The sequence below is a fragment of the Cololabis saira genome, chromosome 5, assembly GCF_033807715.1.
Source record: "Cololabis saira isolate AMF1-May2022 chromosome 5, fColSai1.1, whole genome shotgun sequence".
NCBI classification, from domain to species: domain Eukaryota; kingdom Metazoa; phylum Chordata; class Actinopteri; order Beloniformes; family Belonidae; genus Cololabis; species Cololabis saira.
The window spans coordinates 20,022,724-20,149,327 of NC_084591.1; the positions used below are offsets into that span (position 1 = coordinate 20,022,724).

The window sequence follows — 126,604 nt, forward strand, 5'->3', positions numbered from 1 at the left end:
CAAAAGCAATACTGGTCAACCTCAAGATCAAATAAAGATTAAAAATCCCACAATATTTATAACAAATGACTCCACAAGTAAAAGTCCATGTTTAGCACGACTTCCCACAGAATCATGCCCAGATTTAGCGCTCTAGAGAGTCGGTTCCTGTTTTTTTTCTGTTGGCACCTCAAAGGTAAAAGTGTTAACAGCCCTGGGGTTATCATGTTTTCAGCTGGTGGAAGGCCTGGCCTGCAGTCTGGCAGATTTAGCACCTCTTCTGCATGCATGTGCAATGGATTGAAGTACAGTATGTGGTTTAGTATTGTCTTACTGGAAGATGCAAGGCCTTCCTAGAAGGAGACCGTGTAGAAGGAAGCATACAGTTAACGTTGGCCCCGACGGCCAACGTGATCGTCTGCACCTGTGTCTCATTAACCCTTGTGTATATCTGGTCTTGTCTTTCCCTTGCTCCCTGGTGGTCCGTACTGTTTTTTCCCCCATGTTTTCTGCCAAGGTTTTTGTAGTCTTTGATTCCTGTTTTAAACTCTGGTTTTTGCATCCTGCTCAGCAGCGCTTTGGTTTCTGTTTTTGTTAAATAAATCACCTTTTTGGGAACTCCTGCCTTCTGGTCTCCTGCATCTGGGTCCTACTACAACAGCGCCGTGACAAAACCCCTTATTCAACTCAAACATGTCATTCCACCTAGGTGATTGTGCAGATAGGAGCCCTACGGATGGATCCGGGTATTTAAAAAACTATTCAACTCAAGAAAACTCCGCCAGTAGTCAGAAGAGTCAATGGTGATATTTCACCATTTTCTCCAAATATCTTTTAGACAGTCTTTCACGGTCCGGTGAATCTGTGCCAGGTCTTACCTCTAAGAGGCTTTTCGTTTTTCTTCTACCAAATCTTCTTATTAACTTGGTGCAATTTAACCCAATTAGTTTCAAGAGGCTCCCACGGTTATTTCTTTTCAGTATCACGTACCTTTCCAACTTTTTGTTTCCCATGTCAAAACTTTTTTTCCTTTTTTTTGCCATCAAAATTCAAATCGAACTAATACTTTTTTAATGAAGGGTGGATAAGTGGTTAGCACTGTTGCCTAATCGCAAGAAGGTTCCCGGTTCGATTCCCTGGCCCGGCAGGGGTCTTTCTGTATTGAGTTTGCATGTTCTCCCTGTGCTTGCGTGGGTTCCCCCCGGGTACCCCGGCTTCCCCCCACAGTCCAATAACAGACACGTCTAGATTGATTGACGAGCTAAGTTTCTGAGTGAGCATAAATGGTTGTGCATGCAGGGTTGCATCGTAAGGGCACCGGGTCGGATCAATGTGTGGACTATGAAATGGCTGATGATGATTTGAATGAGATGGTAAAATGTCTCACTTTCAATATTTGACATTTCTATGCTCTATTGTGAATAAAATAAGGGTTTTATGAGATTTTCTACTTTTACTTAGATTTTACAATCTTTTGGACATAGAAAACAAAGTTTCAGTATCCAACCAGGAAAGTTTTCCAAATCTGACCAATTAGCACATGATTCAGTAAACAGAACACCACTAAGTGAAACATTAACTGAGCATCAAATCCATCTTGAGTTACTTGTTCATGAATAAAATCTATATGATGAAGTTTGTTGAGGTCTGCAGAAGCGTCTACATCTTTATTGTTGTATTTAGGCATCGCTACTTTGAAGAAATCTGAAAAGGACTTATTTTTCCTAAAGTAATTTCCAGGTTTGTTTTGCCTGTTTTTCTTTCTGACACCGCCGTGCAAACACACCAAAGTTTGAATGCAGTACTTACATACTGTACCTGATAAATGACACATTTCTGAAATTGGCTCTGCATTTCATTTATATCCAGAAGAAGCAGAGAACTCGCAAAAAGCAACTGATAGCAAGCTAACAGGATTTAAAACAATACTGGGTCTAAAATTTGAAGAACAATTTATCGATTCATACAAACAGAGCTTTCTATCAAGCTTTAGGTGAACGCAGGAAGGAATCAACACTTTATATAAAAGAGAAATGGGAAGCAGAACTAAAAATCCAAATGCAAGCGGAGGAGTGGTACCACATGTGTGAGACACAATGTACATCAACAAGTTCATTAATATGGAGGGAGTTCTGCTGGAAAAACCTAACTCACTATTTCATAACGCCAAAGATAAAATCTAAGCAACTTGCTATACAAGACTCCTGGAGATTATGTTGTAGTGTGGAGGCAGATCATACACACATCTCCTGGAATTGTACAAAAATGAGGATATTTGTCCAGTGATGTATCTGGGTAATATCGAGAAGGTTGTAATGAAAGAAGATTTGTACTTGACCAAAATATTACTCGCAGTAAGTAAGAAAGTGGTCACAAGAGACTGGCTCAATGTGAAACCTCCAAAACAGGAGCAGTGGTTGGAAACTGTCCAGGAAATCCTTGTTATGGAAAAATTGACATACCAGTGGAGACTAAAAGAAAATGTATTTGGAAAAAAACTGGGAAAAGTAGAACATCTAAAACGAGACGTGACACCAACTGAACAAATAGAGAATGGAACAGTGGACTGAATAATAGTATCTCCTGACAGTTTCTAAGTGTAAGTTTATAAACTTGTACCTTGTTTGTTTTATTGGTTTCGCCTACATAATGTGAAAAGTCAACAAAAAAAAAAATGTGAAGAAAAATCGGCTTTGTAAAATCTAAATTTGGCATCTTTACTCATCACAAGCAAAGACGCACTAATGTTGTTAAATACAAAGTATTTGATTAAGTAACATTTGCAGGCAGTGCCTACAAATGGCAAAAATCATCTAAACATGATTACATTGCAGGTTCTTTTCCTGTTCTTTCCAGGATGTGCTTGAGCTGAATAACTTTAATCTCAGTAACTAAATTGTAACTATTAATGCTTTTAGGTTCCTGATTTATTAAAACAACAATGTTACATTGTTATTACAGAAGAACTATAAAAAAAAGAGGGTTTAAATCTAATTACCCAAGTACACTGACAATAAAGTATTCTGATTCTGATTCTAATTGTCAGTGTAGTGTTGAATAAAAAAGTAAGTAGTCCTCAAACATTAACACGTGTTCCTGTGACTGTCCGGTGTTACTGCAGGCAGAATATAACACGAGGTGGAGCACAATAACCTTTCATCCCCAGTACACCTGTTGAGACGGCATCCAAATCAAAGCAGGAATCCCATGAATGAAAACCTCTCAACTCCAACACCAAACAAACACAGGAGAGAGAGGCAGAGGAGCAGTGGTGAGTAAAACAGGAGGAAGATGAGGAGGAGAAGCAGCTGGCTTGGAGTTCAGAAGGACGGGGGCCTCTGTATTTGTTCCTGTTTATGACTGCGCCTGTTCAGAGACACGCAGGGACATCTGGGTTGTTGATCTGAAGCATCTCCCCTCAAGCAGAGAACTGAAGGATGGCAGGAAGACGAGGGCTTTGATGCGAGCCGACCCTCTTCATTGTAGTTTGGTTTTGTTCTTCATTTATTGTCTTCAGTGCTAGCAGCAGACGTACGGTGTAAACCTAACATGCCGTTCCTGAAATCACATCCTGTAGGACATTTAAATTTAATCAGGCTAAGTCTCAGAAAATTAATTCTTACGAGAATGCACAGAGGAAACCAAACTTTTATTGTGAAAACAATCTGTACAGACTAAGGATTTAAATAAGGACTGTGGGGACTAAGGAAAAAACGTCTTCTGTGTAAAGCAGATAAGATTTGCCATTTCTTTTTAAATTTAGAAATAATCTTGGAGAGGTGCAACAGCACTCTTTCAAGAGGTATCCTCTTTGTGATGATCATATTAAAAACATACCATGTAGCTACCAGCAAGGTGAGAGTCTTTCTCACCACGTGGGGTCCTAACGTGCTGGTGGAAAGGATTTAAAAGGGGACGTGGAAATGATTTAAAACCACTTGTAAAGTCTGTTTGGTATAAACAGTGGATTACATCAAGCAATACCTGTGATGCAGCATTCAGCCTGTGTGCTTATGTTTCCCTGTGCTAACACGCTTCGTTCACATGACTCGATCACCGCCAGCTGTTCCGCTGGCTCTGCACCTGCATTTGTTTTAATCAGATGTGTTAAAGTAGGAAAACGTCTTAAACATGCTGCCCTCAAATACTGGAACTGAGGAACCCTACATCAGACACAACTCGTGGAGACTTAACTTACAACCAATGCCTCCCACGCCACCAGAAATCCAGGGGTTTCCAACACTGCACAGGCCCATATTTAAGCTGCAGGTGCTCTCACCAATATACTGAATACTGATGACTTCAAATGACATTCAATTATTATTTCAGCATTGAGAGTGACGATATGAGAACAACTCTGAACATAAATGTATCAAGTAATATGTACCACCCTCATTCATATTTGCTCTAAATCTTGCTTCAAACGAGACAAAAAGGACTACAGCTCACGCCAACCATTCGCTAAATGGAATCACAGAAACTTTGTAAAGATTTTTTGTTATGAACCCAGTCAGTGGTACGATTCCCTGGTTCCACTCCACACCTACCCTGCATCTGCAACTAACCACCTGGTCTGAATCGGCTCATCTCTCACCTAAATAAATACCCTGGCTTCACCTTAGACCCTGCCGATCGTCACTGTGTCAGCAGGTTAATTTGGATCTGTTTTCTCTACTCCTTGTCCAGACTGGATAAGGGGGGGGGGGGCAACTCGAGCAAGACTCTTGGTGAGTTCCTTCTGACTGGAAATTAAAATCACTTGTTAAGTAATTGCAGGGTAAACTTTACAAAGAACTGGACTTACATTTGGGAACTACAACTACCTCCTAAGGGACAAGCCCGTAAGCTACAAGCACATGAAAATATGGCATCATTATATCCTGCAGGCTGTGGGGGGAACCCACACTTTCCAGTAGACATGACTTTCTGAGAAAATAAGAATAGCTTTTTCTTTTTGGGTTGACCTGCAGATATTAGAGAACTTCCATGTGTTGTAAAATAAATCAGGTTTGTCTCTTTATTTCCAGATGTTGTTGCTCAAAGGTTCAGAGCAAATATAAAATGTAGCGTTTCAGTATAGAAATGAGAGCTGTGTCCACGTCTGCAGCCGCAGACGTCAGCATCATTAAAAACTACTAGTGTTCCATGTTTCCAAGTTGGTGCTTCCAGATCACTGGAGTCATTTTACGCTGTATTGAATAGTGGTAAAGTCATTATCTGCTGCAGTCAGACATCAGAATGGTTTTAACCACTGAAAAAGGGGCTGAGCTCAGGACTGCAAGAGTCGGCGCAGCCACAAAGTGATGTTTAAAAACAGGATGTTCAGACCAAACTGACGGATGGAGGCTATGAAACTGACTCCCCTTTCAGATGAAGAGATATTTCTCCAGTCTAGATGGACACTCGCAGCTCGGTAACTAATGAATACCAGTTGAAAGTGTTCAGAGATAACACATAAAATAAAACCAAGAGAAATGGATCAACGGTCAACTATCAAAAAAGTTTGTCCTCTTCTTCTTTGCTCTTTGCAGTTATAATCGGGGACTTGCCAGAACCGTTTTTGATCAAAAGTACTTTACTGATGGTGCATTCAATGGTGGCTGGGAATTTAGCTTTTCTGACATCCTACACAGAGAAAACAGAAGAAACAGCAGACTGGTTTCTCAATTTGACTTTGGAATTTAAAATATGTTCCCAAAGAAGGAGGTACACCGCAATACACGTATCATTCTTGAACTGATGAACAAGAACATCTTGTTCACATGAGGAAGCCTTTTCTCTCTTTAAAAAAACCTGCCATCCAAGTTATTTAAAGAATAGTTGAATCAAAGCAAAACACAAGACTTCTCAGAGATGATTCGACATAATGCACATCAAAAGTGAACAAAACACGCTGCTTAACAGTTGCTAACTAAGCACTGTAAAGGGTGAATATGGGATTGTTTCACAGTCACAGGATCTGGACACCTCGCCGCCACTGAGTGGGCCGTGAACTTCTTCTAGCTGCCAAATTATTCCAGACTTAGAAGCAAGACCATTCGCCCGATTACTGGAGCTCAGCTGAAACTGAGTCATGCAACAGGACAATAATCCCAAATACATCAGTGAATCTACCACACAAAAGCTGAGAAAGGAAAATAATTACTGTAAGGTGTTGAATGAGCTCAGCTCAAATGGTGTGGTGGGACATTAGGAGAACTGCTTATGAACAAATACCTGCAAAACTTAAATATTATAAAGAAAAGTGGGCTCCCAAATGATGTGAATGGTGGAAAACGTGCAGAAAATGATCACCTGAAGTTACGGCCGGTGAAGGTGACACTTCAAGATACTGAACCATGGGACGTGTTGTGTTTATGTTCTTAACAAAAACCTAACATATCTAAGTGATGTTTTTTTTTTTACAAAGATTGTGATTTTATCTGCAAGTATCAGGCTCAAAATCAGTATTCACCCCATCCTTTAGATTTTTACATGCTGGAGGGATACCGCACTGACCTATGTGATAACATGAAAAGCATCTGGTTGGCAACTAAAGGCCTCATCGATGAAGTCAACAGTTTGACACGGTTGTTTTGGTGTAAAGCTCCATATTTGTTTTAGCTCCATCTAAACTTTTTCAAAGATCATGTATAAAGTTCTGGCCAAAGCTGAGTCAGTCGGACTGTCACACCTACTACGTTTCAGGTTTTCAGACAGGCTGCGCCTTTGCAATTCACTCATGGTTGCATGATTTCAAATTGCAATTCCAGTTTAATTTCAATTATAATTTGCCTCAACAGCAAATCAGAATTGCTTCAGGGATACTCACTGTAAAGTTCAAAGCTTTAGTCTTACCAAGTCCACACAATTAAGGGAAGCTCAGGGCAGCATACTCCACGCAGAACCGGGCTTTTATTCCCTCCTGACGCCAAGCACAATAAACACTCCCAGAGGTCAGCTTCAATCGCTTTCCTTTTGGTTGGAATCAGAGGGAGATGGGGATCACACCCTGCCTTTATAACAGAGAAAATAGTTAAAAGAGCCCAGGCAGACACACCAAGGAAGGGGCCTCCACACATCCCTTCAGTGTGTTGGGGGAGAGTTCAAAGGTATTGATGGAGTGCCGGGGCAGTTTTGAAATAACCTTATTCATTTTTAGGAGAGCACATTTGTGATGAAGTCTGAGATGATTTGAAAAAGTTCCTATCAGTATGTGAGATGAATAGAAAATACATTCAGGTGGGACTTACCAAGGAAAGACATTAATGCAAAGAAAGGTCTGAGTCTCCAGAATGTTTGATTTACAATCCAGATAGTGTGACTATCCAGGAGAAGATCTGGAATCAGTCAAGTAGATGGACATGCAGGGCTAAAAACAAAAGAATTATCAGAAATGTAATACTTGTATCAAAATTTCAAAATATGCTTCAACAGGTTCTTACGATGTGCATTTTTCCACAATGCCCAAACTTTAAAATGATGAAAAATACAATCCAGACTATTTAAACTCACCTGGAGTATCCAGACGGACTCGGAGGCTTTTGTAAAAGTCTCCCTGGATGAAAGAATCCAAGTGTCTGTTGAAGAAAAGTGGCTTTAGAAAAAATAAATTAAAAGTTGTTTTTTTTTCAAAGTCAACAGTAATCTTCAATACCAACCTCAACCCTATTCAGGGTCACAAAGGCGTGTTAAAGTCAATCCCAGCCGTCACCAGTGGAGAGCAGGGCACAAGTCCATCACAAGTCTAATTATGTTTTATCATTTTACCTTTATCTTAAAAGTTTAGAACAAACAAGTGAGTTAAATGAGCTTTTTTTTTTTTTTTTTTTAAAGAAAACTTGATCAAATATCCAGTCTGAGATCAAGTAATATTTTTTAACTGGCAGAGGATGATGAAATGGATTAATCCTGAGCAATAAGTTACTGCCGAGGATGTCGTTCAGTTGGAGTTAGACGAATCGGCGAAGCTCTGCGTATCCTGTCAGAAATGTCCGAAGATATAGACCTGCTAGAATCAGAAAGGGAGGCAGGTCTAGTGAAAGATCTTTATTTGAATGCAATGTTCCCAGCGCCACTGACCTTAGTTACACATCCAAGTTCAAAACAAGACGTTCTAGTATGAACAGGGAGGAGACTTTAAAGAGTAACAGATCTATGTTCTGGTAAGAAGCAGGTTCTTTAAGACCAATATGTGCCATTATCAAAATGCTTTTCATTTTAGATTTGTTATTCTGCATGAAAGGTTGTTAAAAGGCAGTTTAGGAAATACAGTACGAGCCAGGATCCGTTGTCCGTAGTGCAGACAGCTGAGGTTTCATTCATAATAAAACATGTCAAACAGGAATCTTAAGCTGTTAAATGAAAACAGTGAAATCCTTTTTCCTGAGAAGGAGCCAGCAGAGCAGCTCCACGCAGAGCTCCAACGAGTACAGACGCATGAAAAGAAGAACATCAGATATTACGCAAGAGGAAGTTTGTGGTCATCCGTTTCAAACAGATCAGAGATGACTCAGTAATCTTTAGTAACATTATATTGCTTTATTTTACATCAACTATTAATATCTGTACAATCATATTGCATCAATGATCGGCTGTTTACGACATCCCTCCACGAGGGGCAGGAGGGTCAGTGGGGGGAAGAACACGCCCTGACTGCACAGCTGGATGGGGATCTTAAAGAAACTTTCCGGGCGGAGCAAAGCATGCTGGGAGGGGAGAGGGCAGGAATGAAGGCTGCAGTCTACGCAAATAAACAGTACTGCATACAGTGGGTAGTATACACAACGTACAGCTGCTAAAACATCACACTGGGCTACAGAAGGCCGGGGAGGACTCAGACGTGCTGAAGACACAACAGGATGTACATTCTGTAGTACTGGTAAGATTTGAAAAGGCAGACAGTGATACGAGTCCAGAGGACGATGCAGCAGATGACACAGCAATCGTCACATTTTACATTGCTTTATAAAAGAAAGTAAACTCATTTCTAATGGCTTCCACTTGGACAGAAAAGGCCATTCACAAACATTTTATGTAATTTTATGTCAAATTCATTCATTTAATGAACATCTGCATTTAAACATGTTGATATTAATAGCTTTAAAAATGAAGGCATAAAAAGTAACAGTGCGAGTAAAAATGCCAAAACACGTGAAGGCAGATGATGGTGTAAATGTCAATTATCAGTAAAATAAAGCTGTACAAGATGAAGGTAGAGCCGGGTCCCTTGTATCCATGTTAGTGTAACACAACGAACACAGAAGAACAACAAAACAAGACTTCATCTCAAAGTTTCACTTCAGCGTCAAAAACAAAGATCTTTTCAGCCCCTTGTGGCCCCTGCAGAGTTTATGCAACCATTCTGCAGCCTTCACAACCAGTTACCATCACCCAGCGCACATCCCAGAGTATCAGGTCAGCTCAATTCATGTCTGGTCAGTGTGTGGCCGCAGGCTCAACCTCATCATGGAGGACCTTCGGAGACGCTGCAAGCTGAGTTTATACCTCGTGGGGACATTAGTAGGAACAGTTTGGACAGCAGTATTGTTAAAGTGGGATTATAGAGGCGGGTACAGTCTCTTACCCCTGAGGTCAGCTTTACATGGTTGTTAAAAAGGAAAAGGCCAGATGTGACACAATTTTCTAGTTCGTAGTTCCACATTTCCTGACCTGAGCTTGTACATAACCGAAAAAAAACCTTCTCTTTATCTTTCTGACTGTGCTGCACAGTTTGCAGTGCACCCTGACTGTTGTGTGTTAACTTAACCGGGAAGACAGCCAGATTTCTTTAGAAAGTACAACGGTGTGTAAACTGACTCTGTAATCAAGCCGTCATCGGCACAGCGCCTGCAGAGTACAAGAAGGAAGAAAAACTTGGTTCACTAACTGCAAACTGAAGATTTAAACCTCTGCTAAGAATAGCTGAAGCGGATAGAGAAAGTCTATATAAAAATAAGTATGTTGTTAATGCATGAAACTAATGTAGTCACTCAAAGGAATTGTCTTTTGTGCATTTCAAAACAAGAGCAGCTTTGATTTCTAAACCAAAAATAAGAATGTTTGCTGTGTCGCAGCATCCTACTTTGAATAATGTTGGTCTTCTGTAAGAGTTCAAACCAAACTAAACCAGACGGATGAAAAAGTCAGGTCGATTCTGTTCTAAGTAAACAAATCTGATCATGCCCTTTACCATTGTTCCCACCATGCTGGAACTCCAGTTTCATCTCTGTCCTTACACAAATCAAACTGAATTTAGGATGGAAATAAATCCCAGCTAGGCATTGATTGTTGCCGTGAGTATGCCCTGCACATGGGTCATGGGTTTAAAAACAGAAGAAGAGATGGCTGTGTGTGAACGGAGATGGTTTAAGGCACTCCGGTGGTGATATTAGACAGTCGCATGGTAATATAATGGAAGAGAATTGCTTTTCATCAAATCCGATTATTTCCAAATCCATCTATGTGCTACAGTAACCTGACTTACCTACAGCATCTAACACTGAAGTGTAGAAGAGTCTCTTTGTAACAGACGAACAAAACACTACCTCGCATACAGGATTGGTTTTTGATTCATCACCGTTGGTTTTTATCTGGAGACATCCCTCCCCTGCTGACTCCTGGGCATTGTGCTGTAGACTGACAGCAGCTCCGGCCTCTTTCTAAGGAGAAAAGCACCACCAAGAGGAAGTGGGAGCAGCTGCAGCTGCAGCAGCGGCCAGGCAGCTGAACCCTGATGTGGACTTGCTACGTGCAGCTCAGTACACAGAGTCACACTGAGCTCCACATAAAAACTTACACAAAACTGAACAGGTTATAAATGTATAATAAATATGATCTATACAATTATCTTTTTTTAAATCATTAGAGATATGTTATTTTTTCCCCTCAGCAACCATCCCTTATTAGTAATTGGTCTGAGCAAAAGAATCTTTATATATATATATATATATATATATATATATATATATATATATATATATATATATATATATATATATATATATATATATATATACACACACACATACATACACACATATGTATATATATATATATACATATATGTATATATATGTAATAAAAACAGTGATTGTATTCATGAAATAAAAACATTAAAGCTCCTCAGAAAGCTTTGTTGAGATGTTGTTGAGGCCTGTGGTGAGGTGGTGAGATCGCGGCCGCTGAGTGCATTACTGAGTCGGGCCTCCTCAGTGGGTCTGCTTGCCGTCTCCGTCCTGCAGGAAGGGAGTGAAGGAAGAGCGGACGGTGCGACCTCGCAGGGGCTGCTGCACGCGGAAATTGTTCACCATGCTCTTCTGTACTTCCTCCTCGGCTGAAGTGAACAGAAGGCTTCGGAAGACTGCCAGCTAGAGGTGTGAGAGGGAGAAAACGTCATGACACGTCAACTCAGGTGACTTTCTGGAAATCATCAGGCGCCCTCTGGTGGTGGTTTTGGAGTTCAGCTAAACTTCACCAATTTTTTGTGACCACATGGAGCACCAGAAGTACGTTTTAGGATAAATGATCCCTCCTCTTTGGGCCTGATTTACTAAGATCCTAAATAAAGAGTACTAAATTGCGTGTGCACTGAAAAAGTTTGCACGTGCTGTTGTTGTGTGTTTTGCGGGTGATCAACTAAGAATGCCTGCGCAATTGATAACAGGTGCAAAGAGCAGTATTTAAATGAGGTGTTGCGTGTCTTACGGTTTGCGCCATGGAGAGTCTGGATGGAAAGCAGGATAGTCACAAGCGCAAAATGAAATTTGACGCGTTGGAGTTAGAGATATTAGTGGAAGAGGCAAATAAACACATTCATGAACTACAGCAAAGAAATTTAAACATTACCAAAGAAACGCAATATGGGAGAAAATCTGCGATAGAATAAATGCAGTTGGTAAGACAAAAAGAATGGCAGATGAGGTTAAAAGAAGGTGGCAAGATATAAGGCGAAGAACTAAAGAAAAAGTGGCCTTTAATAAAACTTGTGCAACCATTTTTAAAATAGCATGCAGCAGAATAAAGACTCTCTCTCTGCGTATTCTTTGATTTTGGCGATGTCGCCTCCTTGCCACAATAACAGCAGCAGCAGATTAGCACCTTCCTTTCGAACATATTAAATACAGACGCAATCACAATCCCCGCAATAACTTTCAGGCTTGGTAAATCTCATTGCATGTGGTAAATGAACCTATTTGCATTTTCCCCTCCCAGTATTTAGCGCTTTCTGGCGGGTACACCCCATATTGATTATTCATCAGGGCAAAAGTACTAAATGAATAGCGTGTGCTATTTTGCTCATTTGAGAGGCGCAGTCCTCTTTGCACGCTGTTAGTAGATCAGCTTGCACATTGGTTTGCGGGTGCTATCAAGTTTGCACAGGTTTTTACGCACGCAAACCTTTAGTAAATCAGGCCCTTTGAGTGCAGTTCAAATAAAAAAATATGTAATAAAAATATTTTAAATGTAGATAAACTAAATAGCTATATATATTTACTTTGTCTATGCTTAATTCAGAAGTGGATCCACTTTTGAATTAAGTACCTCTTTACCTCCCTCTCTGAGCTCTGCCCAGCTGGCAGGTCCCCCCTTATTTATCCAGGTCCTGGTTTTCTTTGCCACTGGTTTTTCTCCCACTAGGAGAGTTTTTACCTGCCATTGTTTATGTTATGCTGAATTGATTTAAGTGGAATTAACCAAACAATGCTGAAACCCTGAGAAAAACCATCCTAACCTACAAACAGCTACTCTCAGGTAGATATCAGTGTACATGTGAAGCCTCGGAAGCCCTCATTCCTACATCGACAACGCTAAATAAGGAGAGGTGTTGTGTTTGCCAGTAACTCAATAATTCTTGTCCTTTGTTACGTGTCACTTTGTTTTTTAGACTTTTAGGGCCAACTTGAATTTTTAAATAAAGGATATCTTATCTTTTTGGTTGTTTCTAAGGTAAATGTAATATGAATCTCTCTCTATATTCAGCCTGCCACCCTTACATACTGTAATATATACCAGCTGAAGTGTAGTGCGGTACTTTGGCGTAAGAAGAGACATTTACTGAGTTTGATACCTGGTCATGGCTGACTTCTATGTGCTGCTTCATGATGATCCAGGTGACGGCCTCCGTCAGAGGGGGGGTGGTCAGGGAGCCGTGGTAAGTCCAATAATCGTCGGTGTTGACGGGTAACAGAGAGCTCGGGTCGAAGTGTGTAAACTCTACAACGCTGTCCTGCAGGCAAACACAGACAGCATACTGGGTTAGGGTTCAGGGATACAATTGTTTACCTTTTAAAAAAAAAAAAAGAAAGTAAGATCATTACAGTTCTAGTGTAATCACAACATAAAATGTGCTTAAAGCCAATGCTGGAAAGCATATTAGATTAATTAGGCTGGAAATATCACCAACTATATCATTACAACCATCTTCACTCATTTTCCAGAACAAAATATGTGAAGGGTTACACAACAAAAGCAATTCAACTGGTACTCTTTGTCATCTTATCTGATTATCCTTATCAGATAGAGACGAACAGTACATTAACGGGAAACTATAACCACTTTTATGTCCACTTTAAAGAGTGGCACCGCCACAAAAAGGGAGTTTTTCTTAACTACAGTACGTACTTCCTGTTCGAAGTCTTTTCATCAGGTGTGTTAATAATCCACGTAGGAGCATGACACATTACACAGCTTTACAGCACCAGCAGCTGGAACTGCTGACACCAGGTTGTATGACTCCATTGATTCTTGCTGACAGTAGGAGCTTCTGTCCTTTTATTTAGCTGACATGAGAGCAACCTGCTGTTACAACACTGATGGCAGCGCTGTGACTGCAACAGCTACCCAAAACTTTAATATATTTGTTTCAGTTGCTACATTTCTGTTTTTTTTTAACGGTATGGATTATCTGTGATTACTTATGAACAAAAAACTGTCAAGAAAAAGTAAAAACCTGCTTGTCTTTTTGGAATAGCACATTGTGTCTCAATGTGCGTTTCAAACATATCCCTTCTCCATGACAACCTAAACGCAGCTTGAAAGGAAAGTTGTGTGGTGGCTCCAGATATATGGCATGGCAATTAACTGGCAACGGCTTGGCAGTAGGTTAGCAAAAGTCTTTGCCTTCTTCACTTATAACGATTGTAGGAACTCACTCACAAATTTGCCTCTGACCAGCCTGAAAGCTCAACAAGTGCCAAAGCAGGCTGAATATAGTGTGAAAGCAACCAGGTGTGGGGCTTTCGGATTTTTCTCTGCCAAACATTTATCCGTTAATCGTTGGGTTGGATGGGTTCTTCTGGATGGATCTAAGTGTACAGGTTACACAGTGTGCTTCATTCGCTTGAACTGCCCTCACAAATTTTCCGATAGAATCAATAAACGAGTGATTTAAATGGCCATGATTCGGTTTGTTTTCAGTTCTCTGAACACACAGCGGGGAAAAAAAGAAAGAAAAAAAGACTAGTATTCTGTTCATAACGAGGGTAACCAAAACCATTAGCGGGCTGCCTTCCCAAAATCTAGAATTTGACCAATTTAAACAAAAAAAAAACAAATACTGTGGTGTGTCATGAAACATGTCAAGTGAAACTTCACTTTTTTTGCATTGCACATAAAGATGTTTACCAGCACAACATTTTCAGAATGAGCCATGCATCTCCAGAGAACATCCCTATTGAAGGCACTGTGGCTCGTATGACAAGATATTTCTCATTCCCAGCAATCAATATTTCCTCATCTATTTTAAAAGCACTTCTGATGAAGAAACAGCACTGCTATGAAACCAGAGAGACATAAAACAGTGTTGTCGAGTGTAAATAATTGTAAATAAGACTGTTGGCTGTTTTGATGTGCATTATACATCTCTGGCGTGTGTGACCAACCTTGTGTCTGATTGCAGGCAAAGCGTCGACCAGCTTCTGCAGCCCCTCGTGTCTTTTTCCCACCTACAGAAGGATTAGACATTAATCTGGATTTCAGTCACAGTGCAAATCAGCTGACACCATGCAATGCACACAGTATTATCTCCCACAAACGGGTCACTGACAACCTGCAGAATGTTAATCACAGGGAGAGGGCTGCATGTCTGTGTACATTAGTGTTTTTTGCACAATTATATCAGACTGACATGCATGTATTGTGTACCTTCAGAAAAACTCCAATAACAGCCAATCCGTTGTCTTCCATCACCGCCTCCTCAAACAGACTGTACTTGTCAGAATTCCAGTGGACTAAGTGCAGCTGAGAACACACAGTAGAAAGAACATCATGAATTTGCCTGAATGTTCGTAAAGCTGAGGCCAGGAGTCTCCCCGTGTCTGTTCCTGTTCTTTTGATGGATTTATCCTATTATCCACAACTGTAACTTGACCCCTCTGAGCACACTTCCATAGAAGGGCTGCTGAGTGATGAGAACATGACATCGACACATTCCCATTACCACAGGCAAAGCCCTGGTGAATATCATGCACAAACACACCGTCAATGGAAACTCTTATGTAATACGGGTGCCTGAATGTAATGGAGCAGCTTGAAAATAGATGTTCTGCAGCCAAACGTGAGTCAGGACAACTGCACCAGTCTAAAACCCTGCTGAAAGATGAACACACCTGCTTTGTTTCAGTTTGGTCTTAAGGTTTCAAGGAAACAATGGAAACAAGCCAGCCAACATACCGGAAAACAAGAGGGAAGGAAAAATCTATATCTATTCAATACTTTTTAAATATTTTACCAAAGAAATTCAAGACAAGAACATGATTAGAAGAAAGAAAAAGCAAACTAAGTCAATACTTGCTCTGTATAAACAGTGTCTACCTAGTGTTCTGTTCCTCCTTATCGCTCTCTATTTTTATGTTTTAACCATGTGTTCAGGGCTAACGGTACAGTCTTATCGTCATCCTGAGTAGAACACAGTTTCCACAAGTTGACACAATTTCCTAAGGTTTACATGAACTATCTGACATGTTTTGGTCCAAATACCACAGAGAGATACAGTACAGCAGGTTCATTTTTAACACAGCTCTTTTCATAGCCGCTGCCTTTTGTGTTTGGGGGGGTGGGGGGTTGTCAGCCACCTGACTCTGGACAGCCACCGCTCCTTAGGCCTGTTGGGGATTGGTGTACAGCTTTACACAACCAGAAAAGGCAATTTTTTGCCATAAATTTCAGCCAGATCTTTTGTAGTTCCACCTTGAACTTTTTTTGAAGGCAAATGTTTTCCTCTGCATGTTCACATATATTCAATAGGTGCGTTTAATTGGATTAAATACATTCAATAGATGTGTGTCTTCTGACAAACAATGATGGAAGGGGGTTAACATGAAAAAGGCAAAACTGCAGTGCAAAGATAACAAGTCTGTAACAAAGTAACAGACCTGGCACATGAGTCACTGAAACGCTTCGTACAAATCCTTGGATTCATGAGTGTGTATCAGTTTTAGTGACGAGGATCCAAAAATAGAAAAACTAAATAAAATTCAAACAATTAAAAACATACCATAAAGACCTCAAATGATATGTCTTAGTGCCTTTTGTCAGAATAAGATGCCTGTTAGTCAGACTCACATTTGTAAATCTAAACTTGGCACATCTAATTATGGATAGATGACGGCGCACTGAAAGGGAAAGATGCACCAACTGCAACTTTGTTGCACATAAAGCAATTCTTGTAACATTTATTTTAATCATCTGACATCCAAAAGATGGATATATTAAAAAAGAAACAAATAGTAGTATTTAAAAAATAATTTAGTATTAGTAACATATTTCCTGCAGGAAGTTGCATTACTTTTGATATCTATCACATCAAATCCAAAAGTAAAGGGATCCAGGCTCCTAGATGGATGGATGTGTTCAAAATCCAACAAGAAATATAATACATTATATCTGCATTATGCTACAGATTATACATGCTCCGTTCCTTTTTTTTTTTAAAACTCATCTCAGAATAACAAAGCGTATCTGAAAATAGGGCGAACATTTCACGCGTGTGCGCGTGTATGTGTGTGCATCATTAAACAGGATTAAATTCTTCCGGTGACACAATGTAGGAGAATTATCTCCTGCTCCAAATTGCTCATTTTAGGCTGAGGGGAGAGCTGGGAGAAAAACTTCCATGGCAAAGACATTCCTGTCAGGAACCGTGTATGAATGACAGCCATTTTTCAGGGGGAATGTGCAAAATGAGACTGACCGATAAAAAAAGCCATTCAAGCTGAAATAAACCGGCTCAATAGGTCACCAGCCAATCGGCGCCTCTAGGATTTTTCTACATTACACTCAGTTTCCTATTCATTTTCTATGGAAATTAAAGAGCCACGGTTAACATTAATGAAAAAAACATCTCAGGAAGGCCGCACATCCAGGCATCTCAAAAAGTTGAGATTGAGCCAATTTCATACATATGAATGTGTCCATATGAATGTGAACGCCTCCTCTCTGAGACGAGGAATTGGTTTGTCTGCATGCAAGACTTTTAGTGGTGTAGTCGACACACAGCATTTACGCAGCTTTCATGCTCTTTCTCCGTCTGTGTTGGTGTATGCATGCTTCAGCACTCAGTACCTCTGCAGGGAACAGCCTTCGGTCCACAGTGTGCTCTGACCCCCAGTCGTTGGTCTCGCCCCAGTGGAAGTGAAACTGACACAGCCTAAAATTGTCTCTCAGGGGGCCTCCTTTGAGCGCTGCAGCAGAAAAATACAGAACATTCAATTCAATTCAATTTTATTTATACAGTGTCTATTACAACAGAAGTTGTCTCTAGGTGCTTTCCAGAGACCCAGAAAATGTTGATCAAAACATCATACATCCTCCGTCTTTGCATAAAATAGCCTTTTTTCCCCCCACAAACACATCAGTTGAGGTAGTTCTGGTGAAAAAAAAAACAAAAAAAACACCCCTTGAAATTTCCTTCAGACAGTATAATCACTTGAACAGAAGTAGGGTTAGAGATGTGATGACTTTTACTTTTGTAATAAACTGCCCTTCTGGGAGAGTAATCCAATCTCCACCTTCTTAGCTATAGATTATAAACATGTATTCATTTCTAGTAAGAAAAACAAAACTCAAAGGCTTAAGTTTTAAGACATACCTTATTTCATGTCTGAATTGTGTCTTTGTTTTTATTATTAGTGATAAAGTCCAACTCCCACACTGCAGTTGAATTTGTTTTTTTGTTCGGTGAACACCAGATTAAATACAAAATACAAAACTGAACAAGTGAACCATATAAAATGGATATTTTTTATGCTTGGACAATTGTAATTCTTTAAAGAAATTATAAAGCCTTAAAGTCCTCATGGTTTAGCAAGTTATAGGATTTAGGTGAAGCCTAGCAATTGTTCTAAAAAGATCAAACTTTAAAGTCAGCCAAAGTTGTCGTTGAAGTGGGAACAGATTTATGAAGGGAAAGAAAAAAAAAAGGCCACATGACAGTCACAGTCCATGTGGCACTTTAGTGTAGGATTGACTACTGGATTCATACAGCAGGATTAAAGGAGGAAGAGGAGGAGATAATCTTCCTATGTAGAGCCAAACATGCATTTTCATTCCTGAGATTTTCTTTCCATACAATAAGATTTAAATGACAGACTACAGCTCCGAAATGATCATTACGAAATACTTGAAATGTTAAACTAATGTAATGTTAGGCAGACCAAGTGGCTAGAAACAACATCCACTGATTTTTCAAAAAGGTACTTACTGGACTTGTCTGTCGTATCGTCATATTCAACCAGAAAGGAATAACCGTTGTTCCAGATTTGTTGGCAGGTCTTTGGGTCATAAACGGGGACCAAAGGCTTCAGCTCAGAATCGAAGACGCTCTTTCTCACAACGATATCTATGGGAGACTGACGATCCCCTCCTGGTACCGCGAGGGGTCCCTGCCACATGGGGTGCACTGGATAAGAGCAGTAGAGAGAGCAGAAGGAGGTGGAGATAAATCAAAGAGAGAAGTCAGAAATGACACATTTTTAAAAAACCACAGAACAATCAGTCCCTGTTCCCGCGTGCACTGCAAAGACAAAAAAATACTGACACCTACTTTTCATGTTATACTCCGCTGCTTCCTGCATTGTAAGCCAGTGTATTCTTAAACAAAAATATACATATATAAAATCTAAGATGCCTAACAAAAAGAAACCTACATATGCTAGACTGTGACAGTACTAGATGCTGCTTCCTTGAGCTGTTAGAAGGAACTGAATGAAAAAGGCTCAAGTGAGTAATAGTACTTCCTTCTAGTCCTGTTACTTTTTTTTCTTAAAGGAAACAACTAAATAAGAGAGACGTGGGTTGGCTGTACAGAAAGTGACACGCGGAATGTCCTGGCACGCCCCCAGCTCCTTTCCACAGCAGGGGAAACCGACCAGGACCTCTGGCCGGTCAAACCGCCAGCTCGGGCCAGCGCCCGTCAGTGGACCTGACTTCTAATTACCAAACACTCTGTTCGCTTTCCAGACCTCCCGCTTACTGCTGTTGCGATCTTGAAAGAAATCCAAAAAGCATAAAGTCCACTTATTAAAATGAAAAAATACAAAAACTGTCTAAAAAGGTTTCTTCCTTCTTTGTCCAAACCAAAGTTTAAAATAAAAGTCATGAAAGCAGTTCAGCTCCTTGTTTTGTTCTTCACTGAACAGGTCCGACTGGGAGCTGACCTTCATCTTCATCGGATTTCACCGGCTCCTCCTGGGGGAGTTGACCGCCTGACTCCTTTTTGCATGGTCACACTATAACTGCTGACAAAGTCTTTAATGGTCATGTACTCTGTACTTTTCAAAATATGCTGATTTCTAGTGCCATGTCACCCTAATACTCCGGATCTCAGTAGTACCAGGCATCTTTAATAAGTTAGAAGAACCAGTATGCGCAGAACAAGTCTTATCACTGACTTGCAATAAACATCTACCCTGACAAAAAAAAAAGAAGCTGTGTTTGACCTAAATACACGCATTCCTGAATTTCCTCTCAACATACTGAGACTTAGGTGAGATGAGAAGTACCACACAGATTGTTTCACAATGTTGCTTTTTACGACACATCTTTTGCCATACTTGTTGAGCAACCATTCAGCTTGTATTGGCACTGCCTACGATGTGCTTAACTCACAGACATATGTCATTTAACCAGTGGCAATGAATGTCTAAAAGACAAAAAACATAAAAATAAAAAAAACAGTCCAAAAACCGTTGAGTTCAACCCTATTTATGTGAAAGAATTGGATAAAAATTCAAGATCCCAAACAGCAACTGATGTGGGTGTCTTCTACGCGGGTTTCAAGTTGTTACTAGTTAATGTTTTCACCGAAAGGAACAGTTCCAACTAAACAGTGGAGTCTTTGGATTACCCAGATAAAATGATATCTCCAACCCTCTGAGGAGACATCGGAAACTGTCTGCATAAAAAGGTAATAGTGTATGATTCTTATGGGAGTTCCTTTTTCTTTCCGCCTGCGCCGGTGACTGCAGGTAGGGTGTGTACCTGTCCTTACAAAGTCTGAAATCAAAATGTAAAGCTACAGATAAGGATCAGGTTCTGTCAAAGTCACAAAAGAACAGGGAATTTGATCTCCGAGTACGTGCACGAGTCCTCAATGCCTTATATTCAGAGTGTGTTGAAATTTAAGCAGCATGGATACAATTTTCTAAGGCAGCTATGACTGATTGGACAATGGTAATTATTGGTAAATATTTAAAAGACTTTCAAGAGAGCAGCAGGGTTAGATGTGTGTGGAGAGTTGGGAGAAAGACTGCTGGTCCAGAAAACAGGTGAGGAGGATAGGGAAGTATACTAAGAGTGTCTTGGATTAGATGTGAATGCTGCTTGGTAGTAAATGAACAGTTATTAATTACTTTTGATTACTACTTTTAACAACCACAAGGCTACAAATACATATGATCCGTATTGACGGATTATTCTTCCAGCTATCAGTGATCATTCACTCGAGTCCTGATCAGGGCAACTTTACCATGTTCTGTGGGTTAGAAGTGGAGAAAATACAATGACTTCTTAAAGAGAAATATGTGGATATATCAAATGAAAGGCCAATTAAAGTCTTATAAAAGTTCATATCTAGTTAGAATTTTTTTTAAATAAAACAAAGGCCCTTTCATTATGCTTTGGGCAAGCATACCAGTCAAATAAAACTAACAAAAATAAAAAATAAATAAATAAATAAATATATATATATATATATATATATATTTTTTTTTTTATGGGTGAAAATTAAAGTTTTTCTGTTCTGCAATTTTCCCACTTGTGTCTTGTTTCTTTATTCATGTTTTCTATGTGGTTGTATTTAGCCCGACGCTGAAAATCAAGACAACAGCCCAGTTACTGGGCGTTGTTTGGAAAGTGTAAGAACTTGTCAGACCAGTTTGGGTGTAGTAAGTACACAATCTGATCCCTGTAACTCACAACAGCGGGCTGAGACACAGGCTCAACGAGTTTAATATAAAACTCAAATCAGAAACGGCTTAAAATGTTATGTTTTTACAGCGTGAGTCACACGATTGCCCAAGACCTGTAGCCACAGATCTTATCTGTTGAGTAAACAGAGGTGGTGAGGAGTGAGGAGGGCACATTCCCAGGACACTAAAAAGAAAAATACATTTAAAACTCTTTGTGTTTTTAGTTGAGTGTAACCTACAGGCTGGCTGGCAGCTATGCAGGTCCGAAGGGGCTTCAAATGCCTTCATGTCATGAAGTAATCCAGCATCAATACATGTAAGGAAAACCAGGAAACTGGATTTTTCTGAATGACCAGGGATGTGATCGAGCCACGTCCAGCGATGAGCAAAATCCGGTCCAAAGTTTCTTAAAAATTGCAACAACAAACGTGACCATTTACAGCTGCTTTGTGACCCACAATTAAAGGCACGGCGTCCACAATGACTGACTGTCTGCCACAACAAAACCAGCAACCAGGCTGCTGTTTGATCCAATTAAAGAGAGAAGAGGGAAGTAAAATCCCTCCTCTCTGTAAGCAGAAATGATCCAGAGGAGCCGAGGCGAGCCCACAGGCTGGATGTGCAGATGAGTTAGATGTGTAAATGTGTACACCGCGGTTGAATTGGTTTGATATTGGATATTCGACATTCAACACCCATAAAACTTGTGATACATACCACTGATTTTGGTCAAACCACTTGTGATGTGTTCATGGTCATCTAGACTATATCTCACAAAACAGTAATTATTAAAAAAATCATATAAAAAAATCATATATATGGGCTGATTTAAAAATCATATATATGGGCTGATTTAATGTGGTTTAATGAATTCAACACCCATAAAACTTGTGATACATACCACTAATTTTGGTCATATTGCTTGTGATGTGTTCATGGTCATCTAGACTATATATCACAAGAGAGTAATTATTATAAAATCATACTATGGGCTGATTTAATGAGGTTTAATTAATTCAACACCATACCTGCCAACATTGGGCTGTGAAAAAGAGGGAGATTTTCTGGGGTAGCGGTTGGAATGCTCCACTCACAATATCCCCGCCCTGATATAAACAAGGCGACTTTTAATGAGCTTTAAATCCATAGCTACAATGAAATGTGCTAAAATGTACCTCCCAAAATGATTCTACAGCCTTCTTGGAGCCAAATAAGTTTAGTATTAATAACAATAAAATACAATATTTGTAGAATTTTCCAGGTTCCCTTTGTCACCCAAGGACCTGTTGTAATTGTAGGTGTCAGACTTTGCAGCTTCAATCACTTTCTTGGAGGGAACATACTTGTGGCCAGGGCTGGTATGGTTAATCTAGCAAGAAAGGAGTGCGCAAAGAGTAGAATTATCCATACTCATCGTGTTTTCTGTGAGGATCTTTTTCACCATGCCGAATGACCTCTCTGAGCTGGCATTGCTGTGAGGGATGCAGAGCTTTGCCTTCACCAGTGATGTCAGATTTGTAAAGCTCTCCTCTTTCCCTAGAAGAACCCAGAACCTTCAACTCTCTCTTCCTGTGGGAGATCCTTGCTTGCTATGACGTGATACTCCACCAACTCTTCCCTCAGCTTTTTTTCAAAGCATTTTCTCAAACAAAACAAATTTTCAAATTTTCAAATAACAAAATAACATATTTTAACCATTTTCCAAACAATAAAATAACTGAAAAAATCTGAAAAATGGTTCAAATATGTTATTTTGTAACTTGAAAATTTTAAAATATGTTTATGTAATTCTTTGCTGATGAGAGAATATGTTTCTCTATGTTTCTTGTTTTTGTGAGGGGGGATATATTGTTTTTCGGCACTACCTTGTTCTCTATAGCTGATATAACATGAATTACTGTGGGATCGATAAAGTTCTTATTTTTGCCATCTGAGAAAATTAAACATATTATATTTGGTGCCTAACTGTTTCCCAAGTATATTAGTGCGTGTGTGAATGAATAAATGAGACGTAAAACGTAAATTTCTTTGTAGAAAGGCGCTTTATGAAAATAAGTCCATTTACTTGTATTAGTTTACAGCGCAGTCTTGCCACATCCAATATGGCGGCGACGTTGACGTATCGCAGCAGCTCCATGGGGCGGAGCTTGGACGTAGGCAGTGCTTTTGGGTTGGGTTGCCAGGTTTGTCAGGAACCCGTTAATATAATACATCCATGCAGGAACCCCGACACGTGAAACACCATTGACTCATTCCACTTTAAAATCGGGAGATAAGCGGGAGAAATTACAAATCGGGAGCAGGGCGGGAGAAATGGTTGAAAATCGGGAGACTCCCGCTTAAATCGGGAGTGTTGGCAGGTATGCAACACCCATAAAAAATGTGATACATAACACCAATTGTTTTATGGGTGTTGAATGTCGAATATCCAATATCAAACCAATTCAACAACGGTATGTGCAGATGTGGCAGATGTGTTAGATGAGTTAGATGTGTAAATGTGTACTCACTCTGAGACAGCACGTATCTGCTGGAGCACGCCGTCAGGCTGCATCCTCTCCCCGGGGTGAAGCGCGGACTCCCGCCGGCTCTGGCGAGCTGGAGCTGGCGCTGGAGCTGGGCGACCAGGGGTCGAACCAGCGCAGAGAAAGTCACCATTTTCGATGAAAATAGAGCTCCCGGTTCCCCTGAATATTGTCCCACGAACCCCCGCCGAGGCGTCTGTGCTGGGCGCTAGCAGCTAGCTCTGGAAGTCCTGACATAAGTTGTTTTTCACAACATCGCCTCCGCCTGGCTCCTCTCGTGTCTGGATCCTCTTCTGTCTCTGCTCGCTGGAGGCGTGGGGGCCGAGCAGGGCTGGGTTTATGGGTTTCGGTTTCAACACACCCAGAGCAGGGTTAAGGGCAACGTTTGTGGGTGTTGTTACGGGTGTTTGGTGCCCTCTCCCCCGAGTCCTGTCCCCCACCAGCAGACACCCGTCTCTGATGTTTGGGAAGGGTCGCTGTTACCGGGGTCGCGGGGGGCGGGGCCGGGCCGAGCCACGGACCAATCAGCGGCCTCCATCAAGAGGCGGTAGCATGACGTAGGAGCACGTAGTCTTGACTACGGGGGCATATGGATTACCATGGCAACAGATAACTGCCCCTGTCAAAGTTTATATACAGTCAGAGGTGTCAAAAGTATTCACATTCATTCCTCAGGTAGAAGTATAGATACTAGAGTTTAAAAATACTCCTGTAGAAGTTGAAGTATCAACTCAAGTTTTTTACTCAAGTAAAAGTATAAAAGTACTGGTTTCAAAACTACTTAAAGTATAAAAGTAAAAGTAATGTAAGGGGGAAAAAAGCCATTAAGGACAAAAGCCATTGAAAATGAATGCATCTTAGTATAATGCAAATATATTAAAGAACCATATATGTGTACTATTGAGCATTAACATGTGTTTCAGAGAGCAGAAGATATGATGACTAGTTGCTTATAAGTATTGTAATGGTGCAAAAAGTCAAACTTCAGAGGCATGTTATCATTTATCCTAACCTTTATTGGAATGTACATCCAAGTTTAGTTGCAGGAATCTGAGGGCAATGGATGTAAGAACAAAACTGGACAAGAACATCTGTGCCACAACCACAACCAAATTCACTCTATCTGGATGGAGCAATTTAACTGGATAGTTTTTTTTTAAAGGCCGAAAAGAAATAGAGTAACGAGGCTGTTTTTAAAGGGATTGTGACATGAAAAACACATTTTTCTTGATTTTTTGTGTTTTGTTGGGTGTCTTGACATCAATTACACCCAAAAAACAACGAACTTTTAACATTCAGTGTATTGTGTGCTTTCTGGGATTTTCCGCATAACTGTGCAAAAACGGCGCACCTGGTTTGGTGGCGTGCCGTTACGTAACGGCCCGCTAAATCACCGCCCCCTCCACCCAGCTCCCTGCCTCCTCTCCTCTCCAGAGCGCCATAAAGGCTGATTTATGGTTCCGCGTTACACCGACGCAGAGCCTACGGCGTAGGGTTACGCGGCGACGCGCACCGTACGCTGAACCCTACGGCGTAGGCTCTGCGTCGATTTAACGCGGAACCATAAATGAGGCTTAACACGGAGCTGTTTAGAGCGTCTTTTGTTCTAATCACCGGAGGAAAACTGCTAAGAAGACCCGCGGCCACTGACTGGACTTAAGATAAGGGGACAGTGCTGCTTGCATGCCTTTATTTTTATGATTGTTTGCTGTGGTTCGCCCTGCTGCTTTTCCGTGCATGCTTCGCCTGTCGCTCTCGGCTTAACTCTCCGACGCTGCTGTGAGCGTATGGCTGGAGGAGGAGGAGGTTTGGAGGAGGAGCGGAGCAATGATTGACAGGAAAGGGGGGAAAGGAAGCATTTTTCACGGCGCAAAAAAACACTGTAATAAAAAGCCAGGAAAAGAGTACTAGAGTGAAGTTTTTCTTGTTACACTCTTTTAGACACATTTGAGGGATGTTGGCCAAGACTTTTAATAGTGTTAAAAGCATGTTAAAAATGATGTCACAATACCTTTAAAATGTAAGGAGTAAAAAGTACAGATAATTGCGTGAAAATGTAAGGAGTAAAAGTAAAAAGTCGTCTGAAAAATAATTACTCCAGTGAAGTATAGATAACCAACATTTCTACTTAAGTAAGGTAACAAAGTATTTGTACTTCGTTACTTGACACCTCTGTTTATAAATCGTATTGTGTGGGAGTTTGGGTCTCGACGTATAAGACAACAGTAAATGCTATAGTCCTCTTACAAAAATGAGTCATACGTATTATTAATAGGGTGGGATATTATGAACATAAAAATCAATTGTTTATAAAATCCCATGTTATGAAATTGTATTATTTGGTTTATTATAAAATAATGCAAATAATGTATAAAGTTACATTAAAGTTACCCCCTGTCTGTGTATGGTTTTTCTCAATACATGAGTCAAAATATAATTTGTTGTACAAAAAGCTACGAAAGAGACTAAAAGGAGATGTATATCTGTTGTGGGACTTAAATTATGGAATGACCCTAACCTAGATTTACAAATGTGCAGCTCATTTTCAATTTACAAAAAAAAGATTTGTAGAGCAATCTGTCAAAGCTACAAAGGTTAATATTTATTTGTTTTTGTTTGCTGCTGTTCTTTGATATATATATATATATATATATATATATATATATATATATATATATATATATATATATATATATATATATATATATATATATATATATATATATATATATATATATATATATATAGGTGTCGGCTTCCCGTGACAATGTGGCTCGACAGTTGCAAAGTTCAAAGTCATCTTTATACAGTCCCAGAGCAATCCTTAGAGCTTTGGACGAAAACAAAATATTGTCTTTGTAATATCGACCGTCTCTGTATGTTTTTACTGAGTCAAATGCTCAACTGCTTCATTCCTCTCTGTCTCCAAGATTTTATCTAACATATCATTACGATTTAACAGCTCTGTCAATACTTTAAGAATTGGAATATAAACTAATTTCCGTTTTAAAGATGCATCTAAAAACATATTCGATTGCGTTTTTCCACTACGGGCTGAGACGGGTAGAGCCGCGCCAAGCAGATACTTTTTCTGTAACCATTCTGCCGAGGTTGTAATGGCCCCTTTGCACTAGTACCTAATCAGCCTGACACGGCTCGGCGCGGCTCGTCGCGGCTCCACCCGTTTTGTCCCCATTTGTTTTTCCACAGCCAGGTGAGAAGTGGGCAGGTTGGGGGGAAGCTGCTGTGACGTACACGATTGCGCAACACCTTTGTTTGTGTCGGCGCTGATCACCCCAACCCGCCCACTTCTCACCTGGCTGTGGAAAAACAAACAAGGACAAAACGGGTGGAGCCGGGACGAGCCACGCCGAGCCGAGTCGGGCTGAGTAGGTGCTAGTGGAAAAGCGCCATAATACTACAAAGCTCATTTACTATTTGACTATTTACTATGGTACTACTAAAGTTGACTCAACTTAAAAAGATAACTTGTGAATAATATAAAGACAAGAAAGATTTTAATCAACTTTGCTGCTGTTCCTCAAAGCCCAAAAATACATCCACAATCACAAGATATTCAATTAACTGTCATAGACGAGAGAAACCATATTAAGAAGCTGCAATCGGAGAATTAGGACTTTTTATTCTTAAAATAAAAGACTAAAAACAATTAATCGATTATTGAAATAGTCGGCGATTAATTCAATAGTAAATTAGTCATTGATTAGTCGATTAATCCTTGCATCTCCATTCTATATTAATAACATTTCTTATATAATTCAAATTTCGACCAATAACTTGTTTTTCTACTATAGATTCCCTTGTACCTGTATGCTCTTCTCAGCTACAACTAGGCTGAGATGTCCCTGATATGTCCCTGAGATTACCCCAAATATGACCTACTCTATATCAATAGTTGGAATATCCACTTGTAGTTTTATGTTTGGGTTGATGCCACTGCAACATTTAAGCACAATTAGGTTTTGACAGGAATTAGTACCAAGGTCATTATTACAGCTACATGAAAAGGCTCAGGAAGAATCTCAACAGGGATTGAAGGGTAGGAAACACTGTTCTTACTAGAAACACTGGTTTCGGGGTGGAGTCACTAAATTCATACCAGAGGGCCTGCCAGAGCACCTCTTCAAGTGGTTCAGAGTATGGGTGGAGAACGTACCTTGAGTCTGATCTTGGGTTGCTTCAGTACTTTATTGTAACCATGGACAGGTCAGGTGATCGTGGACAGGTCAGGGGATCGTGGACAGGTCAGGTGATCATGGACAGCATCTGTCACGTGTCCAGGATCCCCCTCGTCACTATGACGTAGAGGGGGCTCCCAGAGGGAATTTCTTGTGTCAAACGTTCCCCATATAAATAATAATAATAATGTAATAATCCTAGCTGCTCCCGGTTCTCAGGCCAGCGCCGTTGTGTGGCAGCTACAGTCTACAGTGTAAAGCGCTTTGCAGCTGTAGGAGTACAGCTGGAAAGCGCTATATAAGTGTAAGCCTTTTACCATAATAATGTAATAATCTGTGTATATATCACGACCACGTATCCCAGCACCAAAATGTTGCAATTTCACATTATTGAAACGTTGCGATTTCACATTATTCTTGCGAGATCTGAAACAACTTCCCAACAACGAGGAAGCGTGTGATTATGTACATTCACTGAGTGAATATTATGAAAGTAAAATATATATTTCTCGCTAGAAATTTAATCAAAACGCAGTTTTATGCAGAAACTTACTCAAAATATTGATTTGTTTAACTAAAAAATGAGAAATGTCTGCCATGTTTTTGGTGTGACGGCCAGAATCTTGAAAGTCAGTGACTTGGACGCAAAATGTAATGCTGAAAAACTAGTTCACACGTTTGTATCCTGTAGACCAGATTACTGTCACGTATTATTAGCAGGACGTCCACGTAATTCATGAATATCCTCTGCAGCTGATCCAAAATGCAGCAGCATGAATGCTGACTGGAATCAGCAAGAGAGACCACGTCTCTCCTGCATTAGTCTCCCTCCATCAAACTTCACTGGGGAAATAAACTCCGTGGAAACATGTCAAGAGAAGAACCAGTCCTGAAGTCCTGAACACAGCTTCACTCAGGAATAAAAGTGAGATGCATCAGAGTCCTGCTTGTTTCAGTCTGAACAAATGACTTTCATGTGAACGTTCATCTGGTTTCATCTGTAAATGCTACATGAAGTCTCTGTTCATGTGAAATTTATAAGAATTATAAACTATAAAATAATCCATCCGTCTAAAATGAAACCTAATTAAATTTTTGTGTTTTTATTTGGGAATAAATACAAGTTGAGGTAAAAAGAGGTTTCCTTGTAAACTGGAGTCTGATATAAAAGGGTTAAATCCAGAGTTCGTCCTCTTCCTGGAATCTGGTGCTGATGAACCTCCCTCTTCTTCCTGCTCTCAGACCAGCAGATCCAGTCGGACCAGTTCTCAGACTGGTGTCAGCTTTGAGGAAGTGAACCTGTCTCAGTCTCAGTTACCGAGAGGAGAAATGGCACGGAAAGGAGATCTGCTGTACCAGGAAACCTTTCCTTGTTCCATCTGTTTGGAGGTTTTAAAGGATCCAGTGGCTATTCCCTGTGGACACAGTTACTGTATGAAGTGTATTAAATCCTACTGGGATGAAGGAGAGAAGAAACTCCCCAGCTGTCCTCAGTGTAGAGAGACATTCACCCCGAGGCCTGCGCTGGTGAAAAACACCATGTTAGCAGCTTTACTGGAGGAGATGAAGAAGACCGGACTCCAAGTTGCTCCTGCTGATCACTTCTATGCTGGACCTGAAGATGTGGCCTGTGATTTCTGCTCTGGAAGAAAACTGAAAGCTGTCAAGTCCTGTTTAGTCTGTCTGGCCTCTTACTGCGAGAAACACCTTCAACCTCATCATGATTCATCTACATTCAAGAAACACAAGCTGGTGGATCCCTCCAAGACCCTGCAGGACAACATCTGCCCCCGTCATGGTGAGGTGATGAAGATGTTCTGTCGTACTGATCAGAAGTGTATCTGTTATATCTGCTCTGTGGATGAACATAAAGGCCACGACACAGTCTCAGCTGCAGCAGAAAGGGCTGAGAGGCAGAAGGAGATGGAGGTGAGTCGACAACGAATCCAGCGGGAGATCCAGGACAGAGAGAAAGATGTGAAGCTGCTTCAGCAGGAGGTGAAGGCCATCAATCAGTCTGCTGATGAAACAGTGGAGGACAGTGAGGAGATCTTCACTGAGCTGATCTCTCTCCTCCAGAAAAGAAGCTCTGATTTGAAGCAGGAGATCAGATCCCAGCAGGAAACTGAAGTGAGTCGAGTCAGAGAGCTGGAGGAGAAGCTGCAGCAGGAGATCACTGACCTGAAGAGGAGAGACGCTGAGATGAAGCAGCTCAGAGACACCGAGGACCACAACCAGTTTCTCCACAACTACCCCTCACTGTCACCACTCAGTGAGTCCACACAGTCCTCCAGCATCAGCATCCGTCCTCTCAGGTACTTTCAGGATGTGACAGCAGCTGTGTCAGAGGTCAGAGGTCAACTACAGGACATGTGGACAAACGTCTCACTGGCCATCACTGAGGTGGATGTTTTACTGCCACAACCAGAACCAGAACCAGAACCAGAACCAGAACCAAAGAGCAGAGCTGGATTCTTGAAGTATTCATGTGAAATCACTCTGGATCCAAACACAGTAAACAGACAGCTGTTACTGTTAAAGGAGAACAGAAAGGTGACTTTTATGGAGAAACTTCAGTCTTATTATGGTCATCCATACAGATTCACTAAGACTCCTCAGGTCCTGAGTAGAGAGAGTCTGATTGGACGTCATTACTGGGAGGTGGAGAAGAAAGCAGGTGTAGTTTTTGTAGCAGTTTCATACAAGAATATCAGCAGATCAGGGTGGTGGTGGTGGGGGGGAAGTCTCTTTGGAATTAATGACCAATCTTGGTCACTATGTTGTTACTCAGACAGATATGTATTTTGGCACAACTACATCGACACCACCATCTATGGTCCTCAGGCCTCCAGAATAGGAGTTTACCTGGATCACAGAGCAGGTGTTCTGTCCTTCTACAGCGTCTCTGAAACCATGACCCTCCTCCACAGAGTCCAGACCACCTTCACTCAGCCGCTCTACGCTGGAGTCGGGTTTAGTTACCCCCTCTTAGGACTTTTTACGTTGTCCCGTCCTGGAGACTCAGCTGAGTTCTGTAAACTCAAGTAGACGTGTTTCCTCTTCATGTTTTCATCTCAATTTTTATTGATCTTCTTTTCTTCGTTTTTGTTCTATAAGTTGATGTTTTTTTGTTATTTCCTCTTTTGGAGGTGGAAGTCATTCTTTTGTAGTTTCACCTGGAACATTTTCATGTTACTATCATCTTCTATGTCAGTAGAAATAATCTGTGTTGTAATTGTTGTTAACTGTTAGTTTGAATGTGTTTCTAGGTTGTATTTCTCTTTTCTTCTCCTCTTTTTCTTCCACTTCATGGACTCAGACGACCCACCAGTCCTTCATCTCTGATGTCATGTCTGCATGCACACTGGTTTCCTCCTTCATTAGCAAACCAAATGTTGTTTTTTTTCTTAACCAGTGAAGACGTTCTTAAGGTGAAATAACAGCAAAGCGAATCTGACGGCACTACTTCTGAGATCTGCATGGTTCTTGTTTAACGCTGCATAGGTCAAAGTTCATGAAATGGTGACAGATGTTATATCTGCTTATTATACACAAGTGGTGACGCACTGAGCCAATCTTTTAAACATTTTAAAGGTCCTATACGTTTATTTGCACTTTTGTTTTACTTGTTACACTGTTGTAATATGTTATGTGTATGTTAAGCACTTCATTTGTGCATTATAAGCATATACAGCCATATTTTACTAACTGCACATTATATGTTTATTTCTCGATGATTTATGTTGTTTATGTGCAAATTACTATGCAGAGTACAGAATATTCGATACTGTTGATTTTAATGACATTAATTAACATTTAATGACATTTACTTATTTTATCACTTGTAATATTACACTGCAACAGTAATTCAGTTAAAGCAATTATTCTATATTGCTTTGGGTTAACTTTATTTTCTGTTATATAATTCATACTTGGGATTGAGATTATTAAAATGAGTGTTCTGATCCTACTTATTGTAGGTCAGGTTTTTTTTATGGACCCGTTGAGAGTTTGACCTACCTGGATATTGGAGCCAGTCGAAGTTTGATGGCGAGCCAGACCCCGGAGGATACTTAGAGATACGACGTCCCAGAACCTGAATCCTTTTACACGGTTACACTTACACACACCACTCACTTAACAGTGTAGTGGGACTAATTCCTCACTGGAAAGAGTGACCGAGAGAGACAAACTAAACTATAAACTGAATGATAAGAAATCATGCGGCTGCCAACTTTATTTTATTTTTTATTTTCCATACTTACCCAAGAATTGTGATATTTTGTGCAATTAATGTGTTATATTCATCATTATTCCCATCCTGCAATAAACAGGGAAGCATTATTATTTCTTAAAGAGATTACTATGTTTGTCTCGTTTCTGTGTAATCATTTGATCAATCCTGGGCTCCATAGTCGATCTTAGAACTTCTGTTTTCCTGGTCTTTGAGATTAAATCCCATTCCCTTTATTATTCTCTTTCCTTCTTAAAAGGGTTACAAATGCACTCCAGCTTGGGTCCAAACTGATAATAAGGTAATAAACGGAGCAGGGGCTCAAACTACATAAATGCTGAACTTTAAACAAGTGCACGCCCACATGGTTCCCTTTGAGAACTGTAAATCAGGGTGGAATCTGCAACCCTGTTGGGGCAGGCGATGAGGCTCATCAGCCAGGAGGTGGTGGTTGGATTTCTGTGGTCCTGAAAGACCGGAGTGAACCGTTGCCCCAGAGGACAACATGAGCTTCATGAGTCACGAATCACCAGACCTCTCCTCCGGGTGAGTGTTTTGGTCCTGGTTCACCAGCTTCCCCCGTCTCATGAGAGAGATCCACCGATGAGACGTCCTGCTGACCACTGGAGTCTTCCTCCAGGTTTGTAGCTGTGGATGTCCTCGTTCCTCCTGGTCCGGGCTGCAGCTCCTCTGCAGGTTACAGAAAACCCCATCCTCCTCCACCTCACCAACATTTTATTGTGGGGGAGTCTGCAATTACAAAAAGATTAGATCAGATCAGATCTTTATTGTCATCGTTATATAACAACGAAATTAAAAGAGCCATCAGTCAGTGCTAAAAATAAATAGATACATACTATAGTATATAAAACATTTACACACAACATCAAATAAGACAAATAACTGATTAAAACAAATAAATAATTATCAATAGCACAAAATCCCTCATATCAATTACAGTTTATTTTGAGTAGATTGAGTTTTGTTACAGCTGTAGGATAAAAACTGTCTCTGAACCGGGTTGTTGTTGTTTTTATTGCTCTGTACCGTCTACCTGAGGGCAACAGAGAGAGTCCAGGGGGAGAAGTCTCCTTTGTGATCTGTTTTTCTTTTTTAATACAGCGGTAAGTCCTCCTGAGGATCCTCAGGAAGTCTTTGCTTGGCCTTTTTTTGTCAGCCCAAAGGTGTTCAGGTTCCATGTGAGGCCCTGCTCAATATGGACCCCAGGAAACGGGAATCAGCTACCCTCTCCACACATGGTTAGTGGTGTCAGGTCCGGTGTTTCCTCCCTATAGTCTATTATCAGCTCTTTGGTCTTTGAGGTGTTGAGGAGCAGATTGTTCTCCCTGCACCACACTGACCGCCACTCCACCTCCCTTCCCTTCCTTTAACTTCGTCATAAGTCTGACTATCTCAAAAGTTTAATATTGTATTTATTAAATTTTTACCTCGTATGAGACCAAGAAGTCAGATATTTATTCAAAGCTATAAGAAAGAAAGAAATAAGTTTGTCATTTTTTTTCCATCATTTTGGATTTAAATGTTTTTCCATACTTTTTAGCTTTACTCCGGGAAACTGAATGACATTTGAAATGATGATTTTTTTTTTTTTTACCAAATTTCTCATTAAAATGTTATTTTAATCTAAACTTTGGTGGATGCTTATGTTTTAGCACATGAATATACAGTACAGACCAAAAGTTTGGACACACTTCCTCATTTGTTTGAATGAGAAAGGGTGTCCAAACTTTTGGTCTGTACTGTATTTTAGAGGTTGCCATGGCAACATCCTAAAGTCAACGCAGCGTGACGTCACCTTCCCCGTCTCATCTCATCTGATCATTCAGGCATAAAATAACTTCAACTCCACATTTACAGTGTGCTTAGGTTCCAATTCAGAGCTGGAAGGGGAAGTGCAGTTACATGAATGTTGCTCCACATACACTATTTTAAAACTTTAGACTCTTCAATTAATGGCCTTTAACATTCACATCTTATACCAAAGTGTATTTGTGGATGATAATTATATTTGCAAGTAAGTCTCAACGAAAATGTGTGTGTGTATATATAATATATATATATATATATATATATATATATATATATATATATATATATATATGTTATGTACCTGTTATCAATTTCCATTTGTAGTAAAAGTCATTTCAATTGAATACACCTGACTCACTTCTATTAATCTTAGTTGATTCAAATCCACATGATTGCCACATGTGGCCAGATTTTATTTTAAAACCTCAATCGAGCAAAGAATTGTATTTTTAATTCAATTTCTTTGCCCAAGCTGCACTGAGGTGGCTGTGCCTTTTGGAAAATTGGATCCAGCTCTGTGCCTTATTTAAAGTTTACAATCATAGTCTGGCTGTAATTTGTGACAGAAATTAGCATTGTAAATAGCTAATACTGGGTCCATGCTGGAATTGAATTATTCTGAACTCGGGTGTTATAGAATTTAATTTAGTGTATGGATTATGTTTTTTTGTGTGTTTATGAAAAATTAAATATCTGATTGAGTGTGTTCAGTGTTTGCATGCCACAATGTGTTCATGATGTACTCCTAACATTTGTCTGAAGAGCCGGGATGGGCTCCAGCAGACCTGTGACCTTAAACAAGAATAAGTTGATAAAAATACATGGATGGATGGACCTCCAACACTGATTCTCACTTTCCACAAATTTTGAATGCCTAAAGTCTTACTTTTTTTTTTTTAGAAATGTCGTATTTTGATATGACACAGCTTTTCCCATTATCTTGTGTGAAGCCCACCATGACTCAAAGTCAACAAACATTTTTTTTTTGTATGTAGTTTGCATCTTTGAGTAGTTTCTCCAGGGAGCGTAATGTCCTTCCAGTCTAAAACATGCAATGCAGGCTTCAGTGCACAAAAGGAATGAGTGCACGTTTTTGTGTGGCCCTGTGATAACCTGGGACCACTGTGGGTTCTCAATTGATTTACCCTTACCCCGTCATTTAAAAAAATATTGTTATATGAGTTTCAAATAAATAAAAAGCTTGCAAATCTTCCTCTTCCAGAGTTTGTACAGTGTATATACAAGTATAAAAACCGCTTCATTTCAAGTCCTTACATTTCAACTATTTACTTCAATCATGTGAAATGCTTTTATTACAACTTTAAAATTGTAAAGAATAAAACTATCCTTATTCCAAACACTGTACATATACAACATTCATACTCAGAACATTTGAATTCATTTCCTCACCTCAGTCCCCAAAGACTACCATAAAAACACCCCACCCAAGCTGTGATGGTGCGCTACAGCGCTGACGATGGTTGCAGACATTTGTCATTTGACACACTCAAGCAGACACATACAAAATACGCTGAGACAGATGTGTCAGATAAGCTCCTAAGCAACCATGTTTCTTCTTAATGAACTGCAACAACATAACCAATTACAAGTATAAAATCCCCAATACCCATATTTATGGGATGCTAATTTAAGCCTCATCTCAGGGAAAGGGGCTCAAATTATAGGCTCTAAAACACCAAAATCAATTAATCAAAACAAGAATCCTCTGAAATGGTTCAATTTATTGTCTTCATCTAATTGGTCCAAAATCTTTCAAGTCAGAATGACAATTATGGACAAATACTGGGACTTAAGCTGCCAGGAGCTCAGCTGCCCCACTTGGTGCCAGGGACTCCTCTGTTATTCAAGCACATAAACTCGATCAATCTGAACTAATCAATTTAAACCGTTGGCCACCTGTGGGACTGTTTGTTTTTTTTTTTTTTTTTTAAACAGACATTTTTGCTCAAACAGAACAGTCATACTAAAAGTCACCAAAGAACATTTGAAGCAGCACAAAGTATCAGTTACAATTTTAATTCAAGGACTTTTTGCTGGCTTTTAGGAAGTGTCACCTGGCAACTGCCGTCCTCTGGCCTCACTTTGAACAGAAAACAGCCAAAGTAACTTTGGACTCCCGTCCTGATTTGTCCCTTTTGACAACTGCTAGTTGGTTCACAGAAATTTAATCACACCGGCAACGATGAAACCAGCTCACAGAGCTACAACGGACATCACGGCGGGGGTGAATTAAAATAAGGACAATAGAAAAAGAGACTGAGGAAGAGATGGAGCATGAGAGATGTGGAGCCAGTAGACCAAAAACATTTTTTTTTTTTTTTTTTTTAATCTAGAAGTTGCTTTGTGCTGCTTTAAAGTTTAGCAGCATGGGTCTAAACTACTTAAGCCCAGTCAACGCTTTCTGAACGACACAGTGCCGTCAGTGCAGCTTTACAGGAAGCCACAGAGCAGACAGTATGGTTAAAGATTTATGCAAAAAAAAGATGCTTCCGGAAAGAGGTAGCAAACTAACTCTGTGGCACAGAAACTTTGGTGGCACCCCATCAGTGCCTCTGTATGACACAGAGCCCACCACAGATGAAAAACATTCACATGCAGGCAAGTCAGGCTGAAGTAGCACAAGCTGCAGGCCCCGGCTTCTCTCCACCTCCTTTACAAGAACTTCCACGCTCCAACATGACAAAATCTTTTGGTTCTCAAATGTTATTCTTCTGAAAGCATGTAGACACTCTTACTGGTGTAGTATGAGAAATACAGTACGTTTATAAAAAATACAAAAAAAAGAAGCACTTTTTAAGCCAACAAGAGAAGTATTTCAGGGTCATAAACGAATAAAAAAAAAAAAAGGAGTTGAAGTTTTTTTTTTTTTTTTTTTCAAATGTAGAATCTATTTACAGCATCATATCTGAAAGTGTGTATGAAAACACAAATACATTTGATGGGGGAAGGGAGATGACAACAGATGAACCAAGGGAGTAAATTCTTCTTCATCAAAGAGGTGTTTTATTTAAACCTACTGTCTGTCTGGACTCAAATAACCAGAATTCAAAATAGTCTTTGAAAAAGAGACCAAAAGGGGTTTTAGTCCAGAGCGATTATGTCATCGTCATCATTGTCAGCGGCTGTAGCATCTGCGCTGGACGGGTCCGTCCGCAGGCGCTTGGTGGAAGTCTCGCCAGTCTCTGTGTCTGCGTGCTTCCTCTTGGACCCAATCACCACTGCCGCAGAGCTGGACGACCCGCTTTCCTCCTCATCAGAGTCCACCAACATGACGTCATCGTCTTCTGCTGGAGCTGATGAGGAAAAGAAGAAGCAGATTCAATCAAACAGAAGAAAAGTAGCATTTTAATCCCTTTAGTTACTGAAAGATTATGAATGTAATTGGATTGCCATCTGTAAAATCGGTGTGCATGTGATATATTTGAAGCAGAATTAAATATAAAAGAGAATATTATGTTGGATGGGAAAGTTGTTTGTTTTAAATAAAAGATAAAAAAAAAAAAAAACTATAAAACTCAGGTTAGGTTCCAAGACTTTCAACCTTTGCCAGGTGTGACAGTTGGAACTTCCCTTAGTGACAGCTCACACATTTAGGGTTGGATAATCCCTGCGATCTTCATGCAAAAATTCCAACAGCTATGTAAAGTCACTTTTGACAAACTGTAAATTTCAGTTGACAGCAAAATTTGCTTGAGTGCAGTAAGTTTTATGCAAAAATAAAAATATAAACTGAAGGCAACTTCACAGCTGTTGGGGCCAAAATGTACAAGTCAGGAACAAAAATTATTCTAGTAAAGACGCTGTCTTTTGGAAAAATGTACACACCACTAGACTGAAAGACAAAAATGTTGGTTTCCATATTCAAACTGGTCACCAAAATGTAGAGTTTGCAAATGTGCTGATTCAATTTTCATCCCATACATGAGCGTAAACATTTGCCTAATTTCATTGTTATTTCAACTTCCTGCAATCTCCTTTTCCAAATTTGGCACAGCCTGAAATCAGTGCTGTTCATAACAAGCTACACTGATTTGTTTTAGACTTAAGCCTCCCATAGCTACCACTCATCGTAATGGGGAGCTATCTGGTCATGAGCCATGCCCGCTTGCACATTTAAGTCGCATTTAGATAGACACCCTGAGCATGTGGAGCTGACGTGGTCCAGTTTTTCAGCGGTTTTCCAGTGAATTTGTTCCTTCAAAAACAGAATCTGAAATCTTAAACCTGAAAAAAATGCTTGAAGATAATGTAGATGTTTAGGTCCAAAAGGTGGAATGTACTTTATAGTCAGAAAATAGTTCCCGACAAGAGTAAAAACTATCAGGGAATGGATCCAAAGAAGGAATGGAGAGTTGACATAGAACAATCAGGAGCAAACGGTAAAATCCCACTGAAATGACTTCAGGGATTTGAAACAAACAGTCCAAGATAAAAAATTAAAAATCCACCAGCAGAAGTTGAGATAAACACAAGAAACTGCTTCTCCAAAGTTTCTTTTTCATTTCAACTGCAATTATTGATTGTTGCATCATCGTAGATCATAGATTTGGGAACAATTATTTCTCCTAAAGATGTAACAAAAGCTTCAAAGTTCATTCACCTTTTTTCACAGAAGAATGTTAGAAATTTGAGGTCATATTAGGACTGGAAAAGCTTAAGTTTGAATTCTGTTTTGTTCAAGTCTATCCCTTTTACCTGCAGGAACTTTAATTTAATGTTTGCTTGTCACATGTTGGAATTATTACATGACGTACACTCGTACTTCATTAATGAAAGACCAAAGTGCTGCTGACCTTTCGAGGACGTGGATGGCTGGGCGGAGTCTTTGTTGCCGTTAGTGATACTGTTAGCTTCCTCCTGGTTAGTCTGAGGGGCTGGAGCTTTGTCTGGGGCCTCACCCACAACTTCAAACTCCACATCCCGCTCTAGCGCCTCACTGCCAATCAGGACAGATCAACACAATAGTTCTATTTAGAAGTTGATCATAAGTGGGAAGACATTAAATATTGTTCGATTTGTGTGCATTATATTCATGTAGCTGGTGTGAACATACGTGTGCAGGACATTAATGAGGAGTGTGTAGTCTTGTAGGAAGTCGTCAGCTTGGAGACGGCTGCCGTTACGGATCCCAAAGTCGCCAATAAATTTGTCGTTGTTGGCTGTTGAGAGAAAGATGTGCAGAGTAAATGTGAGAAGAATCCTTCTCTTATTCATGGTTTTGAACCTCTGAGACACCACAAGCTTAAAAACAATAACAGCATCAGTTTTTCTAAAATGTCAACAAAGTAACTCTGAAGAGAGAGTCTCTAGAGTTGTTTATTAAATGCAACTCGACAACGTTGTGGACCACCTTGTCGCTATATTTCGCGTTTTCAGACCCCCGGGGCACCTTAATGTCTGCTTGTTTGTTTCCAAAAGGCGGTTACCAGCAAATCTAGCAACTTTTTTCAGGTATTATTGAAAACTTTAGGAGACTCAAATGTGAGAGCATGTATCATTCTTCTGAGCTGCTTTTAGTCTCAGATATTTTGAAGTATTCTGAAGTTTTGTTCTTCCTCTTCGTTGATGTTTTTAACCCGTTTTTTTTTTTTTTTTTTTTACTTCCGGCTTTCCTGTCCCTCATTAAGATCCGCTGAAATTCAAGACTGGCCACACCCACATACAAAACCACGCCCGTTTATTTGAATACAAGAACATGAACTGAAGAGCCCTCAAATAAAAGTGGAAATGCAAAATAAGTGTCAATGTTGGATTACAAGATAAAAGTCTCTAATAAAAAAAAATGTACCAATATGAAAATAAATAGATCATTATGAAATAACTTGTCATGAAACAAAGTCATTTAAACAATATTTTTTTAAATGTATTTGAATTATAGTGTCCTATAGTGGCCTTTTTATTAATTTCTGTATTTATTGATTTAAATTTGAATGAAACAGTATTCCATAGTGTTCATCTTTACGCAGCCACAAATCTAAAGTTCAAAATATCTTATCCAACTACCGTGAAAAGATAAAATACAAACATTTTAACACAGATTTTAAATGTAATGTTTCCATTCCTCCTTACCATCCGTCTCTCCTTCTTCAGAGGAGATGAGGATGGTTCCTTTACCATCCTCTATCTGAACATCTGGAGCCACCATTCCAAACCTCTCCTTCAGGATCTGAGCAGAAACACAAAAAGTGTCCAACATGCCTCAAAATAGTAAAAACACTCTGTCACACAGGGGAACTTTCACAATCCTGTCACAATAACCTCTACTCCTTGGACGGTGGCTGAAATGCTACTGTGTACAGATGACTTACTCTGTCCTGCAGCGAAAGGACTGTGGTTTTCTGTACGTTGAGTTTGACGGTGACTTCGGGTTTGCTGACACAGACATAGCAGTTGGCACTGGGCGGGTCCAGGATGCATGGGACCAGCAGCTTCTTCCTGAGGTTAGGACACTTGTTCAAGAAGATCTAAAAGGGGAGATAAGATGCCACAAAACAACATTTAGGAATGGTGCCAATTCTGACAGGTGTCACTAGCATACTGGAATGACTTTAACCCCTTATAGGACAAGTAACCACATATAGTAACTTCACTAGACCTGTTTCATCATGGAAAAAGAAGGTACAAAGAAGGAAAAGGCCCTTAAATATTCTCCGATAACATGTAGAGTTTAAATTCTAAAATGTCTACTGTTTTATTGACTGGCGTATAAAAGGCGAAAACTACAAGGCTTAACGAACCAATCGACAGTTTGTAGTAATCATGCAGTGGTAATCTGATTTCATCCCCAAAATGATATCTGAAATAAAATATTCTGCCGTGAATGCGCACAAGCAGCTTCTCCGGGGGGGTTGGCTGAAGGAGCTGGTAGCTATTGAAATTGACATACGGTGGGCGTGTTCCAGTCAGCTGTTTTACTAGATTAAAATAGGCTTGAAATCCACTCTTTAACAAACCTATGGGGTGACAATAAGGATTCTGTCCAATGGTGTTTCATTCTATGGTTCACTCGGTAAAATGTTTCCATGTTACTCCTGCTGAGTGTGTGCGAATCGCTTTCATTGCAGAATGTGCCGTCGTACATATGATGCATGAGAAAAACCGACCAGAACGGAATCAGTTAAAAAACAGAGGTGAGGGTCAACGGTCAGGCCCAAAATCTGCAAAAGCCGGTCGATCGATCTCTAATCAAGATCTGATACAAAATGATGTAGAATGCAATACTAAAATCAGTTGCTTATGGACACTTGATGGCAGATGAATTTACCGTGCGACAGGACTCCAGCTCTCCAGAGAGAATCTTCAACCCCTCCAGCACGATAAGTCCTGCAATAATAGCGTTGGTCGTGGCAATAGCTGGGATGATGTTTCCTGCCATTGCTGAAAATGAAAATGAACTTGTGTCAGTGTGTTAATATTACACAAAATTCTAGATGACTGCTTGTTCAGAAAGGAAGCCACTTGACTTACATTTAACATCGAAGCGGCTCTTCATGTTCATGCTGAAGATGTGCATACGCAGGTTGGCTGCTGCTGTGACAAAGTCCATGGCTGGTGAGTCATCCTGATGTGAAGACGAGAGACGGGATTAAACTGGCGCTTTGAAGCTTCCCATGGAAAAGCCCCGGTCCAGTCCAAACTCTGTTTTTTCCAAACTTAATTTAACCCCAGATCTCCTTTTTTTCATATGTTGTCATTTAAAAAAAAAAGACAACTCTTATATACTGAAGATATATTGCTCGGTAATCTTTACTGCATCAATTGTCATTTGGTTTAAGTATCTGTCAGCCAGCAGAGGACAGTGTTGCACTTAGTAACGTCTGACCAAATCAAGTTTTTTTTAAATCAGTTTTGCTCAAGATTATTCAAAGCTTGATGTCATGAAGCAAACAATTTTAATCTCGTGAGCATAATTCCTGCCTTTCTTCTTTGTCTTAAACCATTTGTGAGCCTTGTCTGAAATCTCTTTACCTTGTCCCAGACCAGTTCCCCGCCGTCGCCCATCTCCTTCAACTGTGAGCGGAGAGTTTCCACACTGTGCTGGAACATCTGGCAGTAGCCCCAGACACCCAGGACCTGCTGGTCCTTCAAACCTGAGGCGGAGCTCTCCTGGGGGCGGACTGGAAAACACCAACCAACATGGATAAACAGAAAAGTGACAAACAGTCCAGAGAAACACACACAGCAGGTTTTGATCTTTAGTGGCAATTAACTCTTTAAAGTAATAATCCTTCTGAAATGTTACAAAAGATGTTTCTGTATTTGACGCAACAGTAAGACAGCACAGTAATGGTACAATTGGAACAAGACTTTGTGAGCGTCCTGCCCTGGATCATCCCTGGCCCTGCCCCCAGTGATGCCGTCTTAGGAACATTTAAACAGTTTTCAAACCTCTTGTGAACTTTGAGACTGACTTGAAAATATTTGTATCTTTCTTCCCTCTCTGCAATTTTTTTAAACCTTTTTTGTAGGGATTCTGGGGGGTGGGGGGTCATCTATCCATATCAATATCTATCTTACTATCTGTAGTCCTTTTCACACTAACTGAATCAGGTCAGGTGTTGAGCTAGTCTCCTCAATTTCCCGCCTGCATCCCAACGCAGAGCTGCTCTGTCACACACTCCCCCCTCCACCATGTCTCCCAACATTCACCTACAATTATTTTTGACTACAAGTTCCATCCCAAAGACTGTGAGAAACTTGATTGGTAGATTTGTTCCTTTTAAAATGTATCGTGGCAATTTCTTCATCATTTTCAAGTGGCGTAGAATGATAGTTTGCTGCAATGTCTGTAAAGCTAACTGACAAGCTCCGAATGTTTTATATAAACACATTTTAATTTCGTTGTTTAAATCAAATCAAACTTTATTTATATAGCTTTTTTCAACTGTGTAACAATGACTAATAAAGATCTAATCTAATAAAGCAAAATGGCAAAAATGGGCAAAGAATGCCTCACTCCACCTCAAAGTTGATCTTTGTCTACTACTTCTGTCTTTTCCACAACACACTCCCAAGTGGAAACAACATGCTATAACATGTAGATGAGCGTGGAGCACCAATGCACCAAACATATCAGTTTATATTCAAAAAATAAATTACCATTTTTCTCCAGGTGCTTCCAGTCCAGAGGTGTGGGCGCTTTCCTCTTCTTCCACAGCTTGTCCATGGTCAGGAGATACATGATGTCATCTTTGAAAAGCTTGAAAAGGAGAGCCAATCACAATCGATCACGTTAATGCAGATTTCTCTTGATGATATGCAAAAGCAGCACCGACCACAATGGATTCACAACAAATTAAATAAATGTATGTTTCTTCAAGTATTTTCTACGTCACTGTGTAAGTGAGGTTCTGCATCAGCTGCCAGATACGAGAGAGCCGCTTATACTTTTGTCCGAGTGATGCGATAACATCTTCTGCAGCACATCTCAAAGCTTGTCAATGGGGTTTCGGTCTGTGTTAAGACAGTTCTTAATCAAATTTTAACCTCTACTGGAAAGCATCTGAATCCTTCTCTCAAAGAGGTGACATAAGACGCCTGCAAAGAGATATCTATTCATCAATTTAAGACTTGACCAATAAGGTAGCACATAAACATTCTTTTTAGCGCACCAGAGATAAAATGCTTACTAAACCAATCTAAAAAAAGCACAAATAAGCAAGTACATTTTCCTGCCAATACACTGGCTTTGCATTTAGCGATTTGTAACCAGCAGGAAGATCCAAATAATGCACTTTGAGCTTCTAAAGTAATGAACTGAGTTTCTACTTGCAGATTTGTAAAACTGCCTGACCTGATTTAAATTTGTGCATGTGCAGAACAGAAGTTGTGTAAGTGTATAAAAAGATTTGCATTTGTAAGAAAAAAAACGCACGCCTGCACAGACACCAGTAAAGAGTGAACTTGTTGACATCTAGCGACAAAGCAGAGCTGTAAAACTGCTCAAAGTTCCCCCGCTGTCTGTCTGTCTTCATCTCATCAAACTGATGTGATTGAACTGTCACCAGATTATCAGACGGAGCAGATGGTTTTGTTCATTTCAACTCCACTTACATTTCTGACTGATATATAACCCCCATATATTTAGCCATCTTAAATCCAGCTTCTCATTTTAACAGTGTTGATTAGTTTCAATCTGAGGAACTCAAAACTTTGCCCTAGCACTCACAAAGTCTCTGCGTGTATTTGAATTTGCTCAGATTGATCTCCAACCTGCACTTCTGCTCAGATTCACTGCTGCTTTTCACATTTTTTCTTTTCATTTCAAGCTCTCCTTGACTCGTCATCTGCACATTTGTGAATCATTCTGATTTTTCTGTCTACCTGAGGATCTCTGAGGTACAACGTTGTCAAAACTACTGTCCAACAGAATACCGGGCATGTAGCTGGTATCACTGGCTTCTAACAGTGTCCCATTCCCTGTATCCTCTTTAAGTTTCAAATGTTTCAAAATGTTTCAAAAAAGTTTCAAATGTTTCATGTAAAAGAGCATAACCCAGACTTGTGAGATACCTTGTTGAAGAGTTTAACTGGGTCATATCCGGTGGAGCGGGCCCATTCTTTGGTGGAGACTCTCTTGATGTCACCGTCCTTCTCTGAGGCTGTGGCACGAGCTGCTGCCTCCTCTGGTTTCCCTGTTATAGAAAACAACTTTCACACACAGAAGTTCATCTGAGAGGAAAAATAAAGCTGTGTTTTACTTACATGCAGCTTCTGGGTCTGCAGTGTCTGGCGACACCTCTTGATCTGCATCCTCTTCTCCAAACAGCTGACTTGAAAAGCAACAAACACCGTAAGATGGACACCAAAAAGGTGCAATCTAGCTTATGTTGCTTCAGACATGTCACACCAGTGCTTATTCTGTTTAAATGTGTGCAGTGACACTTGTACTCAGTGTTTGCTAACAAAAGCACCAGGAAATAATACACACAGGGACTGGCTCAAGACATGGACAAATCAAAATAGAGAGATTTAATTTTATCAAAACAAGTTTTTTTATTAATATTTTTACATTTAATTACGATTAAAAATTGGGCTTACTTGAAAAGATACTTGGCCCAGACAATGCAGTGAATGGGCTCAGATGGCGTATTTCTTATGGTGCATCCTGGGAAGGTCTTCTGGGAAGGCTTAGGTTGGCATTCGTAGCACTCTGTCATCCCCTGCAGGATAAGAGCCACAACGGATGGATAAAGATTAGAAAAGATACAAACAAGCCTTTTCCATCAAAGTGGTTCCAGTACTGGTTCAGAGCCTTGACCTAACTTGGAAAGTAATTTGGTTTTTCTACAGCCTTCTGCACTGAAAGCACCAGTTAAGACTGAGGCTAAGCAATAGGGATAAACATTAATACATTTATCTTTTTAGGCTGGCCCCAATAGTATAGTGCCAGTATTGAATCAAACTAGTGATGCACCGAAATGAAAATTTGTGGCCGAAACCGAAACCGAAAATAATAATAAACACTTGGCCGAATACCGAACAATACCGAACATGGTTCTTCGCAGTTTTTCATTTATTTTGCCAATTTTTTCACCATTGCATAAATCAAATAAATTTGATTTAGGCATGCTTTTAAAAGAAAAAAATCTTTTACAAAATTACAAGGTAGAAAACATTTGTTGAACATAAAAAAAACTGAACATCTTTTAATTTCCCAGCATTTCTTAAATATTCCAGCAGAAATTTTACCAGCAAAGAACAATAACTTAAAATAAATAAATTAGCAAAATATTTTTTTTGCCATCTTTGAGCTTACATTAGGCTTAACTGACTGAACATTGTAACATAGGCCTTAAAACAATAAAAATGCATTAAAGCGCTCAGGGTTTTTTATCATTTCAAATGATAAATCAAACTTGTAGTGCTGAAAGACTTTGCAGATGTGCCCCCTCTAGATATTTGAGCAGAACAGCCATTCTTGTATTATTCTTTGCCACTCTAAAATACTTCCACACTGCTGACATGTTTGCACCGCACCACTTCACTCCACGCTCCTCGCTGTTTGATTTCCTCATTTAAACGCACCTGTAATAGATTGATTTATGTTGTTTTGGTTCCACCTGCTGGTGAATGTTAGTTAAATTCTTATGTGGTTAGTTTTTGGTTGGCCAACGATTTATGTGGTGCGCAACAGTTACGGAGCGGCCAGTCTATTTATATTACAACGCCGTTATTAATTGTTCGGTTTTTTTCCCACTTATTCCACCGAACACCGAAAGTGTTTTTTTGCCATTTTCGGCCGAACAATTTCGGTTACCGAACAATTTCGGTTACCGAACAATCGGTGCATCACTAAATCAAACTAAACAATACATTTGAACACAACGGAGCACATATAATGTAATAATCACTTTTGAACCGAAAAAGTCCAAGCACATCCTTTCAAAGGACTCCGAGATGAGAGCAAATGGTGAATGGAAGAAAATAAGCTTATTAAATTCATATAACCCTCATTAAGTTCATATCAGTACTGCGTCATTTCCATAGTTTCTTCCAAAAATGTACTGGTATATCTGATCAAACTGCCAAGGAAAAACTCAGGAGACCACATGCACTGTAACCATCGTTGTAGAGTTATGTCTGTCCCAAACAAGTAGAGAAGAAACTAATGAAAAAGGAGGAGCACCTTGGTCAAGTGGCTTAAAAAGCGGTAAAAGTCAGGTGACATCTTCACTGCTCTTCCATTGTTTTACATTATATAAATCCGTAGCTTGAAGATTTCACAAGAGAATAAAGGATCGGTGGACTAAAATGTACGTGACATACCTTCTTGATAACGGTGACTTGTCCCAGATACCCAGCAGTGCCGCTCTCAATCAGAGGGATATCAGCTGCCAAACACATCCTGTTCACGTGGTTACGGGCAGCTATTGGGAAAAAAAATATGTATTGCTTATTTCCATCTTATAAAACAGTTTAGACGAATGGACATGTGTCAGTAGCCAGGAGAAATCAGCATACCTCTGTTATCTAGAGCGTTCATCACCAGCATGAATTTTCTAAAGAACTCCACGTTGTAATCAGGGCTGTTTGGAGAAACAAAAGGAATAAATACACAAACGGAATCAGTTAGTCGCATATGGTTTTCCTCTTTTACATTACATGAACTTCTGATTAAGTCTGCATCTCAGACTAATGAAGAAAAAGAAAACTCACTTCATGACGCTGTCATGGTAGGCTGTGATGTTTGCACTAGGACAGAACTGCAAAGCACTCTCCTTGGCCACCTGACAAATGTGAACAAATTTAAGAGAGCCATATATGGGGACAAACAAGACTCCTCAACCAGTGATGAAGTACATGAAGTTTACATACCTGTGCTTTGGACTTGCCAACATGCTTCTTCTGAAAGAGGAATTGACGGTTCAAGTTGCTCACATCAATAGTGTCCAAGTCGATCTGCAGGAATCAACAGGATTGTTAAAGTCACATTAATGTGTAACTTATTTCTGACAACTTTCAACACGGTGAAAAGCTTCCCTTAAAAAGGTTAATATCAGTACAATCATATCAAGTATTAATTTGCTTCCTCCCAGTGTAAAAATGCATTAATCTATAATTTCAGAGGACAACTTAAACAACACAATGTTTAACAAAACACAACTGTTCTGCGGTCAAATCTAATGAACGTTTGTCTACCTTGTCTTGTCTAAATCATATTCCACTGTATAAATTACTTCTTTTTTTTTTACATATCTAACAAGCTCTCATTCTGATAATCTGTCTTTAATTTTGACAGCAGATGTCTGAAAACATTGTGTGAATATGTTTGCAACATCAAAAATAATCACAGCGTTGTCGATTAAACCTAATCATCTTGCAAGATGGTTGCACTCATTGAGCTTAACCCTCATGATCGTCTTTACCCACTTTGATGTAATAAGCAAAGTTAAACCAGAACAATCACTTTTCCACTGTTCAATAGAATTGACCGGCACCCTTTTATTAACTTTATCTAAATACACCCATCTTCTGCGGCATCTCAAAGGAATATGATCAATGATATTCAGATCAACTGAATTTCTGAAGCCTTTATAGGCAAAGAAATGGACTGTAAGGCCAAACATTGCCATTTCAAATGAAACAGGACGTGTCATTAATCTGAAAGGGATTTTTAACTTTCTATTATTAAAAAAAAAAAAAAAAGTTGCATTAAACCCATAACTACCTTGAGACAACTTATCGCAGCCAACGTACCAAACTTGAAATGTGAACTGTAGGTCAATGCCAGCTACTGGCCTTGTCTGGTGCTTTTCAATTTTATTTCTATAGTGCTTTTCAGTCAAAGTCAAAATATAGAGTACTTGTAGGCACTTTCAGTGTAACTGGCTCTACAATCACCACTTCTCAATACTTAACACTAAATTACAAATCAAATAAAGTATAGAGAATGAGTGAAACGCATTTTCCTATCCATTGTCTATAAATGTAATTCTTGAAATAGGTATGCATGTTTTATTAAATTATTACAGTATAAGAGAGGTATAACAGACAACTGTTAAGCAGAATTAGTTGTTACACTTTAAAGGCAACCAAATGTTTTTATTTTCAAATCAAAAACACCCCCTTTATTGTTTATTTTACCTTACATTCACGTAAAACATTGGTACATTGTTGCCAAGGCGACCTGATCTCTCCTCGCCAGTTTAGCCTCATTCAACAAAAACTACCACAAATTCACACTTTCCGGAGGTGTATAATCCAGGTGCCATAAAGTAAAAACCCTGCCATGTTTCTGGATCAGCCTGTACATTTAGAACAGGGGTTTTCACTAACGACCTACCATCTACCTGCAGAGGAGCTGGTTTACTGATTGGTTGGAACAACTGCTGGACTGGATTTTTACTTCATGCCACCTGGATTATACACCTCTGCACTTTTCTAGATTTAGCCAGCATCTCATACTGCTGCTTTGACCACTAAAAGACACAACAGGCCTTTAATACCTGATTACGACTAAGCAATAGTAGAAAACATGTTATATATGACATTATAATTGAAAACTGAAGTCTCTTTCCCTTCTTTCATCGCAACACTCTCCATGTGAGTTAACATTCAAACTCTCCATCTTGGGCAGTGAGGTTTTATTTAATTTTATTACAATTACATTCTTGACACTTAAACCATAAATGCATTACAGCACAGACCAATTACTTGCATCAATTAATTGCAATATTTTCTTTGTTTTTGCAATATTGATATTGAAGCTGTTGACACATTTTCAATGTTTTTTGTGCAACTCTGCTTCTGATGGATAAGTGTTTTATCACTTCATTTTAATTAAATGGTATCTAAAATATTCAAGACAAGCCTATACATTAAGAATACCCTGTTTTGAAACTTTACATTTACTGGTATACTGGATTTGTGGTAGCCTCTAAAACCTAAACAATTAAGGTTTTTTCTGTTTTTGTTTTAAACCGAATTGATTTGATTGAAGTTCTAGTCTATAGGGTGGAGAAACAATAACTGTGTAATTTTATTGAGCAAAGAACCTGTGACTTAATTTCTGTGGTCATTTATGAATACTAATGCTGACGTCAAGACCATAATCTTTTTATGTGCATTCCCTGTAGCTATTCTATGTTAGATCTTTTATTAAGCACATTAACTTGTAATTTTAATGGGTGGCCTGTCATGTTTCACTGCAAGTTCTTGTTTTGTTTCTTCCTGTGGAACTACAATTGTCAATCTGAACAATTTTCCATCACCTCATGATTACTACTGGATCCCATCTGGGACTTATGGCAAGCCGTTTTAATATTTAACAGCTAGACTGGATATGTGTTGCAGATATCTACAATTCAATTCTTCCTAGTCAAAAAGAGCATTTCAGATATCTACAATTACATTCTTCCTATCCACAATTGTCATTTCAGATATCCACAACGTCATTCTGCCTAGGTTAAGTGACGTCACTTTTGCCATTCATGTGTTTGGGTTTTCTAATTACAGATATCTACAATTTAGTTGCAGATATCCGCAATGTGAATTACAGATATCTGCAACTGAATTACGACTAGCTGTAATTCCAGTTTCAATTATCTACAATTTAATTCTGACTCATCATAATTCCAGTTCAAGATATCTTTAATTCGCCTCAATTCAAGATATCTACATCGTCCTCTTTAGATATCTTGAATTAAGTTTTGACTAGTCAGAACGAAGTTGTGGATACCTTGAACTGGAATTATGACTAGTCAAAATGACGTTGTAGATATCTCAAACTGGAATTACGGATAGTCATAATTTAATTGTAGATATCTATAATCAAGTTATAGATATGTTGAAATGAATTTTAATGAGAGATATCTGAAATTGGAAACATCTTTAACTTGCATTCTGTCTAGTCAAAACTTAATTACAGATATCTTGAATTACAGTTTTGACTAGTCAAAATGTAATTACAGATATCTTGAATTAAAGTTATGACTGGTCAAAATGTAATTACAGATATCTTGAATTAGAGTTTTGACTAGTTAAAATGTAATAACATATCTTGAATTAGAGTTTTGACTAGTCAAAATGTAATAACAGATATCTCGAATTAGAGTTTTGACTAGTTAAAATGTAATAACATATCTTGAATTAGAGTTTTGACTAGTCAAAATGTAATAACAGATATCTCGAATTAGAGTTTTGACTAGTCAAAATGTAATAACAGATATCTCGAATTAGAGTTTTGACTAGTTAAAATGTAATAACATATCTTGAATTAGAGTTTTTGACTAGTCAAAATGTAATTACAGATATATCTTGAATTAGAGTTTTGACTAGGCGAAATGACGTTATAGATATCTTGAATGAAAATTCTGACTAGTCACAATGTAATTACGACTATAGTCAAAATGCAGTTGTAGATATCTGCAATGTTAATTCCGGATAGTCAAACTCACCGCGGTTGAATTGGTTTGATATTGGATATTGGATATTATGAATTCAACACCCATAAAACTTGTGATACATACCACTGATTTTGGTCAAACCACTTGTGATGTGTTCATGGTCATCTAGACTATATATCACAAAGCAGTAATTATTAAAAAAAATCATATATATGGGCTGATTTAATGTGGTTTAATGAATTCAACACCCATAAAACTTGTGATACATACCACTGATTTTGGTCATGAAAACAATCTGTGTTATGTATCACAAGTTTTATGGGTGTTGAATTCATTAAACCTCATTAAATCAGCCCATAATATGATTTTATAATAATTACTCTCTTTTGATACATAGTCTAGATGACCATGAACACATCACAAGCAATATGACCAAAATCAGTGGTATGTATCACAAGTTTTATGGGTGTTGAATTCATAATATCCAATATCAAACCAATTCAACTGCGGTGTCAAACTCAGCCATTAATTGTAAAAACGGCCATAGGGACTCACACCTGCACACCTGACTTAAACAGGAATGTAAACACAGCTACTGTGTACTAAAGTGCTGCAGACAACCTTCCAGTAGAGCAACTGGGGGAAGTTAGTGGAGGCTGGACAGAGTAATGAATGAATCCCCCCAGTCTCCCCCCAATTACAAAGAATCATCTGCACAACTTAGCCCCGCCAATGGCGCCAAATGTCCCCGTTACATTACTGAAGCTTCTATTTACACCTGCTTAACCTACATGTTCTGCCTTCGACATTAAACGATGCAGACCCGACTTGAGACGCCCCTGTAGACCTTTATCTGACACATGTGTGAGGGTCCCCGCCAGGCCAGGCGTTAGCCGGAGCCCGCCAGCCGCACAAAGAGCCGCTAGCCGCGGCGGCACCGCGGGACTCACCACTTCGATGTTCTTGAAGCCGGTGAGAACCAGGTTCTTCAGCAGCTCGCAGCCGATGCCTCCCGCTCCCACCACCAGGACCTTGCAGGCGGACAGGGAGTCGGCCAGCTCTCTGCGGAGGGAACCCACCAGGTGGACCATGTTGTTCTGCTGGAGAGAGGCTGCAGTTAGCTGCAGTTAGCTCGGGGTTAGCTGTGCTCGACGGGAGCATCGCCCCGCCCACCTCTGAGCTCTTCTTCTGCATCTTTGTGGCGCTTTGTGCTGGTGTCCCGCTAGCGCCCCCTGCCTCACTGGCGGGGGTACCCTGTTCTACTCTGCATCTACAGCAGGGGTCCTCCAACTTGTGTGTGTATATATGTGTATGTATATATATATATATATATATATATATATATATATATATATATATATATATATATATATATATATATATATATATATATATATATATAAACTATATTTTAGTTTACACTTTATATGCTATTTTTTTTAACCTTATATGAAAAAAATTCGTATACGTTTTAAGTTTTCTAGTAATAATGTCAGAAGAAGCGTTCCAAACCAAAAAGAATGAGCCCTCTAGTGTATCAAAATGTGCTGCAATTCCGGACCGGAATTTCCCGCGCTGTCCTGCGAATGTGACGTCAAATGACGCTGCATGCGCGTTCTCGGCGGCGCACGAGTAAACATTTGAGTCATGGATGCAGCTTCAACTTGAATTGGGACTGAAAACAGGCATGGCTCATTTCCTACTGACCAGGGGCCTCATTTATAAAAAATAAAAGAGTGTGCAGGATTCATACTAAAAGTGCACGTAAAGCCAAAAGCCGAAAATGGCGGGCGCAAAAAAAAATACGGATTTATAAAACCCTGTGCACGCACACTTGCACCCAATGTTCGCTTTATAAATCACAATCCAGCTGGAAGGTTGCGCAGCTGAATTCTGCTCATATCCCGCCCTCTACACGCCCACTTTTTACCATAAATGGGCAATGCAAAGTAGTATTTGCATATGAATGAGCCTGCTGAGCATGCGCAGTGGCTTCCTGCAGCCTGTTGATGAATGAGACGCATGATGAGACGTCTCGAGCCACCGTGCCACTAAATTTCACGGAGACTGGGAACGAGATGTTGTGGATGAGGTGGAGGCCAGGAAAACGACAATATTTGGGGGTCACAGTAAAAGTATAAATAGTATATAAATAGTATTAAATAAAGCGAGTGAAAATAAAACGCCATGAGGCGCAAGGGCACAATTTCCACTTTTCAAACTCATGTTTTTGTCCCCCCCACTTTTTACAGTTTAAGAACTAACGGTAGGCTCAGCCTGTAATTACAAATCATCAAGACACTCTGTGCGAAGACGGGACGGGAGCCCTGCTACCCCTCCTCCCCTCCCATCTCCCCTCAGTGCTGCTCAAGGCTGATTTATGGTTCCAAGTTAAATCGACGCAGAGCATACGGCGTAGGTTACGCGGACCGTACAGTGCGCGTCGCCGCGTAACCTACGGCGTAGGCTCTGCGTCGATTTAACGTGGAACCATAATTTAGGCATAATTAGGCTTAACTAGTGTGTGCGTGTGTGACAGACATGGGACAATTGTGAAATACGGAATAAACTGCGTTCTGTATTGGTTCAATACGGAACGCAACTTTTAATTCCCAATTACGTAACAATTCCGTAAGCTTTACAAATGAGGCCCCAGGTAAGATAACATTGTAAGTCATATTTAGAGCTTGATTTGAAAATCACATGAGATTACACACGCGCTCCCGTGCCGGCTTCGCTGTTGGCTGCAGGAACCCCGACAGTCGTCGTGGCGCTAATGAGTCTCATTTCTTATTCTTGTCTCATGCTCCTTTAAAGCAGCACAACGTAACTTTCAGCTTTTGTTGAGTTTGGCGGCATCTTTTGGACAAAAGGGGTAGTGCTTTACCAGAAAGAACACTACGTTTCCCATGAGCACCAGCGCGTACTGCCGGAAAGATCCTGTCCCGTCGCATGCATTTGTTTTGATAGCGAATGAAGACGGGACAGACTTTTCTGTTTCACCAAGTGAACAGACGGAACGCAAAAAAAAGATGTTAAACTGCTGGAAAGGAACTGGAATTTACCGGGATACCTTAAACAAGGAAGCTAGGGAGCAGTATATGGAGAAAATAATGATTATTAACGGTTTGGATTCATATGAAATCCCTACTAAAGAATGGAGCTCCTCGTCGGAGCTCCACTCTTTAGAAGGATTTACTGCCGCAGTTCTGCAGAACCCACTTCTCCGGCTACATTGTTTAGGAGTGTTTGGCAGCTGCTTTGGTAAATGTTTGACTCGCCATGTGTTTCAATAAATTTGTGTAATAGTACAACATACAGTACATGTTTTGTATTACTCTTACTTCTCTTTTCTTTTTTTTTGACTGCTATATAATGCTGAAGAGGCTCCGAGGCGTGAGCAATATTTTTGTTTTCCGCGTGAGATAATTTTCATTCCTCTGCAGCTACAAATAAGAGTTAATATTTTTTCCTCAACAAACTAGTTTTATCTGAAGATTGGGGTTAATTGCACCGCAGAGAGCTTGCCAGCAACTGCGTTTAGCTGGCGAAGTGGGGAATAAAACCCGTGTTTTGATCCGACCCGGTTTGTGTGAGTGTTTGTGGTTTATTGTGTGGAAGGTGTTTGGTCGGTACAGCCGCGATCCAAGCGAGCCAACGACTCTTTCACTCTTTTACTCTGTTATATCAGATACTTGGCCTCCGTGGTTCTGCCTCCAAGCAGGAAAGCGGTGAAAAGTTAAACCATTAGCGATCTTTTCCCCACGTCTGTTGTGTGGAGCTGCTGCAGCCACAACGCAGCAACGGGTTACCAGCTTCTGCGGAGCTCTGAGCTCCACGCCCCGCCCATTTTCGTCTCGACTGCGAATCGGGAAGGAGGGGGAAGTGACGTATGCCGTAAAGCAGTCAAAGCAGTAACATTTTTTATTTTTTTAGTGTGGCAGGGTTCCTACCATGCTCCTCAAAGTTACATAGTGCCAGTGAAGGCAATACAGACCCCTCAGACCATGACAGAGGTGTCATTAAACCTGTTGGAAGTTGATGTACCATCACAATGACTCTGGAAATATTATATTAAGGTGGAAAAGTTACATAGTGCCGCTTTAAGTGAGCCAATCTGCATTGACTCGCCTTTGGAGCTGACCTCTAGTGGTCATTAAAGGAACTGCACATCCCCGTTGGTTTACACTGCTTTTCTTTGCAGCATTTGTAAATAACACAAAATCACACAACTCTGGTTTTGGCATCCCTCTTCCAACCCCTTCTCTGATTCTGAATTTAACTTAACATATTTTACTGTCACATTTGGTGAGATTACAAAAACCCCAAATACAAAATGGAATAAATAAGAGAAAGAATACATAAAAAAAACACAACAAACAGAATGATTAGAAGAGGAGATGAGGAGCTGGACAAAGGGACTGACAATCCAAGGAAAACTTTGTCAAAAATAAAACAGGAAATGAAGTTAAACACAAAACAGGAGTCCTTGTAAACCCAGGACTAAAATTGAACAAAAAGGAGAATTAAGCAAGACTCAAACTCAAAAACCAAATCCCAAGATCGTGACATTGACAGCTTACTTTAAAAGACTTACAGTAGCCCGTTCCAGTTTTTCTCCTCTTCTCCTCTCCACACCCACACACTTGTTAGAACACTGTGTTCAAGCAGCCTGCTGCTCCCAGATGCTCCAACATCCAGATTAAAACAGCAGTTACTGAGTGGGTGCCCTCATCCGTGGAGAGTCTTTATCCACAAACCATTCATCCAGTTTACATGCTCAAACGGTTGTTTTAGTCCTGTTACTGTGCCTTCATACTTTCTTACCCTAAAATGCTTTTTTTTCTCTTGAATGTCAAAGCACTTTTGTCAACCGTGATATTTAAAAAAATACTTGATAATAAACTTCAGTTTGGTCACGTTTATACTGAATGCTCTTCACCACCTGCATGATGAGATGCTACACTAGAGACAGTTATTTAATAAGACGGTCTTAATGCCAATGAAAAAACTTGGCCTATCTATAAGATTTTAAGAGGAAAAGAAACGGATTCCTCACATATGTTTTGCACATTCTCTGCTGTGTCACTTGATCTCAGAACATCTAGGGCCATTAACAATGACCTTTAACTTTTAAAATAGCATAACCCACTGTAAATGTACATGAATTCAGTATTTACATGATTATCCACTATAGATGCTACCATATACTTTGAGTTTTCACACATTCTCAGGTCCATGGCAACACGATGCAATTCCAAGAAGGGGGATATATGAGAAAATGACCTTGCGCCCCACTTTAAACTGACAAACATGTGCTTTAAGTTAATGCACTGTCGTAACCTCACATGGGAGGTTTACTGTTGAGAGCAGCCGACTTTGATTGTGCAATCCAGTGATGCAAAACTAGGTCAACAGTGGCAGAAGCTTTCATTGGAAAAAAAATGACGTTGATGTAATTATTTAAAAGTCAGCTGCCTTGAAGAACATGAAACTCAAAAATTGTCTGAAACAAAGAAACGGATAATGCTTTCACAGTTAGACAGTTAACCCATCCTGCTGTGCTAGTTAAGCCTTGTTGCTGCCCTGTCACCATGACAACGGCAAGATATATGGAGGTTAGGAGGTTTTAATGTGGTGCGTTTAAAGGCTCTCTGTATTTAAAAAACACCACCAATTTATCCAAGTTGCAGTCTGTGTTTTCAGTCAGTGTTTGAGGGCTTATATGACTTCAAGTGGTATTTTAAAACTTATTCCAACAACTTTCAACAGAACTTGTAATCATTGTATAGGCCACAGAGGAAACTATGGTGATTTCTAGGCAACTACCTTCCAATGCAGCTACATGCATCTCTCACCTTGTAAATGTCTTGACTCCTCTCTCAGGAGAACGTCAACAACAGTAATGTGGATGGCAACACTCCTCCCATCCACGGGCGGTTAATGTAGACAAGCTGGAAATCTGCCAGGAGAATGTTTTATAGGAGGGTGAGATCACAACATTATGATATTTATTTATTTCAAATGAGAATCTTTGTATTTGAATAAATAAAAACACAGCAGTTCACCAACCTTACCCCATTTGTGAAGCACGGTGGAAGAAGTATCATGATTTCAACATGTTTTGCTGCATTTGAGCCAGGGTTCCTATTAAAGAATCACAGAGGATTCACAGAAGCAGATGTTTAGTAAGTCCTGACTCCAATCTGACAGAAATCCTGTAAAATGACTTGAAATAAGAAGTTCATGAGAGAAAACCCAATATCATCTGTGAGCTGAAGTGGTCCAGACTGTTTAAAAGAATTGATCAACTATAAACTGATCACGAGTTAACAAAAATATATAGTTTGAGATATTCCCAAGGGGGTCTTGTTGTTACAAATTGGAAGCAAATATTCACATATTTTTTGCCACTCAGACGTATGATTTATTTTCCTCTATACATGAATGATCAAGTTAAAAGATTAGTCTCATTTAATTTTGTTCTTTTTATGGATTATAAAAATTTGACATTTAGGTTATATTTGTGCAGAAATATAAACCACTCAAAGGAGAGTTCACAAATTAGTACAATCATAGTGTCTCCAATGTTCCTATGAATGAAAGCAGCCCTAAGTGTCACTTTGTGAGTTTACATGTGTGTGTATATATGTGTATGTATATATCTGTGTATATATATATATATATATATATATATATATATATATATATATATATATCTGTGTATATATATATATATATATATATATATATATATATATATATATATATATATACAGTATATGTATATGTATATATATATATATATATATATATATATATATATATATATATATATATATATATATACATATATATATATTTTATTTTTTATTTACATTTATAAAAAGATTCAATATTTTATTACTAAAGCAACTAAGTAATTAGAGTTAAATTTATCTTTAAAAAAAGAGGCTGCCAAACATATAAGCTTCGATTTAGAAGGTGGAAGCAGAAAAGAAACAGCTTTATTTAGCGGGTCAGTGAAGGCAGCACCACAGAAGGTTCTGGACACAGCTGGAGGCGGACTGGGACTCCCGCAGCACGCCATCACATCTCACATCGGCCTGGAACGAGTTTAATCACAAATGAATAAATAATTCAATGCGTTTCGTGTCACGGGAAAATGAGTACCCTCGGAAAGAACTGTCTGTCAATCATTCACATCCCCCTGAGCAAATAAATACATGATTAGGATAAATCAATAGGGCAGTGAGTAACCTGTACACGTTGTATTTGTTCCAACGGAAGTCTGATGAATTATCCTCTGTACATGAAGGAGCTGCTTCAAGATTTATTTGTTGTTGTTGTTAAACAATTTGAGGCCGAGTCATTCTAGTTTAAGGACAAACGCGGTCAATAGTGTGTGTGTGTGTGTGTGTGTGTGTGTGTGTGTGTGTGTGTGTGTGTGTGTGTGTGTGTGTGTGTGTGTGTGTGTGTGAGAGCTGACCTTCCCAGCCCCCGCCTCTGGCCCCGCCTCCGCCTCCAGCTGTTCCCGGCCACACAAAGACGCTGCTGCAGCTGCCGGACTGCACCGAGAAGATGGGATCAGCTCGGCTGTGCTCGGCGCTGCTGGCCCTGGCTCTGGTTCTGCTGGCTCTGCATCAGTCCACAGCCTTCTGGATCGTCAACGTCGTCTTCCCCCCAAACGCCAAACTCAGTGAGCATAGCAACGACACCTCACCGCTCATTATCGGTAAGTGTGAAGGCCAGGGGGTTAGTCTGAGATATCTGTGAGCTTATTCTTCAGAAGAGTTGTTTCTGCAAGTTTTTCTTATTTAAAGTAAAGTTGTTGAGCATCAGCAAATCTGTCTACAAACTGCATGTGTGTGTGTTTCCCGGCTACTCTGATCATCTGACCTGATCTGACTGTATTTTGATTATTTGTACTGTAATGTTTATCTCTTGCTTATCTGTGCCAAGACTCTTCAGCCTGGAGGTCATGAATCTGCCTCATGGCCCACATAACGGGATGCTCCCCTACTCCGGACCTCCAGTCAATACATAATTACGTCACAACCAGAACTCAAACATCGATATTTATATTTGTTTTTCATTTGTCATGTTTAGTCATCCGCATCACAACCAGTGTTGGAGTCAGATTTGGTATGCCGATACTAAAACATCTGACAGGAGTGAAATCTCTCCTTTGTAGCCATGGAGGAAACGCTAATAATATGCTAATAACTCCTCTGAGGACAGAGGACCGTTTCACACAATTCAGAACAATGTCCTTATTACATCTGTTTCCTGAGAGATAAGGTTTAATTAAAACATAAAAGAGACCTGTTTCTTGATGTTTGGATTCAGTACTCACCAAAGCTCTCTCATCAACCATGTCTTTACTGGTCTGTTTACAGCACCAGCTCTTTCGTGAGTGGAGTCATCCACTCTATATTATTCCACTCCCCTCGTCCATAAGGCGTGCCTATTTTGAAATTGGTGCTACAGCTTTATTTTACTCACTTCTCAGGCACTGTGCTGAGATGTTTTCCCCATGTCCCCTTTAAGAGCATTCATTTCAGAGTATTGTGTGGGCAGTGCAGAAGAAGTGCTCCAATGTTGTGCCTGAATTTCTATATCTGAAGATATATCATCATTGGTGGTACCTTCAGTGATAGGATGAGCAGCTGTTATCTTGGGGGAGCTCAGAGTAACGCTCATGGAGCGGTTTTTTGCCTTTTGGTCAGGATGTCTTTCAGGCGTCTCACGGGGTAAGCTTTGGGTCATGTCCAACCAGGAAAACGCTTAAAAACGCCATGGAACAGACCCAAATCTCACTTCAGAGATTACATGTCTTGGCTGAGTGTTAACCCTGTTGAGCTGGAGGAGGGGGCTGGGGACATGGGGATGTGTGCTCACACTGTTAAACCCACAACTTGATCCCAGATACAAAGATGACGGATGGATGATGTTGTTAAGTTACCACAGATTCTTCATTTGCACCACTGATTTACAGTTTAACAGTATGATTTACTTCCCTGTTTGATACAGTTATGCATGTTTGTGTGATTTGTGTTCAGTACCGGGAAACTTGGGCAATCGTCTGGAAGCCAAACTAGACAAGCCAACACTGGTCCACTGGATGTGCTACAAGAAAACCGAGCACTGGTTCCCTCTGTGGATCGACCTCAACATGTTCATGCCTATAGGTGTGGACTGCTGGATTGATAACATTAGGTAAGACTGAATTATTCTATCTTTCAGCTTCAAGCAGTATTACAACACTTACTGTACATATTCTCTCATTCTTAATCACAAGTTGAACAAATGTTTATGCTACATAAGATACCATTTTGCAGTCGAACCTGTTACTGATTGTGAACTTGTCCTTCATGTCAGGTGTGTTTCCAGACACTAAAAACAGCTGTAATTTAACATCTGAATAAAAAGGACACTCTTGACAAGACACGAATTAACAACTACAGGCCGATCTCAAATCTCCCATTTTTAAGTAAGATAATTGAAAAGGCATTTTTTTAAAGGCTTAATAACTTTTTAGCCCCAAAACACTGCTATGATGCCTTCCAGTCAGGTTTTAGACGGCACCACAGCACTGAGGCTGCTCTGACCAAAATGTTCCCAGACGGTGGAAACATGGATCTCAGTGCTGTATTTTATACAGCTGATCACAATATTTTACTAAAACGACTTGAGAACTGGGAGGGTCTTTATGGTAGTGTACTAAATTGGTTCAAAACATACTTAAAGAACAGGAAGTACTTTGTGTCATTAGGTAACTTTATACCTGAGCAGACAATAATCACATGTGGAGTTCCCCAAGGTTCTATGCTGGGACCTCTTCTGTCTAACATCTACATGCTCCCACTGGCGCAGATTTATAAAGAACAACAAAATAAACTACCATAGCTATGCAGATGACACGCAGATATATACAACAATGTCACCAGCAGACCAAGGCCCTGTACAGGCTTGATTATTGTAACATCATCTTTACAGGTTTACCTAAAACATCAGTTAGACAACTGCAGCTCACTCAGGACTCTGCTGCTCCAGTTCTGACTAAGACCAACAAAGTGGACCACATCAGTTCAGCTCTGAATGGCCTATAAAGCTCTGAATGGTCCAGACCCCTCAGGACATCTGGATCTGGTCTTTTATCAGTTCCCAGAGTCAGAACCAGACATGGAGAAGCTGGATTCAGCTTCTATGCTCCACATGTCTAGAAAAAACTCCCAGAAAGTCTCAGATCAGCTGAAACACTCTTTAAGTCCAGGTTAAAGACTCACCTGGTTTCAGCTGGGTTTGAATAAAGCTCAAAATCTGCACTGGTATTTTTAAATTCAAAACTTGATTATATTTTAACTACTGATTTTATCTGATTTCGTCATCTATTGTTCTTCTTTCTTTCTTTCTTTCTTTCTTTCTTTCTTTCTTTCTTTCTTTCTTTCTTTCTTTCTTTCTTTCTTTCTTTCTTTCTTTCTTTCTTTCTTTCTTTCTTTCTTTCTTTTTTGTCAAAAATTTGAATCATGCTTTTATTTCTACTATGTGCTGTTTTAATGTCTTTATAAAGCCATTTGAATCACCCCGTTGTTGAATTGTTCTGTAGAAATAAACTTACATTTGTCATGTTATCTTAGCTGAAGGGATAGTTTATACTTTTTTCCCCTACTTTAACTCTATAATGTTTTACTTTGATGGTTTTATTACTTCCTTTTATCACCCTGTCTGCTGTGAGCCATCATCACTGAAATGTTCTTTTGCATTCGTTGTAAAATGTCTTCATGGATACAGAATGGCATGAATGTCCGTATCTGTGTTTCTCCCAGACTTGTTTACAACAGGACCAATCGGCGGTCTTCCAACTCACCAGGGGTGCAGGTACGGGTGCCAGGATTTGGCCAGACCTTCTCCATAGAGTACCTTGACTATAACAAACTGGCTGGTGAGATGATGGCATCTTTACTGTTGAATGTTAAGACTGTGATTATGTCATCTGTTCGTGCATTTCCACACTGAGTGATGGGAAATCCAGCGTTTCTTTCTAGATGTGACAGCTGCACATCCTTCCTAGATGCTTCAAAACTGAAAGGTTTGAGAGCAACATGGTATATGCTCTCATGTAGAAAGCATCAACGAAGGTTTTCAAGGAAGGTTTTGCATCTTTCAGCAAGACAATGCAACACTGCATACTTTCTCAATGTTGTTTAGAAGTGACTCTGCCATCAAATTCAAGATTACTTTTTTTTAGTTCAAAATGTGATTTTCCAATCGTTTTGGAAATGGTGTTGCATCTTGGTTTATAAAAGAGTTGCTTGATGAGAAGTATGATCACTTCAAGATCTTGAATCGATTGAATATGTTGCTGCTCTTCGCAGGTTATTTTCACACTATGGTGCAACATTTGGTCAACGTGGGCTACGTCCGAAATGAGACCATCCGTGGGGCCCCGTATGACTGGAGATTAACTCCCAGTATGTATGAAACACACATGCACCTTTCCAGCTCAGAGCATCTGCTCTACGTGCAGCACAGACTCATCATTTGTGTTTTTATATCTTTATTTAGTTGTTCATTTGTCTTAAGAGAAGTTGTAAATTTGCAGATCGGACATTTCTTTTTGTTAGGGGATGAAGAATATAAAAAAGTGCATTAAGTGTGAAGGGGAGCCTGGAAACCCACACAGCTTATTGTTTGGAGTAACAATTACTTATGTTGTTGTTATGATCAGAGAATTAGAATGTAACAATATAAAAAATGTAAAAAAAAAAAAAAAAAAAAAAAAAGCAGGTAAAAAGTATTTCTGTTACTCACTAAGGTGTTCCTTTGGCAAAAAGTGATAAAGGTCATACTCAGCGGTGACATGCTCCTGTTGCTTTAAGAAGTCAAATCACGACTTTAAATTTGGCGACAGTTAAATCATTTGGAGTTGTGTTATAAAAGCAGGTGTAACAGTTGCTCTTTTAATGACCATAACCCACTCACTATAGCTTATAACGGAGGCTGTGGTTCTGAAATCAAAGTGATTCTCTGTACTCTGGAAGGTTGATGGTTTAATTCCTGACCTCATGTCTTGAGATAAGATGCTGAACCCTACAATCATTGTTTCTTTTTACATTTTGAAATAGTTTTCATTCCTTAGCAGGTTTTATTGTAACTGTCTGTCAGTCACTTTGTAACACTGTTTTTGAAAAGTGCAACATGAACAACGTCTGCTGTGCTGTCCGCCCCCACAGACGAGAACGCAGAGTACTTAACAAGGCTACAGGAACTGGTTGAGGAGATGTACAACCAGTATCAGAAACCAGTTTACCTGCTGGGACACAGCATGGGCTGTCACTACGTCCTGTACTTCCTCAACAACCAGCCTCAGGAATGGAAGGACAAGTACATCAGGGGCTTCATCTCCCTAGGAGCACCATGGGGTGGCGCTGTTAAAGCACTTCGAGTCCTGGCCTCAGGTACTGGTAAAATGCTTATACCTCTTTCGTGATTTTCATCAACAATATTTCTACTGAAAATCCAAAACATGATTGTTTTAACGCAGTGCTGTGTTAGTCATCTCATGCATGTGCTTTACTGACATTTTATTGCCTCATTCTCTGTTGCTGATAAAACATTGTAGGTGAAAATGACGGAATCCCAATGATTTCTAATATCAAGATCCGTGAGGAGCAGAGAATGGTCACAACTAATCCTTGGATGCTCCCATCTGAAGATACCTGGCCGAAGGACCACGTCTTCATCTCCACACCATCCTATAACTACACCCACCAGGACTACAAGCGCTTCTTCAAAGACATCGATTTTGAGGACGGCTGGTAATCTACAGCTTTCATGATTTTAAAGAGTTGCAATTAACAAACATAGTTCATTACTTATCTTAGATGATCAAAGTGCATTGATTGACATCTGATTGAGGACATCTGTCATCAGTGACTGTTGTAGCCGCTGCTCTGAGAACTGTTCACAACAGAAGGTTTGAAGCCAGAGAGCATAGACACAGAGCAACGTTAGCAGGAATCAGCTGGAGTGATGTTTTTTGCTAAGAGGATCAAGGTTGAATTTCTATGACCTTCAAGTGACCCAGGGTAGAAATCCAATATATAAAGATGGATCTTAAATGGTTAGGTCATACCATCCTCTGTCCTTCCCCATTTCTTGTATCCAAGTCCATATAAGGTTAACAACTCTTGTCTTTATTTAGACTGATGTCCGTGGTTGTTTGCAGATGATATATTACTTTTATTACCTCACGTGACTACACAACTTCTGCAGGTCACCCATCAGCCAGTAAAGATATGTTCAGGTGGAACCACAGAGCTTCTGGCTGTAGTTATCTGCTGAATTTAGCAGATTCGTTTTTCTTCTCATATTACAGATTGTACGTGCAACTAAGGCTGCGTCCCAATATTCCCCCTCGCCCTCGTTTTCTTCACTAACCCTAACTTTTGCGCGTTACCGTGAAGGTAGTGGTGTCCCAATTCCTCTCTTCACCAAGGGGGAGGGGGCATAACGAGGGCTAGGGGCTGAGAATAGCCCCTTCAAATCGAGGGTTTGCAGATGCTCACTTGGCGGGCGAGGGGGTATGAAAATTTCCCAGAATGCTTTTCGTCGTCATTTGCGGACTGAATAAAAAAAAAAAACATGGCGGACATTTCTTATTTTTTTGGGAATAAAATCAATATTTTGAGTTAGTTTCTGCATAAAAATGCATTTTGATTACATTTCTCTCATATTTTACTTTCATAATATTCACTCAGTGAATGTACATAATCCCTTTTATGTCCGTTGTTCGCTAAGATCGCGCCGGAATATGGTTACGTAACCTACGTAAGCGACGCCGTAGGTTACGTAAGCGACACCGTAGGTTACGTAAGCTACGCCATGGGCTGCGTCTATTTAACGCGGACCTAAACTCCGGAGCCGGCAGACAGAAATCTCTAAATTTCAGAGCAAATTTCTTAACAGGCGTAGCTACAACTGTTAGATTTCATCTATTAAACCAACATCTTCCTAAATGATTTATTTCAGCCAGCGTAATTCTCAACAGAGCTGCGTCCCGGGAGAGAGTTTCTCTCCCGGGGCGACGGAGCAGCTTGACCCGGCGGACACGTCTCTTCTCGGGCTGTGAGCTGAGGCTGCTCCCCGGGGGCGGCGGCTATTCTCATCTCCGAAAACATCGGGTCAAATTTCTTAACAGGCGTTATTTGGATAAACTGAGCCCCGGTTGCGGATCTTAAGGTTACCTTTATGCCTGAAAAAATATTAAAACTTAATAAAGTGCCATATTAACAGCGCTACAGCTGAAATTAAAACAGCTTTTGGCTCTCAGCTTCCTGATCAGGTTAGGGATGAAAACGAGGGGGAGTAGGAGAAATGGGACAGGCACCTGGGCCAAGTGCCCTAGATCTCAAGTGCCCTAAAATCTCCCCCTTCTTTTTTAGGGGTTAGGGAAGAAAAGAAGGGCGAGTGAAGAAAAGTAGGGGGAGTATTGAGATTGGGCCTAAGTGCCTGTAGGGGAAGATGTGCTCACGATCACAACCTTTTTCTACAACTTGAAAATAAGTTAGAAAAGCTTTTTACCAGACTAATGTAGACCATGTTGTTGTCAAATTTTGCCAACCTAGAAAAAGGCCTGTATCTTCTATTACTAAATTACTAAAATATTATTATATCACTATATTACAAATATATAAATAAATAGAAACAATTGCTGTGTCTTGTTGATTGCAGGTACATGTGGGAGGACACCAACAATCTCACCGGGGCTCTCCAGCCTCCTGGCGTCGAGGTGTGGTGCATGTACGGCGTAGGGCTTCCAACCCCTGTTACAAACATTTACGATGAGGATTTTCCCAACACGGACCCAGTGGACTTTGTTTATGCCGACGGAGACGACACGGTGGCCAGTTCAAGCATGAGCCTATGCAAACGTTGGATTGGGAAGCAGGAGAAGCCTGTCCATGTGACAGAGTACCGAGGGCTCACACACCTGGATATAGTGTTCCACGAAAAGGTGCTCTATCAAATCCAGCAAATCCTGGAAGGCCAATCAGACACGCCCGAAGAGGTGGATGTCCGGTTAGAGGACATATAACAGAAACAGTATGTGGTGGTCAAAAACACTCAAGGAGCTGGATTCTCACACAGTTGAATCTTGAGTCTCTATGTAGCAATACGATGTCATTCCACATGGGACACCATAACACACAAAAGTTCATTTTCAGACAGGCCAACCCCTGACAAAAAAAGCCTGTGTAAAGCCTGATTTATGTTTCTAACATCATTGTTGACATTTATGCTTTTTCATTGTATAAATTACACCAGCAACTGCTAGGTGCTGGTTCTCTTCAGTGGCTCTGTTGCTTGCAGTGTTGAGCTTCCTTTTTGCTTCCTTCATGTAACTCAGACATAGCAACACAGAAAATAAAGCATACCTCATGTGAGTTGGGATTGATAAATGCTGAGCAGTGCAAGCTGAGTAATTTTTACTGACTTTACAGCAATCTATAGTTATACCTGGCTTGAAAGCAACGATGAAGGACAAAAATGTTACCAAGCAGACCAATCACGTTTATTGCGGTCTGAATTGATGTAATTTGTGGTAATGTGTGAAGAGGTGCATATCAAAGTACTGTTTAACTAACAACTTAGGGTTCCTTGCTATGGTATAAATAAGCTGTCAGTTCAAAGATGAAGCGTTGATGCTTGAGACACAATGAAGTGCACTTCTAGTGGATCCAAGTAGTATTACAAAACTAGTCACTGATGGTAATATTTTATATATCAATGTCAACATAAATAGGCTGCCCCCATGTGGTCAGAAATGATATTGCTACATAAAGTAGCAAGCAAATGAAAAAAGTGCCTCCTCTCCCTCAAGCAAATACAACAGTTCCAAATCAGTCTGGACTTTTGTGAGTAACCCTGACTCACTGAATCCTTAAACTAAAGGCCGATGACCTGATAGTGTGGGTTTATCTCTGCTCGGGTTTACTTGTAGTTGAAGGCTGTGGCTGTTGCTTTATCTGACTTATGGTAAGCTTAATGAAACTTGATAATAATTATGGGAAACCATAATGTTAATTATACTTGTAGCTATAGGTATTTTCCCATGGTGGATTATTAACACGTGTTGTTTTATCATAATGTCATATTATATCATCCCTTTTGTGTATGTAACTTTAAAAACTAATCAACCAATCCCTGTTATTTTTAAGGTGTATACACAGAAAAACAAGTTTGTGCTGTCTGCTTTTGTCATGTATGCCTCCTTTAGTGTGTATCTAGTTCATTTTGGAGTTTATTCAATTCATTTACATTTTATAGTTTGTTTAACTCGAAAGCCTGAGTTTGAGTACTGTTTCAGCAGAAAATAAGAACATCAGGAGAAACTACACACTTTACCACTACACATTACTAAATAGCATGTTTTGATGTTGCAAAAGAGTGTTAAACATTCCAGCTAAATACTTAATATTTAACAACAACTTTAAGATTTGCAATACATGTGGGGAAAAAGTAACTTGCTTTTTTTTTTATTTGTATTTTCAGAAAGAAAATAAAACCTTTTTAAAATACAGAAGGTGTTTCAGAGTTATATTTCAGTAAATAAAAATGAGTAATCTGGTCATTTTATTTTTTATCTTAACTTTATTACACACACACACACACACACACACACACACACACACACACACACACACACACACACACACACACACAAATATATATATGTATATATATATTGTATATAAATATTGTATATAGATATATATACATTACAGACATATGTATATATACATATACAGGACTGTCTCAGAAAATTAGAATATTGTGATAAAGTTCTTTATTTTTCTGTAGTGCAATTAAAAAAAAAAAAATGTCATACATTCTGGATTCATTACAAATCAACTGAAATATTGCAAGCCTTTTATTATTTTAATATAGCTGATTATGGCTTACAGAAAGATAGATTTTTTGAGATAGGATATTTGAGTTTTCTTAAGCTGTAAGCCATGATCAGCAATATTAAAATAATAAAAGGCGTGCAATATTTCAGTTGTAATTGCATTACAGAAAATCACAATATTCTAATTTTATATATATATATATATATATATATATATATATATATATATATATATATATATATATATATATATATATATATATATATATTCATAGAGAGAGAGAGAGAGAGAGAGAGAGAGAGAGAGAGAGAGAGAGAGAGAGAGAGAGAGAGAGAGATGTCGAAACATCTGAAATAGTTAAAAATAGATCGTGTTCATTCCTGAGAATGTGCTGTAATATTATTTGTTTCAGTGTTTCCTCTAAAATGAAGCGTGTGATATCACAAAAACCACGTGCGTGTTGATTAGTTTATGGCTTTTTAGTTGCTCCAGTTAAACTTTAACCAAAGCGCGTCACGGTTCGACGACATCCGGGATCGATTGGCAGAGCCTTGATTCGCTCAGCTGTGGGCGTGTGTGTTTGGCTGGTGCTCTGGGATCTCGATCTTGTGACCAGTGTTGTTGATGATCAGTCCGCCGGCGGAGGGAGGCATCGTCACGGGGGTGTCACCGCGCAGCAGCAGCCCCCCCAGAACCAGAGCCAGAGCCAGAGCCAGACCCAGAGCAGCTGCCAGCAGCGACCGCTGGGCTATGAGCCATCGAGAGCCATGGCGGGTCGGACCCGGGTGACCGCCCTGTGCGTGCTGCTGCTGCAGCTGTGGGGCAGCTGTGGACCCGCCAGCCCCGCGGGGAAGTGCCGGGACACGCAGTCCTGCTCGCCGCCGAGACCCCCCGTCGTCCTCAGTGAGTGTTTTCCTCCTTTACAGCCTGTTATTCACCTGTGTATCACCTGGACCAGCTGTCACAGTTAACAGTAACAGGTAACAGACTGTTTTATGGTCCGCGTTAAATCGACGCAGCCCTACGGCGTAGGGTACGCGGCGACGCGCACCGTACGGTGTGCGTCGCCGCGTACACTACGCCGTAGGTTCTGCGTTGCTGTAACGTTGTTACGTAAAACTAACAACAGCCACCACTGTCCTGGTCTGGAGCAGAGGTGGAAAAAGTACTGAAAAATTGTAATTGAGTAAAAGTATCTTTACTTTGCTTAAATCCTACTCAAAGTAAAAGTAAAAGTACTCATCTAAAAATTTACTCGAGTAAAAAAAGTTACTTTCAGTTATTTAATGCAAAAAAAGGATGAGTCACGAATCAAATCCAGCACAAGTTGTTTTAATTAACTTTGAGGCATATTAAAGTATTAATTTAATTAATTTAACATCCACACTTGTAAAAGCTCAGCTGAGCTCAGTAACATGATCCTCTTACTTCCACAGAACAGGACAAAAAGGACAGTCACAACCTGTACTGGAAAGTGCAAACTATTTTCAGTTATATTGTCCAACCGACAACACTAAAACCAGAATCAAAGTATTCAAACACAAAATAAAGCGCCCAACGCCCGCAGGATCCTGCTATTCACAATAAACCAAAATAAAATGCCCACAAGATTTTCACCATAAATTTTGTACTCAGTAACGTGAGGGGGTTCAAATGTGGCAAAAGTAAAATACTTGGGTCAAAATGTACTCGAGTAAAAGTAAAAATTACATATTTCAAAAACTACTTAGAAAATTACAAATTACTCATAAAAAGTACTCAATTACAGTAACGTGAGTAAATGTAATTTGTTACTTTCCACCCCTGAATCTAACAATACATGTGACCAGAGGTTATCAGGGTAAAGACTGTCTACTATGTTGCTGGAAGAGCTTGATTGTTTTGATGTGCTGTTTCTCAAATGTTCAGCATGTTCTAAAAAAAAAAACCCCAAAAAAACAACAACAACAGTGGCGTGGATGGATTCTGGGGTTAATTGGGGAAATAAGACATAACCTGCGTAATTAAAGCTTTAAATACTTGTATTCCCAGGTATTGTGTTTGTGTGTGTGAGAGAGACAGATTTAGAGCCCATGAGTCTTCTGATCATGTGACTGAGCTGCAACTGACTGGCAACAGCCTGACTTGGCTCAGGACACCCAGAAAGTCTTTCTTACTTTTCTTTCTTACTTTCAACGTTGTTTTTTTTTTTTGCACTCTAAAATTTTAACTTTTAACCTATGGCCCAGGTTCAACAATCACAGCACCCACCCTCAATGTAAATGCACCCTCATTCATATGAGGAATTGATGAGTTTAGAGGAGTTTATCTGTGTTTGCCCTGAGCACAGGCTCGATCCGTCTGCCCGAGTGTGATAACAGTCCATCTAACTCCTGAGCATCCATTGATCTTGGGCTTGTGAATGTTCAAATTTATAGAAAAGTTAGATAATCTCAAATATTGGTTCCTTTTTTTAGTAATTTATCGGAGATCTATTTCCAAGAGCTCAATCAAAACTTTTTGGGTGCAGATAAGTGGACACTGCACGTTGGATACCACTGTTGGACAAGGATTCTTTTCATAACACTCAAATCAATGTGGGTGGAGAAAAATAGTGCTTATTCTTCTTTCCGTCTGGCTTCATGCAGATAATACTGAGTGTCCTGTGATTGGTTTTGATAGCACAGGAGCTGAAGCAACAAGTGGAAAACTCCACTGTGACCCTTGACACCAAGATCAATTTCTATAATCAACTACAAACTTCAGAATGTTGCAGACAGTATTTGACTTTGTGTTAGATGGCAATAATATTAATAATAATAATAATAAATTTTATTTATAATGAACTTTACATTACTGAAAATCTCAAAGTGCTACAGTTTGATAATTAAAAGGAAACAGAAGTAATAAAATCAAGATAAGAGATAAAAGGGATAAAAAGTCAAGACATGGCAGAAAAGAGAATAAAACAATTAAAAACAGCAACTAGGGAAAATAAACAACAACATTGTTTAGTGATAAAATGCTTTGCTAAAAAAAAAGGTGTTTAGTAAAGTAAAGGACACAAAGAGAAAAACCCTCTCCACTTTCAAAATATTTTAGAGAGGGCCAATTTTTAACCAATAAAAAAGTTGACAAAGTTGTTTAAATAATCAACATTTTCCAATTTTTTGCGGTTACATTTTCTTTTTGTACTGATTACATTAACACTTTGCACTTGGACTACTAGTCCATCTTTAAATCGGGAAAAACGTTGCCAAAACTGAATTCAGGGGATTTACAGGAACATAAACACGACCTGAAACGGCACAATGTCGCCCTCTTATTTCTCAATGTGCAGTTGTGAAACCCCCTTTTACAAATCCACTCAGCTCTCCTTCACCATGAAGCCAAGTTCTTGTAACATACGCAGAATGTTTTAGTTCTGGGGTTTTTCCTCTGGTGAAATATGCAACGCCTTCTGTGGAAAAAGATGCCACCTGGATTGCAGCCTACTCTCTGATTTTCACCCTGTCATGTCTGCCTCTAACACAGAGCTGCTTGATGACACGATAATCACCAACAATCAGGGTCTGGATACTCTCAAGCTATTGATCAATCAATCTCTTCTAATCCTGAGAAACATAACTTGTTGATCGTTTTAACTGCGCGCCCAAAAAAGCCCCTCTCCGTTTCTACTCCTAAAGGGCTGAGTATGTTACGTACCTTTAGTCGAGTCAAACTGTTAAATTACTGGGTGATACTCCTACGTTTATTGTTTTGTTGAGTTACACAACTTGTTGGTTGCTTTGTGGCACTTGACCTAACTTGTTTGTACCGTTTTGTTGGAATCAACTTCAAAACAACCGTTTTTTTCTGTTAGATGTTTCAGAAGGACATTTGGTAAGCTCTCTTTTCACAATATTAATTAAGTGTGTTAAATTATTTTTATTCACATTTTACAAAGCTATCTTTTTCCTTTATTAATCTTGTGGATAACCTAAATTCAATCAGATATTTAAATGAAGCTTCTGTTATATTTCTGTCTCACTGAAGATAATAAAAATAAAATTATCCTTTTTCTTCTTAAGCATTTAGATGTACATTTCGGGAGATCTTTGTTGAGTAATATTCAAAGTTACCTTAAGAAATCATTGGGGAGGAAAAGAGCACTGGTCAAATTTCATTAGTTTATCTACCCTTTTTATTTTTGTGAGTAGGACGTTTCACACATGCATTTAGAGAGATGTATTGCTGTTCTGCAGTCGAGGCTTTCATGTGCTGCTCTTTAAAGGTTGTTTGAGTAAGAACACAGCAATAAAAAGGGGAAAATCAAATAAACTATCTACCTATTCTTAGGATTTTTCTCCTAACTGAACAAACAAAACACTTCAGGATGTGGATGCAGGGTTGTCCAAACGTCTTTAAGTCCCTGCGTATGAGTCAACGGTGCTGTCGGTGTGTGAGTCATTGTGAATGCTGCTCATTACAGTTCCAGGAGATCTGGGAAACCAGCTGGAGGCCAAGCTGGATAAGCCCAGTGTGGTTCATTACATCTGTTACAAGAAGACCGACACCTACTTCACTCTTTGGCTGAACCTGGAGCTGCTGGTCCCCATCGCCATCGACTGCTGGATAGACAACATCAGGTGGGCGTCTCGGGTCAAAGTCACTCTTTCTCTTCAACCATCAATAAGACTTTTTAAATGAATCAGGATTATATCCATATTCTACTTTGTGTCTAGGTTTTGGTTTGCCCTGGTACCTCCTGCTCATGCATGGACTGGATATGGCATTGAATAGAAATAAATTGATAAACTGAATCCATGAATTGGCATATGGATAGAATTTAGCCACAACTGTGGAACATGGGGGTGGAAGTGTGATTATTGGGTCTTATTCTGCCACAACAGGACCTGGGACCCTACACTCATTGAATCAAGCTGCTCTGTATGGCAGAGTATTCTTTACATTTGAGCACATGAGTCTGACAGGTGAGGAGTTGGGTGGTGTTGACTCTTGACTCAGGTCAATGACCCCAATCACAGCAGCAAACCTACACCAGACTGCCTGGAAACAAAAAGAATTGGGATGTTGCAATGGTCCTGTCAAAGTCCAGACCTGAATCTGATTGAAATGCTGTAGTTTGTCCTTAAGAGAGCTCTGTGCAAACAAAAGTCTGCAAATTTCAATGAACTGAAGCAATAATGTAGAGGAGTGGGCCAAAGCCCTCCACACGTGAGACTGATAACACTGAGGGAAAAAGTTATTGCAGCCAGAGATCCAAGCTATTTAATTAATTTCACACATTTTAATTGAGCTTTTCTCCTCCAACAGTTATTATGGTGGCACGTAAGTGTTAATATCAAATTTTAAGACAAGCTTTTCACAAGAATCATTCAAGCATTGTCCATTGCTGCTCATGAGAACTTTTTTTTCTCAGCTTAATGTTCCTAGAGACAACTTCTATTGTAACAGATGCTATATAAATACAATTAAATTGAATTGAAATGAATTAAATTAATATGTCCAGGGTATCTTTTAGAGGTCAGCATATAATCACAGTAGGCTCCTCTGGTCTGGTGCAGGCTCCTGTTTTTCTGCAGAAACCCAAAACACTCTAATAAGTTTAACATTAAAATGGAACTAATCCAATGAGCAGAGGATTTTATTTTAGCTCCTAACTGCTGTGCATGGATGACGGACTAGAACAGGAAGAGGGTATTTACAGTGTGTTTACATCAGATACCCACTTCTCCTGGATAGAAACCAAACAGCTACTCTCACATCTTCATAGTATTTAAAGAAAAACAGGTTTGGGGAAGTTGCCATCACACACCATAAGTAGTGTGGTGGATGAACAGAGACTGAAAATGCGAAGTGTCCCTGTTGCCTCGCTGTGAGGTTTGTTGGTGTGCGTGCGGTTCACCGTAGATGAGGAACCGAGGCTCATTGACCCACTTGCATGTCTGCAGGCTGATCTACAACACCACCACGCGTGCCACCTCCTCTCCCCCGGGCGTTTCCGTCCGGGTCCCCGGCTTCGGCAAGACGTACTCGTTGGAGTATCTGGATCCCAGCAAACGCAGCGTGGGTGAGTCAGACCCCCACCAAAGCCCCCGAGCACCCGCAGACTCGTGTTGGGATGCTCAACCCCTCTTCTGTTCCCTGTACACGTGTTGTAGGCATGTATTTCTTCAGCATCGTCCAGGCCATGGTAGAGTGGGGCTACACCAGAGACGATGATGTCAGAGGAGCCCCCTACGACTGGAGGAAAGCCCCAAGTAAGACACCACGCATAACCATTTCATCTCCGAGCATTGATCCATCCCTCTGCTCACTTGACTGTATTATAGTTTCCTATTTCCATATATGAATTACTGCAATACTGTCTGGTCTGCAACTTATCCAACTTTTCTCAACAAATTATTGATAATACAAAAAAGATTCTTAAGAACAATCTCTCTGTCTGGTAGAAACGAACCATCTGTGCCTCTTTTTATGGAATATTCACTATTATCCATTCATAAACTTAGTGTTTTTCACTCATGCTTGTTCGTGCATAAGTTTATCAATAAAAAAACAAGATCTTCCTGTCACTTTCCAGCAGTTTTTTACTCTTTCATCTGATTTTAATTCATATCCAACTAGACACAGTTTACCCTTCTGTCGAACATCTGGTCATCAATTTAATATTACATTTAGATCCAAAACTCTGGAATGACTTGAATGTGTCGCTGAAGTCAACATCATCTTTTACCTCCTTCAGAAAGTTATTAAAAAACATCTTATTCTGTCTTAACCTTCAATGTCTTTATCTTTAATGTATTCCAGACCTTGTAACCATGTTCTCTTTTACGTTTATATTTATCATTTTTTAATTTGTTGTTCATTATCTTTGTTATTTCATCACAGTTGTTGATGGGAGTGGAACTGTGTACAAGCCCTTTGGGCTTCATCCCCTGCATTTACTGTTTTTTAAAAAGAATTGTGCTAAATAAATAAATGAAATGGAAATGAAATTTGGGAAACCCAGCTTTCATCGCCCCTTTGTCCTTCTTCCAGATGAAAATAAAGAGTATTTCCTGGCACTGCAACAGATGATTGAGGAGATGGCGGAGAAGGCTGGCGGGCCCGTGGTCCTCATCGCACACAGCATGGGCAACATGTACACGCTGTACTTCCTCAACCAGCAGCCGCAGGCCTGGAAAGACAAGTACATCAAAGCTTTCGTGTGCCTGGGACCGCCGTGGGCCGGCGTGGCCAAGACACTTCGCGTGCTGGCGTCGGGTGAGTGAGGAAGGGGATGTCCAAGCGGTACTGGCATGCACAGCAGCTCTGAAAGCAACCTCATGGGAGGAAAAGAGACTTCCTGATTAACTCTTCTGAATTGTATTTACAAATATCAAGAACCATGCAGACAATACACATGCAAAGGTAAAAGTGAAGCATTTTCTTTGTGAAACACCACAAACGCGTTATCTGTGATATCAGTCTTGGCCCCCTGAGAGTCACAAAACAATACCAAAAACCAAAAACAACATTTCTTTTGGCTGTAGAAGAGTGATTCTTCCCTCCTGTTGGAGCATATATGTTGGCTCAAGTTAGACTCGTAGTCAAGACCGCCTTAACCGAGACCGAGACACTACCAAGACCAAGACTAGTTCAGCTCAAGACCGAGACCAAAACAAACCTAGTTATTTCATCATCTTGTGTGAGTTGTAGAACATCAGCACCGTCCTGGTTCAGCTGGTTTCCATATGAGGTTGTTTGAACTGCAGCACAATAACACAGAGAAGTGGTTGTCTGATGTTGAACTCACTATAAATGTTTCCATCCATCAGCTGAGATCAGATATTTGGCGACTGCACTACCGCTTATTCTACACTATTGCAGGATTGACTCCAGTCCTTTTAAGGATTGACACGACTACTAACTAGTCCCAAAGTCCTCTACCAGAATAACCAGCCTCCAACACCCCCCTCCACCAAAAGTAATGAATAGTAAATGTTACTGATTTAAATTGGACTTAATTTGGAGATGAAACGTGAATTTTAGTTATTAAAGATACAATTATCGACTTGAACTTGCATTATTTACCATTGTAGTAGCCAGATTACACTGTATAGCAGCATCACGGAAATGGACCCGATGCTTAATCAATCACAAAGATATGCAAATATTATTCATATACTTATTCAAACAAGGCCATTATAAACACAAAACTGTAATTAAATACAGACACATGCAGATGCACCAAAACATTAAATCAAATGCAAAATACAAATAGTTTACAAAACTATACATTAACAAGAGGAAGAACTGGTGATCACCAGATTCTGTCACATTGATGTGCAACGGCATCTCAATTATCCGAGTCCGAGACCTGGTGAGACCCGTGACCGAGATAAGACCAAGACCAAAGGCTGTCGAGGCCGAGACAAGACCAAGACCACAAAAAAAGTGGCCTTGAGAACTACAAGTCTAGCTCAAGTCTGATTTTAGTTCAAAAAGTTTATTGTGGTAATTCCGACACTAACATGCCAGGTTTAAATCAGTCAGTCTGTTGCTTGTTTCCTTCTTACACATCCCTCCTGTCTGCTCTGCAGTTACTCCAAAACTGTGTTCAGTAAATTGCACATTTACATCTGATCCCAGTATGCTGTTTCCATGAAGAATCAAACTTTGCAGTGAAGGCAAACACCGAATTGAACAATAAAAGTAGGATGTGATTGACTGGCTAAAGTATTTTCCATCTTAACTCGGTTGTCTGGTTTTTCAAAGGAAGCTACACTGTGAAACTCGGGTCCAGAAACTCTCTGCCCACTTTCAGCTCTACTTCTGCTTTGTGTTCTCTACCTTTAGGTGATAATAACCGCATCCCAGTGATCAGCCCGCTGAAGATTCGCTCCCAGCAACGGACCGCCGTCTCCACCAGCTGGCTGCTGCCCTACGCCCACTCCTGGCCTAAAGATCAGGTGTGTGAGCGTACCTGTGCATGTCCTGAACGAGTCTTCCAGGAATTCCTTCAGTATCACTGGAGATCAATAATATAGACAATAGTTGGCCTGAGTTTTGGCTGATTCCCGACTTTCCCAGCCTCAGCAGCAGATTGAGGAGGCTCATTTAGAGATGGTAAAAAGGTCAGAAATACCATATACAGTGGGGCAAAACAGTATTTAGTCAGCCACCAATTGTGCAAGTTTTCCCACTTAAAAAGATGAGAGAGGCCTGTAATTTTCATCATAGGTTCACTTCAACTATGAGAGACAGAATGGGGGGGAAGAATCCAGGAAATCACATTGTAGGATTTTTACTGAATTAATTGGTAAATTCCTGGGTAAAATAAGTATTTGCTCACCTACAAACAAGCAAGATTTCTGGCTTTCTGGCTTTCTGGCTTTCGCAGACCTGTAACTTCTTTTTTAAGAAGTCCTCCACTCGTTACCTGGTTTAATGGCACCAGTTTTAACTGGTTATCAGTATAAAAGACACCTGTCCACAACCTCAAACAGTCACACTCCAAACTCCACTATGGCCAAGACCAAAGAGCAACGAAGGAGTGGCTTCGTAAGAAACATTTCAAGGTCCTGGAGTGGCCTAGCCAGTCTCCAGATCTCAACCCCATAGAAAATCTTTGGAGGGAGTTGAAAGTCCGTGTTGCCCAGCGACAGCCCCAAAACATCACTGCTCTAGAGGAGATCTGCTTGGAGGAACGGACCAAAATACCAGCAACAGTATGTGAAAACCTTGTGAAGACTTACAGAAAACGTTTGACCTCTGTCATTGCCAACAAAGGGTATATAACAAAGTATTGAGATGAACTTTTGTTATTGACCAAATACTTATTTTCCAAAATAATTTACAAATACATTCTTTAAAAATCAGACAATGTGATTTTCTGGATCTCTCATAGTTGAGATATACCTGTGATGAAAGTTACAGGCGTCTCTTATCTTTTTAAGTGGGAGAGCTTGCACAACTGGTGTCTGACTAAATACTTTTTTGTCCCACTGTATGGATCATAAATGTATCCAACAAGAAATCACACTTTGCTGCTGCTACTAAAAACACAAAAGAAATGAAACTTGTTACTCTATTCTCCTCCTAACCCCCCCCCCAGGTCCTTATTCAGACTCCTACCACCAACTATACGGTGCAGGACTACGAGCGACTCTACTCGGACATCGGTTTCGGCGAAGGCTGGCTGATGCGGCAGGACACGGAGCCGCTGGTGTCCACCCTCACGCCCCCCGGCGTGGCCGTGCACTGCCTGTACGGCAGCGGCATCCCCACGTCGGAGGCCTTCCAGTACTCGGACAAGTTCCCCGAGGTGGAGCCCACGGTGGTGAACGGCGACGGGGACGGCACGGTCAACCTGCAGAGCGCCGTCCAGTGCAAGCGCTGGGCGGGGAAGCAGAAGCAGGCCGTCTTCGTGAAAGAGCTCCCGGGGAACGAGCACGTGAACATGTTGACGAACTTCACCACCGTGGCGTACATCAAAACCGTGCTGTTCTCCCCGTGATGCTCAGCTATACACGCGCAGTGTTACATGTAGTTTACGCTGAAACACACACACGGCGAGGAGAGACGAGCACCGGCTCATTTCAGCTTCCTGAACTGCCAAATACTCCGTTTTCACATCACAAAGCTCAACAAAAAAAAAGCGTTGAACATTGAAGTAAATGTTTTATCTCCAGTTCTTCAGTTTACAACAGATGCAGGGTGTTAAGCAAGACAAATTACCGGTAGTTTACGTTCCGATTTTCAACTCCAGATTATTCCCATTTCATCTCCATGTGCTACGGTAAAAGATACGTATATGTTACAAACAGGGATGTGCTGTTTGTACCACTTTGGGGTTTAATTGGAGTAAAATAGTGTGTCACGATAATGTGAGAGATTTCTGAACTGGCTTGTAATGTGACAGAAATTACAAGGCAGATATTGTAATTATATACTTTATCAGTGTGATAAATGAGTTGAGTTTTATGTTTTTATAAAACCTGTTTGCTTCTTTTGGTCATTTGAGTTCTGGTAATATTCTGTTTTTATTTGGACTTTTCTGCATGCAGCTAAGCTGTAAGTCCCTCATGGTTGTTTTCATCGTGTGGTCCATGTTACATGAGCTCCATGCTGAAGGACCAGAACCAAACCTGGGATTGATAATTCTTTTTTTTTTTTGTTTGTTTGTTTGGGTTTTTTTTGTCATTTCATAGGAAATAATCTTGTTTTAGGGGATGTAAACAGCATCGGGGTGGTGGGTCTGGGTATTGACTTTGCTGTATTTCTTCATGAAGGCCATTGGATGCACCCTGACAAGGCAGGAAGATTTTACCAAGAGTTTTAAAAAGAAAGCTGTACTGACAGATGAGTTTCTGGGCTTTCTGGCCAGCAGGCACTCCTGCGGTAGGTTTTAATCACCCACAAGGAAACACTCTGCTCTCTGGTCTATTTTGTTGGCTCTGTAGATGTTTTTGTCCATGTTTGGTTTGGATCAGGTGCTGGAAGAGACTGACTCAAACGAGGAGACTGACAGGTACTGACATGGATGTGGTCTTCACCCCCCCCTCTTCCCAGTTTAGACAGATGTAAAAACTTCAGAATGTTAAATCATGGATTTGCAGCCCGAACCGTTCGGACCTGAGTGATTGTACTGTGCCATTCAGCCCCCACTGGGCCTTACCGAGATGATATACTCTGAAGTATCACATCTGCTGTAAACTGTTATAAATGTGTCATAAACGTGTGCTGCCTTCTAAAGAGTAAAATATTTCAATAATACATCTCATCTTTGGGTGTCTTTCGGATGAACTTTTCTACACATATTGATGAAAACCTTAAAAAGCCATCTCTGTTCAGTTTTATTACTTATTACTGATTTCCCTGTGTTCAACATAAGCATAGTGTTGACTGATGTTTTTCTTTTTTTTAAACTTTTTATCAGGTCATGGCCTAATGAAGTCAACAGATCCCATTGATCCACGAAAAGCAGCAAACCGGACCCCTTCCCCTCCTGCTAGAAATTCTGTCCAATTAGCCCAATAATTTGAAATCAATGACAGGGTTGGTAGTTGCTTAGTGGGTAAAGTCTGTTGGCCTCCGATTGGATACCGAACCCAGATAAATGGAGAGGGTTTTTCAGGAGGGGCATCTGACATAAAACCAGTACAGTACATTAGGATCTCCTATGGCAACACCTACAAACGAGAAAAAACAAATACATTCCTCTGAAATGAGTCTCAGGTGTTGTATTTATAAGAACTGTGATATGTAGAACTACTTTAAAGACGTAGAGCTGATTCCTCTTTTCTCTTTGTCCAACCTTTCAGTTTCTCATGCTATCCCAGCTTCCAACACGCACACCTTGATTCTGATCAACTTCACTGCACATACACACGTGTAAAACAAGTAGCAGCTTTATTTATAAACAGTTCTCATATAATACAGAAATAATTGGAAACTCTTGAGTCTTCATCGTTTCACACATCCATCAGCAGTTGGTAAAGAGGTCTCAGAGAGAGTCTCAGTCATCTCTACTGTGCCGTGAGTCTTCTCGTAACATTAAAAACGGGCTAGAAGACTTGACACAATTGCCTGATCTGGAAATAGTTTCAGTTGCATCAAGTGTTACGGCTGCAAAGGGAAGTGGAAAGTTTTGTTTCCTGTCCTGCAGCGTAGTTCTGCACAGTCCAGCCTCACCAGGAATGGTCCTTCTTCATGGTCGTCTACCACACTCTGTAACAGTTAGAAGAAAAGTCTGACATTATTAAAGATCAGATAGCAAGTTTTGTACCCTTTTATTCACGTCTGACTCCAGTTTTCTAGATCAGGACAATAAAGGGACAATACTTTGTTTTATTGACAATTAAAAACAGTTTGGATAGTGGACCACACCTCAGCTCTGACCAAGGAAGTTTTACAAAATATGAGAAATTAGACAATATTCCCCACAAACACGCATATATACATTATAATACTATTAACTATTAATTTATACATACATATGTATTATTTATTAAATGTTGTACAATTCCAGATGATAGAATTCTTTCAGGCAGACCTCAAACAGATGCATCTATCACTGTGAAAGAGACAGACTGTTACTGCTAACCACTGCAAGAAACGCACAGATGTATCGACGGTAATGGCGGCTGCTTTTCCCTTAATGGAAGTGCTTGTAATGTTAAAACTGACTTACTGAAAGAACTCATCAAAAAATCAAGCATCTAAGCTAACAATAATGTTAATAAATGTACCAGCATTTCCTCATTTGAGTGCTGATCATCAATCTTGTTTAATGGAGCTCCTTTCTGACCACAGAAAAAGGAAAAATAGAAGTTTTACTACAATGAGAGTAATGGCTGTGCTGCAAATACACGCTTACTGGAGCACTGAAACACTGACCGAAGAGCTGAAGGAAAATGGACTACACACCTCCTCCGCTGAGCTTGAGCGGTTACTGCAGATGCTTTCCTTACCAAGTGTAGGCCTAAATGAATAATTCTTTGTTTGCTTTAAACAATGAAGCTTTGTCCAACTCTTTCCTGGGACTTTGCATTCTGTAGTGCAATATTCTTTGATTAAAAACTTTCCGTTATTTTCAGAGTTCCAAATGGAAGACAGTACCTCCCACATTTCACAAATCAGCTGGCATTCAATCAGGTCACTTGTTGAAGGTCAAGTCTCAGATTGTCTGGACTGAACCTTTTCAAATCATATTTTGATTTCTTTTGTTTGGATTTCTTTTTGCTTAAAACACAATCAATAACTTGAATACATGGCTGTACAGCTGAATGCCTCATTCAGAGTCGTTTCTTAATGTTTACAGGCCGCAAATACTTATTTACTTATCTTTTTTAACTTTTTTGATGATCTCAGTGAACTTCTGTCGATGATCTGTGTTGATTTGGACTGTGTGATTATTGTTGGTGACAAAGGGACTAAAGACCTGAGTAACGCTGGACATCTTTGGGCTGACTCAGCATGCAACAGAGGCCACGCAACAGCAGAGGGACACTATTGCTCCCACTAAGGTGAGGGTTATCTCTGGTAGGAAGACGTCTCCATGGTTAATTTAATACATTAAAATGTTAACACTTGTATTGCTTTTATTGTACGTTTAATTGAGAACAAAATCATGTGACCTGTGTGGGTTTGGTTATTGTTACTAAAGTTATGCCTTGCCTGTCATGTGTTAATTTGAACAGCAGATGGCAGCATTCACTGTTACAATGAAGCCTCGAGTAGCCAACCATTAAATAAAAAAAAAAGGAAGCCATAGTAATTAATTTGGGTTACTCGCTTGTTATATAGTGTATGGTTACTACACTACATACAAGCAATATATCTAATCCCCCATTACCATGACAACCGCCATCCCCATTAAGGTATCTGCATTCGTAAGTACATTCAACAAACACGATCCTCCGGTATTTACATTTGTTTCGAATGCCAAATATGGGGAGACGTGACGCGTCAGCGGTGACGACATTAGTGACGTACAACTTTTTTTTCTTCCTCCGGTTGCGTGTGACGTCATAAGCGCGGGAATCCACAGACACTTCTCTCTCTGTCCGTGAAGTTGACGCCATCAAGTCCGTGCAATATTAGGATAGAAACTATAAACGGTCAAAATGTCCGACAACCGCCTCAAGAGAGCTGTGCCCACCAGAATTATTTGTAAGTTGATTCAAGTTGAATGCTTTTTGGGACATTTATAGCTCCACTAGTTCCTCCAATCATCCAATCATCCTCCATCCATCGCGCCCTTCTCTCAGCTCAGGACACCATCAAGAAACTGGAGATAGACAGAAAAGAAAAGGAGCCGGTGTACCAGATAGAGAGATCAGCCATGAAAGAAGTCTGTTGCTAACAGCTCTCCGCTGTCGAAAGGGAACAGAGCAAAATTAGAGAAGAGAATGAAGCCCTTAAAAGTGAGAACGCAAAGCTGGTGCTAAATGAACACAGTCATTATAATCCTCTGGAGAAGTGCAAGGCCCTTCATGACGAGACCAAAAAGGTCAAAGATGAGGACAAGATAAAGAAGATGGAAGAGATTTCAGATCCCATATTCCAGATTCAAGAAACAGTCAACTAAAAACTTCAGAAACAACACCTGGCAGAAATAAGCACTCTCAGGTGTAAGATGCTGCTGGTTGAATCACACAGCCACAAGATGGAGCAACAGATCGTGGTGTTAAAGAAAGAGATGGAGGAGGAGAGAGCTCGAGCAGCCTCTCTGAAGCAGAGCTACTTATTATGGGAGATGAGAACAAAAAGCAAATGAAGTATCAGTGGAGTGAGATAAAGAGGATCAAGGAGGAGAGAGAAACCCTGTGGAAGGAGAAGGCCGTGATAACCGGACTTCATGACGATGTAAACAAGGAGAGGCCAGCTATGGAGGACAGACTGAAGGTCTTGCAAGAGGAGAATAAATGCCTCCTGCAACTGACAAGAGAACAGCAGATAGAAATAAGCAGTTACAGGAGGAAGCTGGTGTTTGCTGGGCCAACAGCTGCACACTGGAAGAGTTGAAGTACAGGAGAATGTTATTGACCAAATACTTAGAGAGAGGGATCCAGCAGCCTCGGGAGAGGAGGAGGCTGGAAGAAGAGTGGAACAAGTAAAAGAAAATGTAAAAGAGGCAAGTTGTCTCTAGGCGCCAGCTGGGCAGAGGAGGAAAAGAGAGAACAGACAGAGAGAATGAAGAACAGAGAAAAGAAGAGACACAGGTGGAAGCAAGCAGTGGGATGATCAGGGGGGGGGGGCTGCAGGTCAGCATGCAGCTCCCTAAGCTCTGGCCTGCAAACATACACATAAGAGAAAAGGAGGGGGGGCAGATCAGCATAACAAACTACAAGAACAATGGAGGACAATAATGGTCATGCCCGCTCCTCCTTTGCTACCACGGTCAGTGTCACCAGCCTTCTGATCACCTGAGACTACAACTCCCAGCATCCCTCAGTTCTCATGTCTACCACTACCCTGCACAAACCCAGCTCACTGTGTAGTGTTGTTTGGTTCACATTTGTCGTGAATTTCAGTCTATATATGTGTCTCTGTGTGTCTTTATTGTACAGTGTTATTTTTATTAAACCATACTATAATTACGTCTGGGTTTGTGTCTGCCTGCTGCTTTGAAACCTGACAGCACAGTAGCACTGGAGGCCGTCGCAACACCATCTATCCCTTCCTAGGGTGTTTGGGACCTTGATAACCTCTGTTTTATCGGAAAATCTAGAAGCAAAGGATTTTTGGACATCCAGTCTTTGATGTCCCTAAGACATGCCTGAAGTTTAGCTAACGATTCTGTTTCATCTTCATAGACAAATACAGCTGCGTATCATCAGCCTAGCAATGAAAATGAATGCTGTGGTTCTAGATTATACTTTGCAGAGTTTCAAGTTCTCCCTACTGGAGACTGTAAATTGTCTACGAGTGGATCTGGGATTAGTTTTGGACCTAGCTGAGATGTAGCCCCGACTTCACGAGAAGAGAGCTGAGATAGGTGGCAGCAGACCCCCGGGATCCTCTTTAGGAAGAAGTGGGTAAAGATAATGAACAGATGGATGGATTCAAATAAATGACGACATACAAAAGAAGAAAAAATACAGAGAGGAGAAAAATGCTATCACTGTTGAATAAGCCTCAGCAGGAATTCCTTGGGGGCCCTCTGATTTAAGAATATATTTACATACAATAGTTCGTAGGTACGAAGAAAACTCATTATGATATATGATAAATACCGACTTTCCTCCGCTTCTGATTCTCCATGGCCGCAACAAGCAAGTTGTTGGCGCGAGGTGCTATTGATCTCGGTTATGTCCCGCCTTCCTGCTGTAGATTGATGCGGCACTGATTTGACAATCATTTCACAATTGCAACAGCCAAAAGAACAAGTTCAACTGAGACGGACGGTTTGAAAACAGAGATGATTTTAGAACTGACGAGATGAGAAAAGACAAGTGTAGCCCAGAAAGATAACTGCATTCCTGGTGAGGGATTTGACTTCTGATTTACAGATTCTGGGTTTTGGTTCTCAGAATTTTGGTTTTGATTCACAATACATTTGGCGTAGACTTGACGCCGTACTAGTGGTGATTGTGACATCTTCTAAGGACACTGCATTTGAGTTCAGGTTAAACCTCCTCTAATGACACAGCAGTGGAACTGAAGGGGTCCCAGGACTGCCTTACATGCAGGGGTTTAACACAGGGTGAAAGCTTAAACCTGCGGGGGACCCAGGATGTACAAGTACCTGCAACTCCTGGAGGAACTCTTTCATGTTGTCTGTGCGGTCTCCAACACACCAGGCCAGACTCACGTGGAATGAAGGATCCTAGGAAACACATTGGATAGCAAGTTATATATTTATTACAAATATAATCTATCTTGTGAGCATAAATCAAAAATCCAAATGTTTCTTGACCAAACCGAGACTTGACAGATTTAGCTTATTTACTAAGGTCATAACCTCAAAAAATTGGTCTTTGTGTTGATTTATAATTATTATTGCTATTTTCTTGACTGTATAAATGATTACTGACTTTATAGAAAGTTTCCAGTTGAAAATCTGTCATTGTTTTGTCAACAACTCGGGCCAGATCCAACAGCTGAGGTTGCCCAGTCATCACTTCCATCCCCAGGAATGTCCTACAGGGGCAAAACACGTAAAAACAGGAGTCAGAAGTGCATCTCAATGGGCCACAAGTAATGACTTTCCCACTGCAATTACAAATATACAATTTATAAAGAGCAGAGACATTTTAATCAACAGGTGCTAATAAATATGAACCATGACAAGTATTGTTTGAACCATTTCTCTTCTTTTCTTTTCTCAGGTTTTCTGCTTCAAATAAAGTAGTTTGAAACTAGGACGCATCTTCAACCTGGAAAATACTGAGAAACACTTCCACACATTGGAGTGCTTTGTGAACGACACCTATCTCAAAATATAATCACTATAACACGTTACAGAATCACACAGACAAAAATCTGTCTACGTGTGACGGGTGTGATTGAAGTGTGACTGAATTTTGGGTGTCAGCAGAACAAGTTCACCGACTTTGAAGAATCGAGCTGGTCTAATCAAATATTCATCCAGATAAGAGGTACCAGTTCATCAAATAAAAAAAGTGTAAACATTTTTGACTCTCTAGATAGAGAGACACTGAGAATGGGTATCTCCCACTTATTTGTGTATTCATAAATGAAGTCTGGGCTTTTGAAAGCAAATACTTCCATCCAAACTTTCTCTTCATGAATCGGTTTCAAACCTCTGCTTCCAACCCGATCAATAAAAACTTTTATGACACAAACCATCTTGTGTCATAGCCTCATTATTAGAACTGAATAGATACATCTTTAATTCCTACATGAAAATGATATCGTTGCTGTTTGAATTGTTGCTGAAGATTAGTAAAATCAATATTTGAGGCGGTGACTTATTATTACTACCTTATTCTTTCTGTCATTGGTGGCAATGTTACCTCTTCCTCATACTGACAGAAGGTTAAAAAGGCTTATATAAGTGGATATTGTGTAAGATCATATCCAAATACTGTATATCAAGGGAAAAAAAGAGAAAGCAAAAAAGCTCCAAGCTGATCAGAGTTCTGTAAATGTAGATGAAAACTTGATCAAATGCAAGCCGGGACTTGGCACATTATCACATTACAGAGAATACAATGGTCAAAAATGTGAAACGAACCAAATTATATCGATTACAGCGAGAAGGAGAGACAAGTAAACACCTTAAAGACTGTACCTTGTTCTTTCGGCATTACAATAGACCCTCAGTGTCCTTGCTGAGCACTCAAACCTGAAAACAGGAAACATCTGAAATTACAACCAGCTTCTGATGTCCAGCTTCATCAGGTCATGACCTTCGCAGCCGAGTGGGAAGCAGCAGGGATGAGAATCAGCACCTCCAAATCTAACACTATGGTTCTCATTCAGAAAAGGGTGGAATGACCTTTCTGGGTCTGGGACAAGAGGGGAGCAGGAAAGAAGGGAGCGGGAGATTTACAGGTAGACTGGGGCGGCATCTTTTCAGGTCTGTTATGGTGAAGAGAGTTGAGCCATAAGGCAAGGCTTTCCGTTTATCAGCCGATCTACATTCCCACTCTGACCTACTGTCACGAATTGTGGGCAGAATGTGACTGTGGATTCAAGCGGCTGAAATAAGTTTTATCCTCAATCGGGTGGCTGGACACTCGCTTATAGATAGGGTGAGAAATGTATTCATTCGAGAAACATGGAGTTGAGTCTCTGCTCTTCCATATCGAGAGGAACCAGTTGAGGGAGTTCGGGCATCTGGTTAGGATTCCTCCTGGACACGTCCCTAGTAAGGTGTTTGGTCATGTTCAGCCGCTCAACCAGCCTGGGAACACCTCAGTATTCCCTGGACAAGATAGTGGCGGTGACTGAGGGGAGGGAGGTCAGGGGATGCTGTGCTGTCCCTCAGACTTGAGTCAAGAAAATAAACTTTAGATAGCAAGCGAGCACTTGTCCGCAGCTCAAAGGCAGGCACACACACCGTTTACAGCGAGCCAGGCTTGCCCTGAGGCTCTGCATGAAGGGTTGAATCCAGTGGTGCTTGAGCACGACCGTCTGAGACAGACTGAGATGGAACTCCTCCTGCTGAGTCAGAACCACACCCCGGGTCCCTGCTGTCGAGAGCACCTCCTCCAGCAGCTCCTGGAACTCCTCCTCAGGATGGTCTGGTAGAGGAGAGGAGACTGATAATCCAACACAATATCTCAAAATAGGACAATATGATGATGTTTCTGTTTCTTCTGAGTTGCTCTTACATGGCACATAAACATAAGTGGCCCAGTTCCCTCTCTCATGCTTGAAAGAGCGAATGCGTCCACCATGAAGGGAGCTGTCTTCAGTCTCTGGATCCACTTCATCTGGAAACATGGCCAGGACACAACCGGGGAGAGGCAGTCTGCAGCAAAACCCAGCCAAGTTGGAGTTACTCATTTTCTTTACAAAAAAAACAGCCTAACTAATTATATTAACAAGTTTAATGACTGACAATGTATTACTAGATAATATTTTAAAGTAAAAATTCATTATTCATTAGAAGAGCTTCTGTATGTCTACCTATGGGGTAAAACTTTGGAACAGCCTGAGCATAGATCTAAAACAAAGTCAAAACATATCACAATTTAAAAAAAGATATAAAGAAACTTTTTTCTCAAAATAAAGTGGCGAATAAAAATGTAAATATATATAGATTTATTTAATATGTGTAGATATATAGATAAATATTATGGAAACATGTTATATATATGTATGTATATGGACATATAGTGATATATTATACATACAGTATTTATGTATGGGTATATCTCTGTTAATATATATGGAAATATAGTTATATGTAGATATGTTGATAAATGGATGTATATTCATGTTGATATATAGATTTATATTGTGTTTTTTTGTGTTCTATAAGTAAGCTCATTGATTCTCTTGCTATTTGGAAAAATGAATATAAGATTTAGGGGTAGGACCTGATAAGTATATACTTCAATCCTATTCCCTTTCGAATATGCTGGTGGATCTGCCTTTTCTTTTGTTTACAGACACATATGTGTATATGTGTGTATGTATATGTATATATATGTATATATATATATATATATATATATATATATATATATATATGTATGTATGTGTGTATGTATGTATATACAGTATATATATATATATATATTTGTACTTTATTTTTTTTAACTTTTTAATATTGTTCTTTTTTAATTTGCATATTCGAAATAAAGCTCAATAATTATGCACGTAATCTTGTCCAGATATGAAGATCAGAAAGTCATTTATTTTTCCTTTAACAATATTAAAACAGATAATAAATGTCATAACCATGATGTAAAGATGGTTAATTCTGATGTCTGTATTAAATCCACCTGTTAAATAAATGTCCATGTAAAGGAAAATGTTTTTACATGTGAGAAATAAAGGAGTTTAATTCTCACACAGAATGTAATATTGCAAATGTTTTGTCATTTTTATATGACAATATTAATTATGAAAACGTTTATTTAGTAATTGTAAAGTTTTTGAGATTGAAGATGGAACACTGAGTGGATGAACTGTGTTATTCTGCTGCTCACTAAACTTCCTGTGTAGTTTATCCGCCACTTCTGAAGTAAACATGACTAAACTACGGGCATATACCTCGTTTTGGGAGCCAGATCCTCAATTCTGGGCTTCTTCTTGTCTGGGAAGTCTTTACTTCCATCATCTTCCTTCTGACGCTTTTGAGAACAGTTTTCCGCGTGTGTCGCCTCGTTTTCCTCCTCAGAGCTGCTGCTGTAGCCGACAAGCATCCTGAACTATCACAACATCGCTGACAGAAATGTCATCTAATCACACCGACTCATGAGCCAGAAAGGAGCGACAACTCATTTCTAGCGTTTTACACATTTACACTCACTTTCGGTCATGTAAACAAACTTTAGTAACCCTAAATTGGGTCCCAGTGAAACACAACAACGGCCGATAAAAGGTTCCGGTTTTCGTCATTTACATACTGACTTACTTTCTTAATAAATAAACAAAAAGTATGAAGGAAAGATTACACAAAGAATACAATCATGCCTGCAAAACATATATAAAATATTTAACAGACTCAGTACAAATAAATACCTAAGTAGAAGCTATGTTCATCTTAGCTTTGGGAAATTGAAAAACCCAGCAAAAGACATTTCAGACAGGCAGGAACTATGACTATGTCAGAGTTATAGTATAGTAAGTATAGTAATAGTGGTATACTGTTGCAGAAATAAAGGAAAGACATAATAGCTTGAGCTTACTTTAATATTTTTATTTTAGTTTAAATGTAGCCAAGATCTTTTAACCCAATTATTTAGAGATTCCAGTGCAGATTTGAGCAGCCTGTGTTACATAAATGTCTGAAAATATTGGTAATAACTGTGGAAGATGTACTTATGTATGTGAAACTTTGCTAAAAATAAAGACAGATTTATAAAAAAAAAAAAAGCGTCACTATCTTTGTGATTGAAATTATGAAAACCAAAAATAACATTCTTATAATAAAGATGAAAATCAGAAAAGACAATCAGCAATATACCTGTGGAAGTCCCTACAGAATTTATAAGTGAATTCACATGACCAGAATAAGTGAGAATTATTATTATTATTATTATTATTATTATGATTATTATTATTATTATATTATTAATATATAATAATTAAACAATAATTAATATTATTATATTCATTAATATTATTTTTATTATATTATATTATGTTTCAGGATGCCTTTGGCAAAAAGAACAGTTAACATATATCATTCTCTATATCAAATGGGTTGAGTGATGGGTTGAAGCAATGTACAAATATAAATCAATTTAAAAAACGGTACAAAAAGGAAATTCTGGGAAGTTATTTGATTGAGGAGGAGTTATGTTAAGGAAAGATTGTTAGCTGGTCAGGTGCAAAGGCACAACCAATGGGAAAATCTGTAGCCTAAATGTGTAAATTAGCAGCTATTTATTATTAATATTTATGTTTTAATAATTACGGAAGAGTATTAGGGCCACTTAAAAAGAAATAAAAAGAATTCTGAGAAAAAGTCAGAATTCTGACTTTAATCTCAGAATTCTGAGAAAAAAATCTGAATTCTGAGAAAAAAGTCAGAATTCTGAGAAAAAAGTCAGAATTCTGACTATAATCTCAGAATTCTGACTTTAATCTCAGAATTCTGAGAAAAAAGTCAGAATTCTGACTTTTTTTATTTTTTTTAAGTGGCCCTAATACTCTTCCGTAAATAATCGAGGTAACAAAGGGGCAGAGTTAAATAAGTTTTACTTCTACCTGCTCCTTTTCGGACACTGTTTTTTTCCCCGTTTGTATTACGTTTTTGTTGTTGCTGCTTTTTTTCTGTATGTTTTGAATTTGTTTTAAAATTGTATATTTTTCCCTTATGTGTTCGAAATAAACAATTCAATCAATCAATCAGTCAATTCTTAAATTTTGATAAATATTGTTTTGCAGGCTAGAATTTGTGTAAAATTACAAATTTTACACAAATTTGTAATTTGTGTAAAATTACAAATTTTACACAAATTTGTAATTTGTGTAAAATTACACAAATTACAAATTCGTGTAAATTTGTAATTTACACAAATTACAAAAATGTTATTTTATTATTTTATAATAAAATAATATTATTATATTCAGGGGCGCCACTAGGCCCTTTTGGGGGGGGCTTGAGCCCCCCCAAAAGAAGTCTCAGCCCCCCCAAAAAAATAGAGACAATTTTTTTTTTTTTTTTTTTTTTTTTTTTTTTTCCCCTCTGGTGGTCATTACTAGCAGTTTCTGATTCCACTCAATGCGCTGTGTGTGAGTTCCCCCCTCTATGTTCTTAGGGTGTGCTGACAAACATTTAGGGGGGTTCATCCCACCAAGGGGGCCCTGACTCAGCCCACCCGAAAAGTTTCTAGAACCGCTACTGCCAGGCGCTCCCTCCTCCATCTATGTGCCTAATCCCTTCACTTCACACAGGTCACACACACACACACACACACACAACGAAGTAGCCTTTTACAGTCAACAATCATTCTCCCCAGTCCCCACTCATGATGAGACTGTGAGGTGAGCATTGAGCAGTCAGAGTCGTTAGTTACTCAATTAGCGCATATTGATGTGCAAATTAGCGCATACCGTTGTAGTAGCTAAACAAAATAACTTGTCATGTGCCTGCCAGACAGGTGACGATTGGCAAGGCTACCATGACACACCAAGCCAGCCAGCCATCATGCTAGCTCGCAGTAAAGCGGGTCTAAATGGATGCAATGTCTTTTGAGAAACAATATGGGCATAAGTGAAGAACATATTTTCAAACGGGTCTCTTGTCTTCTGAATGAAATTAAGCCCTTCAGAATCGCAAGTGGCTGCTTTTCAACTAGTTGACTGCAAACTCCTGCTTTAGCTTACAGTATATTATTATCTTGTCGGAATATTATTCCAGCCAATAAGTTAGGAAGTTCCATTTGATTTGATTTAATTTTACTTTTGCCTACAAAGCAAAATATTACTTTACTTGAGTCTCCCCTGAAGTGATTTTGGTATTATTTATGCAAGCAAAATTCTACCATAACCTGTATGCAGAATATATATAGGGAAACAATTATTTTTTCATCGCTGTAAAACCACAGAACAGTAAAGAAGATATTGATGTGTATAGGTCTTCATAGATCTAGTCTCTTCATTTTGACCTCAAAGTGCACCAGATTGATCAATTTTTACTTAAAATCTACAAATTTTTCTTCCGGGGGGGCATGCCCCCGGACCCCCCTAGGGGTTCTGTGGTCCATGAACTTTGGTAGGCTGAGCCCCCCCAAAGCTCTGATGCTAAAATCGCCCCTGATTATATTATTTTATTATTATTCATTATTATTTATTCAAGTCTAAGAGAGATCTCTTTGACTGTATTTGTAAAGTATCTTTGGCTCCACCAGCTCCTGTATTCATGTTCCCGCGCCAGCAGCGGCTAGCGCTAGCAGCAGCTAGCTGCTCCAGCAACAACAAACATGTCCGTCCTGCCGGTCCGCGGGACCGCGACGACCTGAGGCGATGGCGCTAGTGGCTCGACCCGGGAAGGTTTCGGGAGGATTTCCACCGTCTTTAATGAGCCCGTAACCAGCGGCCCCCCGGACGAGAGCGCGGGTGTGAGGAGGACGGGACCCCGGGACCGTCGGGACCGGAGCACGGTCTGGTCTGCTGGTGCAGCCCGGCGGGGCTGCTCGCACCCCGGGTAGGTACACGCGGGTCCCCCCCCGGTCCCCGGTCCCCGCGGGGAGCGGGTCGCTGCTGGGTGGTGGTTCCCGGGGGTCTGGTCCCCCGGTGTGTTGGTGTGTGGCCGGACCAACGGCAGCGCCACCGGGCTGTAGGGGGCTGTAGGGGGCTGTAGCGGGGCTGGCCTGCTGGCGGAGCCGCGCTGCTGCTGCCCCAGCCCGGCTCCGCCAGCAGCGCTGCCCGCTCCTCTACCTCCTCTACCGCGGACCGCCGAGCAGGCTCTCCGCCCGGACACGGCGTCTCCGCGCTCACCGCCGTCCGCCTAGAGGTGCACACAGCCCGGCGGGGTTGTGTGTGTGCAGGTGTGTGTGGTGGTGGTGGTGTTTCCTCCAGCAGCCCATTGTTTGGACGTGTTCAGCAGCGGGAGCATCAACATGCTCCCACCATGGCTGCTGCCTCATCTAGGTTGACTAGTGCAGGGGTCCTCAACCGTTTTTCAGTGATGTACCCCCTGTGAAATATTTTTTCAGCCAAGTACCTCCTAACCAGCGCAAAGCACTTTTGGTTGTAAAAAAAAAAAGACCTAAAACAGAGCAGTGTGCCATCAGTAACTGATTTATTAAACATAAACATATTGCTGCTATGCTTCAACCACGACTCCGTCGTTGGTCCAAGTGATTGACAGGTGAAGCCAGGTGGCATTTGACAGGTTAGGTGGAACCATCCTGGTGTGGGGGATACTCGGTTATCCGGTTTTAGGATAATAAGTTGAATAGCCTACTCCTGAAAATAAAATTCATTTTATGAATTTAGACTTATATTTTCCTCAATTACTTATGAAATATTTATTTTTAAAGGATTTTTGCATGGATGCTACTTTTTAAATATATGTATATTTTAAAATCTCACGTACCCCCTTTTAGTGCCTTCACGTACCCCCATTTGAGAACCACTGGACTATTTTGTATATATATATATTTATATAAAAGACAAATATCACGGATCAAGTGTTAATCAATATATAATTAGGCTGTATTCCTCATTAGATAGATAAATGGATGGATAAATAAATGGATATTTAATTGATCCTGAGGGAAATTCAAGAAATGAATGCAAACATCTCCATTAATTAGATTAGATCAGATTCAACTTTATTGTCATTGCACATGTCAAAAGTACAGGGCAACGCAATGCAGTTAGCATCTAACCAGAAGTGCTTATGCAGTGAAATAAACACGCATATATATATATATATATATATATATATATATATATTAGGGGTGGGATGATACGGGTAACTCACGATTCAATACTGTGGCGATATGTGGCCCACGATAACGATAATATCACGATACACGATATCTACAATATTCGATATATTGTAAGAAATTTCATCAACAATATATCTCGATATATGTGACTGAAAAAATACCCATAAAAAGGAAAACGTCTGTAGTTATGCATTTATTCAATGCCAAAACTTCATACAATGTACAAAGAAAGTGCATTTGTATAGAGCCTCACTGCCTCCTAGGCTTGTAAATGTAAACACTGTACAGCTGGACAAATTGAAGTGCATGAACAACAGTGCGGCGACAACCGCGTAAATCCATTATGTGTGTTGTAATAAAATATCGATATTTGCCGTCAGTTTATCGATTATTTATTGCGACACAGAGTGTACCAATATATTGCAATATCGATTTTTTTTTTTTTTTTTTTTCTCCTTTCTTTTCCTCTCCCCCACCACTAATAAATATGTATGTCCATAGTGCAGATTAATAAATAACTGTTGTTATAAGGTGCAGGTCAGACATGAATGAATGATAATATACATTATGAACAGATGAGATGTGATTATACGATTTACACAGATTTGAGTTGGAGTATATACATGAGTGATTGCAATATTTACATGGGTGTGGAGGTATTTACAGTAGTGCGATGAGGTAGTTAAGATGTAAAAAGTCCAGTGCAAATATATTATATACAGTTGTGCAGTCAGTGGGTGCTAGCCCCGTTCACCTCTGGGGTGGTGCAGGTTTGGGGGGGCCTGCGGGGACAGAGCAGAGTTCAGCAGGGAGACATCTGTGGGAAAGAAGCTGTTCCTGAACCTGGTGGTTCGTGTACGAAGACTCCTGTACTCCTGAATCTGAAAACAATCTGAAAAGTCCCTGCTGAGTTGAGTTTGACAAAACAATCAGATATAGTGCAGTACCAAACCCTAAAATTGTGTCCCCAATATCTTTACATCACCAGTTAATCAAGGGATTGTATTTCATTTACAGTATATATAACCTGTTATTTCTAATAGACATTGTTAACATTGTATCATATTTATTAAATTGTATAAAAGAAGGGTCAACAATATACTGTTTTTTAGGAGCATAAGTTTGTCAACACACCTGTTAGAGTTAAAAAAAAACAAAACAAACTTTAAAAATAATTTTCCTTAAGGACATATTTGACAGGATTTGCTCTCTCTTTACAGTTCATGATAGCGTGACATGATTTAACCCCCCAAGACTTTAGCTCTGAGTTGTTGTGTATCTTTCATTTTTTCATTGCTTCAGGGCATGTTGGTATAGACAGCCCTACATGTGGACACCAGGTTTTAGGATGAAAGAATAAAGAGGAATTTCAATGCAAAGAGCAGAATTCATGCTGTTTTCAACCCCTTACAGACATCACTATTCATTAATCACTGATGTAATCACTGTGGGAAAGGGATTACTCTGACAAACCGTGGTCAAGTGCAAATGCAACTTAGGCTTTATGTTAATCACGTCCATAGGTGGTTTTTGGCTAAGAGAGATGGACCAATGTGTTATGGATCATCGTGCAGTTATTCTGACTTGTTTCCAATCAAAAATGTTTGAGATAATGTTGAAATGAAACGGCACATGTGAGTCTGCATGCTTTAAAAGGAGTTAGCAAAAAGAAGGGACAGAATAACACCTGAAAGTCATCATCACTTTTGTCCAAGTTTTTGCTCACTGACTGAACTTTTTGAGAATGTTTTGCAGACTTGAAAGTCAGTCATTGATATACTTTTTAACATACAAACAAGTTGAATAGCCAAACAAAAAGAGATATGACATGAATTGGGGCTAAATTCAAAGTAAATGTAAGATTTGAACTCTTCCCGATGAGGTTTTTTGATGATTTTTAGTAAACTTCCACAGCACAGGCATGCACTTTTTTTTCATCAAAGATGACGATACCATCTTAAGATTGGCGGGTAACCTCACAATACTTGTAAAATTCAACCAAAAAAAGTCATGATGGTTTCTGTTTGCACAGTTTTGTAAGTTCTCAATTTTTTTTGTCATAATAAGATCTTCCTGTTCCCGACTGGCTCTGTCAGAGTGGTCAGCTTGCCTGCCTGTGCAGGGTGCAGGATGCCAAAACCTTGTGCGTGGTGGTGATTTTTAATTACATTTGCCTAGAAAAACCCGTTGAAGTGTTATGAACGCATCATTATTTATTAAGGGTTTTAACAAAAAAGTTGTCGTCTAAAAACGGGGGAGAAAAAAAAGTTTTTCTTTTACAGACTTTCCTTGACTGATTTCAAATTTGAGCATTTTTGAAAGCATTATTCATCAACTCTCTTCTTGTTTCTGTTGGCACACAATTGCAGGAGTTATCTGTATTGAGTGGATGGCCTTCCCTCCGTCTCCACCAGCACCAGCGCCTAATGAGTTCCTTGTAAATTGCAAGTGAACAATTTGTTTGGATGTTAGAAGTCTGGTTGCACAGTCTGGCACCCAGCTGCTGTAAACCCAAGATTGCAAACAGCTTATGCAACATTAAGATACAATTAGAATTGTTCAGCCAAAAACTGGCATATGTGACAAGATTGGAAAAGCAAATGGGCAATGTTTTTACATTTCTGAGAAGCATTTTGCACACAAATTTATTTATTTTTTTCACCCAGTGTGCAAGATAGGATGATGTCGAAGAAGCAATATAATGGCAGGAGACACTAGTGTAACTCCAAACACATGTTGAGTGTTTTTGTGTGTGTTTTGACGCTTTCTTTCTGTTTTTTTTTATCTAGATGACTTGAAAGGAAAAGGATAAAGTACAAACACCCAACATCTAGCTATCACAGAGCTTTTCTTAAGCGCATTCCTGCTGTCCTCACAGACTGAGTCCCGGCTCCCTTCAGCAAACTCCCTTTCCACGTCTCCTGTGCAACTTGCAGCTATGGAGTGAGTTTTTATTTCTTCTTTTTCTTGTTGACACATTCAGAAGTCTTCAACTCATTCAAAATTTCTGCTGGTCTTTATTTCTTACTGCAGTTGGGCCGCGCCTGCAGCCAAACTGAACCCGTACACCAGAGCCCGCATGTCGGAGGCCTGGCAGCAGCATGCAGTCGCTCCCCCTCAAGTCGTCCATACCCTCCCGCCAGGAGCCGAGAACGCACTGGGCTGTGCTGTGTATGGTATCGTCCTGCAGCAAGACGCTACATCTCTGCAGCAGCAGAACCAGCACGGGCAGCACGGGCAGCACGGCCAGCAGCACCCCGGGAGTCAGCAGCATGGAGGCGGGCAGCACGGACAGCAGCAGCAGCAGCACCCTGCTCAGGCCCAGACCTCCCTACAAGTAGGAGGAGAGGGGGTGCACAAGTGCGGGGCTTGTGGACACGACATCTCCCACCTCGCAAACCCGCTTGAACATCAGTGCATGATGACGCAGGACAGGTCGTTCCAGTGCACCCAGTGCCTGAAGATCTTCCATCAGGCGACAGACCTGCTGGAGCACCAGTGCGTTCAGGTGGAGCAGAAGCCGTTTGTGTGTGGGGTGTGTAAGATGGGTTTCTCCTTACTCACCTCACTGGCGCACCACCACACGTCACATAACAGCAGCAACCCAATGAAGTGTTCAATATGCGAGAAGACGTACCGACCCGGTTCTTCTGGCAACACGACACCCACCTCCTCAAATAACTCCCAGCAGCCCAGCAGCGACGCGGCTTCAGCCAGTAGCAGCTCGTCTATTCTACCTTTCCCCTCCGCTCGAGACCGTCCGTACAAGTGCTCCGTCTGCCAGAAAGGCTTCAAGCACCTGTCAGAACTCACGCGGCACGAGAGGGTGCACACGGGAGAGAAACCCTTTAAATGTGACACGTGTGACAAGGCGTTCAGCCAGTCCTCGCACCTGCAGCACCACCAGCGCACACACAGCAACGAGCGCCCGTTCAAGTGCGCCGTTTGCGAAAAGAGCTTCAAGCACCGCTCCCACCTCGTCCGCCACATGTACGTGCACTCTGGCGAGCACTTGTTCAAATGCAATTTGTGCGAGTTGCATTTCAAGGAGTCGTCGGAGCTGCTGCACCACCCCTGCCACCCGCAGGGCTCCCGCCCGTTTCGCTGCGCCACGTGCGGGAAGGGCTTCAAGCGGCCGTCCGACCTCCGCCAGCACGAGCGCACGCACTCGGAGGAGCGGCCCTTCCACTGCGACGAGTGTCAGATGAGCTTCAAGCAGCAGTACGCCCTGGTGCGCCACAGACGCATGCACAAAGACCCCTCCGACCGGCCCTTCAAGTGCAACCTGTGTGACAAAGGCTTCATGCAGCCCTCCCACCTTCTCTACCATCAGCACGTCCACGGCATGGACAACCTCTTCAAGTGTGCCTCGTGCCAAAAGGAGTTCAGCCAATCAGGGGAGCTGCTCAGACACAAGTGCGGCGAGTCGTCCAACACCTCGCCCGACAAGCCGTACAAGTGCGACGTTTGCGGGAAGGGCTACAAGAAGAGCTCCACGCTGCAGCGGCATCAGAACTCGCACTGCCAGGAGAAGCCGCTCAAGTGCTCGCTCTGCGACCGCCGCTTCCTGTCCTCCTCGGAGTTTGTCCAGCATCGCTGCGACCCGTCCCGGGAAAAGCCACTGAAGTGCCCCGACTGTGAGAAACGTTTCAAATACTCGTCAGACTTAAACAGACACCTGCGAGTGCACACGGGCGAGAAGCCGTTTAAATGTGACCACTGCAATAAGGGCTTCAAGCAGCGGGAGCACCTGACCAAGCACCAGAGCACGCACTCCCGGGAGGGCCAGTTCAAGTGCGTGTGGTGTGGGGAGCGCTTCAGTGACTTGGGCTCTTTACAGGATCACACAGTGCAGCACACGGCCGATGGAGGCGGTTACAACGTACAGCAGTGCATATGAATCTTTGACCTCTTTTTTTTTAATATACATTTCTTTCTTTTTTTCAATTGAACATCAAGAACCCGAAAGACTTCTATCATCCTCCCTGTCTCTTATGGGCAGTTTATAAAGCTTAACATCGCTCTCGTTTAGGGTCATTCTGTTTTATCATCATTAGAGATGCACCGATCAGTATCGGCCAATAATGCCCCTATCTGTTTTTATCGGAGTTCTCAAAAAATTAGTTCAAAGCAGCCGATCCGAGGTTGTCTGTGTTGGTGTACTGCACGTTGTGTTTTACACACATTTATTACCACAGGAAAGCTTAAGTTAATAAGCTACATGAGTCTAAATCATCTCTAAGAGTCTCTAGAGGGTGAAATATTGCTTATTACCTCAGCCTGCAATAAAACAGTGGTCAATTCATGATACGTTCTCATCTCCTAATTTTGATACCTAATAATACAATGTCAGTGTTGTGTACATGAGACAACAATATTGAAGAATTTATGGATTTCACGCTGTGATCGGCAATATCGGGATCCGCACATACTGATTTTGGTGATCGGCGATCGGCCCTCAAAATCCTGATCGGTGCATCTCTAATCATCATTACTGTATTCATTCCAAGCTTCACACAACAAAAGTGCTTCTTATTTTTGTTGCTCTCCGAACCTGTTCAGTCATCATCACTGCAAATCTGTCGTTGCTTTTGTTTTCTGTCCTTTCTTAAACCTGGGTCCAGTTGCACAAAACACCTTAAGACTTTCCGTATACTGTAGTCTGAGTTGAGATTTGTAAGATCTAACATTGGTTGGACAAGAGTAAAAAATAACGTTTTCTTTTCCTCTCTCCTTGATCTTATAGCGAAACAGTTAATTAGAATGACTTAAACTGTTATAAAAAAACGTTTTTGTGATGTACTTTTACTGTAGACTGAACTGGCAAATATTTAGATCCTCCAGAATTTTGTCCTCACATCAGAAAAGTATTTTTTCCTAAATCAAACAGCCCTTTTTTTCAGTCAAACTTGTTCAAAAGAGTATTCAAAGACTCCTTGATGTTTTGTTGGAACTGGTTGAGTATCGCAAGAGAACGATACCCAGTGGGGATAAGGGGATTTATTGTCATCATTATTGTTGTTATTACCCAACAGTGCATTAAACTCTTGGTCACATGACCAAGCTCCCTTTTCCATATCCCTCTGGGCTTTAGTTCTTTTACACCTTTTTTTTATACATATATATATATTTTTTTTTTCCAAGAAGTAAGCTCCTTGACTTGTGTGAAGGAATGCAGAAAAAGGTGATTTATCCTGTAGTGAATTAATATTTACAATAAAATTACAGAAAATGTGTGCTGGTTTCCATGGCAACACTTGTTATAGTACAAAACTGCGCCTTTTTTAGCATAACCACACAGATGAGGTTTACCATCAATAAAAGCTAATGTAGACGTGAATAGGAATTTATATATGTGCACATTTTGTAAAATGACGCTCATATACCTGCAGAGGTTGGTGCTGTTAGACTTATGTTACTGAAAATTTGGAAGTTTGAGTGTGAGACTTCCTCTCTCAGCATGTACATACTATGAATGTGTGAGTGTACTTAACTAGAGTACTTGGAAATGTCCGAAGTTGTGTTTCTTAAAAAAAGGAAATGTATTGAAGAACTTATTTTGTATTCTTGCAACTTTTTACCACGTGAAACGTTTTGACAAATGCTCTTTTTGTTGATTTTTTTTTTTTTGTAATACACTTATTGATTGTGCCAGTATGCCACAGGGAATCTAAAAAGTGACAGGTGAAGCTGAGTGTGTGCGTGGAAATGGAAAAGTGGTCAAACCGGGATGTCTGGGCTGAAGAAAATAGTTTCGACAGACCTGCGCCTTTTTGAAATGCAAAACTCACTGGTTTCTTGAGCTGTTTGTGCAGGATGGAGCTGATCATTGTTTATATTTTAGTGGAATTGTTCACGCTCTCGTTTCTGTTACATGTTGCGTTTATCACAGTTCGTTTGTTAGGCCTCCCTCTCCTTGGACTGCTACGAGATTCTGGTTGTGCTCAAGAAGTCACTTGTTTACATGCTTGCTACAGTACAAACACCATCACTCCTTTTTTCTTTGTGTCTTCTTCTCTTTCAGCGTCAATGAAAGTTTTAAGTGCAGTATTGAAAAGTATTTAATATAAACTGAGGAGATGGAAATAACATTTTGTATTATGGCTTTTTCTTTTGTCTTAAGTTTTTCGTTTTAGCCTGAAAGCCACTTGATGTAGCAATCCCACTGCTGACCACGTGAGGTCATCTTGCATACACAAGAAGGTTCATGACATCAGATACAATGAGATGCACCTCTGGTGAAATAAAGTGGCTCATTCATTGTAGTACAGTGGTCCTTGTCATTACAGCAGATCTGTGTCCCTCCAGACATAGTATTGCTACATCGAGTGGCTTAAAAGTGGTACCCCCCCCCACCACCACACACCCACACACACACACGCACTTTACCTCCTCTTCTGATAACATCAACATCTTCCCTGCGAGGTCACATGGTTTGCCCTATCAGCCATAATGTTCTGTTTACAGATGTTTAAAAGTAACAGATTTTGGTTTGTTTATGTATTTACATACATATATGTGTATATGTACACATATATGTGTATATGTACATATGTACACATATATGTATGTGTATATATATATATATATATATTTATATATATATATATATATATATATATATATATATATATACACACACATACATACATATATATCTAAGACCAAGTCGTAGGTAGAAAACAATCTGTCACGAATAATTGAAGGTGGATCCATGTTAAGCCAAGAACTAATTCTTCACATTGTAAGATGTGTTAGATTTAAAAAAAACAAACAAACTTGTAGATGCCTAAGTTGCAAGAAAGGGAACTGTATATGTATATGTTCAGAGTAAAAAGGTGAAAATGTTAAACAGTATTGTCAGGGTCGGCTTGAGAAGAGGAAACTTGCCTCATTGATTCGTTGTCAATTAGAAATCCATCCCACATCTGTCAGGCAGCTGGGGGCAGGAGATGAAATTATCCAGTGGAAGCACAAATTCCCTCTCCTGAGTTTTACCTGCACAGGCCCACTGGAGAATAGTCAATATAAATGTTCTCCCTAGACCTTGGCATCACCAGCTCTCTGCATGCTTACTGTGTTAGTTCCTGTGTTTCTGTCCTCAGGAACTGGTGCAGCCCCCCGCCCCCCCTCCCTGCTGCTGTTCTGCATCCTGCAGCACCACCCCGGCCCCATTGGCTCTTTTGTTTATGTAGTTCCGTTTATAAATTGTACTGTAGTTTATGTGGATGATATTGACAAGAACATTTTGAGAAGAAAAAAAATATGTGGGAATGTAAGAGAACATTTGTGCTAGGATTACCTGTATGTAGCATTCAAATACAGACCGCACTAACAAATAAAACATTGTTTTTTTCCATTTTTAAACCCATGAGTCATGGAGTTATTTAAACAAATAATCAGCTGAAGCGTATGTGTGCTATTTTTCTAGAGTTCTGGATATTTGTTGAATCTTTTCTTTTTAACCCCTTGATTCCTGTTTCATAGAAATGAGAAGACGGTTGTCTAAAAGTAATGCAGCCACAGTGAGTGAAACACATTTTCTACCTATCCTTATTGGACTGGAGTTTTTTTTTTGATACGGCTAAGCCTTCTTTTCATCAAGCAGATAAATTAATTCAGCATCGTGGCACACAGGAATCAAGCCCTGGCATCAATAACTGGCTCTTTTAAATATCTTTAAATTTGATACACAAATTCTACCCTGTAAAACAATATTTATCAAAATTTATGAATGATATAGATGTTAATTGTTCTTTTTGCCAAAGGCATCCTGAAACATATTCTCACTTATTCTGGTCATGTGAATTCTTAAGCTTCACATACTGTATTTTCTGGACTATAAGCCGCTACTTTTTCCATAGGTTTTCAACCATGCAGCTTATACAAAGGTGCGGCTATTCTGTGGATTTTTCTTCCACCGCTCGGGGCGCTCTAACCAGAATTATAATCAAAACTAAGACAAAATAAATGCAAAGAAGAATACGCTACTTCTTCTTTAGCAGATAGAAGTAGGTAGAAGCAGATTTCAAACAGATAAATAGATAAATAAATACCGGTTATTTTCTCTTGGTTCTGTCCCGTTTTAATCAGCAAAGTTGCTGCCGTGTTAAAAGACACTGTTAGGAAAGGATCTATTTAGGTACAAACATGTACATCATTTACAGTTCAAAATCCTTCTGTACATGTAGTAAATATCTAATCTAACAACAGAAATATCTGCAGCTTGCATATCTTTTTTTCTAAATAGAGCGGATGCGGCTTATATACAGGTGCGGCTTATAGTCCAGAAAATACGGTACATAAGTGCAAATTCATCCACAGAAAGCCTGAACTCTTTATTCTCAAAAAAGAACTTGAACAATATATGAGGACGATCTACTCATTGAAAAATACAAAGGCCCAAAAGACCATCGGCATCTGTAAATCGCTAAATTTGTTAACATGAAACTTACTCTTGCACATTATACTGTTTTTATTTTTATTAATTTATCTTTTTAATTTACATTCAACTGTCTTGTCCTTTATATATTTTTTTTGTTTATTTATTTTCAATTTGGTGTTGGAATCTATCTGTATTTGTATTTTGCCTTTGATCTTAATCTTCCATTGTATTTCAAGATTTTAAATTAAATTAAAGCGGCAAGCAGCGATGAACGGGCCCTCGCACTCATGGTCACCGCCCCATAAGCATATCAGAAATGACACCACCCACGACCTTCTATGTCAAACCATTCAAAAGTTATGGCAGAGAATAGGAACTATGAAATATCGACCAATCAGAAGAAGGGTTGGGGCTAATTTGCACTTATGGTCAAGTACTCAAAACCGAGTCAGATGACACCACCCATGACTCTCTATGTCAAACCATTCAAAAGTTAGAAAAAGCTTTTCTAGGGGGCGCTGTTGAGCCATCTTGCCACGCCCATTAATGCAAACCATGAAATATCACATTTATCGCCAGGCCTGGCTTGCATGCAAAATATGGTGACTTTTGGGGAACTATCAAATATGGACCAATCAGATGAAGAGGGGCTGCGCTTTTTGGCGTCTAGCGTCGCCACGGTAACGATTTTGAAAGAGAAAAGTAATGTGTCTTCTCGCAGGATGGAGACGCACATTTTGATGTATAACACACCTGGGTGCACGTTACGGTTTGGGCCGTATTAACTGCCGAAGGATTGGCATAAATTGCGCCAAAATTACGCGATTAATTCAAAATGTTCAAAATGGCCGACTTTTCAGGAGACTTTTCTTTAAGTTGCGACATGATACAGGTGTGTACTGATTTTCGTGCATGTACGTCAAACTGTATTGTGGGGCGAGGCACAAAGTTTTCTAGGGGCAGTGTTGCCAACTCCTCAGTAAGGAAAAAAAGTCGCTAGAAGTCGCTAAATGACGTCATCGCCTAATTTGCATAATTGGCAATTTGCATATAACTGTTATGGACGCTGTAGGAGAGAGGAATAACGTCGTTGGAGAGACAAAAGTGAGTAAAAAACACCCTAAATATGTTTAGAATTACAAATGTACAAAAATAATTTGAACATTAACATTAATTTAATGATTTTAATGCTTTGTCTAGATCCACATTACACACATCAGTTTTGTCCTGTATTGTTAAATGTTATAACAGCAAATTGAATCAAAAGATTGTTATGTAGGGTGAAATTGCTAGCTCTACAACCAACCCTCCTCCTTTATCCAGGCTTGGGACCGGCAAAGTGACCCAAAAGAAAAAAGAAACGTTTACATTTACATCCCGCTCTGCAAGCCAGCGGCGGCTTTGCGCAAGCGCATTTTATTTGCAGTCTGGACGCGGAGTGGGGAGGGTCTCCTCTCTGCTCTGCTCTGCCCACTAGATAAGTCTCCAATAACACCAGAAAAAGTCGCTAGATTTGTCGCTAGTCTGAAAAGTCGCCAAATCTAGCGACAAAGTCGTTAAGTTGGCAACACTGTCTTGGGGGCGCTGTTGAGCCATCTTGCCACGCCCATTAATGCAAACCATGAAATATCGAATTTTTCGCCAGGCCTGACTTGCGTGCAAAATTTGGTGACCTTTGGGGCACGTTTAGGGGGGCAAAAAGGCCCTCCTTTCGTCATAAGGAAAATAATAATAATAACAATTCCTACAGGTACAATAGGGCCTTCCCACTGTCAGTGCTCGGGCCCTAATAAAGGAAAAAAAAACCCCAAAAACTGTCTCTCCATCACGGATGTCTAGGGTCGCCAGCAGGGGGCGCTGTGGCCCCAGGCTGCTCCTCCGCAGGTCGCCGCTAGAGGGCGCTGTGGCCCGTCTCCCCACAGCGCTTCGTCCTCACCCGGGCCGCCCTCCGCTTCCACATCCGGGCGGCTCCCCCACCGAAGCCCGCCTCCCTGCACGGAGCTCTGCGTCTGCTGAAGCGGCTCCTCGCCCCGGCCCCCCCCACCGTCGGCGTGAGGCACCGGCCCGCGACACGCCGCTGCCCCGCTCACACGCAGCCCCGCCGGCGGTGGCGACCCCGCTGGAGCTGCTGGATCTGCTGGGTCTAACGGCTGACGGCGGCTAACGCCCCCCCGGGGTCCGCGGAGCCTCAGCTGGGACTGACAGGAAGCCCTGCCCCCCCCATACCTGCAGAGGCTCAGCATCCTCCTACAGGACCAGGACCAGGACCAGGACCAGGGGTCCGCTTCTCTCTACCTCAACCCCCCCTGGAGCAGCCGGACCTCCCTGGTTATCGATCCATCCTCCTCCTCTTCCTCCTCTTCCTCCATCCTTCCTCACTCGGATCTGCTTCTCTCCTCCAACCAACTGGGCTGCTGGTCCCGCCCCCGCGCACTGCTGACCCCCCCCAGGTCTCCGGGCCCCCACCAGGTCTCTGGGACCCCCCAGGTCTCCGGGCCCCCACCAGGTCTCTGGGACCCCCCAGGTCTCCAGGACCCCCCAGACCCCCCAGGTCTCCAGGACCCCCCCAGACCCCCCAGGTCTCCAGGACCCCCCCAGACCCCCCAGGTCTCCAGGACCCCCCCAGACCCCCCAGGTCTCCAGGACCCCCCCAGACCCCCCAGGTCTCCAGGACCCCCCCACACCCCCCAGGTCTCTGGGACGCGGGTCTCGCCATGCCGGGTCCGGTTGCAGGGAGCAAGTCCCGCGTGTACGCGGACGTCAACACGCTGAAGAGCCGGGAGTACTGGGACTACGAGGCGCACGTCCCCAACTGGAAGTGAGTCCCCCCCCCACATCTGTCCCCCCCACATCTGTCCCCTCCACATCTGTCTCCTCCACGTCCGTCACATCTGTCTCCTCCAGATCCATCCCTACCGTCCCCTCCATATCTGTTCGTTCCGCGTCTGCCCAGATCCATCCCCTCCACATCTGTCTCCTCCTCATCTGTCTCCTCCTCATCTGTCTCCTCCTCATCTGTCTCCTCCTCATCTGTCTCCTCCTCATCTGTCTCCTCCTCATCTGTCTCCTCCTCATCTGTCTCCTCCTCATCTGTCTCCTCCATATCTGTCTCCTCCTCATCCGTCTCCTCCATATCTGTCTCCTCCATATCTGTCTCCTCCACATCTGTCTCCTCCATATCTGTCTCCTCCTCATCCGTCTCCTCCATATCTGTCTCCTCCATATCTGTCTCCTCCACATCTGTCTCCTCCACATCTGTCTCCTCCACATCTGTCTCCTCCATATCTGTCTCCTCCATATCTGTCTCCTCCTCATCCGTCTCCTCCATATCTGTCTCCTCCATATCTGTCTCCTCCATATCTGTCTCCTCCACATCTGTCTCCTCCATATCTGTCTCCTCCTCATCCGTCTCCTCCATATCTGTCTCCTCCATATCTGTCTCCTCCACATCTGTCTCCTCCATATCTGTCTCCTCCTCATCCGTCTCCTCCTCATCCGTCTCCTCCATATCTGTCTCCTCCACATCTTTCTCCTCCACATCTGTCTCCTCCATATCTGTCTCCTCCTCCATCTGTCTCCTCCACATCCGTCCCATCTGTCCCCTCCAGATCCATCCCCTCCTCATCTGTCTCCTCCTCATCTGTCTCCTCCACATCTGTCTCCTCCTCATCTGTCTCCTCCACATCCGTCCGTCCCACGTCCAGCCCGTCTCAGCCTCAGCGTCCTCCTCCCCAGACGCCGAGGCGTCTCCCGTCAGTGAGGACAGCTAATCGTATGCAGAAGTTGGGGGTGTTTTTTTCCTGTTTCTATCACACAGTCACATGCTGTTGTTCCGTCCGTCTCCATAGCAACCAGGAGGACTACCAGCTGGTGCGAAAGCTGGGCCGAGGGAAGTACAGCGAAGTGTTCGAGGCCATCAACATCACCAACAACGAGAAGGTGGTGGTCAAGATCCTGAAAGTGAGTGGACGTCCTGCGTGTTTACCGTGCAGCTACAGGCGTATCTAGTTACAGACGGGCTAAAACCAGGCTCAACCTGTTACCCAGGTTTCACGGTACCTGTGTTACTGTAAACTCTCCAGTTGAACAGTCAGGGATCAAAACATGTGTAGCTTAATTCATATGGCCCTTTTCCACTAGTACCTGCTCAGCGCGCTTCTACCCGCAACGCCCCCGTCTTGCGCTTTTCCACTACGGGCCGAGGCGGGTGGAGCCGTGCCAAGCAGATACCCTCTCTGTAACCATTCTGCCGAGGTTCTGATTGGTCGGGGGGCGGGGCCGTCAGACGTTTGAATCAGGAAGCGGGAGTCAGCGGGAGAGCGGCTCGCAGCGATTTTATTATACAGCACAAACATCTGTTTGGTGATCCAACTCTGAGGTGCAGATGTTCATAAACCTGGTGGCTCACGAGAGAATTAAAAAAGGGATGTAGACGGGCGATAAGGAACGATCAGATCCACCAGGAGCTCTGTTTTACTCTCAGCCGCTCGCGGCTCCAGCTGATTTTTCATCAGCGCCGACATGAACAAAGCGGTTGCGCAATCGAGTACGTCACAGCAGCTTCACCCCAACCCCCCCACTTCTCACCTGGCTGTGGAAAAACAAACGGGGACAAAGCGGGTGGAGGCGAGACGAGGCGTGACGAGCCGAGTCGGGCTGAGTAGTTACTAGTGGAAAAGCGCTTATAGTGTAGGTTGAGAACTCAGTGCTTTATAGTAAAAGTATACAATAAAAGTTATCTGAAAGCAGACACATGTTTACATAAACGACCATTTAAATGGAAAACCCCCCCAAAACATTAGCTTTAAGAAAACATGGAAAAGAGGGCAGTGAGTTTTCCTATGAACGGTACAGTCGAGGGGCCCACACTGCAATGATAATCAATGTTGAAATCAATAAGGAAACCAAATCATTGGTTGCAGCCCTAATTATTCCCTAAATATTCAGCTGAACGGGGAGTTGGGATGAAAGCCCATCTATCAGATGGAGTACGGGGGTTTCTTGCTTATGTTATGAATAAAACAAACTCGTCTGTTGCCAAATGATGATGAAACCAGGTGAGAATGGGAAAGACTCTTCCACAAACAAAAAGATCAGATGTTGAGTTTCCAGTTTTTTCCTATGACACGGTTAACTGAGCTTGATGATGTTATAAAACCTCCAGCTCAGACATTTAATTTTGTGATTGAAAAAGCGTTTTTTTTTGGAGAACTGAGCCCAAAGACGAAGCTGCCAGTTAATCAGTGGATCTACGTCCCTGACCCTGATAGTGAACACGATCCTCGGTAGCAACACAAACACTGAGGTCACAAGGAAACGCGGCACTGAGACCAACACGTTAAAACTTCTGGCATTTCTGCCCCATGAACCAAACTATAAATGGCCCACCATCAGTCTGTAGTGGCTCCGCTGGAGCTGATTGCAGCCCTGCAAACATCCAACATGCTACTGAGGTGAATTAGCTCCAAGATGCTACAGCAGCACTCCTGTGATGCTCAGCCTCTGGCTGGATTGATCACTGATATAGTCATTCTAGCCCTTCCTGATGCAGACTGACGTTGGACTGCATCAGTGACAGGGATGCTCTGGTCGGCTGTGATTGGTTGGTTTGGCCGTGAGGCAACTGATGATGGTCCAGAGATAGGTGATCAATAAATAATGATACATTAACAGCAAGGACTTCCAGTCTCTTGGTTAGTGGCATCACTTTGAAGTCCACTCAGGGTCCACTAATCTTTAAATATTCCTGTCAATTCCCCTACCAGCCTTTAATTTCTTTAATAGCGTAATTCTATAGACAATTCAGCGCTAGGTTTATGGTTCTGGTAAAACAGTAGTTTTCTAATGTTCTTTGAAAGGACGTGGAATCGGTTGCTCGTGGACTGAAAAACAGGCCCAATAAAATGCAAACCACTGCAACTGCCAGGTGACAGGAGGGTTGACCCCAGACTTGAGATGAGTGCCAAGGGGGGCTAATGTTCCCACAATAACTGTCAATAAAAAAAGAGATGTCATAAATTAAACTTGCAGATACTCTTAAACCACTAGATTTATTGATATTTAATACTCTCAACCTTTTTTTTTAGTTTCCTTTTATGTCCCCAGCCTAAAATGTTTTGCAATATTTTTAAGATTTTTCCTTTTTATGGTTCCACCTAACTGTTTATGTGTATAAAGAGTTAGTTTCTGTCCACTTGGAGAACATTCTGAAATACAGTTATATTAAAGGAAAGTATTGAACAGCAGATCCGTGCTTGGCGTTTCAGAGGGTTTGGGTTGTTTTGCTGCAGGCAGAAGCTTCAGTGTAAATGACTTATAGCAGAACTTCCTGCCTCAGGACCTGGCCTAAAGATTAAAGCGGGTGTCGCAGGTGACAGATGAGGAGCTGCTGTCCAGTTGAATGTAAACATTGACCTCAGGCAGCTGAAGAGGGGATGCTGCAGCAGAGGTGCTGAGAGAAGCACGGTCAGCAGGATGTCGGCAAACCTCCCTGCTTTTCCATCTTAATCGGATTTCTTACTCTTTTTGTTTTTTTAAATGTTAAATCTATTCTTCTAAATTTGATTCCTCTCAGTTGAATGTATGCATCTTTTCTTTTCCTGGATCAATCAGCCAGTCAAGAAGAAGAAGATCAAGCGAGAAATCAAGATTCTGGAAAACCTGCGAGGAGGGACCAACATAATCCGGCTGGTGGACACAGTCAAGGACCCCGTGGTAGGCCCACTAACGGCATGATTTAATTATTATAAATATGATATAATTATTTAATTATCTATTTATGCATTGTAGTTATAAGATAAATATACAAGTTGGAGATTTAGATAAAAGGTGCAAAATTAGGGCAGCGCTCTTGTGGCAATATGTTTTGTACTAAGAGCAATTTATTATTGTTTTCTTTATTATTCTAGGACCAAATTAAATAGTCTTGGATTACTTTATATGCGTGATAAGTTTAAAATGTCAGCCTTAGTATCCACATATTGAAGAGCTGCATTGTTTACATCAGTTTTTGCAAGTGTTTGGTGACTGTTTTCCCCGATTAGAAGAGTGTAGGGATCTCAGGATCTGGTTTCTACGTAAAACAGAGATTAATATGGAAAGATGTGGCGTCCACAGTATTGTGGGCGTTGTTCTGGTCCAGTTCTAACAATGGAGCTGGGCTAAAAGACATTAAACATTTGCCAGTTTATTCACAATGGGTACATTTCCCTCTTAAAGGTGTCTGGCTTGAGGGGAGGAGCCTGAACTTCTGATTAGGATGGCCCTTGGTTGTTTTCACTAAGATTAACCCTGGGAATGCCCTGGATCTGTGGAACTGGAATTGATAGATATCTGAAAAACCGACATGGCGTCTGACCAGATCCTACATGAAGTTGGAGAAAATTGGATGATTTAATTAATTTGCCTCGTTGTCCTTCACATTCTAGCAGTAGTTTCAGGTGCATTAGAAGTACATTAGAGTAGTGTTGAGCCCATTAATGTAAAGTATAGTAGAGATGCCCCACTTACAAGTTTCTTGGCCAGTTTCAAATTCCTTTCTTGAGGTCTGACAGGATTTGATTTTGGATGATCTTATTTCTAAGAACTAAAATCCACCATGCAAAAAAATTTAATAATTTGCTTCAGTTTGGAGGAAAAATTACAACAACAAAAGTGGCCTGGTGGCCCAGCTGGTAGTGCAGCGGCCTCACAGCTCCTAAGGGGAACTAAGGGGCCAAGCCCGGCTCCTGAAAAACAACCCCACACCATAAACCCCCCTCCACCAAACTTTACACTTGGCACAGTCAAGTCAGACAAGTGCCGTTCTCCTGGCAACCGCCAAACCCAGACTCGTCCATCTGATGTTCAGATGGAGAAGGTGATTCGTCACTCCAGACAGCATCTCCGCTGCTCCAGAGTCCAGTAGCGGCGTGATTTACACCACTGCATCCAACGCTTGCGTTGCACTTGGTGATGTATGGCTGGGATGAAGCTGCTCCACCATGGAATTATTTCACTAATAGTTGTAAAAACAATTGATTTTATACACCTGTGGCCATGAACGTGATTGGAACACCTGATTCTCATTATTTGAATGGGTGATATAGTGTATCTCAGTGTTAAAGGGCTTTATTACTGTTTTTGCATCCAGAGGACACACAATAGGTGTAGTAGCTTGCATCACTGAGTGTGGGTTGCTGCAGTCTGATTCACACAGAAGTACGTTTTATTTAGGTCCAGTGTGAGAATCAAGAAAATCCTGGTCAGATGTAATTCCAGCTCTGCTGTTATGCAGCTTATGGTTGTTTTGGTCTGCAGATTTCTGCAGATTTCAGGTTCCCACTGTCTCTGATATGTCAGGACCCGCCCCCAAAGAAAAAGCGTGCATCTATATCAGCAAACCAGTGTTAAAAACCAGATCAAATGTATTTTATATTAAAAACAATCTGAGTTGTAAAATATTAACAGACAGAAAATAAAAGATAATGTTGAGGCATCAGAACTAATCCAGCACATGAGAACCTTGCAGGGTCCAGTGTGTGATCCCTCCTGTAAAGTGCTGCCAGGGGACAGTCACAGTTTCTGGACAGTGAGTCAAGTTTCAGTGAAGTTGGAGGTTACGGCCTCAGTGTATCAATCAGTAACGGCCACAGCCCTTGGTTGTGGGTCTTGATTCTTATCTATTTCTTTATTTTGCTTGATTCTGACCCTTCCCCTCTCTGTGGTGGCGTTGCAGTCCAGAACTCCAGCGCTCGTCTTTGAATGCATCAATAACACAGACTTCAAGGTACAATCCTCTCCTCCTCTCTGCATGCTCAAACACACTGAACGCCGTCTTCGTCTTAATTCCATCCCTTTTTAGGAGACCTTTATTCTGCAAGATAATTCACAAGGAGTACTGATCGTGACGCAGGTTTGTTTTTCTCTGCAGGAGCTGTACCAGAAACTAACAGATTATGACATCCGCTTCTACATGTATGAACTACTGAAGGTGAGACTTTCTTTCTGTCTTGCTCCTTTTAAAAAAAAGTAACAAATCCAGCTGTTCAGATTCCATTCTTAGCTCATTCCCTGGGAATTGTGTCTGCTCTGGTGCTGTCTGTGTGTCAGGCTCTGGACTACTGTCACAGTATGGGAATCATGCACCGTGACGTCAAGCCTCACAATGTGATGATCGACCACCAGTTAAGAAAGGTAGGCGGTGCCTTTATACGCTCTCTCACACCCACACATTGTTATCTCTCATCCTGCTATTTCAGTCACGCTCCCGTTCTCTCCTCAGCTGCTTTCATTCTCGTCTTTTATTACATCTTTTCCCCGTTTTGAAAGGCAGTGGGTGTTCCATTAGCGTGGGCTTTTTTCCACACTGTTCTCGTGTGAATGCACTGGGACGATGCTTTCTGCTAAACAGTTCAATCTTAGAGGCTGATGAAAGTGCTGATTGTCGGCAGTTTTACTATCTGCAAATAACTGCATCTGTGGGTCTGAATCGGCTTTTAAAACACATTTGTGTATTTTCTAGAGTTGTAGTTCTGGAGACCGGTCTTGGTCTCAAGACCACTTTTTTGTGGTGTTGGTCTTGTCTCGGCACTCCCTCGGTCTCAGACTCTGATAACTGAGATGCCGTTGCAAACCAAGGTGACAGAACCTTGTGATCAGCAGTTCTTCCTCTTGTTAATGTACAGTTTTGTAAACTATTTGTATTTTACATTTTATTGAATGTTTTGGTGCATCTACATGCGTGTCTGTATTTAATTACAATATTGTGTTTATATGGGCCTTGTTTGAATAAATATATGAATAATATTTGCATATCGTGATTGATTAAGCATCAGGTCCATTTCAGTGATGCTGATATACGGTGTAATCTGATAACTCATAATGGTAAATAATGTAATTTCAAGTCGATAATTGTGTCTTTAATATTCAAAATTCAGGTTTCATCTCCATATTAAGTACAATTTAAATCGGTAACATTTACTATTCATTACTTTTCTGAGGTGGAGGGGGGTGTCGGAGGCTGGTTATTCTGGTAGATACTTTGGGACTAGTTAGTAGTTGTGTCAATCCTTAAAAGCCCTGGAGTCAATCCTGCAATAGTGTAGAAATAGCGGTAGTGCAGTCGTCACACATATCTGATCTCAGCTGATTCATGGAAACATTTATAGTGAGTTCAACATCAGACATCCACCTCTCTGTGTTATTGTGCTACAGTTCAAACAACCTCATATGGAAACTAGCTGAACCAGGATGGTGCTGATGTTCTACAATCACGCAGGATCAGGAAATAACTAGGTTTGTTTTGGTCTCGGTCTTGAACCTGGTCAGTCTTGGTCTTGGTAGTGTCTTGGTCTCGGTTTAGGTGGTCTTGACTACAAGTCTAGTATTTTTCTCTTTTTACAGCTGCACATCAGAAATGCTCCTGAGTTAATGTGCTTACTCGGCTTTGGCAACAATAGTTTTGAGGTGCAGTTACGAGCAAGTTTATAAGCTGTTGATGCACGGTTGTTGGTTTTTAACAATGCTGTGGGGGTTTTGTGCCTCTCGGACAGAGTTTACGCAGCTTTATTTTAAGCTTTTCCAGCAGAAAAGGACAAAGGAAACATGTACTGTAGGTTCTCTGTCATAGTTTAGGATTCAGACGGTCCACATGTTAAGCATGAGGGTGTGAAACCTGTGTTGCACCGTACATCTGGCGCTGAGCTTATAAGACAAGGTGAAGTCTCTACATTCCCCTTGGATGTCTTTTAAAGTTCTGCTGTATCACATTTGCACAGGTCTCGTGGCAGAGACCCAGTACAATAGTCAGAGCTAAGTGTCATCACATCCTAAAGTACAGTTACAATAGAAGAAGCAACATAAATAATGGAAACACCTGGTTAGATATGGGTTTTGTTATTTAATAAACAAGTTCTAACTATATCAGCGATGTGAATGACTCTTTATATTCCGTCTTACAATTAGGATAGAACAAAAAGAACAAACACGTAAAAGTCAAATAAATGCAGTGACATATTCTGTCCACCAGGTGGCAGCAGAGGGGCACAGCTGCCAGAAACTGCAGCAGGATGATATGAAGTCACCAATGAAGTCTGTTATTACATTTCTGTTTAGTGAAAATGATTGAAGATTGTTTTTGTTGTAAATGTTTGATAGCTACGCCTTATAGACTGGGGTTTGGCAGAGTTCTACCACCCCTCCCAGGAGTACAACGTCAGGGTGGCCTCGCGATACTTCAAAGGCCCTGAGCTGCTGGTGGACTACCAGGTAAACCCAAATACCTGAAACCCGGCAAGTGTGGATTATTTTAATGTCTCTGTTCTCGTAATCGGCACATTAATGAATGTGTGTTGCAGATGTACGACTACAGTCTAGACATGTGGAGTTTGGGCTGCATGCTGGCCAGTATGATCTTTCAGAAAGAGCCCTTCTTCCACGGACAAGACAACTATGACCAGGTACCTATTATTATTATTATTATTATTATTATTATTATTATTATTACAGTTATTGATACATGGAGAAACAGAAGTGATGATACCGTTGTATCCAGCTGTAAGACGTTGACAGCTGCAGCAGAGGTTGTTTTATACTGTGATCTGAAGCACAGCCCCAATTGCAGCCAGACCTTTGTGTTTTCCAGCTAGTGCGAATTGCCAAAGTCCTGGGGACAGATGAGCTGTTTGGTTACCTGCGTAAATACCACATCGAGCTGGACCCTCGCTTCAAAGACCTGCTCGGACAGTAAGTCTTCTCTCTCTCACTCTCCCCCCCTTCATCCCTCCCTTGCTCCCCAGGACTCCCAACCCCTTCCAAAGTGTCGCACATGAAGTACGGTGTAGCATGCTCCAGTCCCATGTTTTCTGCAATCACCCTTTTGAGCCAAATTAAATATTAACAAATACTATTTTTCTGAGAACTTTGAGAAGATCCAAGCTTTGGTCCCAAATCAAATGTCGCTGTGGTAGATTGTCAGTGCAGAAAAGAGGTGTTGCCAACCTGTGGTTGTCTGCAGGCAGAGCCGGAAGCGCTGGGAACAGTTTGTGCAGACGGAAAACCAGCACTTGGTGAGTCCCGAAGCTCTGGACCTGCTGGACAAGCTGCTCCGCTACGACCACCAGCAGAGACTGACGGCCACGGAGGCCATGGAGCACCCCTACTTCTGTAAGCCGCAGACTCTGACACACACCCTCTGAATGTGAGATCACAGCGTCCTGTGGGATCTGTTGGCCATCTTTGTGATAAAACTAGTGCAAAGAGATTCAAGTGCGTTCCCACTCTTGTGTCTTGCAGACCCGGTAGTAAAGGAGCAGTCTCTAGCCAACGCTGAGAACAACATGGTTTCCAGTGGCAACACTACGGCGCGATGAAAGGTCAGGCTTTACGATTCAGCTTCCAGGCCAAACTAGTATTGTTGTCTTCATTTTATGTTTAAATGTCTTTAGATGTTGATCCCGAGCTAAGTGGGTAGTAACAGCTGACATTACTGAATGTATTTTAATTATTTGAGTGTTTTCACAGAACTTAAAAGTCGGATACAAAAGAATATTTCTGCTTTCCTCTTTGACATGGCAGCAGTTTGGATGTATGACTGATGCATATGTTTCAGGACTTGTAGCAATCTGTGCAGCTCCTGTGAAGAATTTGTTGTTGGGGTTTTTCTCTTTCTTTCTTTTTGAAACAACAGAAGTAATAGTTCTTGACTGTAACTCACATTTAGACCACAGGAAAGCAAATATTCAAGAATAAAAGTTCCTTTCATCACCGTCATGCCAGAAAGACCGTGGTCCTATTTGATATTTTAAAAATGTAGCTGCTATAAATTATACTAAAGTTGCGGTGAAAAGCTGAGCATTTTGTTTAAAATATATTTAAGTTTCAAACATGATTTCATATGAAAGTGCTGTAACGTCTCTGTATTTCCTCTGATACTGATTTAATGCTCTGAACAAGAAGCCAGCCTTTTCTTTACTTTTATTTGAATAATCATTTGTAACTTAAAAGGTTTCATTGCTTGATTTATAAATGTTTGAAATTACTTTGACACCCCTCCCCATTAAAAAAATAGAGAGAAGAGAAATATACAGATACAGGCCATGTTTACACGTAGCCGGGTATTTACAAAAACTGATATTTTCCCCTCTACGTTTTCAAAAATATCCTCGTTTACACGAGATCGTTTTCAAAATCTCTTCGTTTACACGGATCCGCATACATACCCTGTTAACGTCATGCCAGCCAATCAGAATCCTGGAAAAAACATCAACAAATGACACGTTTAACTTCCAGTTAAGGCTGATTTATGGTTACACCAACGCAGAGCTTACGGCGTAGGGTACGCGGCGACGCACACCGTACGGCGCGCATCGCCGCGTACCCTACGCCGTAGGCTCTGCGTCGATTTAACGCGGGACCATAATTCAGGCTTTACTTCCAAGACGGAACGAGAGTCTTTCGTTTGGAGTGACAGAGAAGTGGAGTTACTTTTAAGTGTGACTTTCGAATATAAAACAGGTAAAATACAAGAAAATATTGACGGTGGCCAAACTAATTGTAAACAGTCGCACACATGACGCTGGTGACGTTTCTGTTGCATAATGTGACGTTCTGAAGCCTAAATCTCCGTTTTCCTCCGTTTTCCTCTGTTTAGACGCAAACGTGAAAACGGAGTTTTTGAAAATCTCCACTTTGGCCGGAGTTTTCAGAAATGATCGTTTTTGGGGGCTTTGAGCTGCGTTTACGTGTAAACGAACGGCCAAAACGCATGAAAACGCCTCCGTTTTTGCTACGTGTAAACGGGGCCACAGACTTTTTTGGAGACGTAACGGGTACGAGATACACTGCAGGCAGCATCGACGCTTCTGTTGTGATGTTAACAGTCTGGTTTCTGTGAAGAGTTGCAACGGAGCGGCCTATTCTCTCACACTTGCTCTTTTCTTTTCTCCCTTCACAGAAGTGGAAGAACTCAGATGTTTGTTACCTCAACTTTGTACCCGGTTGTGGCAGTTACTCTGACAAGTGTACAGTGACAAAGGATCAAAGTAACTCTGACCAATTACACACTCAGATACGTGCATCCGGACACACACACGAATGCAAGCACACCTCTACAAACACAAACAGATGCAGACGCGTACACCTCTCCTCCTCTGTGTCCGTCTGTGATTGGCTCGTCCTGGTATTCTGTCCGGCTGCCTGACCAATGAGCTCGAAGCTGCTCCCTCGTCGTCTCCTCCTCGACTGGTCTAAGCCCCCAGAACCCCGCCCCCCCCCACCCCGAGCTCCGTCTCATGTAGGTCAACAAAGACAAGCTACTTTTAAAGACAGTTCAGTCCCTCCTCCTCTGATCCCTCCTTTATATCGCCTCCCTCTTTTGAATGCATCAGCATGGAGAATGAACAGGAGTGTGGGCCTGTACGAGTCCTGATCTCCCTTTTGACTATCTGCCCCCCCCCCCCGACTTCCCCTTCCCCTTCTTCCTCCCCAACAAGACGACAGGCGTCTTAGCACTACTCCAGATCTGAAAGTGGCATGGTGGACTCTCTAGATAGAATGATAAGTATAATATTAATGACAAATAAATGATTTTTATTTAGATGAACCAGTCTTGAAGTGGATTTTTTGTCGTGTGTGTGTGTGTTTGTGTTTTCTCTGTAATGACTGAAGAAAAAAGTAAAAAAAAAAAAAGTATTAAGTTTTAAGAAACTCGGGAGGTTTCTGTAACGAGAGATTGGGATGTCGGTCCGCCAGCGAAGGAGTCAGAGCTTTACCCGTTAACCTCACAGGCTCTAAAGCAGCCAGTTGCTGCAGGAAACATCAGGTAAGTTATCAAACTAATAGGGATGTGTTTTGGTTGTTTATGTATTTAACTTTTCAAACACTATTTTTCTTCTGTCTTTAACCTATCACATTAAACTCTTTTTGATGGGGAAAAGTGCAAAAACTGACATCAGACACTGATTTCACTTTTGATAAGTAGCTGCTCTGAATCACTGAAGTTAAAAAAAACGACAGTAAAACTGATGATAAATGTATAATTTAAATAAAAAAAGGGCATAAACTGCAGGTCTGCATTGTTCACAAGTTTCTTAGCAGCGCTTGTGAATGTCTTTTAATTGGATAAGCGTGTTTTATGATGCATTACACATTTATACAGTCTAGAAAGTCAAAGCTTATATATTTGAGCATCTTGTATGGATTAATGAATGCTTTATTATCAAAGAATTAGTCTGCCGGGGAACTTAAAAGAGTCTGTGAATTAACTAGTTAATAAGTGGTTGAATCGTGTAACTTTTCTTCCTTCTCAATTAAGATTGCCTGAGAATATGACAGAAGTTTAAATAAACACAAGAAACATGCTCACGAAAATAAACCATAGAATAAACTTCCAATGGCTGCAGGGAAACAACTAAATACTATGACTATTTTGAAATCCTTAATGCCTGACGCATCTGGTCCAGCCATAATCATGTCAGTTAAAAAACAATGTATTCATAGTGATTCAACAAAAGTATGAATTAGGAAAACTGTTAAAGACAAAATTGGGGCTATTTTTAATTTCAGTTTATAATAAATACAAAATAAGAAAATGTTAGAAAAGGAACTTCAAGTCTGAATGTTGGAAATATGACGCACATCATTTATCTGGGGAGGGTTTCCTGGAAACTATTTGGAAAAGGTCACACTTAAATTAGAACAAAAACCGCATGTAATCTGACACGGCATCTCTGTTAAACATTAAAACATCTAGAAATAAGAATATTGAGCATATACAGTATCAATCAGATGTATAATGTGGAGGGTGTATTGTTCTGTGGGTTTTTTATGCTGCCTTTGGTCCTTTTTAAAACAATAAAATGTATCATAGGAATAAAAAAATGCTGAGGCATTTTGCAACTTAGATAGAAAAACCAACACAATCTTCTCTTGGTGAAGGTTTGGATACACCCTTGGAGCTTGAGCAGGATAAAACGTGGGCACATGATGACGGATGGATGGACAAAATGGACCTTTTCAGACTGCATTTACATCCCATTACTTTACTTTTATTTTACAATAATAAATCTAGGAAGAAATTCAACGGAAAACCCTTGAGATCTAAAATCTACCATTGTAAAAAAAGAAAAAGTGAGAGTGGTTCTTTTGAAAATGGAGTATACAAGGTGTTGTTTATTCTGATATGAACACATTTTTGCTTATTTTCACACCTCCCGTGGTGCTCTTGGAAAACCAGCACATGACAAAACTGTTATAGCCTTATTTGAAAATAGTTTATCTCTCACCAAACAGCAGAACTTTGCAGCAAGAATGCACAGGTACGAATAATAAGATGATTCTTCTGCTTTTGAGTGAAATGGGTTGTAATGTTATATCTTATAAACTATGACCAAAATGAAAATAAAGTTGTTTCTTGGTATGTGCAGATGCAAATGCATGTTGCCCTGGCGGCCGCTAGGGGGCGCCAAAGCTCAATGTTCGCTTTCATCTGAGGAGACTAAAATGTTTCTGTCTTTATCGTCAAACAAATGTAGGATATAAGAATGTCATAAACCACGTTTCATATGCTGCAAGTGAGGATGGTTCATAAATTAACATCCATTTAATTACCACTTGTAAAAGGTTAAGTGTGTATTGGGATTCTGTGCAACCTGAAGACGGTTATCATTTTATATAGATTAATTTTTTTTCTCATTACATCCAAACCATGTTAATTTTTAGACTTTGTCACAATTTTCCATTAAAAAAAAAACAACAACTTGTAACATCTTCCTCCGGGACTGACTGTATTTTCTAAAAATCAAAGGGGCGTTTTGCATGACACCTTCAGATAAAGACACTGTCAAACACTGAAAAATAAATGCATATATTTTTAGTGGTACAGTGCTGCTCCAGTAAATATTGGTAAACCAGCAGCTGAGAAAGATTCGAGCATATTGGAGAGTTTAGTCACGTTCCCGTTAGGAGGCTGGGATTTTGGGAATTGCTGTATTAAAAAAAATAAAAAAATATTTAAACTATTTAATTAAGTTTAATCCTTACCTGGACAGATTTGTGAAGTTTTCATTCAGGCATATGAATATTAGATCCATAAATACTGAATGTGCAGTTTCAGCTTTATAACTGATGTCTTTTCATTTTTCTACACAAAACACACGACTGTATGCAAAGAACTGACGTGCCAGCTTTCAAATAACAATTATTATTGTACACATGAATGTTTACACTCATGCTAGACATTATATCTTTATTATATCTTATACTGGTAAATCTATATCTTCAAAGGTTATCAATTCACAAGTAGTCTTTGAAACACAACAAAGCACTCATTTAAAAAAAGTAAAGAGGAAGGTTTGAGGGAGCCTTGTGGAAGACTTGATGTTAGATCTGAATGTGGAGACTGAGGAGGACCTAATTATTAAATCATCAAAAAACTACAAATATAACTTAGAAGATTTTTTATTTCAACAGTTTGTCCATTTTCATGCCGTCTCCCTCATCTGCCTCTTCTGATGAGCCGCAATAAAAGAAAATTATTATTATCATTATTATTATTATGATTAATAATAATAATAATAATAATAATAATATACATTTATACAGTACTTTTCTAAACAATGTTACAAAGTGCTTAACACAGCAGATAATTAATTTCAATTCAGATCAATTCAGCTTTAAAAAGGCACTTAAAAAAACATTTTAATTACAAATGAATCCAATTAATATAAAGCCAATAAAAATATTAATAATCATTGCCGAAACCGACAGATTGCACCAAAACCTTTCTTTGATACAACCCCCCATCCTGATCAAGCAGCAGGCGACTGTGGAGAGGAAGAACTCCCCTTTAACAGGGAGGAACCTCTGGCAGAACCAGACTGCGGTGTCTCCAGTTCAGCCAGGACCTGTGGGTCAGCGGACACGCTTTTTACTGCGTTTGCGCCTGAGACAACTCGGGGGGCATCTTTTGTCCGACTTGCTGCCAGGCGACGGCGGGGCCGTGGATCCAGACCCTTGCTTCCTGTGATGGAGAGATGGAGGAGAAACCAGACACGAAAGCAGATAAATGAGAAGAGGAAGTGAGACTGAATGCTTGTTCACGCAGGAACAGGAGAATAGTGAATTATTAACAGCAGACTCCTGCAGCTGCAGCTGGAGGTGGTCAAACAGCACAAACAGCCTGGTCAGTGTCCACTGATCACATGACTGCACATTTATCATCTTTAAGTTGCTTTACCTGCAAATTCAGTGCTTTTTTTAAATCAGAGGAAGGGAAATTTGACAATTACACCCAGAAAAAACAAGTCATATCCCCTGATATGAGCAAAATAGCTGGATTTTTCCAATATGAATGATTTATAAATAATATTCAGTGTAAACTTTATACTGCAATTTAATCTATTATTTAAATTCAACCTGTTTCTAAACTGTGCTGAGTAAATGCTTTCTCTATTAAAAAAATATTAACGAGGCCGATCTTACTCCTGAGTACATATTGACACACACGCAGGTGTATAAATATATCAAAGTGCCATTTGATATTCCCCAGGTGATCGCCTCACCTGGTAGCAGTGGCAGCAGCTTCTCGGTTCCTGACTTGCTTCATCACCTTCAGCATGCGACAGATCTGACGCAGGGTCATCTTTGGACCGTGGGACACCAGGCGGGGCCGCGGGGCGCAGTGAGGACCCCTGTATGTGTAGTTGCCCCCTCCAGGTCTCTTCCCAAACAGCTGCAGGGGGTGAGTGCTGGCGTAGCAGGATGCACACTGGGAGAGAGTCAGAGGAGAGTTTCTCAGATGCAGCAGCTGCAGGAAAAAAAACGATCTATTTTCCTGTGATTTGTAGGAGGATTGGTCTGTTTTTGGTTGATAGTTGATGTATCTATCTCAAGCTTTCTACAGTAATTAAATCATATGAAGAAAACTGCTACGCAGCTGGATAAATGGGATGAAAGGACCTTGAGGTAACTATTTAAGCTCATCACTGACCTCCACCAGCATCCCAGAGTTAAAAAGAAACGCTGATCATTTGATTGGTCAAATGGCAAGGAACCAGATGTATCTGTATTAATTCTAAGTGTAAAATTGTGTTTAAGAGCAAACGTGCATGCACAGGCTTGATAGGCTGGGGTCTGCCCTCAGCTGTGACGGGGTGTGAGGAGATGACTGGCCACCAGTCCACCACAGAGCTACACAGAGACAAGCACCCATGCATGTGGGTACCAAGTCTTAACGCAGCCTCACAGCACTTCCATGATGGAGCAGTACCACCAATCTCACTGTACCCAGGTACATTGACAATAAAGTATTCTATTCTATTCTGCACTGGGATGGCACTCTTAAAAAAAAAGTAAAACAGTTTCCCCTAAAACCAGTTTTAAATCATTTATCATGGACAGTGTGTGTCTGCAACCATGGCTCTTGGTGGTGCAACAACAAAAACATAGTTATGCAGATCTAAATGATGAGGCAAAAGGAACAACTACAACAGGGGATGTTGCTTTAACATGTTTATTAGTTTGTATTCTATATAAATTCCTAGTTTAATCCGCTGGATATTAATAGAATATAATAGAAACTGTAACTGAGGCGGTGAAACACAGTAAGGTCATATGCGTATCTCCATCAATGACACTTGAAATGTTACAGAGACGTTCTCATCCGCTCCCACTTTTAATTAGTGTACGAGCTGCTGCTGTGGTCTTGTTTTCCTCCTCATGACAAACACAAGACAAAAACATACGCAGCATTGATCTCACGAAAATAATTCATCCGTGCAGGTTCGTTTACAGCACTGAAACTTGATCACTTTGATTTGCACACGCACACAGTGTCAGTATCAGTAATAGCATTTGATGAAATTCATTTGGTTACAAATACCCGCCCACCGTTTCACTCAGCAGCAAACTGCTCCAAGAACAGCTGAAGCTCATGATCTGATGAAGCCATAAGGACCACATTATCTGCAAAAAAGCAGACTTGAATCCTTTGACCACCTAACCAGACTCCTTCAGTCCCCTAGCTGCACCAAGAAATTCTCTCCATAAAGGTTACGACTAAAATCTGTGACATACTGTAGGCCGGCTCTGACGGAGTCCAACCCTCACCTGATACGAATCCGACTTATGTCCCTTTTTTTTCCTTTCTCTTCTCCTTCCGGCCCCATCTCCACAATCTGTTTACCCTACAACTGGCATAGAACCTTAAATTCCACAACCGAACAATACATGTGATCTGGTTTTGCATTGCTGCAGCCCATTCCATCTTCACTCTCCCCTCCCCTCCCATCCTCCTTGTCTTTCCCCCATTATAGCACTTTAACTTTAAACCCTCAGCACTTTATCGTAACCAGCACTTTAATTTGCTCTGGCACTTTACCGCCTAAACTTTTAACTGCTAAATGTGAAATGTGTGTAATGTATTCACTATTGCAATATATGTAAATGTCTAAGATCGTGTTAGTAAGATTGATTTGTCAGGTTGTTCTCCTGTTCCTTCTATCTTAAATAGAAGCAAAATAACAAGAACAGAAACTTTTTGCACGCTATATTTGTATTTGTTCTAACTTGTTGTTTAACTTGTCTTTCTTTTATATTTTTAGCCAATGGAAACTAGCTCTGTAGCTAAAATTGGGTGCATTTGCATTTTTAATTCTAAATGTATATGAATGTACACTGTCCCTTCCCAAATAAATTGAATTGAATTGAATAGAATTATACCAGACATGCGAACCAGACTCTTGCTTTCGTCTGAACAGGGACTGAGAAGCCCATAACAACAGACCCAGTATCCGGTACTCTTGGAGATCCACCATAAGTGCCCCAAGCGCATGGTTGAATGCCATTTCCAAGTCCCCAAAACACATGTGAACTGTTTGGACAAACTCCCAGGCCCCCTCCAGCACCCCAGCAAGCGTATAGAGCTGGTACAGTGTTCCTAGACCAGGGCAGAACCTGAATTGTTCCTCCTGAATCTTAGGTTTCGACATCAGTCACACTCACCTGTCCTGCACCCATCTAAACACCCTGCTAGGGAGGCTGAGGAGTGTGATTTATCTATAATTGAATGTTCCTTGTCCCTTTTCCACAAAACTAAAGAGAAAATCAAACAATCAGGTCACCTCTACTCCACACCTAACTCGATGCACAGATTATACAGCACATTTCATAAGGTTTGAGATCCAAAAGCACACATATTGCTACTCACGGGAACAACGGCAGCCATGTGGAAGTGTTGATGCTCCTCCAGATAGAAATCCTCCTCAACAGGTGACTGGGTCCCTCATATACACTCTGAGATGGCCAGGACTTACGTCAGACCAATCATTCCTCAGAAACCGCTCGGTCACTCCACCTCCATCTATTGTCATCACGGTGAGGTCACTCGGCACACACCTCCTGATTCAGGTTACAAAGACAACCAATTATTGAAGACTCTTTTGTCCTACCGGGTATATTTAGAAGGTGCTCTAAATCTGAAAATAACTGCAGAGGAGGGAAGGTTTGAAGTAGTGTAAAGAAATGATAGTGAGAGACAACAGTTGGACAGCAGCAGAGCGTGTCAGGAGGGAAGCAGGTGTCACACAGCAGCGGGGCGATGCTCTGAACACTACACTTCACTGGTGATAGATACCTTCACAGTGTTACTCACCACTGATGACGGGGCAATAGAAGACTAACACGGGCTGAACAGGTTCTGGTACACACAGAACAGGAGACAGGACCGGGACTGGTCAGCCTAGAATGTATCCTAACGCATCAATCTATGCATAAGACACTTCAGCTCGTCAACTTTAAATACAAGTGTTGTCATTTAATTCATGAATTAATTAAACGACTAATTAAACTGATTCTATTCTGGAAGGAAAATCAGGAGGAGTCAGATAGTTTGTCACACTATCAGATGATAATTCAACAGAAAGACCTTCTGTTACGGACCACATAGCAAACATGGAACAGTAAAACATAAAAGAAAAAGTCCTGATTCAATCAAATTAAATTAAATCAAATCAAATCACATCACATCAAATTCAGTTCATGTGAATAAGGGTCCATGTAAGATCACGCTCGAAGAGACAACTGCTCACACAAGGGGGGATTTAACTTTCTTTTTTATAGGGGTAAACCATAGAACCCACAGAAAACCCAAATAAAATTATAGTGTAGCTCTGTTAAATCTATAATAGAAAAGCAGCGACCTGCTCACTCACAGGACACTTGAGCTCAGTGCAGGGTCCTCCCGGGGTTGGTAGAGGGAGCAATGCCCAGGACTGACTTGGGAAAAAAGCAGGGGTAAAAATATAAATAATATATATAAATAAATAAATAAATAAAAGAAAATAAAAAATCTATAACAGTAATTCAAGGCGTATTATTTTGAACTTTGTTCAGAGGAGTATTTTAAAGATAACGCTTTAATTTATTGAAGGGAGTTTGGCCCTAAAGCTTCTAAGCTTCATATCGTTTTTGCTTTACTGGATTTAAATCTGTGCTGCTGTGTTAATGTTTGTAACTTTGTTTTTACAAGTGCTATATAAAGTTTCATTATTATTATTTCCATTGGATTGCTTTAAGGGTATTTGAGATCCCCTTTAAAACAATGTTTTGCCTAAATAAGACTTGTTGGGACATCTGAAGGACTTCCTGGTGGCTTCGCCCACAGCTGAGACAAACGTTTCCTTTTTGTTAGGTTGTTTGGTAATGAGTATTTTGATAAAGTTGATAATAATGATGTCCAGTAATAACACTTTTTAATTCATTGCCAACAGTGTCCCAAATATGGACGTCCAGCAGACTTACAAATGTCTTTTTAATGTTTCCAAACTTTTCTGGTGCAGTGTTCAGATTTTTATTCAATTTGTTAAAATGCCAAGAGAGGTATTTCATTGTGTGTGTTTTCATGCCATGGCCGGGATCCCCCGGGAGATTGGTGTTGTGGGTGGCACGCTGATCCCAATCCACAATCCCTCCCTGGTGGATCAGTGCTGGATTGGGAAGAAAATTACGCTGCCATCAACACTCAGTTTATGTGTGATTTATGTGCTGATAAAGTGGTGGGTGATCGATTTGCCTGGCATTGATTGATTTAGTTTCAGCACCACGGCGGTGGACAGCTCCCACTAAGAGCTACTTAAGAAGCTTCTTTGTGAGAAGAAGATGACTGGGAAACACCTCTATCTTAGCGCTCCTTCTTAGCCTGACCCTTCTTAAGAGCCTTCTTAAGTCCTTAAGAACGATCAAGATCTGGTATACCCTCTTGCATTTTGAAGAAGAGCAGAGGAGTACAA

The 126,604-nt window shown here is 40.6% G+C and overlaps 8 protein-coding genes across 10 annotated transcripts; 5 read left to right on the forward strand and 3 right to left on the reverse strand.

Moving 5' to 3' along the window:
* Positions 1-10,985: 10,985 nt before the first annotated feature.
* Positions 10,986-24,354, reverse strand: ca5a (carbonic anhydrase Va). 2 transcript variants are annotated; one of them, XM_061721149.1, is made up of 7 exons: positions 19,001-19,372; positions 18,659-18,856; positions 17,521-17,639; positions 15,103-15,198; positions 14,841-14,903; positions 13,028-13,186; positions 10,986-11,327 (listed from the first exon to the last, which is right to left on the reverse strand). In XM_061721149.1, exons 1-7 carry the CDS (start codon positions 19,029-19,031, stop codon positions 11,169-11,171), a joined length of 825 nt encoding a protein of 274 aa, XP_061577133.1. In that variant the 5' UTR covers positions 19,032-19,372; the 3' UTR covers positions 10,986-11,168. The 2 variants fall into 2 exon arrangements, with proteins under 2 accessions (XP_061577133.1, XP_061577132.1); XM_061721148.1 differs by lacking the exon at positions 19,001-19,372 and adding an exon at positions 23,876-24,354 and having other exon boundaries at positions 10,987-11,327.
* Positions 24,355-28,109: 3,755 nt separating this feature from the next.
* LOC133444859 (tripartite motif-containing protein 16-like) lies at positions 28,110-31,853 on the forward strand. Its single transcript, XM_061722758.1, has 3 exons — positions 28,110-28,136; positions 29,332-30,804; positions 30,934-31,853. The coding sequence occupies exons 1-3, from the start codon at positions 28,110-28,112 to the stop codon at positions 31,135-31,137; spliced, it is 1,704 nt and encodes a 567-aa protein (XP_061578742.1). The 3' UTR covers positions 31,138-31,853.
* Positions 31,854-35,880: 4,027 nt separating this feature from the next.
* Positions 35,881-57,505, reverse strand: uba2 (ubiquitin-like modifier activating enzyme 2). The gene is made up of 19 exons (XM_061721154.1): positions 57,099-57,505; positions 56,880-56,983; positions 51,972-52,118; positions 47,492-47,575; positions 47,333-47,403; positions 47,138-47,202; positions 46,943-47,043; positions 45,215-45,336; positions 44,879-44,946; positions 44,687-44,808; positions 43,274-43,373; positions 42,143-42,291; positions 41,642-41,735; positions 41,439-41,551; positions 40,483-40,638; positions 40,244-40,340; positions 39,228-39,333; positions 38,968-39,110; positions 35,881-37,467 (listed from the first exon to the last, which is right to left on the reverse strand). Exons 3-19 carry the CDS (start codon positions 52,110-52,112, stop codon positions 37,256-37,258), a joined length of 1,944 nt encoding a protein of 647 aa, XP_061577138.1. The 5' UTR covers positions 52,113-52,118; positions 56,880-56,983; positions 57,099-57,505; the 3' UTR covers positions 35,881-37,255.
* A 1,057-nt stretch (positions 57,506-58,562) lies between these two features.
* lcat (lecithin-cholesterol acyltransferase) lies at positions 58,563-66,335 on the forward strand. The gene is made up of 7 exons (XM_061721155.1): positions 58,563-58,756; positions 60,084-60,240; positions 61,851-61,966; positions 62,400-62,495; positions 63,258-63,482; positions 63,647-63,842; positions 65,758-66,335. Exons 1-7 carry the CDS (start codon positions 58,603-58,605, stop codon positions 66,119-66,121), a joined length of 1,308 nt encoding a protein of 435 aa, XP_061577139.1. The 5' UTR covers positions 58,563-58,602; the 3' UTR covers positions 66,122-66,335.
* Positions 66,336-68,516: 2,181 nt separating this feature from the next.
* Positions 68,517-79,671, forward strand: pla2g15 (phospholipase A2, group XV). Its single transcript, XM_061721156.1, has 7 exons — positions 68,517-68,840; positions 72,388-72,544; positions 73,871-73,989; positions 74,081-74,179; positions 74,961-75,185; positions 76,761-76,873; positions 78,019-79,671. Exons 1-7 carry the CDS (start codon positions 68,705-68,707, stop codon positions 78,418-78,420), a joined length of 1,251 nt encoding a protein of 416 aa, XP_061577140.1. The 5' UTR covers positions 68,517-68,704; the 3' UTR covers positions 78,421-79,671.
* A 650-nt stretch (positions 79,672-80,321) lies between these two features.
* usb1 (U6 snRNA biogenesis 1) lies at positions 80,322-89,364 on the reverse strand. The gene is made up of 7 exons (XM_061722507.1): positions 89,100-89,364; positions 87,710-87,849; positions 87,436-87,619; positions 86,665-86,718; positions 85,445-85,550; positions 85,156-85,236; positions 80,322-80,633 (listed from the first exon to the last, which is right to left on the reverse strand). The coding sequence occupies exons 1-7, from the start codon at positions 89,249-89,251 to the stop codon at positions 80,526-80,528; spliced, it is 825 nt and encodes a 274-aa protein (XP_061578491.1). The 5' UTR covers positions 89,252-89,364; the 3' UTR covers positions 80,322-80,525.
* Positions 89,365-96,994: 7,630 nt separating this feature from the next.
* znf319b (zinc finger protein 319b) lies at positions 96,995-99,019 on the forward strand. Its single transcript, XM_061721157.1, has one exon. It carries the CDS (start codon positions 97,035-97,037, stop codon positions 98,853-98,855), a length of 1,821 nt encoding a protein of 606 aa, XP_061577141.1. The 5' UTR covers positions 96,995-97,034; the 3' UTR covers positions 98,856-99,019.
* A 7,010-nt stretch (positions 99,020-106,029) lies between these two features.
* csnk2a2b (casein kinase 2, alpha prime polypeptide b) lies at positions 106,030-117,915 on the forward strand. Of its 2 annotated transcripts, XM_061722509.1 has the most exons (12): positions 106,030-106,158; positions 107,189-107,300; positions 109,953-110,054; positions 112,057-112,107; positions 112,252-112,311; positions 112,431-112,514; positions 114,477-114,587; positions 114,677-114,778; positions 114,964-115,064; positions 115,336-115,484; positions 115,614-115,693; positions 117,274-117,915. In XM_061722509.1, exons 1-11 carry the CDS (start codon positions 106,055-106,057, stop codon positions 115,688-115,690), a joined length of 1,053 nt encoding a protein of 350 aa, XP_061578493.1. In that variant the 5' UTR covers positions 106,030-106,054; the 3' UTR covers positions 115,691-115,693; positions 117,274-117,915. The 2 variants fall into 2 exon arrangements, with proteins under 2 accessions (XP_061578493.1, XP_061578494.1); XM_061722510.1 differs by lacking the exon at positions 117,274-117,915 and having other exon boundaries at positions 115,336-115,518.
* Positions 117,916-126,604: the final 8,689 nt, after the last annotated feature.

Bases quoted from the DNA above. Each gene is read 5' to 3' on its own strand.
- pla2g15 (XM_061721156.1), top strand. From the start codon at position 68,705: ATGGCGGGTCGGACCCGGGTGACCGCCCTGTGCGTGCTGCTGCTGCAG. The intron at 68,841-72,387 runs GTGAGTGTTTTC...TGCTCATTACAG, and splicing joins GAGACCCCCCGTCGTCCTCA to TTCCAGGAGATCTGGGAAAC. The intron at 72,545-73,870 runs GTGGGCGTCTCG...GCATGTCTGCAG, and splicing joins TGCTGGATAGACAACATCAG to GCTGATCTACAACACCACCA.
- usb1 (XM_061722507.1), bottom strand. From the start codon at position 89,251: ATGCTTGTCGGCTACAGCAGCAGCTCTGAGGAGGAAAACGAGGCGACA. The intron at 87,850-89,099 runs GTATATGCCCGT...GTTTTGCTGCAG, and splicing joins GATCTGGCTCCCAAAACGAG to ACTGCCTCTCCCCGGTTGTG. The intron at 80,634-85,155 runs GTACTTGTACAT...TAACTGTTACAG, and splicing joins AGTTCCTCCAGGAGTTGCAG to AGTGTGGTAGACGACCATGA.
- LOC133444859 (XM_061722758.1), top strand. From the start codon at position 28,110: ATGGACAGGTCAGGTGATCGTGGACAG. The intron at 28,137-29,331 runs GTCAGGGGATCG...TCCTGCTCTCAG, and splicing joins GGTCAGGTGATCGTGGACAG to ACCAGCAGATCCAGTCGGAC. The intron at 30,805-30,933 runs AGATCAGGGTGG...TATGGTCCTCAG, and splicing joins TTTCATACAAGAATATCAGC to GCCTCCAGAATAGGAGTTTA.
- lcat (XM_061721155.1), top strand. From the start codon at position 58,603: ATGGGATCAGCTCGGCTGTGCTCGGCGCTGCTGGCCCTGGCTCTGGTT. The intron at 63,483-63,646 runs GTACTGGTAAAA...AAAACATTGTAG, and splicing joins ACTTCGAGTCCTGGCCTCAG to GTGAAAATGACGGAATCCCA. The intron at 63,843-65,757 runs GTAATCTACAGC...TGTTGATTGCAG, and splicing joins ATCGATTTTGAGGACGGCTG to GTACATGTGGGAGGACACCA.
- uba2 (XM_061721154.1), bottom strand. From the start codon at position 52,112: ATGGTCCACCTGGTGGGTTCCCTCCGCAGAGAGCTGGCCGACTCCCTG. The intron at 47,404-47,491 runs GTATGTAAACTT...CACATTTGTCAG, and splicing joins TTGGCAAGTCCAAAGCACAG to GTGGCCAAGGAGAGTGCTTT. The intron at 45,337-46,942 runs GTATGTCACGTA...CTTATCCTGCAG, and splicing joins AAGTCACCGTTATCAAGAAG to GGGATGACAGAGTGCTACGA.
- znf319b (XM_061721157.1), top strand. From the start codon at position 97,035: ATGTCGGAGGCCTGGCAGCAGCATGCAGTCGCTCCCCCTCAAGTCGTC.
- ca5a (XM_061721148.1), bottom strand. From the start codon at position 24,023: ATGGTGACTTTCTCTGCGCTGGTTCGACCCCTGGTCGCCCAGCTCCAG. The intron at 17,640-18,658 runs GTAAGTACCTTT...TTTCTGCTGCAG, and splicing joins CGATACGACAGACAAGTCCA to CGCTCAAAGGAGGCCCCCTG. The intron at 11,328-13,027 runs GTATCAAACTCA...TCACACCTCTAG, and splicing joins TAGAAGTCAGCCATGACCAG to CTGGCAGTCTTCCGAAGCCT.
- csnk2a2b (XM_061722509.1), top strand. From the start codon at position 106,055: ATGCCGGGTCCGGTTGCAGGGAGCAAGTCCCGCGTGTACGCGGACGTC. The intron at 107,301-109,952 runs GTGAGTGGACGT...TGGATCAATCAG, and splicing joins TGGTGGTCAAGATCCTGAAA to CCAGTCAAGAAGAAGAAGAT. The intron at 112,108-112,251 runs GTACAATCCTCT...TTTTCTCTGCAG, and splicing joins TCAATAACACAGACTTCAAG to GAGCTGTACCAGAAACTAAC.